This window comes from Cherax quadricarinatus, chromosome 79, assembly GCF_038502225.1.
Source record: "Cherax quadricarinatus isolate ZL_2023a chromosome 79, ASM3850222v1, whole genome shotgun sequence".
Lineage (NCBI taxonomy): Eukaryota > Metazoa > Arthropoda > Malacostraca > Decapoda > Parastacidae > Cherax > Cherax quadricarinatus.
In genome coordinates this window covers 5998833-6143011 of record NC_091370.1, presented here as the reverse complement: position 1 = coordinate 6143011, position 144179 = coordinate 5998833, and the positions used below count along the sequence as shown (strand labels likewise).

Genomic DNA, 144179 nt, shown 5'->3' with positions numbered 1-144179 from the left:
AACAAGAACTGAAGGCCATTTTTTTTTATTATATTTAAATTTTAAGTAAAATTCTCAAAAATCATTTTTCTTGTTTTTCCTAAATCATTTCTTTATTTATTTTTCCATTAGTTTCTTTTGTTCAGTAGGAAGGCGTTCCACTGACACCTCCCCCCACTCACACAACACAGGTGACCCATCATCCCTCCCCCCACTCACACAACACAGGTGACCCATCATCCCTCCCCCCACTCACACAACACAGGTGACCCATCATCCCTCCCCCCATTCACACAACACAGGTGACCCATCATCCCTCCCCCCTCTCACACAACACAGGTGACCCATTATCCCCCACTCACACAACACAGGTGACCCATTATCCCTCCCCCCACTCACACAACACAGGTGACCCATTATCCCTCCCCCCACTCACACAACACAGGTGACCCATCATCCCTCCCCCCACTCACACAACACAGGTGACCCATCATCCCTCCCCCCACTCACACAACACAGGTGACCCATCATGCCTCCCCCCACACACAACACAGGTGACCCATCATCCCTCCCCCCAGTCACACAACACAGGTGACCCCTCATCCCTCCCCCCAGTCACACAACACAGGTGACCCATCATCCCTCCCCCCACTCACACAACACAGGTGACCCGTCATCCCTCCCCCCACTCACAACACACAGGTGACCCATCCTCCCTCCCCCCACTCACACAACACAGGTGACCCGTCATCCCTCCCCCCACTCACAACACACAGGTGACCCATCATCCCTCCCCCCACTCACACAACACAGGTGACCCGTCATCCCTCACCCCACTCACACAACACATGTGACCCATCATCCCTCCCCCCACTCACAACCCACAGGTGACCCATCATCCCTCCCCCCTCTCACACAACACAGGTGACCCATCATCCCTCCCCCCACTCACACAACACAGGTGACCCGTCATCCCTCCCCCCACTCACAACACACAGGTGACCCATCATCCCTCCCCCCACTCACACAACACAGGTGACCCGTCATCCCTCCCCCCACTCACAACACACAGGTGACCCATCATCCCTCCCCCCACTCACACAACACAGATGACCCATCATCCCTCCCCCCACTCACACAACATAGGTGACCCTTCATCCCTCCCCCCACTCACAACACACAGGTGACCCATCATCCCTCCCCCCACTCACACAACACAGGTGACCCGTCATCCCTCCCCCCACTCACAACACACAGGTGACCCATCATCCCTCCCCCCACTCACAACACACATTGAAAACAAACTCCATCACCAATCTGAATAATCATGACATTAATTATCGTCAATTTAGGAATATCATGACACGTGTCACTTGAGGAAAGATTATTTACAACCATGGATGGCACAGGACTACCAAAATCACAATACCTTAAATAAGATTAACTTAAACTTATTACACATTAATTGCCCCCCCCCTCACCCCGAATAAAGGAATTCACTGTAGGGAATGACACTATTCCCAAAATTCATATATGAATAAACCTAAGTGGTAATTATATAAGTATTGGTGAAACAGTAACACCAAAGACACAGTACATTTAATAACAAATATTAACGTAAAGGAAACATCTTATCACATTGATACAGTACATGTATATACTGTTGTATATACATGTACTGTATCAATGTGATAAGCATCAAGGATACTAAAATGAACATTGGGACACCCTCTTATTACAAAGGTTCTGTACGTGTGTATACAAGAGGCCACATAACAGCAGACCCCTCATAACTAACACTACTTGCCATCATGCAGCAGACCTCACCACGCCTGCCACGACGTGTCCCGCCCCTACCTAAACGCCGCTCTCACCTGGCTAAGGCTTCCTCCCTCGCTGCCCCACTACTACTTTTGCATGCCCACCTGGGCCCTGGGGACCACATTTGTCATGCTCTCCACGCACGACACGCGTGCCACCAGGCACCATCTGCTGTCACTGCTCACCTCCACTAGCACCCCACCCCCCGTCTACCGATGCTTTCTTCCCTGTATGTTGAGCCGGCGTCAGGACATCGTCGTCAGAGTCCGACATTCCTGCCGTCCTCTTCCTCGTCCCAGCGTCCTCCTCCATGTTTGTGACCGGGTTGTCCACATTATGAACCACCACCACCTTCGTCGATGCCTTCTGACCAGGGGTCATCACGTCCCCGCCAGTCTCACCAGCACCAACAACCGCCTCCTGCTGTTCGACCGCCATGGACACGAGCTCCGGATTGGCCGACGGCACAGCCGGGGAGACCACATCCGTAGACGGGAACATGGTATGCAAAACCAATGCTAATGTCGCATCCAAGTCCTCCACTTCTGTCGTCACCTGGTCCTCCCCAAAAACCTGCTGTACCGCCAGTGATGCAGGCAACTCGGGAGACATCATCTCCAATTTTGACACCACCACAGGCTCCTCAGTCTCCTCACTCCAAAGACGACCACGCCCACCATCTCCTTGACGTCTATGTATGGGAGTCTCCTGTCCAACGTCATTCGTTGCTCCACCGGCCGGCCTGCTGGCCTGCCCTCGCTGCTCACACTCTGCCGCCATATAATCATAGTCGCCGCAGAGGCGGCACGTCCGTCATTGCCCAGCGTACGACACCATGACCTGCGTACGGAAGTCATCAAGGTACACATACGACGGTATGGCCTGACGTAGAGACATCTTGAGGGCAAACGTCCCTTCGGGTAAGACCAGCATACGCCCCAGCCACCCACTTGCCTTGTTTTGCCACGTGTACCACTCCATATCTTCTGAAAGCACTGCTGATATCCACTGAATCAGCCTCGAAGGGCACATTGCACAGTTTCACCCACGTGTATTGTCGTGAGACATCCACCATACGCACACGCACTGCAGGGGACACTTCTACGCAGATATCTTGAAATTGCTCAACCAGCTGCTCATACACTGGCCCCTTGAGTAGTTTCACAAAAATCCGGTAGGCTCTATTTAAAGCCACACCGTACAAATCCTTGTCCTCAATACCATAAGTGTCACTGATAATCTTGGGTAGCAATACCTGTACAGTCTCAGGCGTAATCGCCCTGGATAAGTTCTATACCAATGGTATTCACCCGCCTCCTCACGCTAAAAGCCATGACGTCACTGGATAGCTTGCTAGACTGTCAGTTGAGAGGTGTGAGGCACGTCCACACTCCCTGGCAGCTAGGTCGCGTAATTGATGGGTATCTAGATGGTTAGCTATCTTGCTTCTTAGAACCCTCTCAAAGATTTTTATGATATGAGACGTTAGTGTTATTGGTCTGTAGTTCTTTGCAATTGCTTTACTGCCACCTTCGTGGAGGGGGGGGCTATGTCTGTTGTTTCTAGTGACCGTGGGGTTACCCCTGTGTCCATGCTCCCTCTCCAAAGAATGATGAAGGCACGTAATAGGGGCTACATCATTCATCTCTTGACCTGCGGGGAGAGAGGACGCTTCTACAGTTTCTCTTGCACGCCACCTGGTGAGGAAAACATAGCATTAGCACTAAGATGGCGGACCGAATGAGCCGGAGCATAAATACTGTCTGCATTGAGCTGGTTAGAGGATCTTTAAGCAGCGCCACGATGAACATTCTCCTGCCAAGCATTATCAGGGACTGTTATGGCATCCCCAATGAAGAGCTGTATGGTGTGGCACTGAATGGTATGTCAAGGGTCTTCGTGAAGTTCATGAGAGCTGACTTCTACTCTACCATCGTCGACGAATTTCAAGAAAGGAGAATGAGTATCAATTCGGCAGTGGAAGTATGCTTGCATGATGTGTCTAAGTATTTTACTTGGGTGAAGGTAAGGAATGTACCTTTTGAGGCAACAGCATACAGCCTACAAGATGTGTTCAGTGGTTATGGGACTGTACACTCGGCGAGCATGGGAATGTGGAGGGACGGTCCTTACGAGGGGATACCGGAAGGATCCTTCACACTGAAAATGACCCTGAGGAGGCTGATACCATCATATGTCACATTGCATAGCCATAGAACACAGGTTTTTGTACATGCGGGGCAGAGGAAGACGTGCCATTTATGTGACTCTTATGAGCACATGGTGGCACAATGCCCCAGGAGACAGGGCCCTAGGCGTCAAGAGACAGCTTCTGAGGATACGCAATTAGAAGCCGTGGACGTTATGACGGGTGAAGTGGAAAGCCGGGGTAAAGGCCTATGGAGTGAGGAGGTCAGCAGAGAAGAGGTGGTTTTGGAGACGTGTGTTACACTACCAGTGGAAACGGGGGGGGGGGGGAGGGAATATCGCTGTCAGACAGACCGTTAGGTACTACAGATTCAGCTCAGGAAGGGATTTTGGAGGCTGTGCTGAAGGATTTTTTGGAAGAGTTGGAGCATGGTGTGGAAGGTGATGTGAGGTCAGGTGATGTCAAGGTGATGGATGAACAGAAACAGGGTAAGGAAGACTTACCATCAAGAAGATGTGGTTGCAGAAGATATGTGTGTAGAGGGTAGCTCCCGCAAGAGATCAGCGGGGGCATCAGACATGGACAAAGTCCTCACACCAGCGCAGAGGCCTGGGAAGATGTGGGCAGCTGTGGTAGCAACGGCAAGTCCGGGAGGAGGGGGGGGGGGCAATGGGAAGTTCGGCGGGAAGGGACAGGGAGGGGTTGGGGGGAATGGAAATATAAACACATATGCAGTATAATGTGATCCTTTATTGACTACGTTTCGCCCACACAGTGGGCTTTTTCAAGTCACAAACAGTTCTGTTTGTTGAAGATTGAGACACTTATGCAGCATATGGGAATCTTTATTCAGGAAACGTTTCGCCACACAGTGGCTTCATCAGTCCAATACAAAGAGGAAGGCGTAAGGAGAGGAGGAGAATGAGGTAATCAGTCCCTCAACCTGGAGTCGATGTGTTCAGTCCATCAATCTTGTAGAATGTACAGCATAGGGCCGTAGACGTGGCTTACATACTGTAGTGAGGTGACGTGAAGCAGGTGGAGGCGGGGTCATAGTGGTACCATCCACTAGTCGAAGTAGGTCTGCGTCCAAAGGTTGAACAAGTGTTCAACCGCCTCCACCTGCTTCACGTCACCTCACTACAGTATATAAGCCACGTCTACGGCCCTATGCTGTACATTCTACAAGACTGATGGACTGAACACATCGACTCCAGGTTGAGGGACTGATTACCTCATTCTCCTCCTCTCCTTACGCCTTCCTCTTTGTATTGGACTGATGAAGCCACTGTGTGGCGAAACGTTTCCTGAATAAAGATTCCCATATGCTGCATAAGTGTCTCAATCTTCAACTTGTCGGTTTTTCAAACCATTCATCACAACTGTCAGACACTGCAGCATCATGGGATCTTGTTACAAAGAATTCTTCAACACTTGTTCAACCTTTGGACGAAGACCTACTTCGACTAGTGGATGGTACCACTATGACCCCGCCTCCACCTGCTTCACGTCACCTCACTACAGTATATAAGCCACGTCTACGGCCCTATGCTGTACATTCTACAAGATTGATGGACTGAACACATCGACTCCAGGTTGAGGGACTGATTACCTCATTCTCCTCCTCTCCTTACGCCTTCCTCTTTGTATTGGACTGATGAAGCCACTGTGTGGCGAAACGTTTCCTGAATAAAGATTTCCATATGCTGCATAAGTGTCTCAATCTTCAACTTGTCGGTTTTTCAAACCATTCATCACAGTTCTGTTTGTGACTTGAAAAAGCCCACTGTGTGGGCGAAACGTAGTCAATAAAGGATCACATTATACTGCATATGTGTTTATATTTCCATTGTGTCGGTATTTTATACCATTTATTTCCAGGGGTTGGAGGGCAGGAACGAGGGATTGATAGAGAAGAACCGAGACCTATGAAAGGAGGACCAAGTAAGCCTCAGCGGCACAGGGGTAAGCCGCCATTCTTGTAAAATTCAGGTGTGTAACTTTCAATGTAAACGGTCTTAAAACCGAGGTCAAGAGGGTATGGTTAGAGTGGGTTTTGAGGAGATTTAGTATTGATGTCTGTTTTTTGCAGGAACATAACCATAGGTTAGGATGTGAGTTGTTGTTGAAAGGTTATAGGTTGTTTACCAGTGATGCTTTGAGGTTGAAAGGAGGTGTGGCTGTGGCGGTAAAGGAGACCAGTCCTTTGCGTATCCTGGGTTGGGAGGAGGGGGGTGGGCGGGAGGGTTGTCAGGGTGGATGGGTTTTGGGGGGCCAGGAGGGTTAGTTTTGTAGGTGTGTACATGCCAGCAACTAGTAACGCTAGAGTGAAGGTGGATTTTGTACACGATGTTCTGGTATATCACTTGAGAGGTTTACCTGCTTTTACGGTGATTGGTGGGGATTGGAATTGTGTCATTAGGAATGGTGATGTGGTTCCGAGGGGGGCGGGTTGTGTTTTGGGGGTTCTGCGGGATGTTTTGCGAGATGTTGGAGTGGTAGATGTGGTGGGAAGTAGGGGATATGGAGTGGAGCACACTTTTATTCGTAGGGGATATGAGGCACGGTTAGATAGGATTTATGTTAGGCAGGGCATAGTTGTGGAGAGGGTGAGGACTATCGATGTGGGTTTTTCTGATCATCGTGCTGTTATAGCAGATTTGAGGGTAAATGGCATAGTGAGAGTTTATGCGGGTTACTGGAAATTAAATGTGAGGCTACTTAGGGATGAGGGTGACCCTACAGGTTTTGAAGATTGGTGGAAATCCTTTTGGGAGACTAGGAATATGGAAATGGATTTGCTGGATTGGTGGGAAATGAGGGCTAAAGTTGAAATCGCGAAATTTTTTAAAGTACGGGGTAAGAAGATGGCGAGGTGGAGCTATGGTCTACAAAATTATCTTGAGGGTCAGTTAAATGACTGTTATGCAGAGGAACAGGTGGGGCAGAGTGAGGACATGGAATGTTTGCGAAATAGGTTGGCGGAAATTCACAATGAAAAATTTGAGGCAATTCGAGTTAGAGCGGGGTTGGAGGATGTTTTAAGGGGGGATAGGCCATCGGGTTTTGTATTAAGGAGGTTTCAGGAACGGCAGGCGAAAACCACCTTGGTGTATATTGAGGCAGGTACAGGGAAAGGTGGCTTTGAGGAGGGTCAAGGCCTATCCACCATGGAAAATATTAGTTTGTATGCAGATTTTTGGTTTAGGGAGAAGTGGAGGAGGGTTGGCAGGGGAGTGGGTGAGGGACGTTTTGGGGATGAAGGGTTTAATAGGGTATTAAGTGAGCAGGACAGTGACAGACTCGAGGGTAGTATTAGTGTAGAGGAGGTGGAGGAGGCAGTTTTTGGGCTGTGCCAGGGTAAAACCCCAAGCATAGACGGCATACCAAACGATTTTTATAGGTGTCATTGGGGGAGTGTAAGGCATTGTCTGGTGGGGGTTTTGAATTGTATGTTAAGTAGTGGGAGGATGGGGAAATCGCAAAGAACGGGTGTCACGGTTTTAGTACCCAAAAAGAAGGAATGCTGAGTTTTGAATGATTACCGTGCTATTACGTTAATGTGCTCGGATTACAAGATTTTTGCTAATGTTTTGGGCAACAGAATGAGGAAAGTGTTGGGTTTAGTGTTACATAGGGGGCAGTTGGAAATTCCAGGGAGAAGGATGAGGGATGGACATGGTTTGATTAGGGATTTTCTAGAGAGATGTACGGGAGGGGGAATACTAGGTTTAGATTGGGTGAATGCATATGATTGCGTGGACAGAGATTTCTTAGGGGTTTGCTTAGAGAGGTTGGAGTTTCGGGAGGGGGTAGTGAGGTGGGTGAACACCCTTTATGCTGAGGCAGAGGTGAGGGTACAGGTCAATGGGAGGTTGGGTGAAAGTGTACCAATGGAGAGAGGTTTGAGGCAGGGCTGTCCGATGTCACAGCTGCTCTTTGCGTGTGTGCAGAATCCTTTTTATGAGTCTGTTGAGTGGGTGATGGACAAACAGGAGATGGAGAGGGGGTGCAAAGGGGGCATCGTTGGGTATGTGGATGATACTACTGTTTTGCTATGGGGTAAGGAGGAGTTAAGGAGGGTGGGTAGAGTGATTCAGATGTTTGGTATGAATACCGGAATGAGAGTTAATACGGTGAAATCAAGGTTACTAGAGGTCGGTAATTGGATAGGGGGGGGTTTGGGGATGGGGTTAGGATGGACAGTGGTTGACAGAATCAGGGTATGTGGGATATGGTATATGGCAGAAGTGCAGGCATGCAGAAGGGTAAATTCGGAGTCTGTCATGGGTAAGGTTTTAAGTAGACTAGGAGGTTTAAGTGCGAGGGACTTAGCTTTACATCATAGGGTAGTGGTGGTAAATTCACTTGTCTATAGCAAGGTATGGGGGTGGCAGAGGTTTTTCCCTTAGAGGTACGAGATATTGTGGAAATGCAGAGGAGGGTGCTGAAGTTTGTGTGGGGATTTGGGAGGGCATGGTTAAGTAAGGAGGTAGTTATGACGGATGTTCGAAGAGGGGGTTTAGGTTTGTTGCCTTTAGGACTGAGAGTAATGGCTGTATATATCAAGCAGAGGTATATAAGGGAAGGGGGTGTGAGGGGAGCTAAAGTAGGAAGAGTTATGGAGGAGGCACGTAAATGGTGGAGTGGGAAGGAATTGAGGGTTTGTGAAGATATGTTGAGATTTTTATTGACAGTGCAACAGGCGGATAACATCAAAGTGAAAAGGTTGGTGAGGGTAGTGAAAGGTCAGGGAATTATGCAAGGGGTAGGTAGCCGTGTATCCAGCGTATGATTGGGGGGTTATTTGGAAAGATTTTAGTAAGCTTCGGATACCGGCTAGAGTAAGAGAATTAGTGTATCATTTTATCATGGGGATTCTGGCTTGTATGGGGTTTGTGGAAGAGGCTTTTTGTCAGTTTTGTGGTGATGTTGAAACGGCGTTTCATGTGGTCTTCTTTTGTACCTCCTTGGAGGGGGTGAGATCATGGATGGGTGGGGTTATCAGACTGTTGGGGGGGGGTCGTTTGCCATTTTTAAGGGCTTTACTACTAAGATAAGATAAGATAAGATAAGATTTCGTTCGGATTTTTAACCCCGGAGGGTTAGCCACCCAGGATAACCCAAGAAAGTCAGTGCGTAATCGAGGACTGTCTAACTTATTTCCATTGGGGTCCTTAATCTTGTCCCCCAGGATGCGACCCACACCAGTCGACTAACACCCAGGTACCTATTTTGCTGCTAGGTAAACAGGACAACAGGTGTATGGAAACGTGTCGAATGTTTCCACCCGCCGGGAATCGAACCCGGGCCCTCCGTGTGTGAAGCGGGAGCTTTAGCCACCAGGCCACCGGGCCTGGCCACCGGGGAGTGCCTAGGGATGTTGGAAGGGCTATAATGTATATCATAGTAGATTATCTGGATATCTCATGGGGAATGAGGGGATTAAGGGGTGATACGAGGATAAAAGCGTTGGCGGCTAGATTCTATAGGACGAAGTGTAGGAATATGCTGGTGTATGGGGCGTCCTGGGAAAAAAGTTTCCCGGAAGGTTATAGGAACCTCACTGTGGGTTCCCTTTGTCGGGGTCCCTGAGGATGGACAAAGGTGTGGTCTCCTTATGGGGGGATGTAAAGGGGGGGGGTTGTTTTTCTCTGGAGACTATGTAGTATGTAAGAGGAAGGTAGTGAGAATTAGGTATGGATGGTACGCAATGTTTCACGAGAATGTTTGTCATAGTGAGATATAAGTGTGGTTTCTAGGGTTAATTTTCTAAGCCTGATGGTTATGTTCACTGTGTTTAAAATTTCCTTGATAGCCAGGATACCGAGCCCTTAGAATCTCGTTTTTAAGTAATTAGATTGGCAAGTTGGTTTCAACAAAAAAAATTCTGAGATACGTGTCAGTTCTTTTGGGACTGGTGAATTACAGCAGCCTTATCCTTATTACTTCTCTTGTATTATGTTTAACTTTTATTGTCTGATGAAGGTTCTATGTGAAAAAATTTAAGTGTATGTATAGGTTTTGGGTCTACACCATGTTTTTATGGGGGTTATACCAAAAAAGTCTTGTGGACAAGATTTTCGGTTTATATACATATGTGGGATGTTTAATTATGTATAGGGTTTGGTTTTAAACCCTTTAATGTGCCGAGGTTTTGTTATAAAAATTTGTTTTGGGTTATTTTATTATTGTACGTTACATAAGTAAGTACGAAGGAACACTGCAGAAGGCCTACTGGCCCATGCGAGGCAGGTCCAAGTCCCTACCGGCTTAAGCCAATGCACCCAACCTAGTCAGGTCAGGTCACATTGACTTAAGGGAGGAACACGGCAACCGACCTGTTAGCACAAGCTATCAGGTCCAACTCACACCCACCCACATCTACTCATGTATTTATCCAACCTATTTTTAAAGCTACACAACGTTCTGGCCTCTATAACGGTACTTGGGAGTTTGTTCCACTCATCCACTCATCCCTCCTGAATCTGAATTTTTCCAACTTAAAACCATTGCTGCGAGTCCTGTCTAGGCTAGATATTTTCAGCACACTATTTACATTCCCTTTATTTATTCCTGTCTTCCACTTATAAACCTCAATCATATCCCCCCTAATTCTACGTCTTTCTAGAGAGTGCAGTTTCAGGGCCCTTAGTCTATCCTCATAGGGAAGGTTTCTGATACATGGGATCATCTTTGTCATCCTCCTTTGTACATTTTCCAGAGAATTTATATCCATTCTGTAATACGGTGACCAAAACTGTGCAGCATAATCTAAATGAGGCCTAACCAAGGATGTATAGAGTTGAAGAACAACCTGAGGACTCCTATTATTTATGCTTCTTGACATGAAGCCAAGGATTCTATTAGCTTTATTGCGAACACTTATGCACTGTTGTCTTGGTTTCAGATTACTGCTAACCAGAACTCCTAAATCTTTTTCGCAATCCGTAATATTAAGATCTACATTATTTAGTTTATATGTGGCATGGTTATTGTCCTGTCCAACATTTAGAACTTTGCATTTGTCTATATTAAACTGCATCTGCCACTTCTCCGACCACTGCATCAGTCTATTCAAATCTTCCTGGAGTGCTCGAATGTCCTCGTCAGAATGAATTCGACGGCCTATTTTGGTGTCATCGGCAAACTTGCCGATGTCGCTCTTTATGCCCTCATCTATGTCGTTTATGTAGATTGTGAACAGCAGGGGGCCCAACACTGACCCCTGTGGAACACCGCTCGTGACGCTTCCCCACTCTGATTTCTCCCCATTTATGCAAACTCTCTGCTGCCTATTTGTCAACCATGCCTCTATCCAGGAAAAAATTTCTCCTCCTATTCCATGTGCTTTAATTTTCCTCAATAGTCTCTGATGTGGGACCCTGTCAAAAGCCTTACTGAAGTCCATATACACAATATCATATTCATTACCATGATCTACCTCCTCAAATACCTTAGTGAAAAAAGTTAATAAATTCGTAAGGCAGGAACGCCCCTTTGTAAAACCATGCTGAGATTCGTTGATTAATTTATGCTTTTCAAGGTGGCTACGAACTGCCTCGGCAATTATTGATTCCATAAATTTTCCCACTATGGAGGTTAGGCTTATTGGTCTATAGTTCGAAGCTAAGGACCTGTCACCTGTTTTGAAAATAGGTATCACATTTGCCATTTTCCACTTATCTGGCACCATGCCAGTTTGTAGTGATATGTTGAAAAGATTAGCCAAAGGTGTGCTAAGCTCCTCTTTACATTCCTTTAGAACCCTTGCATACAGTTCATCAGGGCCTGGGGATTTGTTAGGTTTTAATTTATCTATTTGCCTAAGGACCATGTCACTTGTGACCCTAATAGTGCACAGTTTATTATCGTCCTGTTCTACATAATTTATCATTACTGGAATATCGCTGGTATCCTCCTGTGTAAAAACTGAGAGGAAGTATGTGTTAAAAATTCTACACATTTCCTTATCACTGTCAGTGAGCTGACCCGAGGAACTTTTGAGTGGGCCTATCTTGTCCCTGATCTTACTTCTGTATACCTGAAAGAATCCTTTTGGGTTAGTCTTCGATTCTCTTGCAACTTTAACCTCATAATCTCTATTTGCTTTTCTAATTCCCTTTTTTATTTCTCTCTTTAACTGAATATATCGATTTCTTAATTGCCCCTCTCCTCTTTTGATTTGCCTATATATGCCTCTCTTTTGACCAATCAGATATTTTAATCTATTGTTCATCCATTTAGGATCATTTTTGTTTGATCTGATTTCCCTATTTGGAACATAATTTGACTGAGCAGCTAGAACTATGCCCTGGAAAGCATCATATCGGCAACCATCACCACCTACCTGACCCCTAGTCAGGTCATTCCAGTTCAGCCCACCTAAGTAATTTTTCAGTCCTATGAAATCAGCCAAGCGAAAGTCAGGGACGGAGACTTGATTGCCATTATTAGGGGAATTCCATGATATGTTAAAACTGAGTGATTTGTGATCACTCTCCCCAAGCTCATCATTAACCTCAAGATTATTAATTAGTGTTTCCCTACTGGCAAGAACCAAGTCAAGGAGGTTATTTCCCCTAGTTGGCTCTGTCACAAACTGTTTTAAAAAACAATCCTGGATCGTATCAAGAAAGTCACCCGACTCTAAATTTCCTGTCAAATTGCTCCAGTCAATCTGTCTATAGTTGAAATCTCCCATTAGCACAACATTTTCGTATGTAGATGCCTTACGAATTTCGTCCCATAGAAGTTTACTGCACTCCCTATCAAGATTTGGGGCCCTGTAAATCACACCCAAAATTAGTTTTTCTCGGCCCTCGAGAAGCTGTAACCAAACAGATTCAGTGGCTGACGCTTCTAATTTAATATCTTGTCTAACACAACAATTTAAATTGTCTCTGACATACATCGCTACTCCACCACCTTTCCTGTTGACCCTGTCAGTGTGGAATAATTTATAGCCTTGTATGTGACATTCAGAGGGCATCTCTCTATCTTTCAGATTGAGCCAGGTCTCTGTTATAGCAATAATATCTATGTTTCCTGCACTTGCAATTAATCTTAGCTCATCTATCTTATTTCTAACACTCCTGCTATTAGTATAGTAAACCTTAAGGGAGCTAGTCCCTTGCTGCCCTCTGCTGTCCCCCTTTGTTTGCTGACCTGTTCTATTGTCTTTATTTATAACTTCATGCTGAATGCCTTTTATACATTTACTGTTTCCAACCCTAGTGTTGCAACCTGCTTGTTTCCCACACACACCCATACCTCTATCTTCCATCAGTTTAAAATCATAGGCATTTCACCAATGGCCTTCTCAATCGAGTCTGCAAGTGCTACCACCCCTGCCCCAGAGAGATGAACCCCATCCCTTGCATACATATCATGTTTGCCATAAAAGTTGTTCCAGTTGTCAATGAATGGGATTGCAAGTTCCTTGCAGTATCTGTCTAGCCAGCAATTTACACCAATTGCCCTAGACAACCATTCATTTCCTACTCCCCTTCTAGGCAAGATGCTACATATGATTGGGATCCCTCCCTTAGACTTAATGAAATCTATAGCTGACCTGTACTTATCTAGCAGCTCTTCTCTCCTACCCTTCCCAATATCATTTCCACCAGCACTGAGACAGATAATGGGCTTGTTCCCATTACCTGACATGATATTATCCAGTCTGTTGACAATGTCCCCAACACCAGCTCCAGGGAAGCACACTCTATCTCTCATCTTCTTATTCCTATTACAAAAAGCACGATCAACATATCTTACCTGAGAGTCACCAACCACAAGAATGCGCTTACCTTCATTAGCAGGGGCAGTAGTACCCTTACCTTCACTGGCCACTGAAGTACATTCATCCTGGAGAACAGAGAAGCGATTTCCTACCTTCAGATCTGCACTCTTAACTTTCCTTACTCTGATGCGCCTCCCATTACTGTGAACAACTCGCCACTTGTAGCAGGTGCTGGGCTGCACCTCACTGCTGGTAGCCGTTGCTACCACCCCACCTACAGCCTCCTCACAGTGAGAGACAGACTGCACCTCACTGCTAGAAGCCTCATTCCCCACATCTCCAACCACCTCACACTCTCTCCCAGGCCCATTGAGGTGGACCTTCAGCCTCCTAATCTCCTCCTGGAGAAGCAAGACCTCCTCCTTCAACTCTCCAACCTCAGCTTTTAAAACACTGTAGAAGCAAGCCATGCTTTGTAACCGTCCACGCTAATCCCCAAGCAGCTCAGGGTCTGTGACCTCACGTGACGACTGACCACTGAACACTGACGACTGACCACTGACCACTGTTGTTCTGTTTTCTGTATTAGAATTATTGTATTTGAGGGTTTAACATATTAATATTAAAATACTGTTTCTCTATGGTTATTGTACATAAGGAATCATACGTTCCTTCCGAATTCCTATTGGTTAGGATATAATGTAACATAACTCAACCAATACTCTGTACCCTGTCATAGCGGGTATGTTAGGGTTTTGTTTTGTTTTGTAGTTATGGTAGCTTTGGTTAGGGTCTTTTTACTTTACTGACATGATATGTGTAGTACATATATTGTGTGTTAAAGGTGGTTATGGTTTTAGTCATGTGTGAAAATTTCAACTTAGGTAATCTTGTGATGTTGTACATTTGTATGTTGGTTTTTGTTGTAATAGGACATGTCAGGTATTCATTTTATATTGTTAAACTATGTAAAGTTTCATTTTGGTGTGTTTTCTGTGGGTACAATGGCTTGGCGGCAACTATTAATGACTGTTATACTTTAGTGAGGTTTGTCTTAGCGTGTATTGTTTGCTATAACAAGATGTTATAATACTTGTTCCCGCCAGGAATAACCTGGTACTAGTAGCACAAAAGAATGTTTTTTGTATTCCTGTACTATTATTATGCACCCTTTGTACTTTTGTAAGGTTTCTAATAAAAATATATATAAAAAAAATAGGGGCTTCTTGCAGTTCTTGATGAACACTGAGTTCCATGAGTCTGGGCCTGGCGCCGAGTGCATGGGCATGTCATATATTGCCTTTTAAAAGTCTTGTGGTGTTAGGATAATACCTGGAGTTTACCTGGAGTTTACCTGGAGAGAGTTCCGGGGGTCAACGCCCCCGCGGCCCGGTCTGTGACCAGGCCTCCTGGTGGATCAGAGCCTGATCAACCAGGCTGTTGCTGCTGGCTGCACGCAAACCAACGTACGAGCCACAGCCCGGCTGATCCGGAACTGACTTTAGGTGCTTGTCCAGTGCCAGCTTGAAGACTGCCAGGGGTCTGTTGGTAATCCCCCTTATGTGTGCTGGGAGGCAGTTGAACAGTCTCGGGCCCCTGACACTTATTGTATGGTCTCTTAACGTGCTAGTGACACCCCTGCTTTTCATTGGGGGGATGGTGCATCGTCTGCCAAGTCTTTTGCTTTCGTAGTGAGTGATTTTCGTGTGCAAGTTCGGTACTAGTCCCTCTAGGATTTTCCAGGTGTATATAATCATGTATCTTTCCCTCCTGCGTTCCAGGGAATACAGGTTTAGGAACCTCAAGCGCTCCCAATAATTGAGGTGTTTTATCTCCGTTATGCGCGCCGTGAAAGTTCTCTGTACATTTTCTAGGTCGGCAATTTCACATGCCTTGAAAGGTGCTGTTAGTGTGCAGCAATATTCCAGCCTAGATAGAACAAGTGACCTGAAGAGTGTCATCATGGGCTTGGCCTCCCTAGTTTTGAAGGTTCTCATTATCCATCCTGTCATTTTTCTAGCAGATGCGATTGATACAATGTTATGGTCCTTGAAGGTGAGATCCTCCGACATGATCACTCCCAGGTCTTTGACGTTGGTGTTTCGCTCTATTTTGTGGCCAGAATTTGTTTTGTACTCTGATGAAGATTTAATTTCCTCATGTTTACCATATCTGAGTAACTGAAATTTCTCATCGTTGAACTTCATATTGTTTTCTGCAGCCCACTGAAAGATTTGGTTGATGTCTGCCTGGAGCTTTGCAGTGTCTGCAATGGAAGACACTGTCATGCAGATTCGGGTGTCATCTGCAAAGGAAGACACGGTGCTGTGGCTGACATCCTTGTCTATGTCGGATATAAGGATGAGGAACAAGATGGGAGCGAGTACTGTGCCTTGTGGAACAGAGCTTTTCACCGTAGCTGCCTCGGACTTTACTCTGTTGACGACTACTCTCTGTGTTCTGTTAGTGAGGAAATTATAGATCCATCGACCGACTTTTCCTGTTATTCCTTTAGCACGCATTTTGTGCGCTATTACGCCATGGTCACACTTGTCGAAGGCTTTTGCAAAGTCTGTATATATTACATCTGCATTCTTTTTGTCTTCTAGTGCATTTAGGACCTTGTCGTAGTGGTCCAATAGTTGAGACAGACAGGAGCGACCTGTTCTAAACCCATGTTGCCCTGGGTTGTGTAACTGATGGGTTTCTAGATGCGTGGTGATCTTGCTTCTTAGGACCCTTTCAAAGATTTTTATGATATGGGATGTTAGTGCTATTGGTCTGTAGTTCTTTGCTGTTGCTTTACTGCCCCCTTTGTGGAGTGGGGCTATATCTGTTGTTTTTAGTAACTGTGGGACGACCCCCGTGTCCATGCTCCCTCTCCATAGGATGGAAAAGGCTCGTGATAGGGGCTTCTTGCAGTTCTTGATGAACACAGAGTTCCATGAGTCTGGCCCTGGGGCAGAGTGCATGGGCATGTCATTTATCGCCTGTTCGAAGTCATTTGGCGTCAGGATAACATCGGATATGCTTGTGTTAATCAAATTTTGTGGCTCTCTCATAAAAATTCATTTTGATCTTCGACTCTCAGTCTGGTTAGCGGCTTGCTAAAAACTGAGTCATATTGGGACTTGAGTAGCTCACTCATTTCCTTGCTGTCATCTGTGTAGGACCCATCTTGTTTAAGTAGGGGCCCAATACTGGACGTTGTTCTCGATTTTGATTTGGCATAGGAGAAGAAATACTTTGGGTTTCTTTCGATTTCATTTATGGCTTTTAGTTCTTCCCGCGATTCCTGACTCCTAAAGGATTCTTTTAGCTTAAGTTCGATGCTTGCTATTTCTCTGACCAGTGTCTCCCTACGCATTTCAGATATATTGACCTCTTTTAGCCACTCTGTTATTCTTTTCCGTCGCCTGTAAAGGGAGCGCCTGTCTCTTTCTGTTTTACATCTACTCCTCCTTTTTCTTAGAGGAATAAGCCTTGTGCATACATCGAGTGCCACCGAGTTAATCTGTTCTAGGCATAAGTTGGGGTCTGTGTTGCTTAGTATATCTTCCCAGCTTATATCGGTTAGGACTTGGTTTACTTGGTCCCACTTTATGTTTTTGTTATTGAAGTTGAATTTGGTGAATGCTCCCTCGTGACTAATCTCATTATGGCGGTCTGGGGCTCCGCGCATACATGACTGAACCTCAATTATGTTGTGATCTGAGTATATTGTTTTTGATATGGTGATATTTCTTATCAGATCATCATTGTTAGTGAAGATGAGGTCTAGTGTATTCTCCAGTCTAGTAGGCTCTATTATTTGCTGGTTTAAATTGAATTTTGTGCAGAGATTTAAAAGCTCGCGTGAGTGCGAGTTTTCATCAGAGCTGCCTCCTGGTGTTATTACTGCAACAATATTATTTGCTATATTCCTCCATTTTAGGTGCCTTAAGTTGAAATCCCCCAGGAGCAAGATGTTGGGTGCAGGAGCTGGAAGGTTTTCCAGACAGTGGTCAATTTTTAACAGCTGTTCCTGGAATTGCTGGGATGTTGCATCCGGAGGCTTGTAGACTATCACAATGACTAGGTTTTGGTTCTCGACCTTTACTGCTAAAACTTCCACTACATCATTTGAGGCATTTAGCAGTTCTGTGCAAACAAGTGACTCTGCAATGTACAGGCCAACCCCCCCCTTTTGCCTGTTCACTCTGTCACATCTGTATAGGTTGTAACCTGGGATCCATATTTCGTTGTCCAAGTGATCCTTTATGTGGGTCTCAGTGAAAGCCGCGAACATTGCCTTTGCCTCTGCAAGCAGTCCACGGATGAAAGGTATTTTGTTGTTTGTTGCTGGCTTTAGACCCTGTATATTTGCAAAGAAGAATGTTATCGGACTGGTGGTATTGTTGGTACTGGGGGGGGATTTTTTTTCCGGCATTAGTATCTGTATCTGTTGGTTTGGAGTGGAGGCCATCGACTGTGGTTCCACTCCAGGAATGACTGGATTTGGTGTACGATTTCTGCCATTTCCTGCCAGTTTTTTTTCCTTCCTGGCACTAAAAAACCTCTCCCTCTTGAGTGGCTGTGGCTACCCAGGTTTTCCCATGGCCTGGATGTTTTGTATCTTTTTGTCCCCTTTAGATGGTATGCCTGGCAATTTAAGTTATAGCACAGTCTTTCCTGTACTGAAGAGGTACACAGTTCAGGGTGAAAAAGCTTACAGGAAGGGAGTTTGCATTTTCCTGTTGTCATATGGGCATGGCATTTCCTAGGGTGGTCATAGTTGCACGTCCCATCTGTTTTTCCAGATTTCCCATGCCAGCAGGTACCGAGTGCATAGTATGTGCACAGGCTTGGTTTCCGTTTGCCTTGGGTTTCTGTGACTGTATTCCCTGTTGGTGCATGTTTCCCTGTCTTACTTCTAGCACCAACAATGGAGCTCCCACCAGTTGTTTTTGGTAATTTATCCTCACTATTGCTATTGGAGTCCTCTTGTTTGCTATTTCCTGCGGTATTTCTAGTTTGCAATATTGGTTTTATCTTATCTTTGACTACACTTGTTTCCCTAATATTGGAGATTTTTGGATTGACCAAATTTTGAGACTCGGTTATAAAAAATGAACTTACATTTTCGACTGTTAGTCCGGTTAATGGCTCGTTAAACACTGAGTCATATTGGAACTTCACCACCTCACTTATTCCGTGGCTGTCATAAGAACATAAGAAAAAAGGAACACTGCAGCAGGCCTACAGACCCCTAAAAATACTATATGCTATTAACCACGCTTACAGCCACCCCCACAATCAATACAACCATGCTCACAACCCCCCAACAGTTTTTTTTTATAGTAATGTCCAGGGTTTATTACCTGGACCTCAGCAATGGGAGTCGCTACTCTCACCACTGGGCAACGGCGACCAGTGCAACCCCCCCCCCCACAACCATCAATACAACCACGCTCACAACCTCCTCGACAATCATCAATACAACCACGCCTACAACTTCCTCCGCAACCATCAATACAACCACGCTCACAACCTCCTCCACAACCATCAATGCAACCACGCTTGCAACCTCCCCCACAACCATAAATACAACCACGCCTATAACCTCCCCCACAACCAATCAATACAACCACGCTCGCAACCTCTCCCACAACCATCAGTACAACCACGCCTTCAACCTCCCTCATAACCGGCAATACAATCATGCTCACAACCTCCCCCACAACCGTCAATGCAACCACGCTCACAACCTTTAGTTAATAGATGTCGCATTTTGTAACGATTCATGTCAGCATAACTAAATTCATCAGGATTGTAACCAGCATATATAAACATGTAATAATTCATTCCCAGTGTAACTTGTTCAACTGTCAATACTTTGTGTTCCAGTCCTCGGACCCACTATGTACTTCGGTAATCTTTGTGTTCCAGTTCCCAGACCCACTATGTACCTCGGTAATCTTTGTGTTCCAGTCCCAGGACCCACTATGTACCTCGGTAATCTTTGTGTTCCAGTCCCCGGACCTACTATGTACGTCGGTAATCTTTGTGTTCCAGTCCCCGGACCTACTATGTACCTCGGTAATCTTTGTGTTCCAGTCCCCGGACCCACTATGTACCTCGGTAATCTTTATGTTCCAGTTCCCAGACCCACTATGTACCTCGGTAATCTTTGTGTTCCAGTCCCAGGACCCACTATGTACCTCGGTAATCTTTGTGTTCCAGTCCCTGGACCTACTATGTACGTCGGTAATCTTTGTGTTCCAGTCCCCGGAGCTACTCTGTACCTCAGTAATCTTTGTGTTCCAGTCCCCGGACCCACTATGTACCGCTGTAATCTTTGTGTTCCAGTCCCCGGACCCATTATGTACCTCGGTAATCTCTGTGTTCCTTTCCCCTGACCCGCTATGTACCTCAGTAATCTCTGTGTTCCAGTCGCCGGACCCACTATGTACCTCGGTAATCTTTGTGTTCCAGTCCCCGGACCCATTATGTACCTCGGTAATCTTTGTGTTCCAGTCCCCTGACCTTCTATGTACCTCGGTAATCTTTGTGTTCCAGTTCCCGGACCCATTATGTACCCTGGTAATCTTTGTGTTCCAGTCCCCGGACCCACTATGTACCTCGGTAATCTCTGTGTTCCAGTCCCTGGACCCACTGTGTACCGTGGTAATCTTTGTGTTCCAGTCCCCGGAGCCATTATGTACCTCGGTAATCTCTGTGTTCCTTTCCCCTGACTCGCTATGTACCTCGGTAATCTCTGTGTTCCAGTCCCTGGACCCACTATGTACCTCGGTAATCTTTGTGTTCCAGTCACCGGACCCACTATTGTCAAGTGGGTTTTCGATAACATGGATGGGGTAAGAATACTCACGTAGGCTGGTAGTACGTATAATATAATGGAAAGTATGGAAAAGCACCAACAGCCGACCTGCCTCTCTCTGCTGCCTATCTTCGACTGACCCACAAGTGCCTACGGGTGAGGGTGTTTGAAATCCTGCTATGGTCAGCAGCAATATGAATAATCAGTCAGTGATTCACACAGACGGTTGGTAGTGAGTCATCTACTGGTACACTGGTTACTGGTAACTGGTTACTAGGAACTGGTACTACTATTGAGAGCTCAGCGACACTAACGTATGTCATCCCGACATACAACTAATACAAACTAGAGACGGCAGGTGTACGGCTTGGGCTGATTCTATACAATGTCAAAGTACACAACAATTGAACATTATAACATACATAAGTAGAATATTAGAATGGAAGCTTACGTAACTGAAACTGTAATGAAACTGTAATGCAATACAAGGTATGATATAGCACAACTCATCGAATGAAACTCAACGTTGAGATTACACAATAGAAGTGATACTGAGGAAGGGATATATACAAAGAAAGAAGTGTTCAACAGAATGGCAGATTCGGTGCACTCAAATCTAGACTGTTAATTCTCAGAATTTGGAGAGAACGTGAACACACAAAAAAAATTCTTGAATACTGATAAGTTGATACTGTAATTATTCATCTATACAGGTTATTTACATTTAACCTCAACTCTGCTAGGGTGAGATTGATATATGCAGAATGGGTGTCATCTCTGGGAGGATCAAACTCTGTTGCACTGGCTAACTCATGCTGTGTTTGAGGCAAATCTGAATTGGAAGTAACAAATGATACTTGAGGATTTCTCAATACCTGTCATGTACGTAAGGAATAACGACATTCAGGTTGATCGTCTGACTGAGTATCAGAGGTAGAGAGTACAGGATCAGGAGGATTGTCAGAGTCTGTCACATTAGTCTGGGTTGGAACATCATTATCATCACATACTAACTTCATATGATCTAAATGCGATTCTTTATACTGACCAGTACTAATTTCTCTAACCTTATACTTATTACCAGTGATATGTTCAGCTACTCGATAAGGACCAACAAAATTTTGATCAAGCTTAGGCATTGCAGACGTTTTGTTAAAGTTAGTCAGCATAACTCTTGAACCTACTTTGATTTTGGATGGCTTTGCTCGAGTGTTTGCGACTCTTGTAAATTCTGCTGTTGATTTATGAAGTGTTTCACGGATTCTTCTAAAAACACTTTGAGCTAAGCTGGTACTGAGTTGCTATGAAATCATAAGGGTTGTAATTTGGTTTCGGATTAGAATATAACAACTCATAAGGCAAACATTTATCTACACAGTACAATGCATAATGTGGAGTGTCACCTATAGAAACATTGTAAGCAGAATTTATAGCACACTGCACATCAGGTATAACTTCATCCCAAGTTTCACTGTTGGGATTGATAGTTGCTCTCAAGACATCAAGTACTTTCTTATTGGTACGTTCCGCTAACCCATTGCTGGCAGGATGATGAGGAACAATGGTGGATTTAGAGATCTTGTACAAGGTACACAACTTTTCAAGAATCTCATTACAGAATTCACCTCCATTATCTGTTACTAGGGACTTAGGGGTGGTATGCCTGCAGATAATGTGTTCTTTAAACGCTTTAGCTACTGTCTCGGCAGTCTTATCTGCAATAGGAACTAACTCACAATATCTGGTGAAAGGGTCTACCATAACACATAGATGTTTGTTGCCCTGGAGGGAACATTGGAAATTAGTTAACAAATCTAGCGCAACTCTTTCCCACGGTTCGCTAGTGGTTGGATACACTTGGATTGGATTAGGACCATTAGCATTACCTTTATGTTGCATGCAGACACTACATTTCTTAACATACTCAGAAATATCAGTTGCCATACGAGGCCAAAAGTATTTCAATCTGGCTTGTTTTACTGAACGATCCATACCAGGGTGCACAACACCTGGTACATCGTGAACTAGCTGTGAGGCTATATTCACTAGTGGCTGTGGAATTACTAACTGGTAAACTCTTCTGCTAGGAGTACCCAACTCGGCTGTTTGATACAGTAATTCTTGGTTCATGACAAAGTCACTGATGGGTGCTGGTGGCTTCACAGTCAGAATAAGATCTTCCTGGAGCAGGAATCGAATCACACCAGACCACATGGGATCTGTTCGTTGAGCATTCTTTACATCCTCAGCACTAAATGGAGGGTCTGCAGTTACTATACTAACATGTCGCGATAAGGCATCTGCGACTACATTTGACTTGCCAGGTAAGTGTTCAAAGGTGGGATTGAACTCTTGGATAATCAAGGTCCATCTGGCTAACCTTCCAGTAGGTTGTTTGTTCTGGAATAAAGGTATCAGTGGAGCATGGTCTGTCAAGACATGAACAGAGTGCTGATAAATAATGTCTCGAAAGTGCTTTAAAGACCATACTATTGCTAAAGCTTCTTGCTCAGTTACTGTATAATTACGTTCAGCCTTCGTAAGGACTCGGCTAGCAAATGCAACTGCGTTGTACTTGCCATCAGTCTTCTGAGCTAGTATGGCACCTATGCCAATAGAACTAGCATCAGTTGTCAGATAGAAGAGCTTAGAAAAATCTGGAAATTTCAAAATTGGAGCAGATGTTAGCTTTTCTTTTAGAGTTTGGAATGCTCTTTCTTGACGGAAGGTCCAAACAAAAGGAGCATCTTTCTTAAGCAACTCAGTTAGAGGAGCAGCTATGGAAGAAAAATTGGCAATGAAAGATCTATAAAAACCTGCTAAGCCCACAAAGGATCTTACGGCATCAGCAGTTTTGGGAGTTGGAAAATTTAGTACTGCAGTTACTTTACTTTGGTCAGTCGTAACCCCTCTAGGAGTGACTACGTGACCAAGAAAACAGAGTGATCCAGTGAAGTGGATGAGGTCTCCCCGGTAGAAATAGCACCGACCCACTGGTCAGGTGACAACTCATCCTCTACCTGAACAGGGTAAGGATAGTGAACAAGGTCAACAAGATTGGTATTTGCTCTGAGACGAACACTGTGACCAGAAGTGTTAGCTAGGAAGAAATGGATCTTACTATCTCTTACAACATGTAAGGATGGCTCAACAAATAGACCTTTTACTTTGCAAGAATCACTGTCAACTAGAACATTATCACCATCTGGAACACTAGGAACAACAACAGACACTCTAGTGAGGGTACTAGCTGCGACAGAAACGTCTTTCTGCAGACGGCATGTGACATCAACAAGAGATGGCATTACTAGTTGCAAGTAATCGTTTTCCGACAAGGCGTCCCCTGTGGAGAAACTACTACTTGAACTAGCAGACATTGCAGGGATAGGCTCAGCACTCAAGGTAGTCAGAGCGTCCTCGGACACTTGAGGTAACTGGACACTATCTTGCAAGTCTGAAGTTGCAGGAACACAGACAGGAGTGACAGGATCATCAGTGCCTGACCGCTTGGGTACGCTACTGGAAAATGCACTGGCCTGTAAGGACTTAATTCGAATGTCGTACTCTGCGGCAGTATGGCAGATCTCGGATCCAAGCTGGTAACCCCAAAATGGTACGATCAAGTCATCAATTTGGGCATGCCATCGATAAGGGTCGAGCACAATGCGTAAGTCTCGCATGGAAGCAAATCCCAGTAGAAGGTCACCAGGGAAAGTAATCTGGTCGACAACAAGGAAGGAAGCAGTGAAGTCTCTACCTTGGATAGAAAAAGTGAGGGAAGTCCGACCTCGGACACGCAGGTGAGAACCAGCTACTCCACTAAGGGAGGACACATGAGTCGGTTCTATGAGGACTGGGGCGCTCGAATTCCCCCGAATTGGAAGAATGAGCCTGGGTCTGGTTATTTTGAGAACCACGATGTCTGTTTCCTCTACGGGTTCTGCAGTTGGAACGGCCATGGAAAGACCTAGAGTACTGAAGGTTGTAGAGAGCATTGCACTCAGATGTGTCATGTCCATGTATTCTATGATAAGTACAGTAGGGAAGATCTGACTGGTACTCATCATCAGTATGACGCCTCTTAGGGTAACTATCAGGACAATTAATTGCAATATGGCCACGGAAACCACAGTTGTAACAAGTCCGCTGACTATGGTTACTGAATGTACTATGAATACTACGAGGTTTATAATGACTCTGTACACTGGTCCTTGGTGATCGCTGAGATGGTTGACGACCACGATTTGTCGCTGTGGTGCAAACAAGAGGTGGTGCAGACTGAGGCATAGGTGTGAAATTACTTTTGATACATGGGAAAGTACCCTGGGGGCACAAGGAACGTACATGATTTAGGGCTGTAAGTGGTTCCATCGTCACAGTTGGAGGATTAGCCTCATAAGCACACACAGAAGCAGGCGGCATTAGTTCTTTGATTGCTCCAAAAGCTGCTATTTTAGCAAACGATGCTGTGGATGGTTTATCCTCGTCAGGGACAAAAGCTGAGGACTGGACAGCATTGATAAATGATGATAAAAGTTTGTCTAATCTAACAGCAAATGCACTCAACGATTCATTAGTCATGGGTGTAGCATTCACTAGTTCCCTAAGAACGACATATGGATCAGCTGTTTTTACTGGTACGAGTAAAGAACGAATCAGTTCCTCATATTGTGACCACCTAGTAAGATTCCTGAAGTCTCGCATATCAAGAAGATCAACAACGTGAACAGCAGCAGGGGACCGATGAAGAGCTTCTTTCGCAAGTCTGATAAGACTTTCCTCTGAAGGAGGACCTTCAACTAGAGCATTAACACGAGAACGAATGGCAGTAAACCATGCTTCAAGACTATGTACATGGCCATTGAATAAAGGTAACGCATCAAGGGAATCACGAGTAAAACTGTAGTGTCTCAGTGTCTGGGTCGGTCTGTCAGTCCATAGGAACTGTGAGGACTGATGACAGGAGCAGCAGTAGCCTGAGAGGTCTGAGTGTCGCCATTCACTAAAGTATCACTTGACGGTATGTGAGACATAATGGCAAAGAATTTGCACGAGAACAAATAAGGCAAAAATAATGAACAATAAAAATGATATAAAATGTTAAAATTAAAATAAAAGAGATGCAACTAATTCTGCAGAAGTAATAAAAAAAATGTCTAAGATACACTGCAAGAGGAAGAACAACTCAATGTAAAGGACTGCTGGACAAGATAAAAAAAATACATTGAAATTTACAAGTAAAAATATTACTGGAGACTGAATTAAATGCAAAATGAGCTGTCTGTACTCTTGCTAATAAAGAAATTAACTAATAAAATTGTAAATCAATGTAAAAAGTATAAAATAAAATCACTAAATTGTATGCAACGAGATAACTGGGAAATTTAAATATTTTCTAAGAATGCATAAACAAAATTAAAATATAATGCAAAGACAACATGAGGAAAAATAATAAAATGAAAAACAAGACTCAAACAATAATGAACTGAGAATAATAATGCATAAAAATAACAATAAAAGAAAATAATTCACTGCAGAACAAGTGCAACAAAATAATTCACTGCAGAACAAGTGCAACAAAATAATTCACTGCAGAACAAGTGCAACAAAATAAGGTGCAGAAATAATCACTGCAGTAATAAAGTTACACTGGGAAAATGTAGGTTAAATAATAAAATAAAAATATGAAGAAAAACTGATTGAACACTTTAACTCTTAATTGTAAATTAGACAAAACAATTTACTCAAACAGAGTAAAGAAAACACTTTACGTTAAAAAAGAAATTGAAATTACACTAAGAGTGAATTTGTTCAAAGAAATATGAAAAATATGAATAAAAATAAAACAAGAAACAAAACTGGAAGTGTAACACTTACAAGTGGCAGGGCACACAACACTTACAAGTGGCGGGGCACACAACACTTACAAGTGGCGGGGCACACAACACTTACAAGTGGCGGGGCACACACAACATATTCACTTATTCATTTTTTTTTTTAGTATATTCTTACAACAAAATCTTGCTGTGACTGATACGACAAAAATTGCTGGCAAAAATAATGGTACACAAGTCTGCGAAAAGATCAGGGAATGAGACACTGCTGGTGTACGAAAAAAAGGTACACATAGAAATAAATGGATAATTTGGTATACGACAAATACTGGAGAATACAATGCTGGAAGAACACAAGATAAAATAAAAAAAAAGCTGAATTATTTCACACGGAGTGACTGACTGGTACACTACAGAATAATACTTACTACAGACAGAGAGTAGCATAAAAAAAACACAAATAAAAATTATAAAAATGAAACACAAGAGAAGAGCGATAACACTGAAAAATATTGCAAAAATAATGAGTCAAAGAAACACTGAGTCTACACTGAAAACACAAGGCTTAGAGTACACAAGAAATTCACTGTAAATGTCTCACACACGCAAATGTCTTTAAATGCAGGAAAATGTCTCTAAACAGAAAATTATCACTGAAGTCTGGAGTAGTGTAGACGGAGTGACTAGTGATGAGGGGAAGGTTGTCCTGTGCCGGTGATTACGCCTCCTACACTCACACTGTCGTCGGAAGAAATGCGCTTTCTAGGTGAACTCACATAACTGGCTTTATCGTTGGTGCCAGCTACAATCTCTTGACCAATTATGTGAGCCAAAACAGCACTAGGACCCAGTACAAGGGTGGAAAAAGAAAAACTCCACAGGTAGATGAGGTGGGTGGCGGGTGGTGGTGATTGGGTGGTGGTTGTGGTGGTGGGGGCAGCAGAACAAGCTGGCCCTGTGCACTCTCACTGCCACGCACTTCTCACCACGCACAAGGTGGCTTAACTAAATCACAATGCCACAGGGATGATGAAGACCACTCTTACCAGCATCCAAGCACAAGCAATATGTGAGACAATACTTCAGAGGAACTTGCATGGCTTACTTCTCTCTCTCAGCTGGGTTAGGAAGCTGGGCTGGCTGACTGGCTTAACCCACGAGAATGGCTGACTGGAAGACGTGTAACGATGCACACAGCAATGAAGGAGCAGCTGGATGACAGGAGACAGGCTGGATGGTAGGCTGAGGCTGGCTGACTAGAGTTCACTTCCACAATCTGGCTTATTGACTGGCTTAATTGCAAAATCTGGGTCAACCCCTCGGAGATTGAAGCAATTAGCACACGAACTAAGCCAGGAAGCTTGAAAAACAGCTGCAACAGGCTTGCAGGCTGGAGTACACGGAGTGGTGTGGTGAGGGTAAGCTTCTACCTGGAGGTGGCTGAGACAGTTCACCTCTGACCTGCCGGGACCCCACAAACAGTCTTCTAACATCTGAAATACCCTTAAATCCATGCCCACACCAGTGCCACCATTTGTCAAGTGGGTTTTCGATAATGTGGATGGGGTAAGAATACTCACGTAGGCTCGTAGTACGTATAATATAACGGAAAGTATGGGAAAGCACCAACAGCCGACCTGCCTCTCTCTGCTGCCTATCTTCAACTGACCCACAAGTGTCTACGGGTGAGGATGTTTGAAATCCTCCTATGGTCAGCAGCAATATGAATAATCAGTGATTGATTCACACAGACGGTTGGTAGTGAGTCATCTACTGGTACACTGGTTACTGGTAACTGGTTACTAGGAACTGGTACTACTACTGAGACTATGTACCTCGGTAATCTCTGTGTTCCAGTCCCCAGACCCACTATGTACCGCTGTAATCTTTGTGTTCCAGTCCCCGGACCCGCTATGTACCTCGGTAATCTTTGTGTTCCAGTCCCTGGACCCATTATGTACATCGGTAATCTTTGTGTTCCAGTCCCAGGACCCACTATGTACCTCGGTAATTATATTTACCTCGGTAATCTCTGTGTTCCAGTCCCCGGACCCACTATGTACCACGGTAATCTTTGTGTTCCAGTCCCCGGACCCATTATGTACCTCTTTAATCTCTGTGTTTCTTTCTCCTGACCTGCTATGTACCTCAGTAATCTCTGTGTTCCTGTCCCCGGACCTGCTATGTACCTCGGTAATCTTTGTGTTCCAGTCCCCGGACCCACTATGTACCTCGGTAATCTTTGTGTTCCAGTCCCTGGACCTACTATGTACCTCGGTAATCTTTGTGTTCCAGTGCCCGGACCTACTATGTACCTCGGTAATCTTTGTGTTCCAATCCCCGGACCCATTATGTACCTCGGTAATCTCTGTGTTCCAGTCCCTGGACCCACTATGTACCGTGGTAATCTTTGTGTTCCAGTCCCCAGACCCATTATGTACCGCAGTAATCTTTGTGTTCCAGTCCCCGGACCCATTATCTACCTCGGTAATCTCTGTGTTCCTTTCCCTGGACCTGCTATGTACCTCAGAAATCTCTGTGTTCCAGTCCCCGGACCTGCTATGTACATCGGTGATCTTTGTGTTCCAGTCCTCGGACCCATTATGTACCGCGGTAATCTTTGTGTTCCAGTCCCCGGTCCCACTATGTGCCGCGGTAATCTTTGTGTTCCAGTCCCCGGACCCATTATGTACCTCGGTAATCTTTGTGTTCCAGTCCCCTGACCTTCTATGTACCTCGGTAATCTCAGTGTTCCAGTCCCCGGACCCACTATGTACCGCTGTAATCTTTGTGTTCCAGTCCCCGGACCCATTATGTACCGCGGTAATCTTTGTGTTCCAGTCCCCGGACCCACTATGTGCCGCGGTAATCTTTATGTTCCAGTCCCCGGACCCATTATGTACATCGGTAATTATATTTACCTCGGTAATCTCTGTGTTCCAGTACCCGGACCCACTATGTACCTCGGTAATCTCTGTGTTCCTTTCTCCTGACCCGCTATGTACCTCGGTAATCTCTGTGTTCCAGTCCCCGGACCCACTATGTACCACAGTAATCTTTGTGTTCCAGTCCCCGGACCCATTATCTACCTCGGTAATCTCTGTGTTCTTTTCCCCGGACCCACTATGTACCGCAGTAATATTTGTGTTCCAGTCCCCGGACCCACTATGTGCCGCGGTAATCTTTGTGTTCCAGTCCCCGGACCCATTATGTACCTCGGTAATCTTTGTGTTCCAGTCCCCTGACCTTCTATGTACCTCGGTAATCTCCGTTTTCCAGTCCCCGGACCCACTATGTACCGCTGTAATCTTTGTGTTCCAGTCCCCAGACCCATTATGTACCTCGGTAATCTTTGTGTTCCAGTCCCCTGACCTTCTATGTACCTCCATAATCTTTGTGTTCCAGTCCCCGGACCCATTATGTACCTCGGTAATCTTTGTGCTCCAGCCTCCTGACCTTCTATGTACCTCAGTAATCTTTGTGTTCCAGTCCCCGGACCCACTATGTACCGCGGTAATCTTTGTGTTCCAGTCCCCGGACCCACTATGTACCTCGGTAATCTTTGTGTTCCAGTTCCCGGACCCACTATGTACCGCGGTAATCTTTTGACTACCGCCCACAAGGTGGGTACGGCGTGCACAATGAAGGTATTAAATTAACTGTTAAAGTGATATGAAAGGATGTAGGTGGAGAAGTCACACTAAGAGTTAGTACAGAGGTCAGCGGAGTATTCTAGGAGGAACCAGTTAAGATACACACCAAAGTACGCGACCAGACCTATTGTTAGTATACCTGGTGGGGGTTTCGAGGGTCAACGCCCCAGCAGCCCGGTCCATGATCAGACCTCACCGTGGATCAAGGCCTGATCATCTAAGTTGTTACTGCTGGCCGAATGCAAACCGACGTACGAGCCACAGCCCGGCTGGTCAGGTACTGGCTTTAGGTGTCTGTCTAACTATTGAAGAGAACCAGGGATCTATTGGTAATCACCCTTATGTATGCTGTGAGGCAGTTGAACAGTCTTGGGCCCCTGACACTTACCGTGTTGTTTCTTAGCTCACTCATGGCACCGCCTGCCGAGTCTTCTGTTTTCGTAAGGATTGATCTCCGTGCGTAGATTTGGGATTAATCTCTCAAGGATTTTCCAAGTGTATATTATGTATCTTTCTCATCTACGTTCCAAGTAATATAGGTCAAGGAACTTCAACCTTTCCCAGTAATTGAGGTGCTTTGAAAGTTTTCTGTATATTATGCAGGTCTGTAATTCCGCCTGCATTGTACAGGGCCGCTGGTGTATTGCAGTACTCCAGCCTATAGCGAACAAGCGATTTAATGAGAATCATTATTTGGCTTGGCATCCCTAGATTTAAAGATTCTCATTATCCATCCTATCATTTTCCTAGATGTGGTAGAGACATTGTTGTGATCTTTGAAAGTGAGTTTCTCCAACATTATAACTCCCAAGTCCTTTACATCAGTTTTTCACTCTATTGTGTGGTTGGAAATTGTTTTATACTCCAACCCAGTTGTTGTTTCCTCGAGTTTTCCTTAGCGCAGTAATTGAAATTTTACCTCAGTGAACTTCATATTGTTTTCAGAAACCCATTTAAAGACTTGGTTAATGTCTGCTTAGAGATTTGCAATGTCCTTAATGGATGCCATGCAATTTCTGGAATCGTCAGCAAAGGGTGACACGGTATTGTGGCTTACATCTCTAAGTCAGATATGAGGATGAGGTAAAGGATGGGAGCGAGTTAGTTAATATATTATGCACCCAAGACCCATCCTGTGGGCGGTAGTCAAAAGATTAGAGGTACATAATGGGTCCAGGGACTGGACCGCAAAGTTTTGATAGCTGAACAAGTTATAGTGGTAATGAATTATTTACATGTTTATATTTGGTTATAATCGTAGTGAGTTATTTATGCAGACATGAATTAGGTCACATACATGCTGTGCCTTGTGGAACAGAGATTTTCGCTGCAGCCGCCTCTGACTTTATTCTGTTTACTATTGCTCATCGTGTTCTGTTTGTTAGGAAATTATTGATCCATTAACCCACTTTTCCTGTTTTTCCTTTATGACGCATTTTGTGTGCTATTTTTGTATGCAACCGGCTCCAGAGTATGACCCTCTCTTTCCAAGCCTATGAGAGTGGAGTGTTGGAAACTCTGGCTGTGAGAGTTGCCTTGGGCACTCAGTGGTGCAACATACTCCTGATCTATAACCCGGGCAGGTCGGTTACACAAAGTGAATTTGCCTATTACTTTGGGCAACTCCGTGGTTGTACACTTGTGATAGACTTTAACGCAGGGCACCAGTTTTGGGAGCTGTCCATTTCTTTGGGATCGGTGAATCCCACAGGTAGGGCCCCGTTTCAAATCCTCCTCGCATCTCACCTTTCGTTGCTCACACCACCAGGTTTGGAGACTAGAGTGGATCCTTATACTGGGCGAATTTCTACCCTCGACCTCGTTCTTGGGTGTGGGTATTTTACTACAGCTGCTGTTACTGAAGGTCCCTTCATGGGGAGTGATCATCTTCCAATCTTTACTTCTACAAATGGAGCCTTAGCAGTGCCAGTGACGGCAGTTCGTTCACGGTGGAAAACCACCCAGGCCAGTTGGACAAACTATAATCGGATCCTCTCCTCTCTGATTATAGCCTGCCTCAGAACTCCTTGCTGAACGAGGCTGTCACGTCTCTTCAAGGGGCCATGCTTGAGGAGGGCTCGCGTTCATTCTGTCTCTCCGGGAGCTTCTCCCATTCAAGCCCCCGGGTTCCATGGTGGAATGATGAGTGACTCCGAGCAGGGAAGGGGCATCGGACAGCATGGGCACGGTGGTGGCGCCAACCCTCTCGGACTCAGCAGCTGGCTTACCGAAGGGCAGACGCTCTTTGTTGGCGAACCCCTCCTCCAAGTGAAACATGCATCTTGGGCTTTATTCTGTTCTTTTTCTTTTCGCACCTTTGCCAGTCAGGCATGGGGTTTTATCCACTCTATGTTGGGATCACGTTCTGTAAGCACTTTTCCCCTGTTGGGGGAAGGAGCAGCACCACTCTTACCCTGGGACAAGACTGAGTCATTTGCAAATTTCATCGGTCCTATGTTTGCTCCTCCTCCTCCTCTACCCTCTAAGAGTCTAAGGTGATCAAATGGGGCCCTTTGCCACTTGCCGTACCAGAGGTTCACTGCCAGGTGCTGGCATCTCCCTTTAGCTCCCATGAACTGCAGCGGGCACTTTCCCAACTTTCTTCCCCTTCTTCTCCAGGGGAGGATAACTTACCTTATTCATTCATACTACATCTACCTCTCTCTTGTACAGATGCTATGCTAGAGGTTTTCAATGCCAGCTGGTCGTGTGTCTTCCCTGATGTGTGGAAGCGCTCTCTCCTGGTTCCGATTCTAAAGCCGGGCAAGGATGATACCCAACCAGGCTCTTACCGGCTCATTGCTTTACTGCCCTGCTTGGGTAAGGTGCTGGAACGACTGGTGGCTACCCATCTCTCTTGGTGAACTGAGGAACATGGCCTCCTGCCTGATAACCCGAGTGGCTTCCAAGGTCAATCCACCCTTGACCCTTTGCTTCAATTTACACAGCTCGTGCACACTTCATTTGAGTGCCGGGAGTTTCTTTTGGCTGCATTTTTGGATCTAAGCAGAGCATTTGATTCTGCATCACACACAGCGATTGTTTTCAAACTGGCCCGCATGGGGGCCGACAGGAGCTCCCCTCTGCTCCCAACATATTATCAGCTAAGTTACAGTAGTCATGAGCTATTTATAAATTTATTTAGTAATAGTAGCAATGAGCTTATGCACAGTGAATTTGGTCAAAGACAAAGAGACTGTGAAGAATATTCAGAGTTACAGAGGCACACTGTGTATGAGTCTAGCAAAGGTGCTCTGTTAATGAAACAAATTACAATGGCTATGGGTTATTTACAGTAGGTAAAGACAGGGAGTTTCCCAATAATTCTTGATAATGTCATTGTGAATTACAGTAAATATTTAGCCATTTCTTGAGAATTTTTGAGTGTTTCTGAATTCCTGATTTGTTTCACATACAAGTATATAATGATGCAACAAACAAAAACAAAACAAACGACTTTATTTCTTTCTGAAATATACAAAATGTAGTTTACATGTAGTTAAATATTGTTAAACACAGAAAAAACCACTAGCATGCTGTGCATTTCAGGCAGACTACATCAGTTGGTGATACAAACCTCCAGAGGTATTTTTCACCCATGACCAAGCTGGACAGTGATTACATATAAGAGTCAGCTGATTGTGTATAATATGCATTGTATATGTGGTTCCTCCTGTATAATAGAATAATAGATAATGCAAAAGTTGTGAACAAGCGATACAAGATGCAAAACAACCACGAGGGGAGTTGAATGATAGCTGTAGGCCTTTCGTGTTACAATCAACACATCATCAGAAGCTTGCAATGTTGCAGAAAAGAGGAGGTTGTCCAAGCAAATACGATCACAGGAAGCGTAAAGGCGCTTCCGTGATTGTATCTGCTTGGACCTCCTCCTTTGTGCAACATTGCAAGCTCCTGATGATGTGTTGATTGCAACATGAAAGGCCTAGAGCTATCATTCAACTCCCTGTGGTGGTTTTGCAGAATAATAGATAAGTTTGCCCAAAATGTTGCATTACATGCAAACTACATAATTTCCATACTGCATAAAAAGACAGAAAAATCTGAATTAAATTTTAATTTTAATTTGAGATAGATTTACAGATGTCAGTCTCACTCTGTCTTGAACTTAGGAAACTTTCAAGAGTTTTTTTTACCTTATTATTGCTCTCAGATTACTAGTAGACACCTCCAAGTTATAATTATATTAGAAGGCAATGTGTAAGGGAATCCAGAATTTTGGGGGGTCAATGAATTTAGAAATTAATGATATGTGTCCATCATATGTTTAAATACTACAAAACAAAGCTTTCCTGTACCTGCCTCTAAGGTCCCTCATAGTTTAATGAAAAAATATATAGTAGTATATGGGTAAGTTTTTAGTGAAATACCTACCTTAAGCTAATCTCACACTATGTGCATTCTAAATAAAATATTTTAAAAAGTACTGTAAATGTAATTGCAATTAAATAATGCCTTAATTATTAATTGTTCTTTATTCATTTTTATAATTTAATTATACAAATTTGTAAGATGAGGAGTTTTATAGAATAATTTACATATAAGAATAAATAATGTAATAAAATCGAAATAACATGGCACTCATACAAGCTCTGTCAACATTATTCATAATTTTGTTAATCATGTGCCTAGCTTTAAACATAAGTCTTTTGCAGTCAGGTATCAAAGAATTCTAAGCAATGTCTTATTTCCACCGGGTCCTGTAATTCTCTTCTCCAAGCTATGACCCACAACAGTTGGTAAACACCCAGGTACCTACTACGTGAACAGGGTAGCAGATGTAACGAAACATGATTGTTTCCACTTCTGCTCTGGATCGAACTCTGGCCCTTCAGTGTGCCAGCTGAGGCTACTACAACCCAAGTTACAAGACACTTGTACAGACCTTTTATTAATATTTGATGACTAGAAGCCCTCACATTGAAGAATCATATTTAAGTTTTTACAGTATTATCACCCATGCTGTACATTACAAACATAAACAATTCACTCAACTGGCTTGAAGCCAACAAGCGCTTTTACACTCTACTTCAGAAGTTGTCTAATTAGCAAGTGTTGCTGCAGAAACACCACAAAAACATTTGAGTAAAACAGGGTTTGTGTGTGAGGGGCTTGGAGTTCCAGCAAGCGTGTGTTAGTGTGTTAGAAAGGAGCGAGTGGAGACAAATGGTTTTTAGGACTTGACATGCTGCTGGAGTGTGAGTAAGGTAACATTCATGAAGGGATTCTGGGAAATCGGCAGACTGGACTCGAGTCCTGGAGGTGGGAAGTACAGTGCCTGCACTCTCAAGGAGGGGTATTAATGTTGCAGTTTTATAACTGTAGTGTAAGTGCACCTCTGGCAAAACAGTGATGGAGTGAATGATGATGAAAGTTTTTCTTTTTCAGGCCACCCTGCCTTGGTGGGAAATGGCTGATGTGTTAAGAATAATAATAATAATAATAATAATAATAAGATAAAATATCTAAATCAGAATGTTTTAAAACTTAACCATTTCACATCAGAAAAATCCTATATATCTTATTGATTAATATATTAATATTCTAGTTTCAGACATTACACAGGAAGAAAACAGACTGGTAGACTGTATTTTCTAGGGTTGGACAAATGCTCATAGTGGAATTTCCTGTGATATTAATCTGGAAACTATAAAATATAAAGGAATCAATAGCAAACTTCTATGATGGACGGAATAATTTTTGTATTGAAAGATAAATGTTAGTAGTGACAAGAATAAAAAAAAGTCTTCATGGGATAATGTCACTAGTGGAGTTGCACAAACAGCAACTAATTTAATTTTTCAATCATTTTTAAGTACTCTTATTATTTCATTAAAACTGCCAAAAACCATGATAAAATTTTGATTAAGGAATTTTTTTTTGTATACCTGTTAATACCACATATTTTTATAATAAAATATGAAAAGTTTACAAACGCTTAAGAAATATCAAAATAGTCAGTGGCAGCAGTAATTTTTTTAATTTATGTACATGACCTGATAGAAGAAATAAAAATTTTTTTACAGAAGATTAAACATCTTATACAAAATAGGAAAGTTTAGTTTAAAGCCCTACAAGAAAATACAGGATAAATAAACTGAGCAAGTAGATAATGGAAATGGGAGAGTAAAAACAAGACCTACAAAGGCTATAGATTGTATAACAGTGTCTTGAGAATATGAGATAAAGAGAAGTTATCTGGTGGGTGACTATGAACAACAGAAATAAAAATCTGAATCTGAATAAATGTAATACCGACAAACTCATATACATATGCTAGTTTCAAACTTGAAAGTAGCTGTTTAGATATACTATAATTCATATGACAAACTAAATATTATAGGTAAAAAAGAGACATATGAACTGATAAAGACAAATATTAAGAAAACATTTTGCCATGAATGTCTTTTTCAGTCCTAAACATTTTCTTAATAAAATGTTTTAATCAAGTGCATAGATAATCACTTGTAACATGGTAATAAGCCAGATGCTAGATATACTTGTATATAATTTCCTGTATGTCTTGAAGTGTACATACGTTTAACTAGACAACTTCAATTCTTGTTACTCATATGTATCTTTGGTATAACAGAAAACAATACGGATGGTATTATATACACCGAGAGGTGTATATCTCTTAGTGTATATACAATGAGAATTTATTATAAACCCTATTTTAGGTACTAAAGTACTGTACCTGTACTCTTGACTTATACAAATTACATGCAGTATTAATGGAACTTACATAATCAATTTTAAAGACAATGAATGAAGCAGTATGGTACAGTACTCCCTTCACAAGCAGTAGGGCATTAATACAGTAATTCTTAAAATTATAGATACAGTATTAGAGACATTAACTGCTCTAATCATGCTAATACAAATATACTGAAAGACATAATTCAAAACAAATTACAAAGTAATAATGCAAAACAGCCCAGAGACAATAGTTTTCATAAATATTGTAGTGAGGAGCTCACTATAAAATGGCAGATAGTGAGGCAAATAACTTTCATAATAAATATTATTCTTGTGGGTTTAGCACTTAGTTATGATTATAATAATAATACATATAAGGTTATAAAAGGGCATGAAAGATTAAAGAGGATTTTGTTTGCTTCTGCTATATGGAAAACAAGAGGACCCAGCGGTTAACTGAGAAAAGAGAGAGAGTTGCATGGGCACTATGAAATTTTTCTTCAGAAAGTGGTAGATCAGTGGAGTGAACTACAAGAGGAGGCAAGTACTTCGACTACTGGAAATTTTAAAATAACAAAGGTGGTATCATTTCGAAAAAAAGAACTAGTTGGAGCTGCTGTGAAGTGTTTAGTAGGTCATGCATAAAAAAGTAGGAATAGTAATGAGCCTAGGGCACTGCCCTGAGATTATTAATATTATAATCATAAGTAAGTGCTAAACCCACAAGGGTCATACAGCACTGCAGGGTAGGGTGTGCTAAAGGTTTAATATGCTTGATCAGAGACTAGCAAGGGAGGAGAGTATAACAGAGGTCGAGTCAGTAAGGGCGGTGAGAAATGCTAAAGGAAGTACATATAATCAAAGTTTGTGTAATAAATCTGTTGCTGTCAAAAAGTCAAAGACATTGTGTCAAAGGTGGGACTGCCCCAAGATACCCCAAGGTTAATGGGTTAATAGTTTAAGTACAGTAATGCCATTTACAGATACATGTTGGCAGCTGTCAAGGAGGAAGGATTTGATGGTATGTATGGCTTCTGACTCCATAATGCTAAGGTTTTAAGAGAATATCATGATTAAATGTAATAAACTGATTTAGCAGAAATTCTTTATCTTTTAGAGATATGTAGTTTGTGTAGAAAATTTTTATTATCATCATAAGGAAGAACTAAAGCACCTGTAGTATTTATATTACTGCATTATTTATACTGTTTCTAAATATTTTTTTAGTTATGAATCTAAATGTTTGCTTGTGCTTTATCATGTCAAAATGTGTTATATGTCACTGGTAGATTAGAAATTGTCCAGTATTTTATTTCTCTTTCAAGGGAAGCTCTTCATCACCCCTTGCAGTCCTCCCATCCACATCACAGTTGCTTTCTGGAAGCACAGTATACCTTCCTCTGTTTATCAAACAGTTTTGGATATTCTCATCACCCCATTTTGTCTCCGGATATTGACCATGGAACTCAAAAGGAATAAGCGACTAGTGATGCTGGAGGTGTCAAGAAAAAAAAATATATAAAACTAGACAATTTCTGAGATAACTGAGCTTTAGGATAAGCATGCCATTGGTCTCAGAGAATAAATCACTCATACAATAAGAGACAATGAGAAGAAAATAAGAGCTAGTGAAATGAGTAATCCAAGATTCTGACCTGCTGAAAATAATGACAAACAGGTCAATACAGCTGAGTACACAGAAAAGTGCCCCACCCAGTGGTCAGATAATAAGGAAAAAAAAAAAAAGACTTATCTTACTACAAAACTGTATGAGCAGGAATGGAAAGTCTTCACAAGAGTGTACATCTAGTGCTGGATAATTTGAGAGATTTAAACACCCATGCATCAGCTGATTACATTCCCACAAAAAATTTCCTTGATGAAATGGCTGTCAATAACTTACATTAGCAAGCAAAAGTAATTTGCACCCAGATTCAAGGCAGCAAAGCATTTTAGCAGTTTGCAATTGCACACCAGTAAAATGGGAGTTTAAATGCAGGCCTATGTTCAGTTCATGTACATACTACCGATGCTTTAAAAGAGTAAGGCAAAATCACTTTGCCTGTCATATGGCACAATAACAAGGCAGCTTGGATGACAAGCAGTTTGTTGATTGCTTCAAGCATCATTTTATTTCTTCTCCAAAAATGTAGCTGGCCAGAAAGAACTTTGAGTTTATTAAAATTCTTCTAATCCGATAATTCCTGGCAATAATCCTAAAATCTTGCACTCTCTAGATGCTCTCATTCCACATTATTATTATAATCAAAAAGAAGCGCTAAGCCACAAGGACTATACAGCTCTCATTCCACAGAGTATTGGCCATTTGCGATTTGTCCAGGCTGAGTCTAGTACTGAAGATAATGATGATGACTTGAAGTTGTATGAATACAAAAATACAGAGAGTGCTGCAGCCAGATCATAGATAAATACCCAGAAACGACTTCTAAACCAACCAGTCACTGAAGAGACAGTGAACTCCAGTGTGGTCTAAAGCGTGCTTTGAAGCACTACAACACAACTTCCATCCACTGAGATGAAAAAATATTACCAGAAAAAGTGTTACGTATTTTCTAATACCACCAGAAAAACAGGGAAATGCAGGGACACATGATTCATTTTTAAAACTTGCAAAACTCCACTGTGTATGGAACCCTGCTGTGAGGAGTTTAATGAACTTGAGCAACTGTAATTGGCATAGTAAACAGCGAGTGTATACTGTGTACAGTGTATAATGCATATAATATACAAGAAAATTAAAAACAGAGTACCGAGTGAACAATTTTTTCAATAAAAATTTTGTTCAAATAATAAATATTTAGTTACTGAATACTAAATATTTTGTAAATGTGGTCTGAAAACATATACATGTATACTAATCACATATGTATGTTTTGAAAAGATAAAATTGAAAAAACAAAAAATGACACCAACAGTATGCTCATGTGGGATGCAACCATGTTACCATATGAAGGTCACTTCCAAACAACTATTTCTTGGTAAGTTTCAACCCAATTTTCACTTTTTTTTTAAACGTGTAAAATCAAGGCCGATTTTTTGGTAAAGAAAATTCCAAAAATATTTTGGCAATATAATTTCATTTCACCCCAAGTGGCAGTTTTAAGGGTTAATGGAATAGTATAGCACTGGGCCTGCTGCCTGTGTGGACCATGGGTTCAATTCTCAATCAATTATTCTGTTTATTCATGGACAGTCCTTCATTATGACTTGTGCTAGTGGCAGTGGAGATGTTATCTTTAAAAGTAATGTGTAGTGTAAATATCATGCAGAGAATTTGAAGCAGTGTGGAGTCACCAAAAGTATAATTCAGAGAGCTGAGGAGGGGTTTTTGAGGTGATTTAGGCATTTTAAGAGGATGGAGAGGAATAGAATGACAGAGGGTGTATAAACCTGACCCGGAATATAGAGGTAGGGGTCATCCTAGGAATGGTTGGAGGGACAGGATAATTTGAGTTTTAGTGGCTTGAGCATCCTGTAGGCTTGTGTGACCGTGTTAGATAGGAGTGAATAGAGACAATTGGTTATTGACATGCTGTTGGAGTGTGAGCAAGTTAGCAGCCATGAAAGAATTTGGGGTAAACTTTTGGCCAGTCTTAACCTAGAGGTGGGAAGAGCAATGCCTGCACTCAGAACAAGGGTTGAGGATGTTGCAGTTAGAGAGCAATACAAATGACTTAATTTCATTTTATGTACAGTAAACTGTTATATTACACGGTAGTGATGTTCCTGAAAATGCCGTGTTAGGTAAATTCGTGTTAGATAATCTGAAGAACTTATGGGAAAAATAGGATTACATTCCTGGGACCCCCAAAAAAGCCAAACAACTTTTTTTTAGACCTCCAGATCTTACAAAATAAAAATGAATATGTAATTGTTGCTCATTGTCATAATGTATTATGTTGTTTTTATTGCTAAAGACTACAAATGCAACAGAAATAATAGCATTTCTCACCTTAAATTGTGGGTACTGGCATTTGTCAGTCATTGTGAAGAGAGTGGAGAGTCATGCTGTGGTCCTACTGGGCTGAGGTGGATGGTAGAGGTTCTGGTACTGAAGTTGATGATTGTACTGGAGTGCATTAATTCTGTAATGGATCTCTGGGCTATTTTACCCTGCAGTACATTATACAACTAACTGTAAGTCATAAGCTGCTCTAGACCCTGTGTCAGAGCACTGCTTCTAGATTTATCAGAGTCCTTTTCAGTGAAAAAGTCTAACTTAGAGTCAGTAAGTCAATTCAATCAAGTCAGTCTGTCAGTTTATTCAGGTAGTTGTGATCTAAGGGTCATTCTTTTCAGATGAAAAGATCACAACACAATTCACAAACACAGCTAGCTCTGAGAAGAGAGTCGTACAAGATGCATATGCACAGAGAACTGAACTCTGTTAAGTTAATTTTACAAAGTGTTGTATAAAAGTATGCCACAATTTTTCAACAGTGCAATAGTCAAAAGTGTAAAATAAATGTGTGTAATATAACGGTCTACTGCAGTTATTTCCTGACTGTGTGGTATCCTCATATTTTGGATATTTTGAGGGTTAAAAAATCACCCAAGAAATGCAGATTAATTAATGTTTGGTGAATGTGTTATTCTCAAAAAAAAAAAAAAAAAAAAAAAAAAAAAAAAAAAATAAAAAAAAAAAAAAAATAAAAAAAAAAAACTTTTCCTTTGATATGTACAAGGTGGATATTTGAGGCCATATTTAATTCTACTTTTTTTCCTGGTAAAAGTTTTGATATTAATATATGTTTTATCAATTTTTCAAATAAAGAAACATTTATTTGGCAAAAAATGTTTTAATTTTCATTATCTGCCCACATCTCCCACCCTAATTTTCATTATCTGCCTATACCCACCTACCCACCCAAATTTCAATTATCTGCCCACATTTCCACCCCCTTTAGGTCAGATAATTGTTTTGTCACAAACAAAGTGGGTTACTTAAGAAAAGACTGCTTGATTATGTGCCCCTTCATGTTTTCAATTATGTCTTTCATTGTACTGCAATGCAAATATGCTCAACACATCATTCACTCTGTCTCACTTTCGCTATCATTCTCCGTGTCTTCAGAGAACATTTCATCAATGTACCAGCTAGGTAGAACCTCTGTATCTGGAGAATCTTTCATCTTGGTGCAATAGATGTTGCCCTTTTCCTCTCGATAAAATCGATACACACATTCAGGCTCTTCCAAGCACTTCTTTTTCACAAATGCCAAAAACTTGACCAAGAAGTTGATGCATACGTCAGGCTCCCACTCTCCCTGCAACATTACAATGTATCAGTTAGAATGCTTTGACATTAAATGAAGCAAATTGGAGATACATTTCCCTGTATTAATGGAGCAAACTGATATATTTACTATATTGATAAAGTAATCTGGAGACATATTTTCCTGTATTACTGGAGCAAATAGAAAACATATCTTACTACATTAACCCCTTCACTTTCACAACCCCAAATTCTGAGGTGTCTCCTGGTGTCGCAAAATTTCCGAAAAAAAAAGAATAATTTTTTAGGAAATGATAGAGAATCTTTTCCCGATTGTAATGACACCAAAAGAACGAAATTTGATGGAAAACTGACGGAATTATGCTCTCGCGAAGTTAGCGACCTCGGCGATATTTACGAATCTGCGATTTCGCCCAATTTGAGCCCTATTTTCGGCTAATTCCACTGTTCCAGTCGACCAAACTCATAGCTATTTCTTTAGAACTCCATTTTTTTCTATCGGCTGAGTACAAGAAACTGCCCATTTACTGATTCCAACTACCCAATAACGTGGTAAGAAATTTGCAATTTGGCCAATTTCACGAAAATTAAAAAATATGACAATTTCAAAATAGGGTCCAGAATTAACAATGCAGACATTCCTGGTTCTAAAATACCATTTTCTTTGTTCATCGGTCACGTCTCCAGGCCTCTCTGATATTACTCTTGCTTTCTATTTTGAATTTTTATTCAAACAAAAAATAGAAGATTTACTGTTCTGCAGACTACTGCAATATTGTAATAATTGTATAAATAATGTCAACCCATTTATGACTGCATATTAGAATGGCTACTTGGACATTTATTGGAAAATGACATCATTTGTTTACTTTTGAACACTGGCAAAAATCAAACATTTCCCCTACTTTTCAAGGTTCTTTTCCTAGTAAAACCAATCAAAATCACCTCTATTTCTATAATATGTTTTCCATTTTATCAAATGAGACCAAGAAAACAAGAATGCAACCATAAATACTATACAAAAATAGACCACAAACTCAGCATTTTACCCCGTAAACGGTCCAAGCAGATCTATGTTCACATGCGTAGTGCTCCAAAAGTAGATCTACGTTTTTTTTACATATTTTCAAACATAACAAAAAAACAAAAGTAGATCAAAGTCTTTTACACGTTTTCAAATGTAAAAAAAGAAAAAAAAAGATCTACTTCTTTTACATACTTTCACATGTTGAAAAGACGTATATATACGTTTCGACCGTTTACGGGTTAATTAAAAAAAATGATCACTTTTTTTTTCTCATTATGCACTGCATGCTGCAGGATTTTTTTATATGGTGCACACTGACCACACAGACCCATTCTCTCACATGTGGGCCTACCAGCTTTCTCCTGCCTGATTTGAAGCCGCTAGAATTTATGAGTGTATACGTCAAACACGGTGGCTCGTAAGACATACATATACGACCGAAACAGTCAAAGGGTTAATGGAGTAAACTAAAGATGTATTTCACTGTATTACACTAACAAAGCAAACTGATGATATATTTATATTAAAGCTGCAAACATAAAACTTATGCCAAACATTGCAAATATTCAACTGATAAAGGTGAAATATAAATCTGTTTGCAATTAACATATTCATGAATAAACACCAAACTCACAGGTGTCATAAAGTGACTAGAAAGCTGAAAGTAATCAGGTTTGACTCAAGAGAAGGTAGCTCTTCCTTGAATCAAATCTCATTATATCACCATCGTCAAGACACCTTCCTTGAAGGGACAACTACAGTGGCACCTCGAGTTATGAACTTAATTTGTTCCAGGAGGCTGTATGAGTGCCGATACCGAACGAATTTGTTCCCTTAAGGAATAATGTAAATTAGATTAGTCCGTTTCAGACCCCCAAAAATACATTTACAAAAGCACTTACAAAAATACACTTACGTAATTGATATTGTTTTAATGTCACCTTTGCACCATTTATAACATTTCTGGTAAATTTTCAAATGTTTATACGGTAGTGTACTGCATACTGTAATAAACAGAATAGAGGAAATCAGTTCTAATATACATTATTTAGGTATCCATACTGGTCAGAGTATGCATACTTAGTCTGAGTCATCAGTAAACAAGGACGTCACTAAGTGAAGAGAGGCTGTACGTCATTCACAAAACATGTATACACAACAATGTAAACATGAACAGGTCCAAGTTACACATTTTTTTTTTTAACACGTCAGCTGTCTCCCACCGAGGCAGGGTGACCCAAAAAAGAAACACTTTCGCCATCATTCACACACAATCACTGTACTGAGGCCCTCAGATAGGACAGTTCAGATGTCACCCCAAACAACCAATATACCAAACCTCTTCTTTAAAGTGCAGGCATTGTACTTCCCACCTCCAGGACTCAAATCCAGCTAACTGGTTTCCCTGAATCCCTTCACAAAATATTATCCTGCTCACACTCCAACATCTCGTCAGGTCCCAAAAACCATTTGTCTCCATTCACTCCTATCTAACATGCTCACACATGCCTGCTACTGCATGTTCACACACACATACAGTGGTATCTCAAGTTACGAGCTTAATTCGTTCCAGAAGGCTGTTCGAGTGCCGATACCAAATGAAACTGTTCCCATAAGGAATAATGTTAATTAGATTAGTTCATTTCAGACCCCTAAAAATACACTTACAAAACCACTTGCAAAAATACACTTACATAATTGTTTGAGTTGGGAGCTGTTCGAAACTTGAAGTACCACTGTACAGTGGACCCTTGGCTAACTATATTAATATGTTCCTGAGAGCTCATCGTTAGATGAAATTATCGTTAGCCGAATTAATTTTCCCCATAAGAAATAATGGAAATCCAATTAATCCGTTCCAGACAGCCAAAAGTATTAAAAAAAGCTATTTTTTTTTCATGAAATATACATTTCCCTACAAAGAAAACAATGAGACATGCACAATAACTATATAAATAAATGTTAAAATGACACTTACCTTTACTGAAGAGTACTGATGAGCGATGAGACACTGTTTTTCTTGAACACTCTGGGATTTTCAGAGTGATACATGAGTAAAGGCTTCACTTTGCAATCCCCACTAGCATTACAACAAAACAAGAAAGTTACCCTGTCTTTCATAGGCCTGTGTCCTGGGAGTGCCTTTTCCTGCTGAATAATGTAGGTTCTGTTTGGCATTTTCTTCCAGAACAGGCCTGTTTCATCACAATTGAACACTTGTTGGGACTGGAATTTTTCAGCTTCGCCATGCCTTATCACACTGTGTATGCCACTACGATTCTTATATCTCTCAAACCAACCTTTGCTGGCCTTAAATTCACCAATATGAGCACTAGTTCCAGACATTTTTTCCTGTTCACCTGTGCGTTAGTCAACTGGTGTGGGTCGCATATGTATACACACCCCTCTGGGTTTTCTTCTATTTTCTTACTAGTTCTTGTTTATTTCCTCTTCTCTCCATGGGGAAGTGGAACAGAATTCTTCCTCCATAAGCCATGTATGTTGTAAGAGGTGACTAAAATGCCAGGAGCATGGGGCTAGTAACTCCTTTTCCTGTATACATTACTAAATTTATAAAGAGAAACTTTCGTTTTTCTTTATGGGTCACCCTGCCTCAGTGGGATACGACCGGTGTGTTGAAAGAAGTAATAGTGATGCATGTGTAGTGCAGGTGTTGTGACCTGGTATTTGTGTATTATGTCTGATGACACAAACAAAAGTGGACGTATGGTGGTCTATTGCCAGTCTTGGCCTGGTAGACAATGTATACATTGAGCACTGCAATGTCCAGAAAATGGGAAAAAATTTTATAAGCCATGTATATCACATTCGTCCACCAAATGCATATTGGCAGTGTAATCCATGACAGCAGCTGGTCTCAGAATGGGTTCAATAGTGGCTATTTGCCATTCCAGTTTCTTTCATTTCATGCTGATGAACTGATGTCAACAACGTCACATCACTGGTGGCTCACGTGGCCTGGTGACTAAAGCTCTTGTTTCACATGGCAAGGGTCTGGGTTTGATTCCTGGTGAGGGTAGAAACACTAGGCATATTTCCTGACACCGGTTGTCTATGTTCCTCATCAGTAAAATGGGTACCTGGGTGAGTCAACTGGTGTGGGTCACATCCTGGGACAAAACTGACCTAGTTGCCCGAAATGCTCTGCATAACAAGCGGCTTTCTATGTAGTAATATGTCAATGATGTCAGCTAGGCCTGTATACCTTGTACCTGGGACAAAACTGACCTAATTTTCCCAAAATGCTCTGCATAACAAGTGGCTTTCTATACACAGTGGACCCCCGCCTTACGAACGCATCGCATTACGTTAAATCCGCCATACGAAGCATTTGAACGCAAAAATCTTGCCTCGCCTCGCGATAAAAAACTCGCCTTACGTGATTCGTCTGGGACGCGTCCCACGTGTGGCCTCAGCACCAGTGTTTACAAGCCAGCCAGTGTGGTTGCATCTACTTATACATTCGGTACATTTCACATTATCCCAGTGTTTTTAGTGCTTGTAACTGCAAAATAAGTCACCATGGACCCCAAGAAAGCTTCTAGTGCCATCCCTGTGGTAAAAAGGGCAAGAATTAGTATGGAATTGAAAAAAGAGATTAAGGAAATGTGTGCAAAGTGGGTTGAACTGCAAACTTTTACAGATGAAAATCACCCTGACACAGCTACTGCAAGCAGTGTTGGCAACCTGTACAATGACAATGTTATGGTCCATTTTAAGAAAGTCTTAAAGGAATGGGAGGTACAGAGCTCTATGGACAGATTTATTGTGCAACAGAGGTCCAGTGACTCAAGCTGGTCCTAGTGACATTAAAAGAAGAAAGGAAGTAACCCCAGAAAATTCGGAACACCTCTGCAAAAACAGTGATAATGAGTGAGTGTGGTGAAAGTGTTGAATGATGATGAAAGTATTTTCTTTTTGGGGATTTTCTTTCTTTTTTGGGTCACCCTGCCTCGGTGGGAGACGGCCGACTTGTTGAAAAAAAAAAAAAAAGTGTCATGTATTCTACTCTTAGTAGAGTAGTAATTGTGCATGTCTTCTTCAGTTTGTGTGTATTAAAATTAATATTTCATTTGGCAAAATTTTTTTTTTTTCATACTTTGGGGTGTCAGGAACAGATTAATTTGATTTCTATTACAGTGGACCCCCGCTTAACGATCACCTCCAAATGCGACCAATTATGTAAGTGTATATATGTAAGTGCGTTTGTACGTGTATGTTTGGGGGTCTGAAATGGACTAATCTACTTCACAATATTCCTTATGGGAAAAAATTCGGTCAGTACTGGCACCTGAACATACTACTGGAATGAAAAAAGTTCGTTAACCGGGGGTCCACTGTATTTCTTATAGGGAAAATTAATTCGGCTAACAATAATTTCGGCTTACGATGAGCTCTCAGGAACGGATTAATATCGTAAGGCTGGGGCCCACTCTAGTAATATGTCACTGATGTCAGCTAGGCCTGTACACCTTGTACATGTACTTGTAGAAATAAAGATTATTATTATTATTATTATTATTATTATGTTTGTCATTCCACCGATATGCTGTGATGCCACTGGCATGAAACACCTGCACCTCACATGTCTGCACTGTTTATTCTGGAGCCTGTTTTAAAATTGGAATATTTTAAAATTTGTGTGAAATTGGCCTAATTATCAATTTCTGATCAGTTTATTGGATAGCTGAAATAGATGATTAGGCAGTTTCTTGTTCTTAATCGATAAAACGGAAGATGTATTAGTGAAATAGCTAAGAATCTGGTCAACTGGAACAACATAATTGGCCTAAAATAGAATTCCAAGTGGGCAAAATTGCCAATGCATAATTACTGCTGACACAGCAAAATTCACAAAAGTGTAATTTCATCAGTTTTCCATCAAATTTTGTGCGTTTGGTTTCATTAACTTCGGAAAAAGATTCTCTGTCATTTCATAAGACTTTTTTTTCTTTTTCTTTTTTTTTTTGAAATTCTTGGACACTGAGAGCAATTCTCAGATCAGGGATCTGGACAATGAAAGGATTAAACCAAAAAATATGGTCTCAATTTTTTCCCATCATGCACTGTGTAGAGCAGGATTTTTTCTTTTATATGGTGCACACTTAACGCATAGGACCAGTCTCTCATATATAGGCTCAAATTTACTGCTCATAGCTTATCTGAGTGAGCTGAGCTCATCACATAGTCCTATGGCACTGACCCAGAGCTCAAAGCCATAGTAATGCTACATGGACCTTGAAAGGGTTAATTTAAAATCTAAGTGGGATTAGATAAAAAATATTAAGGCCTGCAAAAGCATCTTTGATTTTAACATTGGTGTCTATATAGGAAAATTTATTCTGAATGCTGTATACTTAATAATACTAATACTATCTTTATTTCCTACAAGTATATGTACAAGGTATACAGGCCTAGCTGACATCAATGACATACTTCTATATAGAAAGCCGCTTGTTATGAGAGCATTTCAGTCAAATTAGGTCAGTTTTGTCCCAGGATGCACCCCACACCAGTTGGCTAACACCTAGGTACCCATTTTACTGATGGGTGAACATGGACAACAGGTGTAGGGAAACATGCCCCATGTTTCCGTCCCTGCCGGGAATCACAAGTGGGGACCTGTTGTAATATATTGTACATATTGTGGGAGTCTTTCAGTCAATCAAATTCTATAATGATATCTTTATAACACAATGCACTATATGTATACAGAATATTATAAACCATAACTGTCTTTGGTGATTGTAAGAGACAATAAGTTAACAAGTCTGTTGTGATCCAACAACCTACATATGTACGGAGGAAACTTAACTCTATCTAGTGACTGTCAGACTACCAGGTATTTATTTTTTTACATACCGGCTGTCTCCCACCGAGGCAGGACAACTCAAAATAAAAAGGAGGAAATATATTCACCATCATTTAGTCAATTACTGTCTTTCCAGAAGTGTGCTAACATCACCATTTAGGTGCCCCTCCAAATTACAGCATCCCCCATCCCTCAAAATAATGTAACCACTGTACTTCCTACCTGATGGACTCAAATTCTTGCTAACCAGTTTTCCTGAGTCCCTTCATAAATGTTACCTTGCTAGTCTAAAAGAAATAAATATGAGATGATAAATAAGACAAAGTGAAGAAGTATTAAGAAAACAGAACTGAAAGAGCAATGCAATGATTTGAAAAAAATACAGACATGAATATAACTTTTAAAAAAGGATATTAAGCATACATCACATATCTCAGGGAGTTCATCAGTTTCATAGTGTTTTAATGTGTGTACTATCCCACTGTCATTTCTGAAGCCAACAAGAATCCGAGGAATTCCAGTCAATATGTTTTCTATCCACCACTGGCAAAGTTTAAACCTGTAGAAAAGAAAAAAGAAAAGAGAATGAACCACATATGCAGAAATAAAAAAAAAGTAATTATTAAAATATAATGATTTCTTAGTGTGTCTCCTTGAAGGAGACACACTGATGCTAGTGAAGAGCTCTTGATCCAAGAAATTGAAGCTACTCTTCCCTTCCTTGTAAGAAGCTTACTTTAGCCTTGGATTCCCCTTCAAACATAACACTTATACCTAACAACAGCTACATCCAACTAAAAATTAAAACTGAGGTCTTGTACCTGTGGGAGTTTGAAAAATTGTTGTTAAACCATCAGAAAACTAATTTTTTTTTTTCAACAAACTTTCACCATCACTCACTCCATCACTGTTTTGCCAGAAGGGGAACTGATACCACATTTCAAAAAACTGCAAATATACCCAAAAAACTAACAAAATCTTATAATTATTTACTGTACTGCATATTTTTTCAATGCTTTTCTATCCTCTATGAATAAAAGTGGCATTTCATCCTCGTGTCTTTATATGAGAGTTCACATGCTTCCTCTCAGTCAGTAAGCAGCACATCACTGGAAATCTGGTTGCTGTGTAAAAAGGTACAGGAGGGCTCCACTTTACAGCATTTCACTAATACAGCAGTTTTTAATTATGCCCATTCTTCACTTATTGAACTTCCTACAATAAATGTATTCACCACTCGCTATAAGCTTAAGGAAAGTAATGTGTGTACTGTATAAGCATTTTTTAGGCCTAGCTATATTGCTCACTTAATATGTGATAGTGTAAACATATCAGCCTTTTATATGCATTTGAAAATGAAAAAAAAGGCTATGATTCACTTAACAGATGTTTTCGCTTGACAGCAATATTGCAGAACTTAACCTGCTGTATAACCAAGGCTCTCCTGTATACACACACAAAAATGACACATGACCTAAGTGATCACAGTCTGTATCTTTTTTTATCCACTAATTCTGGTTGTCATCAGCCATACACAGTGCTAATTTTATACTAGTATTTTATCTTTCATTAAGATACTTGGTACTTCATATCAGGTAAAAAAAAAAATGGCAGATCCTCTTAGTTAGCCTAACTTGATCTAGAATAACTAATTGTTATATTAACTTTGAAATATCTTCAACTTTTTTATATTAGCTTGAATTGTGCCTTTAATGCTGAGTGCAGTATAGATAAGAAATACTTTATTTTCACATGATACATAGTTTAGTAGTTTCCAAATGTCACACTGCCAATAACAAGACAATGCTTAGTTATGGGCAGAGTTCTATTAAGTCTGGAAGTTCTATGCAGATTACAATGGTGGCCTTACAAAGGCTTGTACCACAACATATCTGATAAACCTCTAGACAGAACAAAACAATGTCCCAATAAAGTTCGACAAATATGAAAACTATGTCCCAATGAAAGCTTACGTCTTTTTTTCTGTATTGGCTTTATATATTATATCTTGTATACACCTATTTAAATTATATGTTGAATGCACCTAAGTAAATTATATCTTCTTTGCACCTAAATAAATTATTACATATATTTTGTTGGCACCTACAGTATAAACCACACCCATGCCTGATATGCTTTTGTTAATAAACATTCATATTTGAATTTACTTGATGGGAAAGTGGTGAAGAACAATTCCTCCATAAGCCATGCGTGTCATAAGAGGCAACTATAATGCCAGGAGCAAGTGGCTAGTAACTCCTCCTGTATGAATTACTAATGTAAAAGGAAGAAAAATTTGATGAAAGTGTTTCTTCTTTTTTGGGTCATCCTGCCTTGGTGGAAGATGTCCGGTGTATTAAAAAAAATGGTATTAATACAATTTTTTTTCCTGTCTAGATCACTCATAAATCGATGTATTGTAGTGGACATATCAAGCTTATTTTCCATATCATTACATAATTTACATTATCTAGTTTTTATTGTACATTGAAAAGCCCATAGTTATGTGATGCATTATGAGCAGACCGTGGCCCGTGGCCTGGTGGCTAAAGCTCCCGCTTCACACACGGAGGGCCCGGGTTCGATTCCCGGCAGGTGGGAACATTTCGACGCGTTTCCTTACACCTGTTGTCCTGTTCACCTAGCAGCAAATAGGTACCTGGGTGTTAGTCGACTGGTGTGGGTTGCATCCTGGGGGACAAGATTGAGGACCCTAATGGAAATAGTTAGACAGTCCTCGATGACGCACTGACTTTCTTGGGTTATCCTGGGTGGCTAACCCTCCGGGGTTAAAAATCCGAACAAAATCTCTCTCTCTCTCTCTTGAACTTACAATAAACTAGTTATACAACTAGGGTGATTGACATACTATTTAACTACTTCACAGAAAGCCTCTTATAGAGCATAGCATGGAACGACACACACACAAATGAGTTATGGCTCTGCCTGTAACATCCAAAAACATGTGTCTTCAAGTTTAGTTTAAGTGTACATGAAGAATATTTTAGTACTGGTATGTAAAAAAATTACAGGTAGTAGGTTGGTAGACAGCAACCACCCAGGGAGGTACTACCGTCCTGCTAAGTGAGTGTAAAACGAAAGCCTGTAATTGTTTTACATGGTGGTAGGATTGCTGGTGTCTTTTGTCTGTCTCATAAACATGCAAGATTTCAGGTACGTCTTGCTACTTCTACTTACACTTAGGTCACACTACACATACATGTACAAGCATATATATACACACCCCTCTGGGTTTTCATCTAATTTCTTTCTAGTTCTTGTTCTTGTTTATTTCCTCTTATCTCCATGGGGAAGTGGAACAGAATTCTTCCCCCGTAAGCCATGCGTGTTGTAAGAGGTGACTAAAATGCCAGGGGCAAGGGGCTAGTAACCCCTTCTCTTGTATAAATTACTAAATTTAAAAAGAGAAACTTTCATTTTTCTTTTTGGGCCACCCCGCCTTGGTGGGATACGGCCAGTTTGTTGGAAAAAAAAATATAAAGAAATTTTATTTTGAATTACAATGAAAAAGATTTTATTTTCTTATTAAATTTATCATCTTACAAATACAGTATGTACTGTTCTGTACAGAAACCTTGACACTAAAGATTCTGCCACAGTTGATTACTTCAGTAATATGTCAAAGTAGGTGAAGAGTTATTCACTTATGAAATATACTGATTTTTGGTATTTGAGTCATAACCAGGAGCCCACTATTTGGTAAAGATACTTTAGAAAGCATTTCAGTAAGTCATTCGACCAGCTGGCTGAGTGACTTATGCAATGGGTTCAAACCCCACCCATTCTGTGGTTTCTTTAAAATAGCGTTATTACGATTTTGTGAGTCATACTGAACCATAATTCAACCATTATCATTTTGTAAGTAACTTGCAACTTGCTAAGAGTCAAATTATCATCATGGTGAACCACTAAATGTGTTTAAGGGCCACACAGTATCTGAGGGAATAAAAAGTCATCATGATCGATATCAAGGAAGGGAAAAATAGTTTCAATTCCATGGATTAAGATCCCTTCACCAGTATCAAGGCACCATCCCTTGATGCAGTAATAATACAAAACAAACTACAGTGTTCTCTTAAATATATTCTCTGAATTGTGGGTTAGCTGTAAACTGTTTCAGTTTTTAAAGGTAGAGGCACGATTTCTGGATCAAATGTATTACTGTATGGCATAAAAATAAATAAAATTTTTCTATCAAACTACTTACTATGCAAATTATACTAAAAGATGATTATCCAGAACATTCTTTGTTCTCTTAGCTTGGTTAAGAGAGCAATCACTATTCAAAAAGATACAAGATTCATTAGTGGTTTGATGGTTAAAAATAATGAAAACTTACCAACTACAGTAATAATAAACTTATTTTTCACATGTATATTATGAACAACAGGGAAGATAATTTTGGCAGGAATACAGAAGTAGACAACTGTATGGTCAGTAATGTTGAGGTGTGAGCATCAGCTGGGACTGTAAGGAGGATACAGCTGCCTCTTCCCTGAACCAGATTATGTTAAGGAAAAGCAACCACATTGATGGCTGGCATACTCCACTGCTCTACCTCTGCAAAACTTGCTGTGGATACCTATGTGTTGAGATGCTGAAAGTGTTCTTCAAGTGTTCGGATGTGCTAGTGGTTGGTGTAGTCTTAATAGCTATTAATCACATTTCTCTTTATTATTTAATGTTTCATGTATTTTTTAAAAATCATTTGAAATATTCAATAATCATTTATATTTTCATTGACTTTCCATATAATATTTTAAAAAAAATATGAAATATGTAAGTTAGGTTTTAGCTTGCCCGAAATGCTCTGCATAACCATGGGCTCTGCATGCGCAACCAAATGTCACCCATCCCTGTACAAACATTGCATCATGTGGAAATAAATCTTTGATTTTGACCTTGGTGAAAAAGTTTTAAAAACTTAAGTAAAAAATTAGATTGTACAGTACCGCTTAAAGGAATGCAGCTTACGATGATCAACATTTTCCTTGCAACATTTGACCGTAACGAAAGCACTTAAGTCCTTGAAATCTTCCTCATATAAGCATGGGTCTGCACAATCCACTTCTGGAGCAAAGAGCAGTGAATTCTCATCCACCTTTACTCTCAGGGCACACCTATATTCTTCGTTTGCTAGTATCCCTTCATCAGGATCTCCTGTTAAGATATATGTATAAACAAACTTATTAAAATTTTGAGAGGCAAAATCTCCCTAACCATAACAGGATTTGAACCCCCATCCATACCTCTCAACAAAATCAGATATAATGCACTCCAGTCACTGATCATACAATAATAATGGAAAGATTACCACACATTGTATTTCACCTATTAACTTGTGAACACTCGGACTAACTGTCCAAATGTAGATCTACGTTCTTTTACCCAGTGCTCTGAATATTTTGAAAAGAAAAGAAAAAAAAGAAAATTTTTTTTTTTTTTAATTGAAGAGGGCAATTTTCTGTGTAATAAGATAAAAAAAAAATTAGGGTCAGTACTTGCCAAGATATAAGATTGCAAAGTTGGCGCTGGATGCTCACCTGACGGCAACATGGAGTCCTGCCGCTTGCAGAAGTGTTGCTGATATAATTTTTTCTCGTTTTTTTAATTTATATAATTTTTGTTCTGATAATTACAATTTGTAGTAGTTCTTGTGCTTTCATATCATGTATTCCCATATCATAATTTCAACAATTACTTTTGAAGCTTTTATCCATTGTCGACAGGAATATAATTGAATCACTGTTTTCACACAAAGCATTTTTGAATACAGGTCCTCCATCACAAATCCGGTATCACTGGGACCTGTAGTGTGCCGGATTACTGAGTTTGCCGGATTACAGAGTGGTTAGGATAGAATACACTTAATAAAATTAACCAACTTGGCTTACACAAAGTTCATTGAACATCAGCAAAAATCAAACATTTCCGCTACTTTGAGCTCAATTTCAAGGTACTTTTCGTCATGTAAACAATCAAAATCATGTCTATTTCTGTAATATATCTTCCATTCTACCAAATGAGTCCAAAAAAAATGAGAATACAACTATAAAAACCATACGAAAATATACTGCAAAGAGGCAGCTAATGGCTGAGACGTGAACTCCCTTATTTATCATCAGTCTTTTTTATTTTTGTTGTATGTTAAGAAGCATCTTTCCATCATACATTGCCCAAGTTTCAATGAGATAGCCCAACAAACAACCAAGAAAAAAAAATATTTACCAAAAATCAAATATGGCAAGCCCAAGCCAGGTACTGGAAATAAGTCACTTTGACTTTTTTAGGTTATCCCAGGTTCTCTATACATACACTGCTATGTATAATAATCTATGTAACTGTATTTGCGTATACCTGAATAAACTATTTACTTCTAGTCTGTCGACTGAGTACACAAGAAACTGCCCATTCACTTATTTCAACTACCCAATAAAGTGGTCAGAAATTGGCAATTTGGCTGATTTCACACAAATTTCAACAGATGCCAATTTCAAAATAGGGTCCAGAATAAACAATGCAGACATTCTTGGCACTACAATAACATTTTCTCTGTTCATTAGTCATGGCTACAGGCCCCTCTTATATTACTCTTGATTACCCTTTGGAATTTTTATTCACAAAAAAATAGAAGATTTACTGTTATGCAGACTGCTACATTATTGTAATAATTGTATAAATAATGTCAACCCATTCTAGACTCCGTATTGGAATTTGGACTGGCAGGCGGACAGGTATTGGACGGTGACGTCATTTGTTTACTCTTGAGCTTCGCTAAAGAATGGAACAGTTTCACTACTGTGAGCACAATTTCAAGGTACTTTTCGACATGAAAGCAATCAAAATCATATCTATTCTGTAATATATCTTTCATTCTATCAAATGAGACCGAAAAAATGAGAATATAACCATAAAAACCATAAAAAAATATACCGCTAAGCGGCCACTAATGGCTGAGAAGTGAACTCCGCTATTTATGGTCTGATTTCTTTCATTTTTGGTGTACATTAAGAAGTATCTTTCCATCATACATTGCCCAAGTTTCAATAAGATAACCCAACAAACAATTGAGAAAATAATAATAATAATAATATCTTTATTTACTACACATACATGTACAAGGTATACAGGCCTAGCTGAGATCAGTGACATACTACTGTACAGAAAGCCACTTGTTATGCAGAGTATTTCAAGAAAATTAGGTCAGTGTCCCAGGATAAGATAAGATAAGATAAGATTTCGTTCGGATTTTTAACCCCGGAGGGTTAGCCACCCAGGATAACCCAAGAAAGTCAGTGCGTCATCGAGGACTGTCTAACTTATTTCCATTGGGGTCCTTAATCTTGTCCCCCAGGATGCGACCCACACCAGTCGACTAACACCCAGGTACCTATTTGCTGCTAGGTGAACAGGACAACAGGTGTAAGGAAACGTGTCGAAATGTTTCCACCCGCCGGGAATCGAACCCGGGCCCTCCGTGTGTGAAGTGGGAGCTTTAGCCACCAGGCCACCGGGCCACCTAAATAACACCCACACTAGTCGGCTAACACCCAGGTAATCATTTACTGATGGGTAAACATAGACAACAGGTGTAAAGAAACACGCCTAATGTTTCTACCCTGGCTGGGAATCTAATATTTACCAAAAATCATATATGGCTAACCCAAGTCAGGTACTAGAAATAAGCCACGTTGACTTTTTTGGGTTATCCTAGGTTCTCTACACATATGCTGCTATGTGTGATAATCTATATGGAGAAAATAACTTTTGTTTCAGGTTTATGGTGCAGTACGAGTGTATATCACAGTTAGCCCTGTGCTACACTCCGTTTTCTCTAATATAAGCCCCAAGACAGGGATAGGAGAATGGTATTTGTATATCATATCCTCTTCATACCTCTGTCGAACTGCTCGGTATTATGCCAAATATTATTCATTCTGGAGTATTTAACATGTTTTATGTTATTTATATTGTTTATTATGTCATATTAGATCAATTGTGATAGGCAAATAAGCTGTAGTGTTGATATTAGCGTAATAATAAAGCATATTCTCCTGCTTCATGAGACTGAGCTCATGGCAACCAACAGTGGCTTCAAAGCCACCTTATCTTCAATGGATAATGTACTGTGTCGGTGCTTTACATAATGAGAAGCATTTCTTTTATTCATTGGAACCGTGGCTAGGGCTAAAAGTAAGCAGGTTATAACAATAAATGGAGAAAAAGTAATTGGAGTGACTTATGCAGCAAGTAGCACCACCAAACAGTACCAGCAGGTTGGTGTGGCGACCCTGGAAATTTGAAATTATGCTAGCCAAAATTAGTGCCGAATAACTGAAGGAACCGAATAACTGATTGCCGGATTTGTGATGGCGGACCTGTATATGAATAGTATATCTCTTGTCTTATATCAATTAGATTCACTTATAATTAATAATCCACTGTACAACTATGATATAATTAATATTCTACTGTACAACTATGATATAATTCTTAGTGTTAAGTAGTCAGTAAGCCAATAATGTTAAGTCAGAACATAATGCCTAGGCATAATAGAGGCTCTCTTTGCATTGCAACCCATTATTGTAAATACATAATCTAATCTCAATGTACTATTTGCAAAGACAAATAAATAAAGTATTTATAGATACCAGCAATGTTTTAGATGATCATGCACTGCCTTGGCTTTATTTGTTTTCACTGTTACACATAAACATGTCTGTATCTGTCTATCTGCCTGTCTAGCTCTATGTCTGTTATCTCTGTCTCTGCTTATCTGTCTTTCTTCCTATCTGTCTGCTTGTCTCTCTTTCTGTCTCAGAGAGAATCGCTCATGAACCATCAGGTATTACACATGATGGAATCACGTCTGATGCCTGAACAAGTGAAAATGCAGATTGCTTGCCAGTCATGCTTATTATGCCTTATATCTACAAGCACAGTATAGCAATTTGTCTGGATTTTTTGGGGTTATCCTAGGTAATTTACCTTATGTATAATTGTATCTATGTGTACCTGTGAAACAGAGAGAGATAGACAACAGAGATAGATACAGACAGACAGACAAGATAGAGACAGCCAAAGTCAGTCAGCCAGGGCACTCAATTGAACTGGTGCTCCCACAAGGTACTAAGTGGTCCCAGATTTTTTTTAATGCTGCACACACCAAGTGTTAAGACCCATTCTATACTGACCAGGCATCTCAGGCCAATCATGCCAAATTTGGAGGCAGGAAAAATAAAATGCTGATCTACATTTGGATCTATGATCTATGTTTGGACATTATGATCTATGTTTGGACAGTTAAGGGGTTAAAATTACAGTAAATTCTCTCATAGCGTGCTCCTTCATGGTTTATTTTTATAAGAATAGTATTCACATTTCTTTTTAATAAATATTATTACACAATTTTGACTGAATATAAGTGATGCTGAGTTTACAAATCATGGCTCAGGTATGAAAACATTTCTGTTCAGAGATTTATGGACATGGGAAAAGATTGGTGACTATAAACCTTATTAGGAGAAGGCGTGGAATTTATAAAAGTATTAGTCAGAGGACTGAAGAGGGGTTGTTGAGGTAGTTTGGTCATTTAGAGAAAATGGATCAAAGTAGAATGACATGGAGAGCGCATAAATCTGTAGGGAAAGGAAGGCAGGGTAGTGGTCGTCCTCAAAAAAGTTGGAGGGAGGGGGTAAAGGAGGTTTTGTGGGCGAGGGGCTTGGACTTCCAGCAAGTGTGCATGAGTGTGTTAGATAGGAGTGAATGGAGACAAATGGTTTTTGGGACCTGACGAGCTGTTGGAGTGTGAGCAAGGTAATATTTAGTGAAGGAATTCAGGGAAACTGGTTATTTTTATATATCCGGACTCGAGTTCTGGAAATGGGAAGTACAATGCCTGCACTTTAAAGGAGGGGTTTGGGATATTGGCAGTTTGGTGGGATGTGCAACAGGACAGTATATATATATATATATATATATGTAATTGGGGCTCTGATATTGTAATTATTTCAGGTCACTTTTTATATTGTATCTTTATATATGCTTCTAAACTGTTGTATCTGGGCACCACTGCAAAAACAGTGATTATGTATGAGTGAAGTGAAAGTGTTGAATGATGATGAAAGTATTTTCATTTTGGGGATTTTCTTTCTTTTTGGGTCACCCTGCCTAGGTGGGAGATGGCCGACTTGTTGGAGAAAAAAAAAGTTTAATAGATGACCCAGAGCCATCAGATGATATAACAGACAACTCATAGCCAGCCATCTGCCACTCAGTGGACAAAATCATCTCTAAACATTTCTATACAAAACAGTAAATTCTAATATCAATCCTGCCCTGAAACTCTTGATAGCTGCAACAGAATTCACAGGCATCATACTAGGCATGAAAATCTTTATGATATTCCCTGCATCCAGCTTAATCTATGTAAAAATTCAATGTGCATGAAAGAATCTAAATCAGGGGTTCCCAACCTTTGCTATGTCCTGCACCCCTAGGAAATATTTGATTAATGCTGCACCACCTACAAAAGAAATATCACATTTGAAGATGATGAAATCAAATATAAACTGAACAATTAGAAAAATATTTGGTAAAATAAACAGAATTGTTTTTAAACATTTCATCCAAGCAAAGAAGCTTCATGTGTTTTGATCTTTCCCAGCATAATTTTTCATACAACAAATATGGACTGGTGTTTATGTTTGACACCACCACCACTGACACTTACATCTTTCTTAGAAGCCATAGCCATAGCTTTTTCATTAGAACTTTTTGTTGCACTCCCTGAAATGCCATCTTGCACCCCTGGGGGGATGTGCACCCCTGGTTGAGAACCCATGATCTTAATCCTGGAACTCTCAACCTGAAAACTCCAGAGCCTCTCTCTATCTGCCAGCTGCTTCAAAGCCACTTAAAAAGCACCTCCTTTCACTAGTGTGATCCTAATAATTATGCTGAGCAATTCTTTCAACCTTATTATCCCTGTCTTTGTCTATCATTTCTTCTTGTTATACTCTCCACCCTCGCTAGTATCTGATCATGCATATTAAACCTTTAGCACACCCTACCCTGCAGTGCTGTATGACCCTTGTGGGTTTAGCACTTAGTTTTGATTATAATAATACAGTGGACCCCCGGTTAACGATATTTTTTCATTCCAGAAATATGTTTAGGTGCCAGTACTGACCGAATTTGTTCCCATAAAGAATATTGTGAAGTAGATTAGTCCATTTCAGACCCCCAAACATACACGTACAAATGCACTTACATAAATACACTTACATAATTGGTCACATTGGGAGGTGATCGTTAAGCGGGGGTCCACTGTAATATCATTCCTTCATCTCATGTACAACGCTTCATCCTTAATTTTTTTTTTTTTAACATGTCGGCCATTTCCCACTGAAGCAGGGTGACCCCAAAACAAAGAAAAACCCAAAAAAGAAAGAAAAAAAACTTTCATCATCATTCAACATTTTCACCATCACTCATACATAATCACTGCCTTTGCAGAGGCACTCAGATATGACAGTTTAGATGTCCCTCCAAACTGCCAATATCCTAAACCCCTGGAAATATAAACACAAATGCAGTATAATGTGATCCTTTATTGACTACGTTTCGCCCACACAGTGGGCTTTTTCAAGTCACAAACAGAACTACCTGGGGTGGAAGGAACGCGAGTATTTATAGTCCGGTTCAGAATGCTGAGGTCAGGTGAAGAATGCTGCATCTGATGATGTACCGAGTGGGGTTATAGAGTCTAAAAACTTGGGTAGCTTGGAAAGGAGATTGGATAAGTTTGTGAGCAGACCTTCTACAGTGTTCTTATGTGGGATAGCGATGAAGAAGTTTCTTGGCAAGTGGTTCAGCTATGTTATAGAAGCCACTATTCTGGTTGAAGTTGTCGCATATAGAAATAAGTGATGATTCCAGGATTCTTCGGTATTGAGTGTTGTCTTCTGTGGCGATAAGTCTTGAGTTTCTGTAGTTTATCAAGTGGTTGTGTGAATTACGGTGTTGTACGCAGGCATTCCTTGTGTCGTCAGACCTGCTTGCGTATTGGTGTTCTGAAATACGTGTTTGGAGGTCCCTTGATGTTTCGCCCACGTATAACTTGTTGCAGTCATTACAAGGGATTATGTATACCCCTGCAGAGGATGGAGGCTTGTCCTGTCTACTACTGGTGATGTCCTTGATGGTCGTGGTTGTGGAGGTAGATACTTGGAATGATGTTTTGGCAAAGATGTTGGAAACATGTTTGGCAATGGAGTTGGTGGGAAGGACTATGTATCTCTTCTCGGCAGTGTCTTCTCTGGGTGTGTTGAAGATGTTTAATGCTCGCTGTCTGCAGTCTCTGATGAAGTGACGAGGATAGTGGAGTTTAGAAAATATTTGTTCAATTATAGTGCATTCTTCCTCAAGGAACTCGTTGCTGCAGATTCTGAGTGCACGCAGGAAGAAGCCTATAATTACACCACGTTTGGTTTTGGTGTCGTGGTGAGAGTAGAAGTGGAGAAGTTCGTTTTGGTTGGTGGGTTTTCGATAGACTTTAAAACTTCTACTCTCACCACGACACCAAAACCAAACGTGGTGTAATTATAGGCTTCTTCCTGCGTGCACTCAGAATCTGCAGCAACGAGTTCCTTGAGGAAGAATGCACTATAATTGAACAAATATTTTCTAAACTCCACTATCCTCGTCACTTCATCAGAGACTGCAGACGGCGAGCATTAAACATCTTCAACACACCCAGAGAAGACACTGCCGAGAAGAGATACATAGTCCTTCCCACCAACTCCATTGCCAAACATGTTTCCAACATCTTTGCCAAAACATCATTCCAAGTATCTACCTCCACAACCACGACCATCAAGGACATCACCAGTAGTAGACAGGACAAGCCTCCATCCTCTGCAGGGGTATACATAATCCCTTGTAATGACTGCAACAAGTTATACGTGGGCGAAACATCAAGGGACCTCCAAACACGTATTTCAGAACACCAATACGCAAGCAGGTCTGACGACACAAGGAATGCCTGCGTACAACACCGTAATTCACACAACCACTTGATAAACTACAGAAACTCAAGACTTATCGCCACAGAAGACAACACTCAATACCGAAGAATCCTGGAATCATCACTTATTTCTATATGCGACAACTTCAACCAGAATAGTGGCTTCTATAACATAGCTGAACCACTTGCCAAGAAACTTCTTCATCGCTATCCCACATAAGAACACTGTAGAAGGTCTGCTCACAAACTTATCCAATCTCCTTTCCAAGCTACCCAAGTTTTTACTCTATAACCCCACTCGGTACATCATCAGATGCAGCATTCTTCACCTGACCTCAGCATTCTGAACCGGACTATAAATACTCGCGTTCCTTCCACCCCAGGTAGTTCTGTTTGTGACTTGAAAAAGCCCACTGTGTGGGCGAAACGTAGTCAATAAAGGTTCACATTATACTGCATTTGTGTTTATATTTCCATTGTGTCGGTATTTTATACCATTTATTTCCATCCTAAACCCCTCCTTTAAAGTATACAGGCATTGTACTTCCCATTTAAGAACATAAGAACATAAGAAAGGAGGATCACTGCAGCAGGCCTGTTGGCCCATACTAGACAGGTCCTTTACAATCCATCCTACTAACAAAACATTTGCCCAACCTAATTTTCAATGCTACCCAAGAAATAAGCTCTGATAACTCTATCCACTCATTTGTCAGTCCCACTCAAATCCAACCCCTCTCACTCATATATTTATCCAACCTAAATTTGAAACTACCCAAAGTCCTAGACTCAATAACCCAACTAGGTAGACTGTTCCACTCATCAACTACCCTATTTCCAAACCAATACTTTCCTACGTCCTTTCTAAATCTAAACTTGTCTAATTTAAATCCATTACTGTGGGTTCTCTCTTGGAGAGATATCCTCAAGACCTTATTAATATCCTCTTTATTAATACCCATCTTCCACTTATACACTTCGATCATGTCTCCCGTCATTCTTCGTCTAACAAGTGAATGTAATTTAAGAGTCTTCAATCTTTCTTCATAAGGAAGATTTCTATTGCTATGTGTTAATTTAGTCATTCTACGCTGAATGTTTTCTAACGAATTTATGTCCATTCTGTAATATGTAGACCAGAACTGAGCTGCTTAATCTAGGTGAGGCCTTACTAATGATGTATAAAGCTGCAGTATAACCTCTGGACTTCTGTTGCTTACACTTCTTGATATATATCCCAATAATCTATTTGCCTTATTACGTATGCTTAGGCATTGCTGTCTTGGTTTAAGGTTGCTGCTCAACATAACCCCCAAGTCCTTTTTGCAATCTGTATGGTTAAGTTCTACATTATTTAACTTATAAGTGCTAGGGTTATGGGCACTCCCAAGCTTCAGAACCTTGCATTTATCTACATTGAGCTGCATCTGCCACTTTTCTGACCAAGAATAGAGATTGTCTAAATCCTCCTGAAGTTCCCTAACATCTACGTTTGAATCAATTATCCTACTTATCTTTGTGTCATCGGCAAATTTGCTCATATCACTAGTAATACCCTCATCAAGGTCATTGATATATATTATAAACAACAACGGGCCCAAGACTGATCCCTGTGGAACGCCACTTGTTACAGATCCCCACTTGGATTTAACCCCATTTATGGACACACTCTGCTTCCTGTCTTTGAGCCATGACTCGATCCATGAGAGCATTTTTACCTGAATGCCATGAGCTGCCACTTTCTTTAACACTCTTTGGTGTGGAACTCTATCAAAAGCCTTACTAAAATCTAAGTAAATAATATCAAATTCTTTATCGTGATCAACAGCCTCAAAAGCTTTACTGAAGAAAGTTTATAAATTAGTTAGACAAGAACAGCCTCTCGTGAATCCATGCTAAGTATCATTAATCAGATTATGCTTATCCAGATGTCTTCTTATAATCTCAGCTATAACTGACTCCAGCAATTTGCCTACAATTGAGGTCAGGCTTATTGGGCGGTAATATGACGGTAATGACTTATCCCCTGATTTAAAAATAGGAATTACATTAGCCATCTTCCACATATCAGACACTATACCTGTTTGAAGAGATAAATTAAAAATATTTGTTAATGGTTCACAGAGTTCCATTTTGCATTCCTTAAGAACCCTTGAAAAAAGTGACAGCGTGCCTCGTTGTGCTCCCGGTTTTCTGGTGTTTTCACGGTCACTCTTACGTGCTAGAACTTTAATTTGTGTCATCAATCCTATACGATACATCCCTCTAGCGCCTGGAACCAATCTTGGGCGGAAAACATTATATACTGAGTCAAAAAAGGAGAATTGTTTGCACTACCTAGCAGAGTTTACTGCCAGAGGGGAATCATAGGCCTGTCCCGTGTGGAAAAATAATAATAATTGAACTTTGTGTCAGAGGAAAGAAAGTCTCCCTGAAAGCATTGAGTATACATAGTGCATAGTGTATACTACAGTGGCTCCCTAGTATATTGATGATAAAGGCTAAAGTGTCATTTGAAAACAGGTGAATTTGTAAATGAAGTGATAAGCCTATAGAGGCAGGTGCCAGAAGTCGCCAGAAACTTACCACAGGTCAGCTGTTTTTAATAATCTTCCTGGCCTGCTAGTGTACTCGCATATAATCTAGTGATACCAGTGAATAGCAGAATACAGTGTTGTAGTAACAACTAACCAGTATTATAATGGTACTTAGTGGAGTGGAGTGACTTTCATTAGTTTCTTTTTCTTGAAATACCAGACGTTACTGTGAATTTCATATAACCTGTAGTTACCAGCGGTCGCAATATACACAACGAGAAGCAATTATTACTACAGAAAAAGCGCCCTTCCTCCAAAATTTGCACCAGTCAACTATAGTGATAATATAGCATTTATTGTGGTGGAGACGGAAAAAAAAAATAGAGAAGCTAGATACAGCGATTGATAAACAAGGGTGGAGGCTCGACCGTTCGTCATTGTAGGAGTGCCAGCAGTCACCGGCTCTTCAACACGCAAGTTATACTTTTGTATCAATCAAATCACATATTACTCGGGTAGATAATTTCCAGTAGATCCTTCATGTGTTAGCTCAAATCACCGACCAGTATGGTTTAAATAAGTGACCCACTGATCAGATCAGATAGACTGGTCCGAACCCTTGACTGGTCCGAACCCTTGACTGGTCCGAACCCTTGACTGGTCCGAACCCTGGACTGGTTTCAAATGGTTTCGTTGTGCACCACCTAGCAGGTTATTAATAGAATATTCAAGAGGTTGCTAGTAGAATTGCAGTAAATCAACCATTCAAATCATTATGAAGCTGTGTGTAGTCTGTGGTCAGTCAAACAAACGGGCTTCCACATGCATAAATTGTCATTTCTGTGGAAATTGGTGTCACGCCCCTTGTGCAGATATCCAAGAACTAGCTACAAGCAGTATTAAAACAGGGAAGTGTTTTTGGGTATGCCCAAATGAGATAAATCTGTGGACTAAAATCACAAGGGTATTAAAAGAGGTCAACATCAAAGCTGCTTTCATAGAAAACCTGGAAGCTTTCTACAACAGATGGGAACATAAAAAGTCCGGGCTGAATGGTACTGCCCTTGATACTGGCCATGTAGTCAGAAACTGTAAGGCTGGAGATGATGTCCTGGTAGTCAGTAAATGGGGGGCTGATAGTGCTGTCCTGGGAGACAGTAATGGGGAAGCTGGAGGTGCTGTCCTGGGAGACAGTAATGGTGAAGCTGGAGGTGCTGTCCTGGGAGACAGTAATGGTGAAACTGGAGATGCTGTCCTGGGAGACAGTAATGGGGAAGCTGGAGATGTTGTCCTGGGAGACAGTAATGGTGAAGCTGGAGATTTTGTCCAGGTAGTCGGGAATTATACGCAGGAAGGAATACATATAAATGACCTCATAGGGGACAGGAGCCATAGTAGGGAAACAAGTGTAGTCAAAGATAAGATAAAACCAATATTGCAAACTAGAAATACCGCAGGAAATAGCAAACAAGAGGACTCCACTAGCAATAGTGAGGATATATTACCAAAAACAAATGGTGGGAGCTCCATTGTTGGTGCTAGGGAGGATAGAAGTAAGACAGGGAAACATGCACCAACAGGGAATACAGTCACAGAAACCCAAGGCAAACGGAAACCAAGCCTGTGCACATACTATGCACTCGGTATCTGCTGGCATGGGAAATCTGGAAAAACAGATGGGACGTGCAACTATGACCACCCTAGGAAATGCCATGCCCATATGACAACAGGAAAATGCAAACTCCCTTCCTGTAAGCTTTTTCACCCTGAACTGTGTACCTCTTCAGTACAGGAAAGACTGTGCTATAACTTAAATTGCCAGGCATACCATCTAAAGGGGACAAAAAGATACAAAACATCCAGGCCATGGGAAAACCTGGGTAGCCACAGCCACTCAAGAGGGAGAGGTTTTTTAGTGCCAGGAAGGAAAAAAAACTGGCAGGAAATGGCAGAAATCGTACACCAAATCCAGTCATTCCTGGAGTGGAACCACAGTCGATGGCCTCCACTCCAAACCAACAGATACAGATACTAATGCCGGAAAAAAAATCCCCCCCCAGTACCAACAATACCACCAGTCCGATAACATTCTTCTTTGCAAATATACAGGGTCTAAAGCCAGCAACAAACAACAAAATACCTTTCATCCGTGGACTGCTTGCAGAGGCAAAGGCAATGTTCGCGGCTTTCACTGAGACCCACATAAAGGATCACTTGGACAACGAAATATGGATCCCAGGTTACAACCTATACAGATGTGACAGAGTGAACAGGCAAAAGGGGGGGGTTGGCCTGTACATTGCAGAGTCACTTGTTTGCACAGAACTGCTAAATGCCTCAAATGATGTAGTGGAAGTTTTAGCAGTAAAGGTCGAGAACCAAAACCTAGTCATTGTGATAGTCTACAAGCCTCCAGATGCAACATCCCAGCAATTCCAGGAACAGCTGTTAAAAATTGACCACTGTCTGGAAAACCTTCCAGCTCCTGCACCCAACATCTTGCTCCTGGGGGATTTCAACTTAAGGCACCTAAAATGGAGGAATATAGCAAATAATATTGTTGCAGTAATAACACCAGGAGGCAGCTCTGATGAAAACTCACACTCACGCGAGCTTTTAAATCTCTGCACAAAATTCAATTTAAACCAGCAAATAATAGAGCCTACTAGACTGGAGAATACACTAGACCTCATCTTCACTAACAATGATGATCTGATAAGAAATATCACCATATCAAAAACAATATACTCAGATCACAACATAATTGAGGTTCAGTCATGTATGCGCGGAGCCCCAGACTGACATAATGAGATTAGTCACGAGGGAGCATTCACCAAATTCAACTTCAATAACAAAAACATAAAGTGGGACCAAGTAAACCAAGTCCTAACCGATATAAGCTGGGAAGATATACTAAGCAACACAGACCCCAACTTATGCCTAGAACAGATTAACTCGGTGGCACTCGATGTATGCACAAGGCTTATTCCTCTAAGAAAAAGGAGGAGTAGATGTAAAACAGAAAGAGACAGGCGCTCCCTTTACAGGCGACGGAAAAGAATAACAGAGCGGCTAAAAGAGGTCAATATATCTGAAATGCGTAGGGAGACACTGGTCAGAGAAATAGCAAGCATCGAACTTAAGCTAAAAGAATCCTTTAGGAGTCAGGAATCGCGGGAAGAACTAAAAGCCATAAATGAAATCGAAAGAAACCCAAAGTATTTCTTCTCCTATGCCAAATCAAAATCGAGAACAACGTCCAGTATTGGGCCCCTACTTAAACAAGATGGGTCCTACACAGATGACAGCAAGGAAATGAGTGAGCTACTCAAGTCCCAATATGACTCAGTTTTTAGCAAGCCGCTAACCAGACTGAGAGTCGAAGATCAAAATGAATTTTTTATGAGAGAGCCACAAAATTTGATTAACACAAGCCTATCCGATGTTATCCTGACGCCAAATGACTTCGAACAGGCGATAAATGACATGCCCATGCACTCTGCCCCAGGGCCAGACTCATGGAACTCTGTGTTCATCAAGAACTGCAAGAAGCCCCTATCACGAGCCTTTTCCATCCTATGGAGAGGGAGCATGGACACGGGGGTCGTCCCACAGTTACTAAAAACAACAGACATAGCCCCACTCCACAAAGGGGGCAGTAAAGCAACAGCAAAGAACTACAGACCAATAGCACTAACATCCCATATCATAAAAATCTTTGAAAGGGTCCTAAGAAGCAAGATCACCACGCATCTAGAAACCCATCAGTTACACAACCCAGGGCAACATGGGTTTAGAACAGGTCGCTCCTGTCTGTCTCAACTATTGGACCACTACGACAAGGTCCTAAATGCACTAGAAGACAAAAAGAATGCAGATGTAATATATACAGACTTTGCAAAAGCCTTCGACAAGTGTGACCATGGCGTAATAGCGCACAAAATGCGTGCTAAAGGAATAACAGGAAAAGTCGGTCGATGGATCTATAATTTCCTCACTAACAGAACACAGAGAGTAGTCGTCAACAGAGTAAAGTCCGAGGCAGCTACGGTGAAAAGCTCTGTTCCACAAGGCACAGTACTCGCTCCCATCTTGTTCCTCATCCTTATATCCGACATAGACAAGGATGTCAGCCACAGCACCGTGTCTTCCTTTGCAGATGACACCCGAATCTGCATGACAGTGTCTTCCATTGCAGACACTGCAAAGCTCCAGGCAGACATCAACCAAATCTTTCAGTGGGCTGCAGAAAACAATATGAAGTTCAACGATGAGAAATTTCAATTACTCAGATATGGTAAACATGAGGAAATTAAATCTTCATCAGAGTACAAAACAAATTCTGGCCACAAAATAGAGCGAAACACCAACGTCAAAGACCTGGGAGTGATCATGTCGGAGCATCTCACCTTCAAGGACCATAACATTGTATCAATCGCATCTGCTAGAAAAATGACAGGATGGATAATGAGAACCTTCAAAACTAGGGAGGCCAAGCCCATGATGACACTCTTCAGGTCACTTGTTCTATCTAGGCTGGAATATTGCTGCACACTAACAGCACCTTTCAAGGCAGGTGAAATTGCCGACCTAGAAAATGTACAGAGAACTTTCACGGCGCGCATAACGGAGATAAAACACCTCAATTATTGGGAGCGCTTGAGGTTCCTAAACCTGTATTCCCTGGAACGCAGGAGGGAGAGATACATGATTATATACACCTGGAAAATCCTAGAGGGACTAGTACTGAACTTGCACACGAAAATCACTCACTACGAAAGCAAAAGACTTGGCAGACGATGCACCATCCCCCCAATGAAAAGCAGGGGTGTCACTAGCACGTTAAGAGACCATACAATAAGTGTCAGGGGCCCGAGACTGTTCAACTGCCTCCCAGCACACATAAGGGGGATTACCAACAGACCCCTGGCAGTCTTCAAGCTGGCACTGGACAAGCACCTAAAGTCAGTTCCGGATCAGCCGGGCTGTGGCTCGTATGTTGGTTTGCGTGCAGCCAGCAGCAACAGCCTGGTTGATCAGGCTCTGATCCACCAGGAGGCCTGGTCTCAGACCGGGCCGCTGGGGCGTTGACCCCCGGAACTCTCTCCAGGTAAACTCCAGGTCCCGGCGACTTATTTTGCTTCAGTCGATATATTTGTTTCATAACCATTTCACTAGTGACTGTGATGTTACATAATTTATCTTCTTCAGGCCCGCTATAAAAATTAATTACTGTGATATTGTTAGTGTCTTCCTGTGTAAAAACCGAGAAAATAATTATTTAAAATCGAGCACATTTCATTCTCTTTGTCAGTAAGATGCCCATAGTTATTTTTAAGGGGACCTATCTTATCTCTAACTTTTGCTCTATACACTTGGAAAAAGCTTTTTGGGTTAGTTTTCGAATCCCTGGTAACTTTAATTTCATAGTCCCGTTTAGCTTTTCTTATCCCCTTTTTAATGTCCCTCTTAATGTCAATATACTGACACTCTTCAAATCGCTAGTGCTCCCTCACTTAGAATACTGCTCAGTGCTGACGGCCCCATTCAGGGCAGGAGAAATATCGGAGCTGGAACAAATACAGAGATCGTTTACGGCTCACGTTGAGCCAGTAAAGCACCTAAACTACTGGGAACGCCTGCAAGTCTTGAACATGTACTCATTGGAGCGGAGGAGAGAGAGGTACATGATAATATATACCTGGAAGGTACTTGAGGGCTTGGTCCCAAATCTGCACACTGTCATAACAACATACTGGAGTGAGAGATATGGGAGGAAGTGTAAAATAAACCCAGTGAGGAGCAGGGGTGCGGTGGGGACAATAAGGGAACACTGTATCAACATCCGGGGTCCCAGACTTTTCAACATCTTACCAGAAGATATCAGAAACACTGCTGGAACAAGTGTTGAAGCCTTCAAGAAGAAACTAGACAAGTATCTTCACCAGGTGCCAGATCAACCAGGCTGTGATGGATATGTGGGGCAGCGGACCTCCAGCAGCAACAGCCTGGTTGACCAGGTGAGCACCAGACGAGCCTGGCCCATGGCTGGGCTCAGAGAGTAGATATACTCTCAAAATTCTTCAAAGGTATCAAAGGTATACTGATTCATAAGATGACTCACCTCTTTTGATACGCTTATAAATTCCTTTCTTATGCCCTAAAAGATATTTGAGCCTATTATTCATCCATTTTGGATCATTTCTGCTTGATCTAATTTCTTTATACGGGATAAATGTTCTTTGGGCAGCATGTATAGTGTTCAGAAAACTGTCATATTGATAGTTCTCTTCGATACCCCAGTCAACAGATGATAAGTGTTCTCTAAGCCCATTGTAATCTGCTAAGCGAAAATCTGGAACTGTTACTGAGTTATCCCTACTATCATACTTCCATTCAATGCTAAATGTAATTGATTTGTGGTCGCTAGCACCCAGTTCCTCTGAAATTTCTAAACTATTAACAAGGGATTCATTGTTTGCCAGAACTAAGTCAAGTAGATTATTTTCCCTTGTAGGTTCTGTCACAAACTGCTTCAAAAAACAATCCTGAACTACTTCTATGAAGTCGTTTGATTCTAAATTCCTAGTCAAGAAATTCCAATCAATATGACTGAAGTTAAAGTCTCCTAAAATTACTACGTTATCGTGCCTTGTGGCCTTAATCTCCTCCCATAGTAGTCTCCCTTGGTCCCTAAGTTTGAGGGATGGTATGTTATATCTAAAATCAATTTTTCATGTCCCTCTGAAAATTCTATCCAGGATTCAAATCCAGCTAACCAGTTTCCCTGAATTCCTTCACAAAATATTACCTTGCTCACACTTCAACAGCTCGTCAGGTCCCAAAAACCATTCCTCTCCATTCCCTCCTATCTAACATGTTAACGCACGCTTGCTGGAAATTCATCCCATCGTCCACAAAACTTCTTTTACCCCCACCCGGCGGCCTGGTGGCTAAAGCTCCCGCTTCACACATGGAGGGCCCGGGTTCGATTCCCGGCGGGAGGAAATTCCGACACGTTTCCTTACACCTATTGTCCTGTTCACCTAGCAGCAAATAGGTACCTGGGTGTTAGTCGACTGGTGTGGGTCGCATCCTGGGGGACAAGATTAAGGACCCCAATGGAAATAAGTTAGACAGTCCTCGATGACGCACTGACTTTCTTGGGTTATCCTGGGTGGCTAACCCTCCGGGGTTAAAAATCCGAACGAAATCTTATCTTATCTTATCTTATCTTACCCTCCAACTTTTTCGGGGACGACCCCTACCCAGCCTTCCTTTCCCTACAGATTTATACACTCTCCAAGTCATTCTACTTTGTTCCATTTTCTCTAAATGACCAAACCACCTCAACAGCCCCTCTTCAGCCCTCTGACTAATGCTTTTAGTAACTCCACACTTCCTCCTAATTTCCACACTACAAATTCTCTACATAATATTTACACCATACATTGCCCTTAGGCATGACATCTCCACTGCCTCCAGCCACCTCCTCGCTGCAGCATTTATAACCCATGCTTCACACCCATATAAGAGTGTTGGCATCACTATACAGTGGAACCTTGGTTTTCATGATTACTCCTTTCGAAAAAGTCTGACAAAAACTGAATCCTACGATAAGTGAAGTAATATTTCCGATAAGAAATAATGTAAATCCAATTACTCCATCTTAATGTTGGATGAGAGGTGAGTAGTATTTATTTGTAGGAAGTCAGTGTAGGTAGCCAGTAGGTGTAGCCCGCCTGGCTACACCTACCGGCTACGTACACTGCGGCCCAGAGCCATATTATTACCACCGGCATACCCTGTTCACTGAATTTAATTGTTTCTAACAACTGCCTTTAGATGCCATCATAAACGAAGGGAGACGTAACGAATAATTTATGGCAAGAATTGTAAACAAGAGCGAGTGTGGCTAGGCCAAACGCAGATTCGTACACGTTTTCTTTGGTGTTGGACCAGAGAAAACCTTATGTTTTCCTTCCGCCTGGTATATAAACATGCTATGTTTATATGCTAAGGAGGTGTGATTGCCAGGAGGAAGGAAAACATTACGTAATACTAATAATAATCACTCTTGGGCACATTAAATGTCTTATTTTACGTTAATATAGACATTATCATTAATCCATCTATGATATTTTCTTCAAAATTATATAAGAAACATGTTACATAGCATATAAACATGCGTACACCACTTTCATACTTTGCTATGAGTTCTTTCTTGAATTCTATCTTGTTTCTCGTCTTCTTTATCAAAGGGCTGGCACTCAGAAGTTTCTTTGGCCCCATGGTGGCTTATTTAGCAGTCACACTCAATAAACAAGCACAAAAAACAATGGATTATTGGCAGAGTCACGCGGATGCGTTTGGTATGGACCATTTTCAACTCTACGAAAACCAAGCGAATGTATGAAAACTGGGACAAAATTTCAATGAAACAAGTAGTTGAAAACCGAATTCTACGAAGACTGGGGCATACGAAAACCGAGATTCCACTGTACTCTTGTACATTCCCTTCTGTGCTTCCATGGATAAAGTTCTTTGTCTCCACAAATACCTCAATGCACCACTCGCCATTTTTCCTTCATCAATTCTATGGTGACCTCATCCTTCATAAACCCATCTGCTGACAAGTCAACTCCCAAATATCTGAAAACATTCACTTCTTCCATACTCCCTCCCTCCAATGTGATATCAAATTTTTCTTTATCTAAATCATTTGATACCCTCATCACCTTACTCTTCTCTATATTCACTTTCAACTTTCTACCTTTACACACCCTCCCAAACTCGTCCACTAATCTTGTAACTTTTCTTTAGAATCCCCCAAAAGCACAGTATCATCAGCAAAAAGTAACTGTGTCAACTCCCATTTTGTATTTGAGTCCCCAAAATTTAATCCCACCCCTCTCACCAATACCCCAACATTTACTTCTTTTACAACCCCATCTATAAATATATTGAACAACCATGGTGACATTACACATCCCTGTCTAAGGCCTAGTTTTACTGGGAAGTAATCTCCTTCTCTTCTACACAGACTAACCTGAGCCTTAATATATCAGTCCTTAATATCCTTAATATATCAATTAATGATAATTTTTTATTGAACTACTAAATACCTCCAATATTTTCAAAACTATATGATCTTATTCTCATATACGTACATGTACTTGTAATAATAATTTAGTTTAAAGGCTGCCCAAAATGCTTTGCATAATTTGGGGCTTTTAATAATGTAGTTATATATGTCAATCACTTTAATTATAATTGTATATAATATACTGTACTCTACTATAGAAATAAAGTTTGTTATATCAATAAATAAAATAATAAGAAATTTATAGTGGAATAATATAGTTCCTTGCCTTCTATAATGAGTCTCTCCCACTTTAACGTTAAGCCCCCAATAGAAATAAGTCACCCTGACTTTTTTGGGGGAATATCACAGGTAATTTACAATACGTATGATAATTGTATTTCTCTTCTTTCTTTCAATGCACTGGCCGTACCCCACCATGGCGGAGTGGCCCAAAAGGATAAGAACATAAGAAAGGAGGAACACTGCAGGAGGCCTGCTGGCCCATACTAGGCAGGTCCTTTACAATTCATCCCACTAACAAAACATTTGCCCAACCCAATTTTCAATGCCACCCAAGAAATAAGCTCTGATGTGAAAGTCCCACTCAAATCCAACCCCTCCCACTCATGTACTTATCCAACCTAGATTTGAAACTACCCAAAGTCCCAGCCTCAATAACCCAACTAGGTAGACTGTTCCACTCATCAACTACCCTATTTCCAAACCAATACTTTCCTATGTCCTTTCTAAATCTAAACTTATCTAATTTAAATCCATTACTGCAGGTTCTCTCTTGGAGAGACATCCTCAAGACCTTATTAATATCCCCTTTATTAATACCTATCTTCCACTTATACACTTCGATCAGGTCTCCCCTCATTCTTCGTCTAACAAGTGAATGTAACTTAAGAGTCTTCAATCTTTCTTCATAAGGAAGATTTCTAATGCTATGTATTAATTTAGTCATCCTACGCTGAATGTTTTCTAACGAATTTATGTCCATTTTGTAATACGGAGACCAGAACTGAGCTGCATAATCTAGGTGAGGCCTTACTAATGATGTATAAAGCTGCAGTATGACCTCTGGACTTCTGTTGCTTACACTTCTTGATATAAATCCCTGTAATCTATTTGCCTTATTACGTACGCTTAGGCATTGCTGTCTTGGTTTAAGGTTGCTGCTCAACATAACCCCCAAGTCCTTTTCGCAATCTGTATGGATAAGTTCTACATCATTTAACTTATAAGTACTAGGGTTATGGGCACTCCCAAGCTTCAGAACCTTGCATTTATCTACATTGAACTGCATCTGCCACTTTTCTAACCAAGAATAGAGTTTGTTTAACCCTTTCAGGGTCCGTCCCGTAGATCTACGGCTTTGCGTTCAGTGTCCAAACCGTAGATCTACGTCATGAGCTCAGCTCACTCTGATAAACTGTGAGTGGTACACTTGGGCCTAGATATGAGAGAATACATCTATGTGGTATGTGTGCACCACATAAAACAAATCCTGCAGCACACTGTGTATAATGAGAGAAAAAAAACTGAAACCAAGATTTTCGATTAAAACAGCAACTTTGCAGTGTTTTTTCGTATGTTTTTTATAGTTGTATTTGCAATTTCTTGGTCTCATTTGATAGAATGGAAGACATATTACAGAAATAGAGATGATTTTGATTGGTTTTAGCACTGGAAATGGCTTGAAACTGAGCTCAAAGTAGCGGAAATGTTAAATTTTTGTCAATGTTCAAGAGTAAACAAACGACCTCACACGTCTAATACACGCCAGCTGGTGGATCTAATACACATTCACAAATGTGGTGATGATATTTATACAATTATTACAATATTGCATAACAGTAAATCTTCTATTTTTTGGTGTGAATAAAAATTCATTATGTAAATAAAAAATAAAAATGGGATTTATTTGTAAAGCCTCAAAACGTAACTAATGAACCGAGGAAATGTTAGTTTAGTGCCAGGAATGCCTACATTGTTTATTCTGGATGCTATTTTGAAATTGGAATATTTTGAACTTTGTGTTAAATTGGCCAAATTACCAATTTCCGATCACTTTATTTTGTAGTTGAAACAGTTGACTTGGCGATTTCTTGTGCTCAATCGATAGAATAGAAGTAATACTAGTAAAATAGCTAAGAATTTGGTCGACTGGAATGATGTAATTGGCCTAAAATGGAAGTCAAAGTCGGCAAAATCGCCGATTCGTAAATATCGCTGAGACATCAAAATTCGCGAGAGCATAATTTCGTCAATTTTCCATCAAATTTCGTACTTTTTGTTTTATTACCTTCACAAAAAGATTCTCTACCATTTCATAAGAAAAAATAACAAATTTTTTTTTGGAAAATTCTTGGACACTGGTGCGTGACTTCAGATTTTGGCCTTGGACCCTGAAAGGGTTAAATCCTCCTGAAGTTCCATAACATCTACGTTTGAATCAATTATCCTACCTATCTTTGTGTCATTGGCGAATTTGCTCATATCACTAGTAATTCCCTCATCAAGATCATTGATATATATTATAAACAACAACGGGCCCAAGACTGATCCCTGTGGAACGCCACTTGTTACAGATCCCCACTCGGATTTAACCCCATTTATGGACACTCCCTGCTTCCTTTTACATTTAGTAATATATACAGGAGAAGGGGTTACTAGCCCCTTGCTCCTGGCATTGTAGTCGCCTCTTACGACATGCATGGCTTATGGAGGAAGAATTCTTTTTCACTTCCCAATGGAGAATAATTGTATTTATGTGTACCTATACCTAAATAAATTTACTAACAATTATTCTTTCACCTGGTTTAAAACTCCCAGAATATATTTCAAACTATGCAAGATCCATCCATCTATCTATATACCCATCTATCTCTCTATCTCTATTTATATCTCTCTCTATATACAGTGGAACCTCGGTACTCGAACAGTACTGTGCTTGAACAATTCGGTACTCGAATGCTTTATTCAGAAAAAAAAACCACTCAATGGTCGACCATTTGCTTGGGACTCGACAAAACAAACATGACCTGCCAGAACATGTGCATCAGTCTCCCCGCAGCTGTTGCTCAGTCCAAAACTTCGCTGAACTTCACTGTAAATTATTTTGCATTTCTTCGCATTTTTTTTTTTTTTACCATTTGTATAAATAAGTCACCATGGGAGCCTAAGAAGATTAGTGATAACAGCCAACCAAAAAGAAAATTGGGTAGTGTGTATATGCCCTGATGTAAACACCACCTCAGCCTCTCCACATAGTATGTCTTGTATTACTAATTTCAGTGTCTTTATTGTGCTTCTAGATTATCTATCATGTTTCTCATATCAAGCTAGAATAAATGTGATAGATAATAATAATAATAATAATAATAATAATAATAATAATAATAATAATAATAATAATAATAATTTTATTTACTACAAGTACATGTACATGGTATACAGACCATAGCTGACATCAATGACATACTACTATAAAGAAAGCCCCTTGTTATGCTCAGCATTTTGGGCAAATTAGGTCAGTGTCCCAGGATGCGATCCACACCAGTCGAATAACACCCAGGTACCCATTTTACTGATGGGGAACATAGACAACAGGTATAAAGAAACACACCCAATGTTTCTACTCTGGCTGGGAATCGAACCCAGGCCCTTACTGTGTGAAGTGAGAGCATTAGCCACCAGGCCATCAGAGCCCCCTTTATTATTAATATTATTACTAATATTAGCGTAATTACACAACACTGTATTCATGCCACCGCTAGTAACCGGATATCCCTCAGTGCCAGTCGTGAGAAAGAAGTGAATAGTTAAACAGTCAAGGTTATGTTTTAGTAGCTGACCTATATTCAGCTGACCAGTGTACAGTGAGAGAATTATAGCAGAAAATGCCAAATATATCTATAAACTCAAGGAAAGTCAGGTTGTAGGTGGCGTTACTCCCCTCAGTGTTTTAAAAATGGCTGAGTCAGCAGAACAGGTCAGGAGACAACAACACGACACAACCCCTGATAAATGGAATTGAGGGGGATTTGGAAGGATAAAACCATGGGTTAAACCTTTCTGATCTACCAGAATGGAAAGGAGTTAGAAGTTAATTGGTGAAGCCAGACTGTGAAGTGAGATGGGAAGGGGAGTATGTAATAAGGGGTTAACTGTAAGGGTTTTGTGAAGTTAAGGGAAAAGTGTGCAGTGAAGAGGGTTTTGAAGAGGAAATTTTACTAGTAATTCAGTGGTGATTGCTAAACCAGATACTAAGTGTACTAGGGACTGGAAAAGAGAAATAAATATTATTGTATATGAGTAAAAGAGCGAAGAGTGAAAATGGCAGGCATTAGGGGGGCACAGGCTGCCATAATTATATTTATATTTCTTCTTCAATTCCATGAAGAAAGAAATCAGTCATGGGGGCTGGAAAAGGTGAATGGAGTAACAGTGCCCTGGACAGTAAAAGCCCAACAGTTGCCATCCTACCAGAAAAGTAAATATCACTATCGCCGCAAGGTATGGCAACACCGCATACCCAAACAGAAACAGTGGCACACAGCTCTTATTGTAGCGCTCTTAAGTGGTGATATCCAAATTAATCCAGGACCTCAAACTATTGTGCAAAGGCAAAACAGACAGATAAATGACGGCGATAATGACGGTCTAGTAGCTAGGAATAACCTTAACTCCATATGTAATGCATACATAGGTCAATGTGAGACAATACAGCCATTATTATCTCAAACACTACCAAACAGGTGCATACACTGTACTAAAGTACGCATGAAAAACAGAAAAGGCACCTTATGTAAAATGTGTAAGGGGTGGGTGCATGATGGATGTATGTACAATTATAGCAATGGTGCCAGAATTCATTTTGTGTGTAACAAATGCACTTTGGCACAGTTACCCTTTAGCAGTGATGACATTGATTTACCTAATTTTAATACAAATGACCCATTGCCATATATTGATGATTATGATTGTTTTATGAAAACAGGCCTTCACTTTATTCATGTCAATGCAAGATCACTTCTTCCTAAATTGGCAGAGATTAGGATTCTAGCTAACAAAATTAGGGCGGCAGTTATAACCATCTCTGAATCTTGGTTGGATGATACGGTGACTGACGACGAGGTCAAAATAGATGGTTACAATATAAAACGCTTAGATAGGAACAGAAAGGGTGGTGGAGTATGTGCCTACATTAGAAATGACTTAGCTTACAACCCAAGACCTGATTTAAATAACAATAAACTGGAGATTCTATGGTTTGAAGTGCTGCTTCCTAAGACCAAACCCATCTTAGTAGGAACTAGTTACCGCCCTCCTACCCAGGACCAGTTCTTAGAAGACTTTTCCAGAGTCTTGTCCGGAGTTGAAAACAATTGCGAGACAATAATACTGGGCGACTTCAATATCTGTTTTCAGCAGCAAAATAACGGGCTATGCAAAAGGTATAAGCAAATTCTAGGATTAAATAGTTACACTCAACTAATTAATACTCCAACCCGGATCACACATTTCTCAGCCACCCTGATTGACCACATACTTTGTAACCGCTCTGAGAACATTAGTCAGTCAGGCGTCAATACCACAGGTCTTAGTGATCATTTCATCATTTACTGCAACAGGAAAATCACTAGGGATAGGATAGGCCTACACAGGACAATAAAAATGAGGTCAACTAGAAACTACGGTAAAGAAACACTGGTAAATAGGCTACACAATTGTGACTGGACAGAGATAACAACTTGCACGGACGTAAACGATGCCTGGGAAAAATTCAAAACAATGTTCACTACCATCCTTGATAATATTGCACCAGTTAAAGAGGTTAGGATTAAACGAAGAACTGAACCCTGGATGAATACTGAGATATTAGATAATATGAAATTCAGAGACCAGCTGCTAAAAAGATTTAAAGCAAACAGACAGGATATTGCAGCACTAAATGAATTCCAAAGGGTGAGGAACAGAGTACAGAGACTTATAAAAGGAGCAAAGGCAAAGCACTACTGCTCAAAAATTGAAGAGTATAAGCATAACCCCAGAAAGCTCTGGCAACAACTAAAACAGTTGGGGTATAGCCATAAGCCAGTAGATAGGTCTAACATAGTACTCACTATCGATAATGAGGTATGCCACGAAACATCTAAGGTGGCAAATTGCTTTAATTCCTACTACACATCTGTTGCATCAACACTAGTAAGTAAACTACCAGCTGCATCAAATACCTTTAACACAGACTCTCATAAGTTTCAAACATACTATACCAATAAAGGGGTAACCCCAAACAGTTGTCAACTAGTAAGTGTATCTCATTACTTTATTCAAAAAGAACTAAGCAGGTTAAACCCAACTAAGAGCACAGGCCCTGATAACATCCCTTCTTTAAATGTTGATGAAGATAGGGAAGCTGTGATTTCGTGTATAGGGCAAGGAGGAATAACATCTTGTAGGAGTGAGGAAGAGCCAGTTGTGAGTGTGGGGGAAGTTCGTGAGGCAGTAGGCAAAATGAAAGGGGGTAAGGCAGCCGGGATTGATGGGATAAAGATAGAAATGTTAAAAGCAGGTGGGGATATAGTTTTGGAGTGGTTGGTGCAATTATTTAATAAATGTATGGAAGATTGCAAGGTACCTAGGGATTGGCAGAGAGCATGCATAGTTCCTTTGTATAAAGGCAAAGGGGACAAAAGAGAGTGCAAAAATTATAGGGTGATAAGTCTGTTGAGTATACCTGGTAAAGTGTATGGTAGAGTTATTATTGAAAAAATTAAGAGTAAGACGGAGAATAGGATAGCAGATGAACAAGGAGGTTTTAGGAAAGGTAGGGGGGTGTGTGGACTAGGTGTTTACAGTGAAACATATAAGTGAACAGTATTTAGATAAGGCTAAAGAGGTCTTTGTGGCATTTATGGATTTGGAAAAGGCGTATGACAGGGTGGATAGGGAGGCAATGTGGCAGATGTTGCAGGTGTATGGTGTAGGAGGTAGGTTACTGAAAGCAGTGAAGAGTTTTTACAAGGATAGTGAGGCTCAAGTTAGAGTATGTAGGAAAGAGGGAAATTATTTCCCAGTAAAAGTAGGCCTTAGACAAGGATGTGTGATGTCACCATGGTTGTTTAATATATTTATAGATGGGGTTGTAAGAGAAGTAAACGCGAGGGTCTTGGCAAGAGGCATGGAGTTAAAAGATAAAGAATCACACATAAAGTGAGAGTTGTCACAGTTGCTCTTTGCTGATGACACCGTGCTCTTGGGAGATTCTGAAGAGAAGTTGCAGAGATTGGTGGATGAATTTGGTAGGGTGTGCAAAAGAAGAAATTTAAAAGTGAATACAGGAAAGAGTAAGGTTATGAGGATAACAAAAAGATTAGGTGATGAAAGATTGGATATCAGATTGGAGGGAGAGAGTATGGAGGAGGTGAATGTATTCAGATATTTGGGAGTGGACGTGTCAGTGGATGGGTCTATGAAAGATGAGGTGAATCATAGAATTGATGAGGGGAAAAGGGTGAGTGGTGCACTTAGGAGTCTGTGGAGACAAAGAACTTTGTCCTTGGAGGCAAAGAGGGGAATGTATGAGAGTATAGTTTTACCAACGCTCTTATATGGGTGTGAAGCATGGGTGATGAATGTTGCAGTGAGGAGAAGGCTGGAGGCAGTGGAGATGTCATGTCTGAGGGCAATGTGTGGTGCGAATATAATGCAGAGAATTCGTAGTTTGGAAGTTAGGAGGAGGTACGGGATCACCAAAACTGTTGTCCAGAGGGCTGAGGAAGGGTTGTTGAGGTGGTTCGGACATGTAGAGAGAATGGAGCGAAACAGAGTGACTTCAAGAGTGTATCAGTCTGTAGTGGAAGGAAGGCGGGGTAGGGGTCGGCCTAGGAAAGGTTGGAGGGAGGGGGTAAAGGAGGTTTTGTGTGCGAGGGGCTTGGACTTCCAGCAGGCATGCGTGAGCGTGTTTGATAGGAGTGAATGGAGACAAATGGTTTTTAATACTTGACGTGCTGTTGGAGTGTGAGCAAAGTAACATTTATGAAGGGGTTCAGGGAAACAGCAGGCCGGACTTGAGTCATGGAGATGGGAAGTACAGTGCCTGCACTCTGAAGGAGGGGTGTTAATGTTGCAGTTTAAACTGTAGTGTAAAGCACCCTTCTGGCAAGACAGTGATGGAGTGAATGATGGTGAAAGTTTTTCTTTTTCAGGCCACCCTGCCTTGGTGGGAATTGGCCAGTGTGATAATAATAAAAAAATAATAATCCTTGAATTAATACATTTATAGTCCCTCTTTTCCTGCCATAGCTTATCCTTCAACATTATTGCTACTCCTTCTTTAGCTCTAACTCTATTTGAAACCCCTGACCTAATCCCATTTATTCCTCTCCACTGAAACTCTCCCACCCCCTTAAGCTTTGTTTCACTTAAAGCCAGGACATCCAGCTTCTTCTCATTCATAACATCTACAATCATCTCTTTCTTATCATTTACACAACATCCACGCACATTCAGACTTCCCACTTTGACAGTTTTCTTCTTCTTATTCTTTTTAGTAATCTTTACAGGAAAAGGGGTTACTAGCCCATTGTTCCCGGCATTTTAGTCGACTTTTACAACATGCATGGCTTACAGAGGAAAGAGTCTTATTCCACTTCCCCATGGATATAAAAGGAAAAGTAATAAGACCTAGAACTATTAAGATAAAATCAAAGAAAACTCAGATGAGTGTGTATAAATAAATGTGTACATGTATGTGTAGTGTGACCTAAGTGTAAGTAGAAGTAGCAAGACATACCTGTAATCTTGCATATTTATGAGACAGACAAAAGACACCAGCAATCCTACCATCATGTAAAACAATTACAGGCTTTCGTTTTACACTCACTTGGCAGGACGGTAGTACCTCCCTGGGTGGTTGCTGTCTACCAACCTACTTATTCCTCTATAATTTTTACAATCTCTTTTGTCCCCCTTCCTTTTATATAAAGGGACTATACACGCTCTCCTCCAATCCCTAGGTACCTTCCCCTCTTTCATACATTTATTAAACAAAATTACCAACCACTCCAACACTGTCCCCCCCTGCTTTTAACATTTCTGTCATGATCCCATCAGTTCCAGCTGTATTACCCCCTTTCATTCTATGTAATGCCTCATGCACCTCCCCCATACTCACATCCTGCTCTTCTTCACTCCTAAAAGATGGTATACCTCCCTGGCCAGTGCATGAAATTACCGCCTCCCTTTCTTCATCGACATTTAAAAGTTCCTCAAAATATCCTCTCCATCTCCCCATCTACTAACTCCCCTACTCTTACTCACTCACTCTCACTCTCACTCTCTCTCTCTCTTCACATTTCTAGATTTTTTTTTCTTTAACATGCTGGCCATCTCCCACCAAGGCAGGGTGACCCGAAAAAGAAACACTTTCACCATCATTCACAGTATCACTGTCCTTACAGAGGCATGCAGTCAAGACAATACCTCCAGATGCATAAACGTTTATTATAACCCACTTATCACATCCCACTTTCAATATAATCCACGTAATTCTTGACATTAAACATGTATCTCATTTACCAACACCAACGTCAAAGACCTGGGAGTGATCATGTCGGAGGATCTCACCTTCAAGGACCATAACATTGTATCAATCGCATCTGCTAGAAAAATGACAGGATGGATAATGAGAACCTTCAAAACTAGGGAGGCCAAGCCCATGATGACACTCTTCAGGTCACTTGTTCTATCTAGGCTGGAATATTGCTGCACACTAACAGCACCTTTCAAGGCAGGTGAAATTGCCGACCTAGAAAATGTACAAAGAACTTTCACGGCGCGCATAACGGAGATAAAACACCTCAATTATTGGGAGCGCTTGAGGTTCCTAAACCTGTATTCCCTGGAATGCAGGAGGGAGAGATACATGATTATATACACCTGGAAAATCCTAGAGGGACTAGTACCGAACTTGCACACGAAAATCACTCATTACGAAAGCAAAAGACTTGGCAGACGATGCACCATCCCCCCAATGAAAAGCAGGGGTGTCACTAGCATGTTAAGAGACCATACAATAAGTGTCAGGGGCCCGAGACTGTTCAACTGCCTCCCAGCACACATAAGGGGGATTACCAACAGACCCCTGGCAGTCTTCAAGCTGGCACTGGACAAGCACCTAAAGTCAGTTCCGGATCAGCCGGGCTGTGGCTCGTATGTTGGTTTGCGTGCAGCCAGCAGCAACAGCCTGGTTGATCAGGCTCTGATCCACCAGGAGGCCTGGTCTCAGACCGGGCCGCGGGGGCGTTGACCCCCGGAACTCTCTCCAGGTAAACTCCAGGTAATACATTATATTTATTTTTTTTTTATTTTTTATTATCACACCGGCCGATTCCCACCAAGGCAGGGTGGCCCGAAAAAGAAAAACTTTCACCATCATTCACTCCATCACTGTCTTGCCAGAAGGGTGCTTTACACTACAGTTTTTAAACTGCAACATTAACACCCCTCCTTCAGAGTGCAGGCACTGTACTTCCCATCTCCAGGACTCAAGTCCGGCCTGCCGGTTTCCCTGAATCCCTTCATAAATGTTACTTTGCTCACACTCCAACAGCACGTCAAGTATTAAAAACCATTTGTCTCCATTCACTCCTATCAAACACGCTCACGCATGCCTGCTGGAAGTCCAAGCCCCTCGCACACAAAACCTCCTTTACCCCCTCCCTCCAACCCTTCCTAGGCCGACCCCTACCCCGCCTTCCTTCCACTACAGACTGATACACTCTTGAAGTCATTCTGTTTCGCTCCATTCTCTCTACATGTCCGAACCACCTCAACAACCCTTCCTCAGCCCTCTGGACAACAGTTTTGGTAATCCCGCACCTCCTCCTAACTTCCAAACTACGAATTCTCTGCATTATATTCACACCACACATTGCCCTCAGACATGACATCTCCACTGCCTCCAGCCTTCTCCTCGCTGCAACATTCATCACCCACGCTTCACACCCATATAAGAGCGTTGGTAAAACTATACTCTCATACATTCCCCTCTTTGCCTCCAAGGACAAAGTTCTTTGTCTCCACAGACTCCTAAGTGCACCACTCACTCTTTTTCCCTCATCAATTCTATGATTCACCTCATCTTTCATAGACCCATCCGCTGACACGTCCACTCCCAAATATCTGAATACGTTCACCTCCTCCATACTCTCTCCCTCCAATCTGATATTCAATCTTTCATCACCTAATCTTTTTGTTATCCTCATAACCTTACTCTTTCCTGTATTCACCTTTAATTTTCTTCTTTTGCACACCCTACCAAATTCATCCACCAATCTCTGCAACTTCTCTTCAGAATCTCCCAAGAGCACAGTGTCATCAGCAAAGAGCAGCTGTGACAACTCCCACTTTGTGTGTGATTCTTTATCTTTTAACTCCACGCCTCTTGCCAAGACCCTCGCATTTACTTCTCTTACAACCCCATCTATAAATATATTAAACAACCACGGTGACATCACACATCCTTGTCTAAGGCCTACTTTTACTGGAAAAAAATTTCCCTCTTTCCTACATACTCTAACTTGAGCCTCACTATCCTCGTAAAAACTCTTCACTGCTTTCAGTAACCTACCTCCTACACCATACACTTGCAACATCTGCCACATTGCCCCCCTATCCACCCTGTCATACGCCTTTTCCAAATCCATAAATGCCACAAAGACCTCTTTAGCCTTATCTAAATACTGTTCACTTATATGTTTCACTGTAAACACCTGGTCCACACACCCCCTACCTTTCCTAAAGCCTCCTTGTTCATCTGCTATCCTATTCTCCGTCTTACTCTTAATTCTTTCAATTATAACTCTACCATACACTTTACCAGGTACACTCAACAGACTTATCCCCCTATAATTTTTGCACTCTCTTTTATCCCCTTTGCCTTTATACAAAGGAACTATGCATGCTCTCTGCCAATCCCTAGGTACCTTACCCTCTTCCATACATTTATTAAATAATTGCACCAACCACTCCAAAACTATATCCCCACCTGCTTTTAACATTTCTATCTTTATCCCATCAATCCCGGCTGCCTTACCCCCTTTCATTTTACCTACTGCCTCACGAACTTCCCCCACACTCATTATATTTATGTGCACAAATAATTTTTTGTTAGTTCTTTGGTAATTCTACGTAATTTTTAACCACAAATTAGTAAGTACAAATGATTTATGAGTTAGGAGGTAATAATGACTTAGTACAACAGGACCCCTGTATCCACAGATTCAGTTTCCACTGCTTCAGTTACCCCTGGTTTACTGTGACCCAAAAATAACCCTTAATTTTGCTTAATAATGACACCAAAGCACAAGAGTAGTGGTGATGGAAGTTCTTCAAAGACTAAGAGAAGCCGTGCAGTGCTTCCCATCAGCGAAAAAGTGCAAATTATCAATTTAATTTATCAATTAAACTTTATATTAGATATGTATGTAAACAAAAAGTGACTGATAGGATTGGCTACTATCCACGGTTTCAGGTATCTGCGGTAGTCTTGGAACATATCCCTGGAAGACACAGGGGGACCACCGTACTCAATGATTTATGAGTTAGAAGGTAATAATGCACTAGACTATATATTTAAACAAACAATTAAGTTACTGCCCTTTTAGTCTTAAGCTAGGTTTAAGTTTGCCCAAAATGCTCTGCATAATTAGTAAGAAATGAGTTTTCTGCATGCATACTTACATATTATCATCTCTGTACAAACACTATCATGATGAAATAAAAATATTTTAATTATTATTAAAAGTTATAAAACAAGAAATTTTAATAATCAAAATAACCCTTACTAAATTGCTAAATTTCAAAAATACACAGCAAATGGTGTGTGATAGTGTTACTTTTTATCACCTCACCTCCTGTCATGTACTGCTCAAACTTGTGTCCCCAAACTTCAAAATTTTCCAAGGGGATGCCTGGACGCACATCAAATGTCTCATCCTTCCGCCTAACCATGTATATTGACCCATTAAATCTGCAAGATAAAAATAATTGAGATTGGTGATATTGCAAACACAAACACAAGCACACACACACACAATGCATATGCACACACAAATGTCCACATTTGAGAAGATTATCAGAAGAGTGGTGGAACACCTAGAAAAAATGAGCTTATCAACAACAACCAACACGGTTTCAGGGACAGGAAGTCCTGAGTCAAAATCCTACTGGAGTTCTATGACAGGGCAATAGCAGTAAGAAAAGAGAGAGAGGGGTGGGTAGATTGCATTTTCCTGGACTGTAAGAAGGCGTTTGACACAGTTCCACACAGGAGATTAGTGCAAAAGCTGGAGGACCAGGCAGGTATAACAGGGAAGGCACTGCAATGGCTCAGGGAATACCTATCAGGAAGACAGCAGCGAGTCATGGTACAAGGCGAGGTGTCAAAGTGGGCACCTGTGATGAATGGGGTTCCACAGGGGTCAGTCCTAGGACCAGTGCTGTTTCTGGAATTTATGAACGATATGACGGAAGGAATAGACTCCAAAGTGTCCCTGTTTGCAGATGATGTGAAGTTGATGAGAAGAATTCAACTAGACAAGGACCAGGCAGAACTACAAAGGGATCTGGACAGGCTGCAGGCCTGATCCAGCAATTGACTTCTGGAGTTCAACCCCACCAAGTGCAAAGTCATGAAGATTGGGGAAGGGCAAAGAAGACCACAGACGGAGTACAGTCTAGGGGGCCAGAGACTACAAACCTCACTCAAGGATAAAGATCTTGGGGCGAGTGTAACACCAGGCACATCTCCTGTGGTGCACATCAACCAAATAACTGCTGCAGCATATGGGCGCCTAGCAAACCTAAGAGCAGCATTTCGCCAACTTAATAATGAATCATTCAGGACCCTGTACACCATGTACATTAGGTCCATATTGGAGTATGCAGCACCAGTTTGGAACCCACATCTAGCCAAGCACGTAAAGAAACTAGAGAAAGTGCAAAGGTTTGCAACAAGACCAGTCCCAGAGCTAAGGGGTCTGTCCTATGAGGAGAGGTTAAGGGAAATCGACTTGGCAACACTGGAGGACAGGAGAAATATGGGGGACATGATAACAACATAGAAAATACTGAGAGGAATTGACAAGGTGGCCAGAGACAGAATGTTCCAAAGATGGGACACAGCAACAAGGGGGCACAGTTGGAAGTTGAAGACACAGATGAATCACAGGGATGTTATGAAGTATTTTTTCAGTCACAGAGTAGTCAGGAAGTGGAATAGTTTGGGAAGCGATGTAGTGGAGGCAGGATCCATTCATAGCTTTAAGCAGAGGTATGATAAAGCTCATGGTGCAGGGAGAGTGACCCACTAGCGACCAGTGAAGAGGCGGGGCCAGGAGCTATGACTCGACCCCTATAACCACAACTAGGTGAGTACAACTAGGCGAGTACATGTGCATGCACACACAAACACACCAGTGAAAAGGCAGGGCCAGGGGCTATGAATCAACCCCTGCAACCACAATTAGGTGAGCATGCACGCGCGCGCATGCACACACGCGCACACACACACACCACACACAACACACCACACACACAACACACCACACACACAACACACCACACACACAACACACCACACACACAACACACCACACACACACACACACACACACACCACACACACACACACACACACACACACACACACACACATACACAAAATGCAAGGAGGCAGAGGAGAGGTTTGTTCCCAAGGGAAACAGAAATAATGGGAAGAAAAGAGCAAGTCCTTGGTTCACCCAAAGGTGTAGAGAGGCAAAAACTAGGTGTACTAGAGAATGGAAAAGGTACAGAAGACAGAGAACTCAGGAAAATAAAGAGATTAGCCGAAGAGCCAGAAAAGAATATGCACAGATAAGAAGGGAGGCTCAGCGACAATATGAAAATGACATAGCATCGAAAGTCAAGTCTGACCCGAAGCTGTTGTATAGCCACATCAGGAGGAAAACAACAGTCAAGGACCAGGTAATCAGACTGAGGAAGGGTGATGGGGAGTTCACAAGAAACGACCGAGAGGTATGTCAGGAGCTCAACACGAGATTTAAAGAAGTATTTACAGTGGAAACCAGTAGGACTCCAGGAAATCAGAACAGGGGGGCACACCAACAAGTGCTGGATGAGGTACACATAACCAAGGAGGAGGTGAAGAAGCTGCTATGTGAACTTGACACCTCAAAGGCAGTGGGACCAGACAACATCTCTCTGTGGGTCCTTAAAGAGGGAGCAGAGATACTGTGTGTGCCATTAACAAAGATCTTCAACACATCAATTGAAACTGGGCAACTCCCTGAGGTATGGAAGATGGCAAATGTAGTCCCAATTTTTAAAAAGGGAGACAGACATGAGGCACTAAACTACAGACCTGTATCACTAACGTGTATAATATGCAAAGTCATGGAGAAGATCATCAGGAGGAGAGTGGTGGAGCACCTGGAAAGAAACAAGCGTAAAATTGACAACCAGCACGGTTTCAGGGAAGGAAAATCCTGTGTCACAAACCTACTGGAGTTTTATGACAAGGTGACAGAAGTAAGACAAGAGAGAGAGAGGGGTGGATCGACTGCATTTTTTTGGACTGCAAGAAGGCCTTCGACATAGTTCCTCACAAGAGGCTACTGCAAAAGATAGAGGATCAGGCACACATAACAGGAAAAACACTGCAATGGATCAGAGAATACCTGAAAGGGAGGCAACAACAAGTCATGGTACGTGACGAGGTGTCAGAGTGGGCGCCTGCGACAAGCGAGGTCCCACAGGGGTCAGTCCTAGGACCTGTGCTGTTTTTGGTATATGTGAATGACATAACGGAAGGGATAGACTCAGAAGTGTCCTTGTTTGCAGATGATGTGAAGTTAATGAGAAGAATCAAATCGGACGAGGACTACAAAGAGACCCGGACAGGCTACAAGCCTGGTCCAGCAACTGGCTCCTTGAGTTTAACCCTGCCAAATGCAAAGTCATGAAGATTGGGGAAGGGCAAAGAAGACCGCAGACACAATATAGTCTAGATGGCCAGAGACTGCAAACTTCAGTCAAGAAAAAAGATCTGGGGGCGAGTATAACACCGAGCATATCTCCTGAGGCACACATCAATCAGATAACTGCTGCAGCATACGGGCGTCTGGCAAACCTACGGATAGCGTTCCGATACCTCAGTAAGGAATCGTTCAAGACTCTGTATGCCATTTATGTCAGGCCCATACTTGAGTATGCAGCACCAGTTTGGAATCCACACCTGGTCAAGCACGTCTAGAAATTAGAGAAAGTGCAAAGGCTTGCAACAAGACTAGTTCCAGAGCTAAGGGGATTGTCCTACGAAGAAAGGTCAAGGGAAATCGGCCTGACAACACTGGAAGACAGGAGGGTCAGGGGAGACATGATAACGACATATAAAATATTGCGTGGAATAGACAAGGTGGACAAAGACGGGATGTTCCAGAGATGGGACAAAGAAACAAGATGTCACAATTGTAAGTTGAAGACTCACATGAATCAAAGGGATGTTAGGAAGTATTTCTTCAGTCATAGAGTAGTCAGGCCATGGAATAGCCTAGAAAGTGACGTAGTGGAGGAGGAAACCATACATAGTTTTAAGGCAAGGTATGATAAAGCTCATGGGGCAGGGAGAGAGAGGACCTAGTAGCAATCAGTGAAGAGGCGGGGCCAGGAGCTATGACTCGACCCCTGCAACCGCAAATAGGCAAGTGCAAATAGGTGAGTACACACACACACACACACACACAGGTGGACAGAGACAGGATGTTCCAGAGAGGGAACACAGAAACAAGGGGTCACAATTGGAAGCTGAAGACTCAGAGGAGTCACAGGAATGTTAGAAAGTATTTCTTCAGTCACAGAGTTCTCAGGAAGTGGAATAGTCTAGCAAGTGATGTAGTGGAGACAGGAACCATACATAGCTTTAAGACAAGGTATGACAAAGATCAGGGAGCAGAGAGAGAGGACCAAGTAGCGATCAATGAAGAGGCGGGGCCAAGAGCCGAGTCTCAACCCCTGCAACCGCAATTAGGCAAGTACAATTAGGTGAGTACACACTTGACCCCTCTAACCACAATGAGTACAATTAAGTAAGTACATACACACACACACACACACACACACACACACATGGCCAGGAGCTATGAATCAACCCCTGTAACAACAACCGCGTAAGCATGCATGCACACAACACATACATACATGATAACATACAAAATACTGCGAAGAATTGACAAGGTGAACAGACAGGATGTTCCAGAGATGGGACACAGAAACAAGGGGTCACAATTGGAAGTCGAAGACTCGGATGTGTCAAAGGGATGTTAGGAAGTATTTCTTTAGCCACAGAGTTGTCAGGAGGTGGAATAGTCTGGCAAGTGATGTAGTGGAGGCAGGAACCATACATAGTTTTAAGACGAGGTTTGATAAAGCTCATGGAGTAGGGAGAGAGGACCTAGAATTAATCAGTGAAGAGGCAGGGCCAGGAGCTATGACTCGACCTCTGTGACCACAAATAGGTGAGTACGCACACACACATAAAACTGTACACCGTGTACATCAAGCCCATACTGGAGTATGCAGCAAGAGTTTGGAACCCACACCTGGTCAAGCACATGAAGAAATTAAAGAAAATGCAAAGGTTTGCAACAAGACTTAGTTCCAGAGCTAAGGGTAATGTCAGGGAAATCAGCCTGATGACACTGGAGAACAAGAGGGTTAGGAGAGACATGGTAATGACATACAAAATACTGCAAGGAATTGACAAGGTGGACAAGAGACAGGATGTTCCAGAGATGGGACACAAACAACCATACATAGTTTTAAGATGAGGTATTACAAAGCTCATGGAGAAGGGAGAGAGAGAGAACCCAGTAGCGATCAGTGATGAGGCAGGGCTGGGAGCTATGCCTCGACCCCTGCAACCACAATTAGGTGAGTACACACTCACTCAAAAAGTTTGTAAATCAAGCAAAACATTGTAATACAATTTTCCATACTATATTAACCCTATAGTGGAATACTTCCATTATCCAGGGTATGCTGTTCCCAGTGAAGACAAATATAGAAATATAACTGAGCTGACTGTTAATGTTGAGAAACATATAACATAACAATCACTGAAGTGAAAGTGAGGCAACTTATCACAATACTATTTCATGACCCACACCCAAGAATACCTTACTAGTATTAAAGTGTCTCAGTATATTCCAACTTTTCAATATCAACATGCTGTTGCAGCTGCATAAAGTACTTATCGTTGTATTCCAACATTTCAATATTAACATGCTTTTGCACCTGCATGAAGTACTTACTCTATGGCATCAATAATCCAAGCCTCTCTGAAGTTGTATGTTGATCTCATAATGGTAGAGAAGGTATTCCTTATGCTAATAAAATCAGCTTCCAATCTGAAAAATAAAAATCATTAAAAAATATGAAGATACTGCAATGTTAAGAATCTGCATTTTTTAAACACTAACACCTTCAAGGAGGGTGCCTTGATGTTAGCAAAGGACTCTTAATGTATGAAAATGGTGTCCTGTGGGTTGGTTGGCAACGCACTTGCCTCATACACTGAGTGTCCATGGTTCAATCCCCAACATGGTGGAAATGTTGGTCATGTTTCCTTACACCTGCCGTCCCTGTTCACCTAGCAGTAAGAGGGTATCCGGATGTTAGTCAACTGGTGTGGGTGGCATCCTGGGGAACAAAATTGAAGGACCGCAATAGAAATACGACAGACAATCCTCAATGGCACACTGACTTAGGTTATCCTGGATGGCTAACCCTCTGGGTTAAAAATCCAAACAATTCTTATCTTTCCTTGACTCAAACATATTTGCCTACAGTTTTCCAAGCACTGTGTAACACCTACAGCTTCAGTACTCACTTTATGCATTAGACAGTTTCCGAGCCCATTGCCTAGAACCAATCACACCATCACTGCTGAATTCCATATAATAAGAATCTTCACTACATTTGACAAACTGAGCTGACTGCATACACTGAGTGTGTTACAAATACTAAATTACCAGCAAGAGGAAACTTTTTTTTTTTTTTATTATCACACTGGCCGATTCCCACCAAGGCAGGGTGGCCCGAAAAAGAAAAACTTTCACCATCATTCACTCCCTCACTGTCTTGCCAGAAGGGTGCTTTACACTACAGTTTTTAAACTGCAACATTAACACCCGTCCTTCAGAGTGCAGGCACTGTACTTCCCATCTCCAGGACTCAAGTCCGGCCTGCCGGTTTCCCTGAACCCCTTCATAAATGTTACTTTGTTCACACTCCAACAGCACGTCAAGTATTAAAAACCATTTGTCTCCATTCACTCCTATCAAACACGCTCACGCATGCCTGCTGGAAGTCCAAGCCCCTCGCACACAAAACCTCCTTTACCCCTCCCTCCAACCTTTCCTAGGCCGACCCCTACCCCGCCTTCCTTCCACTACAGACTGATACACTCTTGAAGTCACTCTGTTTCGCTCCATTCTCTCTACATGTCCGAACCACCTCAACAACCCTTCCTCAGCCCTCTGGACAACAGTTTTGGTAATCCCGCACCTCCTCCTAACTTCCAAACTACGAATTCTTTGCATTATAATAAAATCATAATAATAATAATAAAATAATCATAGAATAGAAGAATAGAAGCATCAGGGAAGAGAGAGGTGAAGGTTTATAAACTAAAAGAGGAGGCAGTTAGGGTAAGATATAAACAGCTATTGGAGGATAGATGGGCTAATGAGAGCATAGGCAATGGGGTCGAAGAGGTATGGGGTAGCTTTAAAAATGTAGTGTTAGAGTGTTCAGCAGAAGTTTGTGGTTACAGGAAAGTGGGTGTGGGAGGGAAGAGGAGCGATTGGTGGAATGATGATGTGAAGAGAGTAGTAAGGGAGAAAAAGTTAGCATATGAGAAGTTTTTACAAAGTAGAAGTGATGCAAGGAGGGAAGAGTATATGGAGAAAAAGAAAGAGGTTAAGAGAGTGGTGAAGCAATGTAAAAAGAGAGCAAATGAGAGAGTGGGTGAGATGTTATCAACAAATTTTGTTGAAAATAAGAAAAAGTTTTGGAGTGAGATTAACAAGTTAAGAAAGCCTAGAGAACAAATGGATTTGTCAGTTAAAAATAGGAGAGGAGAGTTATTAAATGGAGAGTTAGAGGTATTGGGAAGATGAAGGGAATATTTTGAGGAATTGTTAAATGTTGATGAAGATAGGGAAGCTGTGATTTCGTGTATAGGACAAGGAGGAATAACATCTTGTAGGAGTGAGGAAGAGCCAGTTGTGAGTGTGGGGGAAGTTCGTGAGGCAGTAGGTAAAATGAAAGGGGGTAAGGCAGCCGGGATTGATGGGATAAAGATAGAAATGTTAAAAGCAGGTGGAGATATAGTTTTGGAGTGGTTGGTGCAATTATTTAATAAATGTATGGAAGAGGGTAAGGTACCTAGGGATTGGCAGAGAGCATGCATAGTTCCTTTGTATAAAGGCAAAGGGGATAAAAGAGAGTGCAAAAATTATAGGGGGATAAGTCTGTTGAGTATACCTGGCAAAGTGTATGGTAGAGTTATTATTGAAAGAATTAAGAGTAAGACGGAGAATAGGATAGCAGATGAACAAGGAGGCTTTAGGAAAGGTAGGGGGTGTGTGGACCAGGTGTTTACAGTGAAACATATAAGTGAACAGTATTTAGATAAGGCTAAAGAGGTCTTTGTGGCATTTATGGATTTGGAAAAGGCGTATGACAGGGTGGATAGGGGGGCAATGTGACAGATGTTGCAGGTGTATGGTGTAGGAGGTAGGTTACTGAAAGCAGTGAAGAGTTTTTACGAGGATAGTGAGGCTCAAGTTAGAGTATGTAGGAAAGAGGGAAATTATTTCCCAGTAAAAGTAGGCCTTAGACAAGGATGTGTGATGTCACCGTGGTTGTTTAATATATTTATAGATGGGGTTGTAAGAGAAGTAAATGCGAGGGTCTTGGCAAGAGGCGTGGAGTTAAAAGATAAAGAATCACACATAAAGTGGGAGTTGTCACAGTTGCTCTTTGCTGATGACACTGTGCTCTTGGGAGATTCTGAAGAGAAGTTGCAGAGATTGGTGGATGAATTTGGTAGGGTGTGCAAAAGAAGAAAATTGAAAGTGAATACAGGAAAGAGTAAGGTTATGAGGATAACAAAAAGATTAGGTGATGAAAGATTGGATATCAGATTGGAGGGAGAGAGTATGGAGGAGGTGAATGTATTCAGATATTTGGGAGTGGACATGTCAGCGGATGGGTCTATGAAAGATGAGGTGAATCATAGAATTGATGAGGGGAAAAGGGTGAGTGGTGCACTTAGGAGTCTGTGGAGACAAAGAACTTTGTCCTTGGAGGCAAAGAGGGGAATGTATGAGAGTATAGTTTTACCAACGCTCTTATATGGGTGTGAAGCATGGGTGATGAATGTTGCAGCGAGGAGAAGGCTGGAGGCAGTGGAGATGTCATGTCTGAGAGCAATGTGTGGTGTAAATACAGTGGACCCCCGCTTAACGATCACCTCCAAATGCTGCCAATTATGTAAGTGTATTTATGTAAGTGCGTTTGTACGTGTATGTTTGGGGGTCTGAAATGGACTAATCTACTTCACAATATTCCTTATGGGAAAAAATTCGGTCAGTACTGGCACCTGAACATACTACTGGAATGAAAAAAGTTCGTTAACCGGGGGTCCACTGTATAATGCAGAGAATTCGTAGTTTAGAAGTTAGGAGGAGGTGCGGGATTACCAAAACTGTTGTCCAGAGGGCTGAGGAAGGGTTGTTGAGGTGGTTCGGACATGTGGAGAGAATGGAGCGAAACAGAATAACTTCAAGAGTGTATCAGTCTGTAGTGGAAGGAAGGCGGGGTAGGGGTCGGCCTAGGAAAGGTTGGAGGGAGGGGGTAAAGGAGGTTTTGTGTGCGAGGGGCTTGGACTTCCAGCAGGCATGCGTGAGCGTGTTTGATAGGAGTGAATGGAGACGAATGGTTTTTAATACTTGACGTGCTGTTGGAGTGTGAGCAAAGTAACATTTATGAAGGGGTTCAGGGAAACCGGCAGGCCGGACTTGAGTCCTGGAGATGGGAAGTACAGTGCCTGCACTCTGAAGGACGGGTGTTAATGTTGCAGTTTAAAAACTGTAGTGTAAAGCACCCTTCTGGCAAGACAGTGATGGAGTGAATGATGGTGAACGTTTTTCTTTTTCGGGCCACCCTGCCTTGGTGGGAATCAGCCAGTGTGATAATAAAAAAAAAATAAAATCATCATCCAAGTAGTGACTCTAGTAAAACTACTATAAGTTTCCATTAAAAAGTCTAAGACTGTCTGCATCAAAGGTGGGACTTTCAGCAAGGAGAGCAGTCAGTGTGTGTTGGGGCAGCAGAGATGGAGAGCAGTCAGTGTGTGTTGGGGCAGCAGAGATGACAAAGCCAATTCTACATGCTGCTGATAAGACAGTACATCTGACATACAGTGTAACCTAAGTGTTACAAAAGTGTCAAATTCATCTACCATTCTGTTGTTTCACAATTTTGTAGACTGCTTTACTCATAGTACTTGAAAGTAGTATAATATTAACATTTCAGAATGTCATTCATTTTAACTTTTTAGCATTGAACAAGTCAATGGATGGAGTGAGGGTTCAAACCCACAGCAAACCATTCCTAAAACTAGCAGCCCAGTGCACTATCCACTGTGAAATTTGTCTGTAAAAATCTGCATCTGTGGTCAGTGATGACCCATACTAACCTTCCTAGAGTGTTCATATATACACCTAGTTGGATGAATCTTATTTGGCTGGTATGGTCCAGTGGCTAACAGACTGGCTTGCTAGTTTAGAACTGGCTTTCCATGTGTTTGAACCCTACTCTGTTCAACACATCATTACAATTGTGTTATTCACAATGGCTCTGAAGGGACTTGAGCTACAGCTTGCTACAGAAGCATAGAGGATGTCTAGGAAAGGAAGCTCCAGGAACCAGAGGATCTGGTACATACAGCACCTGGTGACCTTCAGCCGACCCAAGAGCTGCATACTGTCGGGAATCAGGAGTAAAGAACACAAAGGCACAAATAACCCACACACGGAAGAGATGAGTTTTTGACTACATTTCAATCCGACTTGGACCATTTACAAGTAACATTAACAACATCAACACCATGGGAGTAAGACACTCAGGAAGATGCTGGATACAAAGATGAAATACCACACCCACTTCAACATCAAACAGGTGAAGACCAGAAGCCAAAAATGAGGACAGGAGCACAAAGAAAGACTAATTCTAATTTTTTTATTTTATTTTATTATCACACCGGCCGATTCCCACCAAGGCAGGGTGGCCCGAAAAAGAAAAACTTTCACCACCATTCACTCCATCACTGTCTTGCCAGAAGGGTGCTTTACACTACAGTTTTTAAACTGCAACATTAACACCCCTCCTTCAGAGTGCAGGCACTGTACTTCCCATCTCCAGGACTCAAGTCCGGCCTGCCGGTTTCCCTGAATCCCTTCATAAATGTTACTTTGCTCACACTCCAACAGCACGTCAAGTATTAAAAACCATTTGTCTCCATTCACTCCTATCAAACACGCTCACGCATGCCTGCTGGAAGTCCAAGCCCCTCGCACACAAAACCTCCTTTACCCCCTCCCTCCAACCCTTCCTAGGCCGACCCCTACCCCGCCTTCCTTCCACTACAGACTGATACACTCTTGAAGTCATTCTCTTTCGCTCCATTCTCTCTACATGTCCGAACCACCTCAACAACCCTTCCTCAGCCCTCTGGACAACAGTTTTGGTAATCCCGCACCTCCTCCTAACTTCCAAACTACGAATTCTCTGCATTATATTCACACCACACATTGCCCTCAGACATGACATCTCCACTGCCTCCAGCCTTCTCCTCGCTGCAACATTCATCACCCACGCTTCACACCCATATAAGAGCGTTGGTAAAACTATACTCTCATACATTCCCCTCTTTGCCTCCAAGGACAAAGTTCTTTGTCTCCACAGACTCCTAAGTGCACCACTCACTCTTTTTCCCTCATCAATTCTATGATTCACCTCATCTTTCATAGACCCATCCGCTGACACGTCCACTCCCAAATATCTGAATACGTTCACCTCCTCCATACTCTCTCCCTCCAATCTGATATTCAATCTTTCATCACCTAATCTTTTTGTTATCCTCATAACCTTACTCTTTCCTGTATTCACCTTTAATTTCCTTCTTTTGCACACCCTACCAATTTCCCTCTAAGAATTATTCTTGGCTGTTCAATAACCACTAAAATACTTATTTTGAGGAAAGAATTTGATATTCCTAGTGTTACTGATAGAATAAGCAAAATCAACTTCATGATAAACCTAAAGCTTCTACTTGGTAATAAAAACAAAGCTGTCTAGAGAATTTCTAGAAAACGTAATTCATGGAACAAGCGAGTCAAAATGGATTTAAATAATAGCTATGAGCATATACTAGAAAATGCCAGGGTGGCATTTCAATATCACCATGCTCAACTACCCTCCTTAGAAATTAATCATACTCAAGCCTCATCTTTGACAAATTAAGCTAGCATTAATTAAAGAGAATGTTGAATAAAATCTTCGTTTCTCATAAGAAGTTAACAACACATTATTAGAAAAGAACAAACAAATGAATTTAAAGAAAGGAAAAAGTATATAAAGGTGGCCCCAGTGCACAATCACAACGTGAATCACCTTAAGTTCCTCCAAGGTCATCAGGATGAGGTGCTAATGAAGAAGACAAGGTTCTGTAATGTGAGAAGACATTTAGGGCAATGTCCCAGCCTGTAGGAGAGGCATCCATCAGAAACCATTCAAAAGAAGAGGAGAAAGGCCATGGAGACCCAACTTAAAGATTGGTTGTGTGGTAAGCTCAGGAGAACCAATGCATCACCTTTCCCAACCAAGATATGCACAGATGGCCAAGCATAAGGGTTACAGCCAAAAAACAAACTCCTGGGATGGATTCCATTACACATCTGGAAGTCCTAGGTTGAGGGAGGAACTGCTAGTTTGGAGAGGTGAAGATTAGCTGCGAGACATTATGTGGGACAGGTGACAATTTTTTTCTGATTAATAATAATAACAATCTTTATTTCTACAAGTACATGTACAAGGTATACAGTCCTAGTTGATATCAATGACATACTACTATATAGAAAGCCACTTGTTATGCAGAGCACTTTAGGCAAATTAGGTCAATTCTGCCCCCAGGATTTAACCCACACCAGTCAACTAACATAGAGGTACCTAATTTATTGATAGGTGAACATGGACAGCAGGTGCCTTAGGAAACGCATCCTAATGTTTCCACTCATGCCGGGGATCAAACCACAGACCTCAGTGTGTGAGCTGAGTGCACTAGCGATCAAGCTATAGGACATCTAAAGCAGCCTCTCATCCAAAATTCTCGAAGTGCCATCTGGAAACCCACAGACATAGCAAGAGAAGATGAGCCAATTACCAAAATGCTACCCAAACACACCATGAGTATGGAGGCTGCAAATGGTAGGTTAACAGACACGTACAGACACATACAGCCATGCACTGATAGCTCACATCATCGAAATGAAAAGGAAAAAACCTGAGGAAATCTAAATTAATTGGAACATGATGAAAGACCTTGTGGAGGTCACTTGCGGCTGCCGTCCTGGGCTGAGGCAAGGAGGACCAAACCCCTTTAGAATCGATTCCATCATGCATTTCATCAAAGGCACTTGACGATACACATCCTTGAGATCTAGGATGAGAGAAGATTTACACATAAAATTATATTTATCACACTCACTCCTAAGTTTTCTACTATACCTTCAAAAATTGTCTCCCACTTTTGCATTAGTCTCTTATATAGTATAGATTTATATAGTATAAAATAATTCAGATGAAATGCAGATGAAAATTACAAAATTACATAAAAAATTCTTCTTGAGAGTAAAAATTTAAATTGCTCATGTCATTAATTGCAATTCCAAACAATGGCTCAATGTTTGCTATGATTCTATGGTTGAAGCATCAAGCTTAATGTATGCTCTCAGCAGAATAATTACATACATCCGACCTCCCAAATTAATTTGCAGAATTCAATTAACCCTTTTCGGTGTCAGTCCTGTTATATCATGGTTTTGAAGCCCACAGTATGATGCCATGAGCTCAGCTCACTCAGATAAGCTGTCAGTGGTAAATTTGAGCCTAGATATAAGAGAATAGGTCTATGCAATAAGTGTGCACCATATAAAAAAAATCCTGCAGCACACAGTGCATAGTGAGAAAAAAATGACTGTGTTTTTTGGTTTAAAATAGCACATTTGCAGTGTATTTTCGTATGGTTTTATGGTTGTATTCTCATTTTCTTGGTCTCACTGGATAAAATGCAAGATATATTACAGAAATACAGATGATTTTCATTGGTTTCAAGACTGAAAGTAGCTTGAAATTGAGCTCGAAGTAGTGGAAATGTTCGATTTTTAGCAATATTCAAAAGTAAACAAATCACATCAAGCACCCAATACACGTCAACTGGAGGGTCCAATATACATTCACAAATGTGTTGATATTATTTATACAACTACATGTATTACAATAATGCAGTGGTCTGCATAACTAAATCATTTATTTTTTGTGTGAATAAAAATTCAAAATGGAAAGCCTGGAGACATGACTAATGAACAGAGAAAATGTTATTTTAGTGCCAGGAAGGTCTGCACTGTTTATTCTGAACCCTATTTTGAAACTGGCATTTCCTGAATTTTGTGTGAAACTGGCCAAATTACCAATTTCTGATCACTTTATTGGGTAGTTGAAATAGGTACATGGGCGGTTTCTTGTGCTCAATCAAACAAAAGAAGTATTATCTAAATAGCTATGAGTTTAGCTGACTGGAACAATGGAACTGGCCAAAAATAGGGCTCAAAATTGGCAAAATCGCCAAAATATCAAATTTCTTACTTTTTGTTTCATTACCTTTGGAAAAGGATTCTCTATAATTTCACAAGAAAAAATAATTAGTTTTTTTAAATTCTTCGACCCTGAGAGCAAGTTTGTGAGCAAGGGTCGTGACACTGAAAGGGTTAATCAACATTTTTTACTCATGAGCAATCCAGGAATAAATTTATTTATTTGTGGATTTCTTATCAGTGGCCATTTTTGTCTGGCTTGCTGCCATTTATATGTACACCTACCATCCGACTTACGACCTGCTCGACTTACGACTACTCGACTTACGACCGTGTTTTTTATGCCAAATTTCTGGGAAATAAACTATTTGTGTTGTACACAGTGTTTATCCTAAACCTTACAGTATAAAATACAGTACTAACAATATAAAAAGTAAAGTAAAACATGAAATATCAAAATAAAACAATAAAATAAAGTCATTACAAAGATGTTTTGTTGATATTCAGTAGTAAAGTTCGACTTACGACCGGTTTCTCGGAACCGAACTCGGTCGTAAGTCGGATGGTAGGTGTATTTATAAGTGGAAAAAACGGTGTTCTGCTTTCTGGCGATGTCCACTTTCCAGCGGTAGCCTGGAGCTTAACCTGCTGTATAAGTGGGGGCCTACTGTATATACACACACCCCCCTCTGGATTTTCTTCTATTTCATTACTAGTTCTTGTTCTTGCTTATTTCCTCTTATCTCCATCAAGTGGAACAGAATTCTTTCTCCATAAGCCATGCATGTTGTAAGAGGAGACTAAAATGCCAGGAGAAATTTTCGCTTCTCTTTTCAGGTCACCCTGCCTTGGTAGGATATGGTAATTCCTACTAGTATCATTTAATGTTTCACATGCAGCTAACAGCACACCAAGCAGTATACTGTAAGCCCTTCATGTGGCTGCTGTTTGATTCACTACTGTTTCAGGAGAAACATGAAGGGCTTACAGTATGCTATTTGGTTTGCTGTTAGCTGCATGTGAAACATCAAGTGGTACTAGTATGAATTACTCTAAGTGAAAGTAACATGTAATAAATGTAAAATTATTAAAATTATGTTGCATGTTAACATTCTTTTCGATGTATAAATTATGTATGATATGTGGATTTTGAATTCAGAATAAAGCAAGAATACAGTAGCATGCGGTCTGGAGGCTAAAGCCCTAGCTTCACACGGTGAGGGTCCAGGTCCGATTCCTGGCAAGGGTAGAAACACTGGGTGTGTTTCCTTACACCGGTTGTCTCTGTTCCCCACACCCACTGGTGTGGGCTGCATCCTGGGACAAAACTGACCTAATTTGCTTGAAATACTCTGCATAACAAGCCACTTTCTATACAGTAGTATAGTGGTACCTCGAGTTTCGAACAGTTCCCAACTCGAACAACAATTATGTAAGTGTATTTTTGTAAGTGCTTTTGAAAGTGTATTTTTGGAGATCTGAAACGGGCTAATCTAATTTACATTATTCCTTATGGGAACAAATTCGTTCGGTAATGACACTCGAACAGCCTTCTGGAATGAATTACTGCTGAAATTCAAGGTACCACTGTATGTCACTGATGTCAGCTAGGCCTGTATACATCGTACATGTACTTATAGAAATAAAGATTTTTTTTTTTTCAACAAGTCAGCCATCTCTCACCTAGGTAGGGTGACCCAAAAAGAATGAAAATCCCCAAAATGAAAATACTTTCATCATCATTCAACACTTTCACCTCGCTCAGACATAATCACTGTTTTTGCAGAGGCGCCCAGATACAACAGTTTAGAAGCATATATAAAGATACAATATAAAAAGTGACCTGAAATAAAAATATTATTATGAAGATATTATTATTATTATTATAAATTCAATCTTGCGCATCAAATAATTTACCATGATTTTCAATAATCATCTATGTTTGGCTTACCTTGGGGGAGTAGTGTCAGTCATTAATACGCCACTGTTGCTGAATATCCACTGTAGAAGGTTCTGTAAAGTCTGGCTACTGTTCCCACTATAAAGACTAGCTTTTTCTGCACCTCTGTTGAGATCCAATTTTACCTGTTGAAAATATCTTGCATTATTCTTATGGTAATAACATGACCGTTTCTAATTTCTACTTGTATCAGACTGCATTTTGGTTCACGAAATCATAGCAACATGATTGCAAATAAATCATGGAACAGGTGGGGTCTGAACCCATTGCAAGCAGTTCTAAAACTCCAGGCCAATACGTTTACCACTGGGTCAGCTGGCTCTAATAAGATTCATCCAACTAGGTATATTTTTATGCACCATAAATGCCATTCATACAAACTTACAACAATACACTGCAAAAGATAAAGATGAATATTTTATTTCTTTGCAAAGGTTATGATGTGTAATTACAAATTTTGATTTGCTAAGTACAAAGAAAGCCACTATCATGTTGGGGTATTTTGGGCAGACTAATCCTAATACATGTGTACTTAAAAACTACTTAAGTCTAGACAAAATAAGAGTGGTTATCTTTTTAATAAATCTTCATTTTATCATAATACTAATGGAAGGTAGTCAAAGGTGGAGGTTTATAAGAAATAATAATCTTTAAGTTGCACATAACAATAACAATATTACAAACAATATTTCGAACAGTAGTATTTTATGGATTAGCAGATGTTTTAACCCTTTCAGGGTTTCCGACGTACTAGTATAGCTTACGCACCAGGGTTATTGATGTACTAGAATGCCAAAATTCTAGCGCCTTCAAATCTAGTGAGAGAAAGCTGGTAGGCCTACATATGAAAGAATGGGTCTATGTGGTCAGTATGCACAGTATAAAAAATCCTGCAGCACACAGTGCATAATAATAAAAAAAAAACTCCAACCGTTTTTGGTTGAAAACAGTGACTTTGCAGTGTATTTTCGTATGGTATTTATGGTTGTATTCTAGTTTTCTTGGTCTTATTTTATAAAATGGAAGACACATTACAGAAATTGAGATGAATTTGATTGGTTTCATAATGAAAAATACCTTGAAATTGAGCTCAAAGTAGCAGAAATGTTCGATTTTTACCAAATTTCAAAAGTAAACAAATCATGCCAAGCGTCCAATACACGTCAACTGGCGAGTCTAATATTCTTTCACAAGTGCACTGATATTATTTATACCATTTCTACACTAATGCAGTAGTCTGCACAACAGTAAATCTTCTATTTTTTGTGGGAATAAAAATTCAAAGTGGAAAGCAAAAGAGATGTAAGAGGGGCCTGGGGACATGACTAATGAACAGATAAAATAATATTTTAGTGCCAGGAATGTCTGTCTTGCTTATTCTGGACCCTATTTGGAAATTGGCATCTTCTGAAATTTGTGTGAAATTAGCAAAATTGCCAATTTCTGACCACTTTATTGGATACTTGAAATCAGTAAATGGGTAGTTTCTTGTACTCATTCGATAGAAAAAATGGAGTTCTAGTGAAATAGATATGATTTTTGTCGACTAGTACACTGAAATTTGCCAAAAACAGGGCTCAAAGTGGGCAAAATCGCTGCTGCGTCAACATCGTCGAGACCACTAACTTTGCGAGAGCATAATTCCATAAGCTTTCCATCAAATTTCATACTTTTGGTGTCATTATGATCGGGAAAAGATTCTCTGTCATTTCATTAGAAAACATAATTTTTTTTTTTTTTCAAAAAATTTTTGACCCTGATAACAAGTTTACGAAAGGGTTAATATATTAGAAGTCACATAATATTTGGGAGAGTTGCTTCATACTGATTAGAGGTTGTGTTGTTGAGTACTGAGAGATGAGATGATTTTTTCAGCATAGCCTTAAACCTGCATACAGTCAAGGGATCTTTACTGGTGCAGGTAGTGAATTCCATATCTTCGGGCCCTTTATGTGCATTGTATTTTTGCATAGTGCGAAACTGACAAGAGGGATGTCAAAGAGTGCTTTGTGCCTTGTGTTGTGACTGTGCATTCTGTTGTAGATATCAAGGAGAAGTTTAAGCGGAGGGTTTACATTGGAGTTTAATGTTCTGTACAAATAGTAGGCGCAATAACATGAGTGTATGTCTCGCATATTTAGTAGGTTCAAGCTTTTGAGAAGTGGTGGGGTGTGCTGTCTGGCACAGGAATTGGTGATCATCTGCACAACAACTTTTTGTTGGGTTATTAAAGGTTTAAGTTGGCTGGCTGTGGTTGATCCCCAGGCACAAATACCATAGGTGAGTTAGGGATATATTAGAGAGTGGTACAGGGCAAGACGTGTCAACTGGGGTACATGGTACCATATCTTGGAAAGGGTGCCCACAGATTTGGAGATCTTTTTGGAAATATGCTGGATGTAGGAATGAAATTTAAGATTACAGTCGAGGTGAAGACCTAGAAATTTACCCTTGATATATTAAGTTGGATATTTAAGGCTCTGTTTCCAAACAGCATGAAGTAGGTTTTGTCTATATTGAGAATGAGTTTGTTGGTTATCATCCAAGTAGATATTTTTTGCAACAATGCTAATACATACCTATGATAAAGTTAAATTGATAAATTATGCATAATAAGTTGAGAATTATCACTTTCCACTGATGGGAAACACTTCAGGGCTTCTCTTAGTTTTTGAGGAGCTGCCGGATCACTACTTCTGCACTTTGTGCCATTATTAAGCAAAATCAAGAATCATTTTCCAGCCACGGTAAACCATGGATAACTAAAACTGCGGAAACTGGACCCGCAGATATGGGGGTCCTACTGTAGATCCTACTATGAACACTTCTCCATCCATGCACTTTTTTTTTAATCATATTTACAAAAACATGCATTATATAGAGGACCTTAAGAGAGCTTACTGCATATCACACAGCTAAACAACTCCTTTTAATCATTTATATTATGACTGAGACTCAATTCTGCAATCTATGTATCTAATGGTATTGATTAAATTATTAAAGCACTACTACAAAATCTAATATGGATTCGAGTAGGATTTTTTAAATGTTAGTGATATGAAAAGGATGATAGTGGTCAGTTGTTCTATCTGTGAATGTGCCTGAATGTAAAGGTGCTATTATGTTTGTCCAGAGAAGATCTAGAACTGAAAAAATGATGTCTCAGTGATTCTAGTATGGTAATTGAGAGTATTACTAGGCAAGAAAACACTAGTTTAATGGTTGAGGGTATTAGAAGGCAAGAAAGCACTTCTGACTGGGGGTATCAGGAGGTAAGAAAACACTAGTTTAATGATCAAAGGTATAAGAAAGCAAGAAAACACTACTGATCAAGGGTATTTGGAGGCAAGAAAACACTATTGATCGAGGATATTAGGAGGCAAAGAAACTACTCATCAAGAGTATTAGGAGGCAAGAAAACACTAATGACCAAAGGTATTAGGAGGCAAGAAAACACTACTGACCGAGGATATTAGGAGGCAAAGAAACTATTCATCAAGAGTATTAAGAAGCAAGAAAACACTAGTTTGGTAATCGAGGGTATTTGGAAGCAAGAGAACACTAGTAATCAAGGGTATTAGGAGGCAAGAAAACACTACTGATCGAGGATATTAGGAGGCAAAGAAACTATTCATCAAGAGTTTTAGGAGGCAAGAAAACACTAGTTTGGTAATCGAGGGTATTTGGAAGCAAGAGAACACTAGTGATCAAGGATATTAGGTGATAACTAAAACTGCGGAAACTGGACCTGCAGATATGGGGGTTCTACTGTAGATCCTACTATGAACACTACTTCTCCATGTTCCATGCACTTTTTTTAATCATATTTACAAAAACATGCATTATATAAACAAACAAAGAAATTTTATTTCTTTACAAGATTACATTGAGATTATAAAATTACAATAATGAGTTGCAGTGCAAAGAGAGCCACTACCATGCCTAGACATTATGGGCAGACTTAATTTAATGGCTTACAGACTACTTAATACTAAAGAAATTGATCATAGTTTGTTTAAGTTGTACATCTTTTTTGTTTATAGTAGACATTTATTTTACTCTAATTACAATAGAGGACCTTAAGAGAGCTTCCTGTATATCACACAGCTAAATAACTCCTTTTAATCATTTATATTATGACTGATATTCAATTCTCCAATTTGTATATCTAATGGTATTGATTAAATTATTAATATGGGTTCGAGTAGGATTTTTTAAATGTTAGTGATATGAAAGGAATGATAATAGTCAGTTCTTCTATCTGTGAATGCGCCTGAATGTAAAGGTGCTATTATGTTTGTCTATAGAAGATCTAAAACTAAAAAGATGATGTCTCGGTGATTCTAGTACAGTGATCGAGAGTATTAGGAGGTAAGAAAACACTAGTTTACTGATCGAGGTTACTAGAAGGCAAGAAAACACTACTGATTGGGGGTATCAGGAGGCAAGAATACACTAGTTTAATGATCAAAGGTATTAGAAAGCAAGAAAATACTAGTTTAATGAGCAAGGGTATTAGATGGCAAGAAAATACTATTAATCAAGGGTAATAGGAGGCAAGAAAACACTATTGATCGAGGATATTAGGAGGCAAAGAAACTATTCATCAAGAGTATTAGGAGGCAAGAAAACACTAATGACCAAAGGTATTAGGAGGCAAGAAAACACTACTGATCGAGGATATTAGGAGACAAAGAAACACTATTCATCAAGAGTATTAGGAAGCAAGAAAACATCACTGATCAAGGGTATTAGGAGGCAAGAAATCACTAGTTTAGTAATCGAGGGTATTTGGAGGCAAGAAAACACTAGTAACTGAAGGGATTAGGAGGCAAGAAAACACCAGTGATCAAGGGTATTAGGAAGTAAGAAAACATTAGTGATCGAGAGTATTTGGACGTAAGAAAACACTAGTGATCGAGGGTATTAGGAAGCAAGAAAACACTAGTGATCAAGGGTATTAGGAAGCAAGAAAACACTAGTGATTGAGTGTATGTATTAGAAGGCAAGCACTAATGATCATGGGTATTAGGAGGCAAGAAAGCACTAGTTTAGTGATTGAAGATACGTATTACTATTTGGTTAACAAAAATTAATGTTGAAATCAACAAATGCTAAGTAGAGAACTGGAGAAACATTTTCATGTTTCTCCAGTTATCAAAGAAACCTAGAGAATTGATGTAATGAATCTATTTATAATAATTTATAATTAACAAAACGATAATTAGCTTGGACAAAATTGTAAGCCCAGAAAATAACATTGTAACATTTTTTTATGTATAATAAGAAAATGCAAATCTATTTATAATGAATTTTAATTACAGTACATTAGCTCACCGACATTTCATCATTGTCTGGCAAGTATTTTCTGTCAAGGAACTTGAGCATTGATCGATCATGACCAAATTTTCTGTCTTCATCCACGGAGTATCCACCCAAAACTTCTGCCTTCCCAAATACAGGGGCAGCCCCACGGTAATGCTGAGGTCGCTCTACTCTGAAAACATTGCTGAAATCTGTAAAGCAAATAAAAATGTCGGAGAGGGCATTTCACACTAAATAATGAGTGCTACAATATGCATACACAACGAAACTAAAAAAATATAAATCCACAATTAGTATAACTACTGGTAGATGTGTGTCTGTCACTGCAGGATATGAGAAAGGAATCCCTGCATCCCACAAGCCCAGCTCCCTCTACCTCAATGCACGCAAAAATAAGTTTAAGTCTATATTGCAGTTAAATGCTTGTATTGAAGATTTGAAGCTAATCAAAAGTGACATTTACAAGTTATTAATAAAAATAGCACACCTATACAGCCCAAAACCAAATCAAACAATCCTTTATGCAAGATACACCAGCAATGAAACTCCAATGCCAATCATGAAGTACTGTCTTGTCATCACAGAGCCACCTTGTCATCATACGTTATCTAACATCCTCAGCTCACACGCTGAGGAACCTGGCATTGGTAAAAGATTGGGCATGTTTCTTTACACCTGCTGCCCCTATACACCTAGCAGTAAGTAGGAAACTAGGTGTTAGACAACTCTTATGGGTGGCATCCTGGGACTCGAGATTAACCTAAATTTCCTGAAATGCTCAGCATAACCCAGGGCTTTCTACACAGTATGTCAGTGATGTCACCTACATCTGTATCATTTGTATCATATGCCTGTAGAAAATAGTTTATTATATATTACAATTATTATTATTATTATTATTATTATTATTCCGAGGATGAAAATGCAGCAAGCCTGGCACCCTCTTAACATATTATACATCTATTGAGCCATATGAGCTCCTTCACTTATTCACTTACCCTCCATTTATTCTCCATCTAGGAATACACAAATCAATATCAGCACATTAACATCACAGAGTACACCGAATAACAAGGAATACGTTTATTTATAACGACAGTATGGGGAATATATAGTATACCTGGAGAGGGTTTCAGGGGTCAATGCCCCCATGGTCCAGTCTGTAACCAGGCCTCATGGAGGAGCAGGGCCTGATCAACCAAGCTGTTACTGTTAGCTGCATGCAGACTGACGTACAAACCACAGCCCGGCTGGTCAGGTACTGACTTTAGGAGGCTGTCCAGTGCCTTCTTGAAGACAGCCAGGGGTCTACTGTTAAGCCCCCCTTATGTATGCTGGGATTATTATTATAATCAAATAAAGCACTAAACTTTGTATGCTGGGAGTTGAACAGTTGTGGGCAACTAACACTTATTGTGTTTTCTCTTAGTGTACTCATGGTACCCCTGCTTTCCACTGGAGGTATGTTGCACTGCCTGCAGAGCCTTTTGCTTTTGTAGAGGGGTATAGGGAATATACTACAGTATAACAATAAGTGGAAATAAGTCACTGACTTTTTTGGATTATCCTAGGTTATCCTGGGTTATCCATGTTAAATTAAATTAAATTAAATTAAATTCTTTATTTCTCTGTTAATATTACAGTGTGGGGTTTACATATTATAAGATATTACTACATATTGTAAAATACTTATTACAAAGAAGGTCACTAGTATGCCTAGGCATTTTGGGCAGACTAAGAAAGCCTAGAGAACAAATGGATTTGTCAGTTAAAAATAGGAGAGGAGAGTTATTAAATGGAGAGTTAGAGGTATTGGGAAGATGGAGGGAATATTTTGAGGAATTGTTAAATGTTGATGAAGATAGGGAAGCTGTGATTTCCTGTATAGGACAAGGAGGAATAACATCTTGTAGGAGTGAGGAAGAGCCAGTTGTGAGTGTGGGGGAAGTTCGTGAGGCAGTAGGTAAAATGAAAGGGGGTAAGGCAGCCGGGATTGATGGGATAAAGATAGAAATGTTAAAAGCAGGTGGGGATATAGTTTTGGAGTGGTTGGGGCAATTATTTAATAAATGTATGGAAGAGGGTAAGGTACCTAGGGATTGGCAGAGAGCATGCATAGTTCCTTTGTATAAAGGCAAAGGGGACAAAAGAGAGTGCAAAAATTATAGGGGGATAAGTCTGTTGAGTATACTTGGTAAAGTGTATGGTAGAGTTATTATTGAAAGAATTAAGAGTAAGACGGAAAATAGGACAGCAGATGAACAAGGAGGATTTAGGAAAGGTAGGGGGTGTGTGGACCAGGTGTTTACAATGAAACATATAAGTGAACAGTATTTGGATAAGGCTAAAGAGGTCTTTGTGGCATTTATGGATTTGGAAAAGGCATATGACAGGGTGGATAGGGGGGCAATGTGGCAGATGTTGCAGGTGTATGGTGTAGGAGGTAGGTTACTGAAAGCAGTGAAGAGTTTTTACGAGGATAGCGAGGCTCAAGTTAGAGTATGTAGGAAAGAGGGAAATTATTTCCCAGTAAAAGTAGGCCTTAGACAGGGATGTGTGATGTCACCGTGGTTGTTTAATATATTTATAGATGGGGTTGTAAGAGGAGTAAATGCGAGGGTCTTGGCAAGAGGCGTGGAGTTAAAAGATAAAGAATCACACATAAAGTGGGAGTTGTCACAGTTGCTCTTTGCTGATGACACCATGCTCTTGGGAGATTCTGAAGAGAAGTTGCAGAGGTTGGTGGATGAATTTGGTAGGGTGTGCAAAAGAAGAAAATTAAAAGTGAATACAGGAAAGAGTAAGGTTATGAGGATAACAAAAGGATTAGGTGATGAAAGACTGGATATCAGATTGGAGGGAGAGAGCATGGAGGAGGTGAATGTATTCAGATATTTGGGAGTGGACGTGTCAGCGGATGGGTCAATGAAGGATGAGGTGAATCATAGAATTGATGAGGGGAAAAGGGTGAGTGGTGCACTTAGGAGTCTGTGGAGACAAAGAACTTTGTCCTTGGAGGCAAAGAGGGGAATGTATGAGAGTATAGTTTTACCAATGCTCTTATATGGGTGTGAAGCATGGGTGATGAATGTTGCAGCGAGGAGAAGGCTGGAGGCAGTGGAGATGTCATGTCTGAGGGCAATGTGTGGTGTGAATATAATGCAGAGAATTCGTAGTTTGGAAGTTAGGAGGAGGTGCGGGATTACCAAAACTGTTGTCCAGAGGGCTGAGGAAGGGTTGTTGAGGTGGTTCGGACATGTAGAGAGAATGGAGCGAGACAAAATAACTACAAGAGTGTATCAGTCTGTAGTGGAAGGAAGGCAGGGTAGGGGTCGGCCTAGGAAAGGTTGGAGGGAGGGGGTAAAGGAGGTTTTGTGTGCGAGGGGCTTGGACTTCCAGCAGGCGTGCGTGAGCGTGTTTGATAGGAGTGAATGGAGACGAATGGTTTTTAATACTTGACGTGCTGTTGGAGTGTGAGCAAAGTAACATTTATGAAGGGGTTCAGGGAAACCGGCAGGCCGGACTTGAGTCCTGGAGATGGAAAGTACAGTGCCTGCACTCTGAAGGACGGGTGTTAATGTTGCAGTTTAAAAACTGTAGTGTAAAGCACCCTTCTGGCAAGACAGTGATGGAGTGAATGATGGTGAAAGTTTTTCTTTTTCGGGCCACCCTGCCTTGGTGGGAATCGGCCAGTGTGATAATAAAAAAAAAAAAAAAAAAAAAAAATAATGTGCAAGATAAGGTAGGGCTCCTATATTGGAGTGTCTTAGTCAAACTTATGACTAGCTTAAGAATTATGATGCAATAGCTGTATTCAGAATTTTATTTTTACAGTCATGTGTAAATTAGGGAAGTCACAGATATCAGTAAGTGTATTTTGCTTAGGAAATGTGGAAGATATAGTAGTTTTCATGTGGTTAGCACAGCTCCACCAACATGGCCGACACGGCAGAACGTATGGCGGGCTAGCTGCGGGATTTTCAAGGACAGCTCCTGATCCAAGGGGATGACCAGGGCACGACTGAACAGGACTTTGTGTGAATGCCTTGAGAAGATTCCAGAGTAGTGAGAGGACATCCCAGTGCATCGTTTCAGCATAAATCGTGGAAGTGTTGTGCAGTTTGTGAGTAAGGTGTGGTGAGAGTGCCCAGGTTGGGACCAGGCAGTGCCTCTCCCCCCTGCTGCCGGGGGGGGAGGGGGCTTTGTGTGTGGGTGAAGATGACGCAAACATTGTTGGTTTTGGCAAGTCACATGCCCATATCTTTCATGATGTGCATGGGAAACGAATGAATGTTGTGTTTGTTGTAGGCAGGACAGTGTGAACAACAATGCACAGTCAGAGTGTAGGGAAGTGCCCCTCACCCCCCTCCCCGGGCCTTGTCCCATGTGTAGTAAACAATGGCCCTCTCATAACTGCTCACCCTCACGCCTTAGCCATTCAACTCCCCCGCCTCACCCACCCAACTCCCAGCACCACCACAACTGTAGAGGGTACTTTCCCCTCCCAGCCCACGTCAGGGATGCCACTGCATGGACAGCGCCATGGAGTTCATCCGCAAGGCAGCTGTCAGGTGTGCCACAGGCAGTGTGCACTCAGTTCCTCAAGCTTCAACATCCATGCACACAGTGGGTGTCTGGGCACCCGGAGGGCTCCAGGAGGAAACAATCAACAGCCCCTCCTGTAGTTTACCTGGAGAGAGTTCCGGGGGTCAATGCCCCCGTGGCCCAGTCTGTGACCAGGCCTCCTGATGGATCAGAGCCTGATCAACTAAGCTGTTACTGCTGGCTACACGCAATCCAACGTACGAGCCACAGCCCGGCTGGTCAGGTACCGACTTAAGGTGCTTGTCCAGTGCCTGCTTGAAGACAGCCAGGGGTCTATTGGCAATCCCCTTATGTATGCTGGGAGGCAGTTGAACAGTCTCGGGCCCCTGACATTTACTGTATTGTCTCTTAACGTGCAAGTGACACCCCTGCTTTTCATTGGGAGGATGTTGCATCGTCTGCCGAGTCTTTTGTTTTCGTTGTGAGTGATTTTCGTGTGCAAGTTCGGTACTAGTCCCTCTAGGATTTTCCAGGTGTATATAATCATGTATCTCTCCCGCCTGCATTCCAGGGAGTACAGGTTCAGGAACTTCAAGCGCTCCCAGTAATTGAGGTGTTTTATCTCTGTTATGCATGCCGTGAAGGTTCTCTGTACATTCTCTAGGTCAGCAATTTCACCTGCCTTGAGAGGTGCTGTTAGTGTGCAGCAATATTCCAGCCTAGATAGAAAAAGCAACCTGAAGAGTGTCATTATGGGCTTGAAGGTTCTCATTATCCATCCTGTTATTTTTCTAGCAGATGCGATTGATACAATGTTATGGTCCTTGAAGGTGAGATCCTCCGACATGATCACTCCCAGGTCTTTGACATTGGTTTTTTTCTCTGTTTTGTTTAAGGAATTTGTTTTGTACTCTGATGAAGTTTTAATTTCCTCATATTTACCATATCGGAGTAATTGAAATTTCTCATTGTTGAACTTCATATTGTTTTCTGCAGCCCACGGAAAGATTTGGTTGATGTCCGCCTGGAGCCGTGCAGTGTCTGCAATAGAAGACACTGTCATGCAGATTCGGGTGTCATCTGCAAAGGAAGACACAGTGCTGTGGCTGACATCCTTGTCTATGTCAGATATGAGGATGAGAAACAAGATGGGAGCGAGTACTGTGCCTTGTGGAACAGAGCTTTTCACCGTAACCACCTCAGACTTTACTCTGTTGACTACTACTCTTTGTGCTCTGTTTGTGAGGAAATTATAGAGCCATCTACCAACTTTTCCTGTTATTCCTTTATCACGCATTTTGTGTGCTATTACGCCATGGTCACACTTGTCAAAGGCTTTTGCAAAGTCTGTATATATTACATCTGCATTCTTTTTGTCTTCTAGTGCATCTAGGACCTTGTCATAGTGATCCAGTAGCTGAGACAGACAGGAGCGACCTGCTCTAAACCCATGTTGCCCTGGGTTGTGTAATTGATGGGTATCTAGATGGGTGGCAATCTTGCTTCTTAGGACCCTTTCAAAGATTTTTATGATATGGGATGTTAGTGCTATTGGTCTGTAGTTCTTTGCTATTGCTTTACTGCCCCCTTTGTGGAGTGGGGCTATGTCTGTTGTTTTTAGTAACTGTGGGATGACCCCCGTGTCCATGCTCCCTCTCCATAGGATGGTAAAAGCTCGTGATAGGGGTTTCTTGCAGTTCTTGATGAACACGGAGTTCCATGAGTCTGGCCCTGGGGCAGAGTGCATGGGCATGTCATTTATCGCCTGTTCGAAGTCATTTGGCGTCAGGATAACATCAGATCGGCTTGTGTTAACCAAATTCTGTGGCTCTCTCATAAAAAATTCATTTTGACCTTCGACTCTCAGTTTGGTTAGCAGCTTGCTAAAAACTGAGTCATATTGGGACTTGAGTAGCTCACTCATTTCCTTGCTGTCATCTGTGTAGGACCCATCTTGTTTAAGTAGGGGTCCAATACTGGATGTTGTTCTCGACTTTGATTTGGCATAAGAAAAGAAATATTTTGTGTTTTTTTCGATTTCATTTATGGCTTTTAGTTCTTCCCGCGATTCCTGACTCCTATAAGATTCCTTTAGCTTAAGTTCGATGTTTGCTATTTCTCTGACCAGTGACTCCCTATGCATTTCAGATACTATATTGGCCTCTTTTAGCCACTCTGTTATTCTTTTCCGTCGCCTGTAAAGGGACACCTGTCTCTTTCTATTTTACATCTACTCCTTTTTCTTAAAGGAATAAGCCTTGAGCATACATTGAATGCCACCGATTTAATCTGTTCTAGGCATAAGTTGGGGTCTGTGTTGCTTAGTCTATCTTCTCAGCTTATATCATTTAGGACTTGATTTATTTGGATCCACTTTATGTTCTTCTTATTGAAGTTGAATCTGGTGAAGGCTCCCTTGTGACTAATCTCATTTTGTTGGTCTGGGGCTCCACGCATACATGTCTGAATCTCGATTATGTTGTGATCTGAGTATATTGTTTTTAATATGGTGACATTTCGTATCAGATCATCATTGTTAGTGAAGATGAGGTCTAGTGTATTCTCCAGTCTAGTAGGCTCTATTATTTGCTGGTTTAAGTTGAATTTTGTGCAGAGATTTAAAAGCTTGTGTGTGTGTGAGTTCTCGTCAGAGCTGCCTCCTGGTGTTATCACTGCAACAATATTATTTGCTATATTCCTCCATTTTAGGTGCCTCAAGTTGAAATCCCCCAGGAGCAAGATGTTGGGGGCAAGAGCTGGCAGATTTTCCAGACAGTGGTCAATTTTTGACAGCTGTTCCTGGAATTGCTGGAACATTGCATCCGGAGGCTTGTAGACTGCCACAATGACTAGGTTTTGGTTCTCAATCTTTACTGCTAAAACTTCCACTACATCATTTGAGGCATTAAGCAGTTTTGTGCAAACAAGTGACTCTGCGATATACAGGCCAACCCCCCTTTTGTCTGTTCACTCTGTCACATCTGTATGGGTTGTAACCTGGGATCCACATTTCGTTGTCCAAGTGATCCTTTATGTGGGTCTCTGTGAAAGCAGTGAACATTGCATTTGCCTCTTCAAGCAGTCCACGGATGAAAGGTATTTTGTTGTTCGTTGCTGGCTTTAGACCCTGTATATTTGCAAAGAAGAATGTCATCGGACTGGTGGTATTGGTGGTACTGGGGGGGACTTTTTTTTCCAGCACTAGTATCTGTATCTGTTGGTTTGGAGTGGAGGCCATCGACTGTGGTTCCACTCCAGAAATTACTGGATTTGGTGTACCATTTCCGCCATTTCCTGCCAGTTTTTTTTCCTTCCTTGCACTGAAAAACCTCTCCCTCTTGAGTGGCTGTGGCTACCCAGGTTTTCCCATGGCCTGGATGTTTTGTATCTTTTTGTCCCCTTTAGATGGTGTGCCTGGCAATTTAAGTTATAGCACAGTCTTTCCTGTACTGAAGAGGGACACATTTCAGGGTGAAAAAGCTTACAGGAAGTGAGTTTGCATTTTCCTGTTGTCATATGGGCACGGCATTTTCTAGGGTGGTCATAGTTGCACGTCCCATCTGTTTTTCCAGATTTCCCATGCCTACAGATACCAAGTGCATAGTATGTGCACAGGCTTGGTTTCCATTTGCCTTGGGCTTCAGTGACTGTATTCCCTGTTGGTGCATGTTTACCTGTCTCATTCCTATCCTCACTAGTACTAACAATGGAGCTCTCACCAGTTGTTTCTGGTAATATATCCTCACTATTGCTAGTGGAGTCCCCTTGTTTACTATCTCCTGTGGTATTACTAGTTTGTAATATTGGTTTTATCTTGTCCTTGACTACACTTGTTTCCCCACTACAGCTCCTGTCTCCCTCGAGGTCATTTATATGCATTCCCTCATGTGTACATTTACTGACTACCTGGACAGAACCTCCATCCTCACCATTTCTGTCTCCCAGGACAGCACCTCCATCCTCACCATTACTGTCTCCCAGGACAGCACCTCCAGCTTCACCATTACTGTCACCCAGGACAGCACCTCCAGCCTTACAGTTTCTGGCTACATGGCCAGGTCTTCAACTCGGTCAAGACACAGTCGCTCCTCACCTCAAGAAGTGTTCCTTCAATCCCCGTCGGGGAGGGGAACCTATAATCATCGTACCAATTTACTCCTTCATGATGCTTGCAAACCGTGTAAGGATCAAACCGAACAGTGGATTATGAAGCCTCAAAGCTGATGGCCAACACCTCTACGAAAACCCTCAGAGACTGACAGTTCACCATCTCCCCTTCACCTTTTTTGCTGGCGAAACGTTCCATTTTCGTCAAACGGCTGGACAAACTCATCACTTCTTTATCGACTGAGGATCTCAAGACCTCTATCGAGGAACAAAATACCTGGGTGTCAATTGAACATATCACCAAAATCCCCAACACCTCTACAATGATCAAGCTAACCTTCTCCAACATCAATATGGCTACTCAATATGGCATCTCCTACTATCATATCCATCCAAGTCACATAGAACCAGAACGTTTCGCCCACATCTCGCCATGCTGGACCTGCTACTCCTATCACCACTCAACGCCTGACTGTCCTCTGAAAGGAAAGAAGTACTGCACAAACTGCGGTAAAGACGGCCATGACTTCAAGGAATGTTTTACTACCACTACCTCTCCTACCTGCCTTAACTGCAAGGGTACTCACCACACCCTTGCAGCAAAATGCCCTCTACGTAAAGAAGTCCTGTCTAAGAAAATCATTGAAGAAACCAAGAAGAACAACCCTAAATCGCCAACATACTCCGCCATTGCAAAAATTCAATCAGATACCACCGAACTCCTTCAAGCTACACAACAATCATCTCCACCCAGCCAGTCCCTCTCTGCTCTTCCTGACGCTGCTCCATCCAAGGTGCTATACTGTATGATGTATGCACACCTCACTAATGCTGCAAACCCTGGCTCATTCAACACAACAATCAATGAACTGTTTCGCCTAAACAACATGCCAAACTTCAACTTTCCAGACTCACCACCATCACAAGACCTCCTCAAGATAATTCCAGACATTGTTAACTTCACCTCAACCCCTGGTCCTACTCGCACCTCTGACCAAGACTCTACTCCAGAACCAACACTACCGTCTACTGCCACCTCTCACCACCCACCACCAGCCCAACAAACCACAACCGACCAACACTCCCTGCCTCCTCTCAACACAGTCACAGAAGACGAAATAGAACCAGAACATTATGAACAACCCTCTGACGACGACGAAGTAGTAGTCGAAGAAGTAACAGAAGAAGAAACCACAGGCAACCGTTACCTAAGCCAAGCCTTTAATGGGTCTCTAACCTTATACACCAATCCCAACCTCCCAACCGAAATGAGCGCAGCTGATATGCTCCACTTAATGAAAGAGGGATCTGTTAAGTACACCTGCACCAAACCTCGCCAAATTCCTTTGGAAAACGCACTCTCTTACATCGTGATGAATTTGAACTGCTCCAACCTCAGAATGCAAATTTTCCACATGTCCAAGAGAGACTTCAAAAGACTCAAGAGTGGCTCCATCACCAGCGAAGTGTAGCTAAACACACAACACACTTCCGCAACACACAACCTGAGCCTCCCGACTCCTGACATCCAAACCAGCTCTTCACCTCAGCCTGAAGCATATCAGTCAGCGCGCACTGTTTGCAGTCTGCTCTTCTCCTCTATGCTTTCAACACGCCCTCTCACAGTGCCACGCAGCTGGGTTTAGCACTGGCTCTTTCATCTACAACTCAAGACCTTCCTCTCACCAACTATTTTTCGTTTGTCCACACTCACCCACCGGAGTCCCAACAGAAGAGCCTGCTATGTGTGTTCTCAATGTCTGTCCCACAATCGACTTAGCTGCTGGGTTAGGCCCTGGCTCTATTTCTACAACTAAGAACACACCTCTCCAGCACTATTCTTCGTCTGTCCCGTCTTCCCTGCTCATCCCATTTGGGATCTTACCTGAACTTTCGTTCGTTCGTTCGTACTTCTGGTTAGTGTGACTTTGTAAATGGTCCAAGTCGGACCGAAACGTCGTCGTAAGCTCCTCTCTTCTATGTGCGGGTTATTTGTGTATCGTTCCAGTCACGGTATTGTGCCTTTTTTGTTATTTTGTCCAGCTTGTTTTTAAAGCTACCCAGCATTTAAGCTTCAATGATCAAAGAAGGGCAGGGCAGAGCAAGGCAGGCAGAGCAAGGTAGGCAGAGCAAGGCAGGCAGAGCAAGGCAGGCAGGCAGAGCAAGGCGGGCAGGCAGAGCAAGGCAGAGCAAGGCAGGCAGGCAGGCAGAGCAAGGCAGGCAGAGCAAGGAAGGCAGAGCAAGGCAGGCAGAGCAAGGCAGGCAGAGCAAGGCAGGCAGAGCAAGGCAGGCAGAGCAAGGCAGGCAGAGCAAGGCAGGCAGAGCAAGGCAGGCAGAGGCAGGCAGGCAGGCAGAGCAAGGCAGGCAGAGCAATGCAAGCAGGCAGGCAGAGCAAGGCAGGCAGAGCAAAGCAGGCAGAGAAAGGCAGGCAGTGCAAGGCAGGCAGAGCAAGGCAGGCAGAGCAAGGTAGGCAAAGCAAGGCAGGCAGAGCAAGGCAGAGCAAGGCAGGCAGAGCAAGGCAGGCAGGCAGAGCAAGGCAGGCAGAGCAAGGCAGACAGAGCAAGGCAGGCAGAGTAAGGCAGTGCAAGGAAGGCAGAGCAAGGAAGGCAGAGCAAGGCAGGCAGAGCAAGGCAGGCAGAGCAAGGCAGGCAGAGCAAGGCAGGCAGAGCAAGGCAGAGCAAGGCAGACAGAGCAAGGCAGGCAGAGCAAGGCAGGCAGAGCAAGGCAGGCAGAGCAAGGCAGAGCAAGGCAGGCAGAGCAAGGCAGGCAGAGCAAGGCAGACAGAGCAAGGCAGACAGAGCAAGGCAGGCAGAGCAAGGCAGGCAGAGCAAGGCAGGCAGAGCAAGGAAGGCAGAGTAAGGCAAGCAGGCAGGCAGAGCAAGGCAGGCAGAGCAAAGTAGGCAGAGCAAGGCAAGCAGGCAGGCAGGCAGAGCAAGACAGGCAGAGCAAGGTAGGCAGAGCAAGGCAGGCAGAACAAGGCAGGCAGGCAGGCAGACAGGCAGGCAGAGCAAGGCAGGCAGGCAGAGCAAGGCAGGCAGAGCAAGGCAGGCAGAGTAAGGCAGGCAGAGCAAGGCAGGCAGAGCAAGGTATGCAGAGCAAGGCAGGCAGAGCAAGGTAGGCAGAGCAAGGTAGGCAGACAGAGCAAGGTAGGCAGACAGAGCAAGGTAGGCAGAGCAAGGCAGGCAGAGCAAGGCAGGCAGAGCAAGGCAGGCAGGCAGGCAGGCAGAGCAAGGCAGGCAGGCAGGCAGGCAGAGCAAGGCAGGCAGAGCAAGGCAGGCAGAGCAAGGCAAGCAGGCAGGCAGAGCAAGGCAGGCAGAGCAAGGTAGGCAGAGCAAGGTAGGCAGAGCAAGGCAGGCAGAGCAAGGTAGAGCAAGGCAGGCAGAGCAAGGTAGGCAGGCAGGCAGAGCAAGGCAGGCAGAGCAAGGCAGGCAGGCAGGCAGAGCAAGGCAGGCAGGCAGGCAGAGCAAGGCAGGCAGGCAGGCAGAGCAAGGCAGGCAGGTAGGCAGAGCAAGGCAGGCAGAGCAAGGCAGGCAGGCAGGCAGGCAGGCAGAGCAAGGCAGGCAGGCAGGCAGGTAGTTAGTTGGGGAGGGAGAGGTAAGGAAGGCATTGGCAAGTTTATTCAGGTATACACAAATCCAGTTACACAGATTATCATACATAGCAGCATATGTGTAGAGAACCTAGGATAACCCAAAAAAGTCAAAGAAGTGGTAAAGAGATGTAGATTATATACATTGTTTGGAAAGAGAACTGAGGTACAGTATTCAGGTCTGGTACAGGTCAGGTTGTGTGAAGGAGGAGAGGAGGGACTGCCTGCCTCCCTGGCCGACAGGCCAAGGGGTGTGACCTACAGCTCAAGGTAACAATAAAACAGACAGGTCCTGAATGTGACGTCGGGGGTCATCTGATTTGGTCTGATATTCCACAAGACAACGGGACACATCACTCCAGACAATATTCGGAAATACTGCCATTTGTCCATTTTGTCAATAACCAGAGCGTTTGGCCGAAATTACCGAAATCTGTTAATAAAAGGTACCTTAAAGAAAAGTTTTATTGTACACTCGCCCGCCAAGTCTTCTGGTTTAATCAATATATAATAGACCGTGAGTTAACAAGAGATCTAGCAACACTTTCGCCTTAATACGGTTGAAAAATTGTGCCATATTTTAGGTGAACAAGCCATATTAATCATTTGATACAATTTCATTGTCTTATGGGAGAGGCCTATGCAATATACACAACCTCCTTGTACTCAATGCTCCATTCATACGTGTCCAATACTTCACTCAAGACTGTGCTAGTGATATTTTTTTTATCTTATCATCATGCAAGGCTCCAGGCAGACATCAACCAAATCTTTCAGTGGGCTGCAGAAAACAATACGAAGTTCAACGATGAGAAATTTCAATTACTCCGATATGGTAAACATGAGGAAATTAAAACTTCATCAGAGTACAAAACAAATTCCTTCCACAAAATAGAGCGAAAAACCAATGTCAAAGACCTGGGAGTGATCATGTCGGAGGATCTCACCTTCAAGGACCATAACATTGTATCAATCGCATCTGCTAGAAAAATGACAGGATGGATAATGAGAACCTTCAAAACTAGATGCCAAGTCCATGATCACACTCTTCAGGTCGCTTGTTCTATCTAGGCTGGAATATTGCTGCACACTAACAGCACCTTTCAAGGCAGGTGAAATTGCTGACCTAGAAAATGTACAGAAAACCTTCACGGTGCGCATAACGGAGATAAGATAAGATTTCGTTCGGATTTTTAACCCCGGAGGGTTAGCCACCCAGGATAACCCAAGAAAGTCAGTGCGTCATCGAGGACTGTCTAACTTATTTCCATTGGGGTCCTCAATCTTGTCCCCCAGGATGCGACCCACACCAGTCGACTAACACCCAGGTACCTATTTGCTGCTAGGTGAACAGGACAACAGGTGGAAGGAAACATGTCGAAATATTTCCACTCGCCGGGAATCGAACCCGGGCCCTCCGTGTGTGAAGCGGGAGCTTTAGCCACCAGGCCACCAGGTGATCAAACACCTCAATTACTGGGAGCGCTTGAAGTTCCTGAACCTGTACTCCCTGGAACGCAGGCGGGAGAGATACATGATTATATACACCTGGAAAATCCTAGAGGGACTAGTACCGAACTTGCACACGAAAATCACTAACAACGAAAGCAAGACTCGGCAGACGATGCAACATCCCCCCAATGAAAAGCAGGGGTGTCACTAGCACGTTAAGAGACAATACAATAAGTGTCAGGGGCCAGAGACTGTTCAACTGCCTCCCAGCATACATAAGGGGGATTACCAATAGACCCCTGGCTGTCTTCAAGCAGGCACTGGACAAGCACCTAAAGTCTGTACCTGACCAGCCGGGCTGTGGCTCGTACGTTGGATTGCGTGCAGCCAGCAGTAACAGCCTGGTTGATCAGGCTCTGATCCACTAGGAGGCCTGGTCACAGACCGGGCCGCGGGGGCGTTGACCCCCGGAACTCTCTCCAGGTAAACTCCAGGTATGATCCTAGTGGGCTTAGAGCTTGGTTATGATTGTAGTAATAATTATCTTTTCTTCATCTCTGATTGTCTCTGGACAGTAAATATGGCAGTTAGTGCACCCAAGAGGAATGTGAGTAATCCTGGCAGTGCAAAAAATATGTTATGAAGAAAACAGATCCTAGATGGTGAATTACACACTCGTGCAACACCTGTGTATCTTATTATGTAGACGTCTGGCCAACCAGTGGCTTTATCAGTACGACACAGAAGACTGAAAAGGTTGAAGAGGTAATCAGTCCATCAGCCTAGGTGCAGTGTTCAGTACCGTAGTCTTGGTGAATCTGAGGTTTAATTAAGGGGCACGTCAGTTCCCCTGTCTTCTAATATGTTTTCCCCCTATAATCTACCTCGTCCATAATTACTGTCGCATTTGTTCTGTCTGCTTTCGTAAGGTGAAGTCTAGGATCTAAGATCCTAAGATCCTAGACTTCACCTTATGAAAGCAGACAAAGCAAATGCAATAGTAATTATGGACAACCTGGAGTTTACCTGGAGGGTATTCCGGGGATCAACGCCCCCGCGGTCGCAACGCACTTTCCTCACACAACGAGTTCGTGGTTCAGTCCCCGGCACGGGTGGAAATGTTGAGTATGTTTCCTTACACCTGCTGTCACTGTTCACCTAGCAGTAAGTAGGTGCCTGGGTGTTAGAAGACTGGTGTGGGTGGCATCCTGGGAAACAAGATTTAAGGACCACAATGGTAATAATACACTCTTTGATGACGCACTGACTTTCTTGGGTTATCCTGGTGGCTAACACTCCCCACCCCGGGTTAAAATTCCCAATAAATCTTATCTTAATTGACAATCAACTGAACCTAGCTCTCCTTGCTTCCTTTCCCACCCACACCCCTTGGTCTCTTCTCTCAGTTCTAGCTAAGGTGTATCTCTCTCTCTCTCTCTCTCTCTCTCTCACACACACACACACACACACAAACACACACATTCTTTGACTAACCAAGAGTACACACATTCTTTGACCGTAACCATGAACGTACACACATTCTTTGACGGTAACCACGAGAGTACATACATTCTCTGACCGTAACCACTAGAGTATACAGTACACATTCATTGACTGTAACCACGAAACAAACACTTCCTTGGACTTGGTCATCAGAGTTTTAATGGTTGCTGGTAAGATTGATCGTGTAACAACAGCTTGCATCATAACCAATATCTAAAAATATACCCGGATCTTAATTTTTCAGTTGCTCAGAACTGACATTCTCAAGCTATAGGTTTCAAGTCGATCAGATGAGGCATTCACACATTTTCACATGAAAGCTAGTATTTGTTATTGCCAAACTTTAACAGAATTGGGAATTGGCATTTATAGTGCACAAGAATCATTCAAAACCATTTCTTCTTACTTCGAAGCTAATCAGGAAAAGCATTCTTCAATTATTGAACATAAACCAATTTGATAAAACCGGTGAATTAAAACGTAATCAACCAAGAATTAATGTGATAACAAATCTGTACATAGTCTAGTGAATTAATGAATTATGTTGTAACTACTGTACACAGCCTAGTAAATAAAAAAAAATTGTACCCATAGTACACAGCCTAGTAAATTAACAAATTTACACCTATAGTAAATAGCCTAAATTCAGTCCATCCAGACTGATGGACTGAACACATCGACTCCAGGCTGAGGGACTGATTACCTCAAACTTTTCCTCATCTCCCACCCTTTCTCCCTCCACTGGACTGAAGAAGCCACTGGCTGGCGAAACGTTTCTAGAATAAACATTCCCAAATGTTGCACAAGTGTTTTTATTTATCAACCAAGACACCTAATGAATAAAGATGTCTTTTTTTGAGGGGGGGGTGACCTTATTTTGGTGGGAAATATTATAATGATGAAACAAAAAATCTTAAACTTACCCATATCATCAGCGGAAGACGAGGCTCGACCTCTACCTCGGCCTCTCACTCCTTCCTGAAGATCAAAAATGTGCCTGATATAACCAATACATCTAAGTGAAAATGAGAATTCATTATAGCAGATATTGTGAATAATCTATTACATTATCATTAGAAATTTCACATTATTACTGTTATAACAAAGTAGTTTTTAATGATATTTTCTATTTTAAAACTCATAAATGACCCCTCAAGGGAGGTTCCTTGACGCTGGTGAGGGGCTCTTGATCAAGGGAATTGGATCTGTGCTCCATTATTATTATTACAATCAAGGGGGAAGCGCTAAACCCGGAGGATTATACAGCGCCTGGGGGGGATGTGGAAGGCATTCAGGCTTAATTTGGGGAACTGGAGCACAGATCCAATTCCCTAAATCAAGAGCCCCTCACCAACATCAAGAAACCTTCCTTGAGGGGATCTGTGCTCCAGTTCCCTGAATTATGCCTGAATGCCTTCCACATCCCACACAGGCGCTGTATAATCCTACGGGTTTAGCGCTTCCCCTTAATAATAATATATAGGTACAATAATACATAGGTACAATTATCATACATAGCGTAAATTACCTAGGATAACCCATTGTATTGATTGCAATTAAAATACAGGTAAATAAAAACTTAATGCAGTGAAGATTTTATTGGTACAACGTTTCGCCTACGAAATTAAAAATTAGTTAATATAGGTCAACCAGGCTGAGTAGTTAGGCGTATGCTGAGCAGTTGCACTGCTGGAGGCCTACTGGCACATCATGGGTCTCTGTGTTCCAAGGTAATTGTGCAATCTACATGAATGGTATATAATACCGCCAAGATAAAGGCTTAGATATGTGCATCATCTGGGTATCTTTATTTGAAGACGTTTCGCCATCCGGTGACTATCAATACAACACAAAGGCATAATGGAAAGACTGTAGAACTATATGCAGAAAGACGAGGTAATCAGTCCCTCAGCCTTGGAGTTTGTGAAGAACACCGTAGTCTTCAAGACTACGGTGCTCATCACCAATTCCAAGGCTGAGGGACTGATTACCTCATCTTTCTGCATATAGTTCTACAGTCTTCCCATTAAATCCTTGAATTTGTATTGATAGTCACTGGATGGCGAAACGGCTACAGATAGATACCCAGACGTTGCACACGCATAATTCGAAAACTGTGCTATAGGATCACTGGAAAAGACCCGGGCGGGGACAACACCGGCGAATTATCAAGAGCAATTATGTGCTATGGAAGTCACCTGGTGACTCTGTACAGTTACTTTGATGTTATTTTAATTGGAAATGACTGAAACACGACTATATTTAACGTTGTCATTCTCTTGAAACAGCTGCATGTGCTGGGTCGTGTCCCACACTATGATGTGGGGGTGGTAACTGGTTGTCCCACACCATGATGTGGGGGTGGTAGCTAGTTTGTCCCCACCATGATGTGGGAGTGGTAGATAGGTTGTCTCGCACCATGTGGGAGTGGTAGCTGGGTTGTCCCACACCATGATGGAGTGGTAGCTGGGTTGTCCCACACCATGGTGTGGGAGTAGTAGCTGGGTTGTCCCACACCATGATGTGGGAGTGGTAGCTGGGTTGTCCCACACCATGATGTGGGAGTGGTAGCTGGGTTGTCCCACACCATGATGTGGGAGTGGTAGCTGGGTTGTCCCACACCATGATGTGGGAGTGGTAGCTGGGCAACCTTTTTTCATCATTGCCGCGACTGGGAAAACAATTCTTGCAGGTTAGCATATAAGCCATTCAGTGACACAGCTATCACATGGAGAAGCGCTCTACGCCTTTGTTTAACAAGTGTCCCATGGTTCGGTTAGCAACGCACTCGCCTCACACACTGGTGGTGCAATCCCCGCATGGGTGGAAATAGGCATATTTCCTCACACCTGTTGTCCCTGTTCACCTAGCAGTAAGTAGGTACCTGGGTGTTAGTCGCCTGGTGTGGTCGCATCCTGGAGAATAAGATTGAAGGTTCACAATGGAAATAAGACAGTCCTCATGACGCACTGACTTTCTTGGGTTATCCTGAGTGGCTAACCCTCTCTACCCGGGGTTATCCTGAGTGGCTAACCCCCTCTACCCGGGGTTATACTGGGTGGCTAACCCTCTCTACCCGGGGTTATCCTGGGTGGCTAACCCTCTCTACCCGGGGTTATCCTGAGTGGCTAACCCTCTCTACCCGGGGTTATCCTGGGTGGCTAACCCTCTCTACCCGGGGTTATCCTGGGTGGCTAACCCTCTCTACCCGGGGTTATCCTGGGTGGCTAACCTTCTCTACCCGGGGTTATCCTGGGTGGCTAACCCTCTCTACCCGGGGTTATCCTGGGTGGCTAACCCTCTCTACACGGGGTTATCCTGGGTGGCTAACCCTCTCTACCCGGGGTTATCCTGGGTGGCTAACCCTCTCTACCCGGGGTTATACTGGGTGGCTAACCCTCTCTACCCGGGGTTATACTGGATGGCTAACCCTCTCTACCCGGGGTTATCCTGAGTGGTTAACACTCCATACCCTGTGTTAAAAATTCCAACAAATCTTACCCTATGTTTTTTTTTTTTTTTTTTTAGATTTTGCCACCGAAGTGGCTAGTTTATTGTGCACCCCATATCCATCCTGTGGACGGTAGCGCGAGAGCATGTGGATACACAAAAGGCCTAGGAACTAGGCCCCAAAGGGTTAACAGGAATACATATGGATTTATATCTACATATCTATAGTTCACTTATCTGTTACAAGCAAATTTAGGAAATTTGCTTAGTATATCTGGTATCTTATTTTCATTAATAAGATATCTTGACATGTCACATAGGTTATTATACTGTCTGTCTCTGTATTCCTCAATAAGTGGACAATTAAGCACATAGTGTTCAAGAGAGTGACCATATGCCTGATCACATAATTTACATTTAGTTTGATCATCTGTGTGTCTCCCAAACTGCCAGAAGTACTTGTAACCAAGCCTAAGCCTGGCCACTACAACATCAGTCTGTCTGTTCACATAGCAAGTTGCTCCATAAACATACTTATCTACGTTCATGTTATCATAGTGGGTTATAGATCTACTCAGGCTTCTAACTGCATTCCTATAACAATCATCTTCATTATTTATTTCTAATATTATTCCTAATGCTAGACACAGTTATACCAAAGTTATATTCTACGTTCTCCTTCTGGATACTCTTCTTGGCTAACATATCAACTTTATCATGAAGGAGTAATCCAATGTGTGATGGGATCCATAGCAATTGTACATTAATTCCTTTGTCCCTAATTTTTGAGTATCTATACCTGGCTTCCCCAATGCGCATGTTGTTGGAGTCATTATATGAGCCAAGAACCTTCAATGATGACATAGAATCAGTAATGATGATAGAGTCAAGCTCAGTGTCATAGGTTAGCTTTAGCGCCATTAGGATTGCAAACAATTCAGTTTGCAGTGTAGACGCCCAGTTGTTAATTCTTATGCCTAACTCAACAAATTTATTATCGTTCTTAACTAGGGAGGTGGCAAAAAGAGCAGATGCAGCCCTGCCAGAAGACTCCTGTTTAGATCCATCAGTGTATATAACTTGTGATAACTTATTACTACCAGCTAGGCGAAAAATTTCTTCTTGAGCAGTTGCTCTAACAAGAGATTTAAGGAAGGGATTACTAGCAATGAGCTTCTTGGGAGGGACTTGTAGGTATGTGATATTAAATGAACACATCTTCCATGGAGGGGTGAAATGCTCTTGTTGCCTACAGTGATCCAGTTCATGCAGGTTATAAAACTTAATGCAATTGCACGTTTTCACAATCTATTTAGATCTGTGTGTATTTACCTCTAGACACTTGGTAAGATTCACTGTGACAGTGTCTGGTTCGTTTCTCAACATTCTAATACCGAGTACAGTGTTAATTTCAACAATCCTATCACTGATACTAGAAATACCAAGCTCCTTCCTCATGTTAAGAACTTTTGTAGATCTGGGACAGCCAAGAATAGTCCTGAGAGCTTCATTTTGCATTAACTCCAAGGGTCGGAGTGAACTTTCTCTAGCTAATATCAACATGGGAGCAGCATAATCAATTAAGGACCTAACATAGGCTATGTACATCATTCTCACGATTCTCACATTAGCACCATAGTTGGGATTGTAGCCAGCAACAGCTTTGAGAGCATTTAGCCTAGCTTTACATTTCTTGTTTAGTTGTGGTATAGTGGATTTGTTAAAGGGTACATCTACACCAAGATATCTGTAAGTTTTAACGTAGCTAATGATTTCACCCTGCAAATATTATTATTATAATCAAAAAGAAGCGCTAAGCCACAAGGACTATACAGCTCACCCTGCAAATAGATGGGTGGGGGATGTCGTTTGCTTGTTAATATCTTTGTTTTAGAGGAAGATATTATGAGGCCTAGTCGATTACAAATTGCTTGAACTTCATTAAGAATGGTATTCATCTTCTTATGCCCTGTTGTATGGATCATGATATCATCAGCTTATAGCTATATGTTTAGGTGAGGCAGGTAGAGCATTTAGGAGAGCATTAATCAGAATATTAAATAGCATGGGACTAAGAACTCCTCCCTGCGGTGTACCTAAAGACATTTCTTTAGAATCACTTCTGAAGCCTTGGTAAAGGACAGAGGATACTCTATTTGACAGGTATCCTATTATCCAGCAGAGTAAGCTACCACCAATATTCATTTTGGCTAGTTCATGTAGTATAACGGTTCTGTTTGCAATATCAAATGTCAAGTTTCGCTGACAGTTAAACACCTGCTGCTTACCGTATTTTCTGGCATATAAGGCGCACGACAGAAGTATCGTAATGGTATATCAGTAATTAGTAAGTAAATAAGTTTATTCAGGCATACACAAATACAGTTACACAGAATTATCATACATAGTAGCATATGTGTAGAGAACCTAGGATAACCCAAAAAAAGTCAGTCAGAGTGACTTATTTCCATTGGGGTTAATTACCCTCTTACTTGATGCTAAAGTAAAACCCAAACCTAAGCCTATCCTTAAACCTGACCTTGAACATATAAGGCGCAGGGTGATTTTCCAAGACTTTTTTTGTGGGAAGAAAAGGAGCATCTTATATGCCGGAAAATATGGTAATTGTCCAATGGAAATAAGTTACTATGTATGATAATTTGCGTAACTGTATTTGTGTACCTGTGCCTAAATAAACTTGCGGTGCCCCGTGGCCTGGGAGCTAAATTATTATTATTATAATCAAAAAGAAGCGCTAAGCCACAAGGGCTATACAGCGCTGCACTGGGAGCTAAAGCTCTCGCTTCACACAGCGAGGGTCCAGGTTCTATTCCCGGCGAGGGTAGAAACATTGGACCTGTTTCTTTACATCGGTTGTCCATGTTCATCCATCAGTAAAATGGGTACCTGGGTGTTAGTCGACTGGTGTGGGTCGCATCCTGGGACAAAACTGACCTAATTTGCCCGAAATGCTCAGCATAACAAGCGGCTTTCTATATAGTAGTATCACTGATGTCAGCTATGGTCTGTATACCTTGTACATGTACTTGTAAAAATAAAGATATTATATTATCATCATTAACACGTCGTATTGATTCTGGCTTGTGCACTCACACATTACTTGCTCTCCCTGCGAAAAATCTAATTCTTAGTACATTTACACTGACTTTTAGGGCAACTGTTCCTTCATAATGTGAGAAATCACGAGTGTGTTTCGAATAGTACTGGTTTCAGTGTGGTTATCTCACATTAAGGTATCACCTGTTTCTTGTGAACTTTTGTGTATATTTTATATTAAATATGATAAGGCAATATAGCATATTATAAACCTTTACCGACACAGCCTCACTTGAAGATCAAGCTTGAAGATTATGCTTGAAGATCAAGCTTGAAGATCAAGCTTTGAGATCAAGCTTAAAGATCAAGCTTAAAGATCATGCTTGGAGATCAAGCGTGGAGATTAAGCTCGAAGATCAAGCTTTGAGACCAAGCTTGAAGATCAAGCTTAAAGATAATGCTTGGAGATCAAGAGTGAAGATCATGCTTGAAGCTCAAGCTTCCGAGATCAAGCTTGATCTCCAACAAAAACAGTCTCAGTAAAGACTATCAATCTGCTAGTCTCTGCTTATCGATGTATTCCTGTTAACCCTTTGGGGCCTAGTTCCTAGGCCTTTTGTGTATCCACATGCTCTCGCGCTACCGTCCACAGGATGGATATGGGGTGCACAATAAACTAGCCACTTCGGTGGCAAAATCTAATCTCCTGATCAGCCTATTTTACAACCTTTTCATCATAAACCAAGCATCCTTTATATTTCCACCTCTCAATTATTATTATTATTATAATCAAAAAAGAAGCGCTAAGCCACAAGGATCCACCTCTCAAGCACTTGTTGTTACTGAACAAATGTTAGTAAATAAAACGGGACAGTGAAAATAGGTAGGAGTACTTACCCTTCCCCCTACCGCGAACCTGCCTCCTCGGTGGTAGTACGCCATAATTAAACTAAACTAAGTTTTCAAAGGAAACTGTTGTATATATTGAGCAGTGGTAGAGAGAACCGAGCCTCCCCTGTCAGCACTGGTGACTGAGGGAAGCAGCAGCCCCACCTCAGCCCACCCTCACTGCCACTCACCTTCTAACACACCAATATATTCTCCTCCCCACTGTATAAACCAACGCTGTATGGTATGCTAATATTAAAGACTGTTGTCTCTCTTCTCAATTGTTATTAATATTGTGTTGTGTGCACGGTAACATTTCTTCTCAAGGTCTTCTCAAATATGTAATTTTCGTACAGTAACAAGGCACGTCAAGCAACTACACATACGTTTTGTCGTTGTAATATTATCTTTTAGATGTTATGCTTTCTTAATTAATGTAACTTTGCATACTTTCGTAGTAAAATTGTCTTTACTGGCGATGAAATAGCATTATTATGCATGAGGCTACCTGTATATATTTACCCAAAATGATTATGAATATCCCTAGTATCTGTATGAAAGATATTTATATACGTAAACATATATACAACGTATACGCATATACTACAATATAATGTGGTTGCAAGAATATATAAATTAAATTTAGAGAACTGATGAAGGCAGCAGCATAGGAACGCGAAGTGGTGCAACTCCCGCGTACTTCACACGTTCAATACATGATGACCACCACTACCCTGACCAATATACGTGACACCTTGGCATGTTGTTACTGTCCCCTCCCCTCCCTACCAAAACTAAGGATTATTATTATAATCAAGGGGGAAGCGCTAAACCCGGAGGATTATACAGCGCCTGGAGGGGGATGTGGAAGGCATTCAGGCTTAATTCGGGGAACTGGAGCACAGATCCAATTCCCTAAATCAAGAGCCCCTCACCAACATCAAGGAACCTTCCTTGAGGGGCCAAAACTAAGGAGTACCTACGAATAAGATATGTCTTATTCATCAACTTGTTGGTACTGCATATTATTAATGTAATATATATATATATAATATATATATATATATATATATATATATATATATATATATATATATATATATATATATATATATATATATATATGCAATAAGATCACAGTAAACAGGTGATTTCAGAATATGCAAAACAACCACTCTGAAAGAATAGAGAAATTCCAAGCGCTTTCGTGACTACTCACATTATCAAGGAACTATCCTTGATAATGTGAGTAGTCACGAAAGCGCTTGGAATTTCTCTATTCTTTCAGAGTGGTTGTTTTGCATATATATATATATATATATATATATATATATATATATATATATATATATATATATATATATATATATAATACTTAACAAAGATGGTAAAATTACTTTTTTCATATTTTGAACATAATGCTTTTTAAACGGAAAATTGATCTACCTTCCCCTTCCTTGGATCAGACATATTTTTTTAATTTCATGAAGCGCTAAACCGGTAAGGTTTATATAGAGCTTTGGGAAATAGGTGGTGGTCAGGAACCCTACATCATTGTGGAAATTTTTTACACGATTTCCTAAATGTAGAACTGTTACAGTTCTACATTTAGTTAATTGCGTATTATTATTATTAAGGGGAAGCGCTAAACCCGTAGGATTATACAGCGCCTGTGGAGGGGGACATGGAAGGTATTCAGGCTTAATTCAAGGAACTGGAGCACAGATCCAACTCCCTAGATCAAGAGCCCCTCACCAGCGTCAAGGAACCTCCCTCGGGGGGATAATTGAGTATTAAAATGTAATGCTATTTGGACCCTTTCGAGAAATTTCGAATGAAAGGGGAGGGGGGGAAGAACAGCTGCAGTGACGTGGGGGAGGGGGACGCCATGTGTGAATACTTGTTGTCATGGGAACTTCTGCTTATAATCCGGCGTCTTCAGAGCCAAATTGGGGGTTTTCGGCCGGAATTTATAATTAGGAACCTGTGTTAATGTCCCCTGCTGAAGAATTGGGACAGGAAATTTGCGGACCTCAAGAATTGCATGTGGAGGACGGAAAAATAAGAGGACTTCAATGGATCCTTCACAACAACACACCTTAGCTAAGTGACGCTTACCCATAATGTACAAGAGTTTTTGCGTTGGCCATCGTAAATCCTATCTTCTAGGGTAATGTTAGGATGTGTTCCATCAGCATTGTCTTCCAGTAATTAAATGGTGTTAATACCAATTATATTTTGTGTACCCAGGAAGACTAATCCTAAACAGTCCACACAACTTAATTACCAGAGTAGCTGGTTTTAGTTTATGTAATTATTTTAATGTCAGGTCTAGCTTTTTGAGTGGTGAAGTGGGCATCAAGGGAGTTACAGTTCAGCGACCTGCTGTGATTTAAGTCCCACTTACCTCACCCAAATTAATTGCAGGTAATGCCCTGTAAGCCTTGTTCAGGTGATTTGCTCACATAATAACAATTTTCACAATCATAATCATTTTCACAATCGTATATAGGGCAAGGAGGAATAACATCTTGTAAGAGTGAGGAAGAGCCAGTTGTGAGTGGGGAAGTACATGAGGCAGTGGGTAGAATGAAAGGGGGGTAAGGCAGCTGGGACTGATGGGATAAAGATAGAAATGTTAAAAGCAGGTACGAATATAGTTTTGGAGTGGTTGGTGCTATTATTTAATAAATGTATGGAAGAGGGTAAGGTACCTAGAGATTGGCAGAGAGCATGCATAGTTCCTTTGTATAAAGGCAAAGGGGATAAAAGAGTGTAAAAATTATAGGGGAATAAGTCTGTTGAGTATACCTGGTAAAGTGTATGGTTGAGTTATTATTGAAACAATTAAGAGTAAGACAGAAAGTAGGATAGCAGATGAACAAGGAGACTTTAGGAAAGGTAGGAGGTGCGTAGACCAAGTGTTTACAGTGAAACATAGAGAACAGTATTTAGATAAGGGTAAATAGGTTTTTGTGGCATTTATGGATTTGGAAAGGGCATGACAGGGTGGAAATGTGGCAAATGTTGCAGGTGTATGTATAGGAGGTAGGTTACTGAAAGCAGTGAAGAGTTTTTACGAGGATAGTGAGGCTCAGGAAGGGATTCAGGGAAACCGGCAGGCCGGACTCGAGTCCTGGAGATGTGAAGTACAGTGTCTACACTCTGAGGAGGGGTGTTAATGTTGCAGTTTTATAACTGTAGTGTAAAGCACCCTTCTGGAAAGACAGTGATTGGGTGAATGATGAAAATTTTTCTTTTTCGGGCCACCCTGCCTTGGTGGGAATCGGCCGATGTGTTAATGAAAAATAACAAAAAAGGCACAATACCGTGACTGGAATGATACACAAATAACCCACACAGAAAAGAGAGAAGCTTACGACGACGTTTCGGTCCAATTTGGACCATTTACAAAGTCACACTAACCAGAAGTGGAGCCGTCCTGCTCCACTTCTGGTTAGTGTGACTTTGTAAATGGTCCAAGTCGGACCGAAACGTCGTCGTAAGCTTCTCTCTTTAATGAAATAATAATAATCATCTTTACTTCTACAAGTATATGATACTATCAATACAGTCCTAGCTGACATAAGTGACATACTATACAGAAAGCCCCTTATTATGCAGAGCATTTTGGGCAAATTAGGTTAATTTTATTCCCAGTATGCAACCCACACCAGTCAACTAACACTCAGGTACCTATTTACTGCTAGGTGAACAGGGACAGCAGGTGCCTTAAGGAAACACAGCCAGATGTTTCCACCTGTATCGAGGTGGAAACATCTTCATCGTTTAGCTGAAGGGGGTTTCGGGGGTCAACGCCTCCGCGGCCAGGCCTTACTTTACTAGTTATGAGTGAGAAGGGTTGGATTCCGGAGGGACATGTCTAGCATGGGCCCGTAGGCTTGCTGCAGTATTCCTTAATTCTTGCCTTCTTGCTTCTACTAGTGATCGCGCCTCCTGCAGCATCTTCAGTTGAGATCTTCCACACCTCTCCTTCGACAGTATTTAAGACCATTCTCATCCTTCAGCTTCATATCCTTCAAAACCATGGAGCTGAACTTCTCCAAGCCGAGGGATTGACCACCTCAAATTATTTCTCTAATGTTGTTGGACTGATTACATCTTTACCCCACCACCACTGCTGCCTACAGTTCATTCTGTATTTGACTGAAGAAACCTACTGCGTAGGCAAAACGTTTCAACAATATACCCAACTACTGCACGTGTCTTACTTATGTACCTCTAATCTTTTGACTACCTCCCACGGGATGGGTATAGGGTGCATAATAAACATATTAAACTAATTAAACTCTTTCTCATCAACACAGTTAATGTTGAGCTTGAAAAATATCTACTTAGACGACAATTAACAAACTCATACTCACTAAAACGTGTGCAAGCAACATATGGATATCTTTGCTGCCAACCTTATGCGTACGGTGGATTATCAAAAAGAAGCGCTAAACTTACAAAGTGCCGCCGGGCAGGAAAGGATGCTGGGGTATTGGGTAGCAAGAGGGAGAGGGATGATTATTAGGTCATGGAATGCAGCGGGGCAGTGGATAGTGCAGGGATGCGTACAGTGGAACCTCAGTGTTCAAACGTACCAGACCTCGAACAAACCGGAGTCCGAACAATTTTGTTCCGAAGAAATTAGCCCAGCATTTGAACATTTTTTTCTGGAGTCTGGACGTGAAAAAAATCTTTACACGAAAGCCGTTTCAAGTACTTTGAGTGACCTGACACTGACCTAACTCTAAGAGACTGGGAGAGTCAGTTCAACAACCTCCAGTGTGAGGCTAATAATTAAAGCCTGGGAAATAATGTTTCGGACACCAAACTTTTAGCAGTTTGACCACCTAGGAACGAATTAAACTCAAACACGAGCTCCACTGTATATTGGAGAAGTAATGTTAGGTTAGGACGATGGAAGGCAGGATGAAAGACATTGATACACATGATGCCTTCTACCTACTCACCAGGTGCCTGTCAATCCCAAAACTTACCTGCTTTCTGAGATGCTCCACAGCCTTCAGCAGTCCAAAACTCAAGAAATATGACTTTCTCCTTAAGACCATGCTAGAGTGTGTATTGAATCTTTCCCCTGAAGATGGACAGTGGTTGCAAGCGTCACTTCCGGTCAGGCTTGGGGGCTGGGAGTACACAGATCCTCCCAGATTGCCCTACCAAGTTTCCAATTCTCTTCCATAGCATCAAACGAGTTAATAAAACAAATTCTTCGTGATAACCTCAGTGACTCAGCAGGAATACAGGACCCTATGCCAGTGCCATCACTGAATGGGAGAGACTTGCTGCTCCAGCACCAAACCCTAGTGCAGCACTGGCTTAGTCAAGCTGGGATGGCCCCATCACCGAAAAGGTGCTTGCCAACATGCTCAGGGCTGCAACATCAGACAGGGAAATTGCCTGTCTCCAAGCTGTGAGGGCACCTCACTCCAGGGACTTCCCCCAGTTCCCATACCAGCAATGGGAACACACCTCGACCCTAAAACCCTCTGTATTGCAGTGGCTCTGCACCTTGCTGCCCCAATTCACACTAAGTGTATTTGCAGCAATGCGTAAGCCAACCAATATGGGCTACATGGTCTTAACTGTTCCAAAACCAAGGGCTGGCATGCAAGACACAATGAGGTCAACATCATAAAGAGAACCCTTGCTACAGCTGGCTACCCAGCCGAGAGGGAACCCCAATCACTAGCAGCCAATACCCACAACCCAGCAAACCACCCTGATGGAATCACCATCTATCCTTGGAAGAATGGCAAGCTCTTAGCATGGGACTATATCTGTGTGTCCACACTACCTGACACCTATATCCATCAGTGTCAGGCGACACGGAGGAGCTGCTGACCACAGAAAGGAGTACAAGTTCGGCAAGTACAGGAACATAAGCCAACAGTATCAATTTGTCCCAGTGGGATCAGAGACCTTGGGATCATGGGGAAAACATGCCACATGTTTCCTTAAAGAACTGGGTTCCAGACTCATCGACACTGCCAGGGACCCAAGGGCAGCCACTTTCATGTTCCAGCGCCTCAGCATGGCCATTCAGAGAGGAAATGCATGCTGCATACTGGGCTCACATCCGGCTTCGCAGGAGATTCATATTATTATAATAAAAAAGAAGCGCTAAGCCACAAGGGCTATACAGCGCTGCAGGGTAGGGAAGGAAGCGAGGGTATTGGATGACAGAAGGGAGGAGGGATGATCAGTAGGTTACAGAAAACAGCGGGGCAGGGGATAGTACGGGGGTAGAGGGTAGCAAGAGATTGAAGTAAAAAGGGCTGAAGGTATTAGAATTTGTGAAGTCAGTCAGTTGTCAAAAAGTCAATGAGAGTGTCTGGATGAAAGGTGGGTCCATCAACAAGAAGGGAAGGTAAAGAGAGCAGCGGAGCGAAGACGACGACGGAGGTAAATTCTGCGTGCTCGTTGATAAAGTGGGCAGTCCAACAGAATGAGGCTGACTGATAATGGAACTTGGCAATTCTCACACAGAGGAGCAGGGCACCTCTCCATGAGATATCCATGAGTAAGACGAGTATGGCCAATGCGAAGACGGTAGTAGTCTCCCAACCTCGACACTGGAGACAGGAAGACGGCCAGTAACCTATACTCGGTTTAATAGATTGAAGTTTGTTGCCGAGCATAGTAGACCAACGTTGTTGCCAACGGGTGTGAAGGTGGGAAGATATTGCATCAAAATAGTCCGTAAATGGAATACCTCTACATGAAACTGGTAGGTCATGTACTGCTGACCGCGCAGCAGTGTCTGCCTGTTAATTGCCCTATACGTCAACATGACCAGGGACCCAACAAAAAACAATATCTTTATGCTTGGTAAAGATGCGGCGTAGCCGAAGTTGGATACGGAGGACTAAGGGGTGAGACGTATCAAATTTATGTATAGCCTGTAAAGCACTAAGAGAGTCTGAGACGACCACAAATGATGACACAGGCATAGATGCAATACGGATAAGTGCTGTAAGGATGGCATACAATTCAGCAGTAAAAATACTAGCCGAAGATAGTAAATGCCCTTGTACGACGCTGTCCGGAAACACTGTTGCGAATCCTACGCCGTCAGAAGACTTAGAGCCATCTGTGTACACAGTAATGGCATGAGAATGAGAGTGAAAGTGGTCACGAAAAAGAGAGCGGGAAGCGACCGTAGACAGTTGGGCTTTTGAGCAAGGGAGAGAGAAAGAACAGACTCAACAGCTGGAACTTCCCAGGGGGGTAGGGAAAAGTGAGATGCTACATGTACATAGAAAGGTGGTAATTGAAGAGAAGACAAGAACGAATGAAGGCGAAGAGAGAAGGGACGGAGTAAACAGGGGCGGCGAACAAATAATGTCTACTAATATCAGTGACGATTCTATAAATGGAAGGATTGCGGAGATCATGAGAGTGTACATAGTAGCGAAGGCAATGGGCATCACGGCGATCGGATAAGGATGGAACGTTCGCTTCTGCAAAGAGGCTCTCGACAGGGGAAGAGCGAAAAGCACCAAGGCATAAACGTAATCCTTGGTGATGAATGGGGTTAAGGCTAGAGAGAGTAGCAGGAGATGCCGCTGAATAGATCTGGTCACCATAATCAAGTTTCGATAAAATAAGGGTGGAATGTAGGCGAAGTAGGGTTCGACAATCAGCTCCCCATGAAAGATGAGCAAGGGTTTTAAGAAGGTTCAGCCGGCTGTGACAAGTTGCCTTCAGAGAGGTAATGTGAGGTTTCCAGGATAACCTACGATCAAAGAGGAGGCCCAGAAACTTGACTGTATCACGTTCAGGGATACGGGAGCCATAGAGGTACAAAGGATGATCGGAGATGACAGAGCGTCTAGTGAAAGTAATTTGGTGGGTTTTAGTGCTGGAAAATTTAATCCCACGTGTGGTGGCCCAATTGGAAACACGGTCGACTGCATGCTGGAGAGAAACTGTAATAAGGTGACAGTCAGCGCCTGCACAGGCAATAGCGAAGTCATCAACATAGAGTGATGACCAAATATTTGATGGAAGACTAGAGGCCAAATCATTAATAGCAAGGAGAAAAAGTGTTGTGCTCAGAACACATCCCTGGGGGACACCTTCAGCTTGGATAAAGTCCGGGGAGAGCACATTATTAACCCGAACACGGAAATGCCTGTCAGTTAAAAAGTTCTTAAGGAAGGATGGTAGATTGCCTCGAAGGCCTAAGGAGTGGGCTTGGGCTAAAATATTATACCTCCAAGTTGTGTCATATGCCTTCTCATGGTCAAAATATATGGCAATAACTGAGTGGTTATTCGCAAAGGCATTACGAACATACGTATCCAAGCGTAGTAAGGGGTCTATGGTAGAACATCCCTTATGAATGCCATATTGACGAGTGGAGAGACTGTTGTGTCTCTAAATACCACACTAAACGTCTATTTACTAGGCGTTCCATCACTTTGCAAACTGCACTGGTAAGAGCAATGGGACGACAGTGGGAGGTTTCATGTCCCGTAGTGCCTGGTTTGCGGAAAGGGGGAACAATGGCGGATTTCCACAGCTGTGGAAGAACTCCTTTTGACCAAATAAGATTGTACAGGCATAATAGGACCGCAAGGGCTGACTGATGTAAATGTTGTAGCATACGAATATGAATGTCATCGGGCCCAGCTGCCGATGATCGGCAAGCTGAGTGTTGCCTCCAGTTCTTGCAGTGTAAAAGGCACATTATACTGTTCTTCTCTGAGAGAAGAAAAGTCCAAGGGTGCTAACTCTCTGGCAGACTTTGAGGAAAGAAATGAGGGGCATAGATGGAGTCCCTGAGAAATACGGACCAGATGATTGCCAATTTCATTGGCAACATCTAGTGGGTTTGCTATATCAACACCAGCAACCCGCAGAACAGGAGCCGGGTCAGGAGAATATTTACCACTCAGTTTTCGTACTTTTTTCCAGACTGCACTCATAGAGGAAGCAGAGGTGATGGAGACATAATCTCGCCAGCAAGTGCGTTTAGCGTCACGGATGACACGGCGAGCGATCGCACGCTTCTGCTTAAAATCAAGAACTCTCTCTGTGGCTCTATTGTACCGGTACCTGCCCCATGCAGCGCGTTTCAAACGTACTGCACGAGCACAAGCAGGAGACCACCAAGGCACGCATTTCTGAGAATGCCTGCCCGAAGTTTGGGGTATAGAATGAGAAGCTGCAGTTAAAACGGAGGACGAGAAGAGGTGTAAAAGCTCATCGATGGAGGACGAAGAAGGAACCTCTCTAAAAACAGTTAGGTGTGAGTAAAGGTTCCAATTTGCCTGATCAAATTGCCAGCGTGGGATGCGAAGAGGTGGTGAATATGAAGGGGAAGTAGGAATGATTGGGAAATGATCGCTGTCGTGTAAGTCAGGAAGAACAGACCAAGTGAAGTCTAATGCGGCGGAGGAAGAGCAGACTGAGAGATCGATGCAAGAGAGAGTGCGAGTCCGAGGATCAAAATGGGTGTGAGTACCTGTATTTAAAACATGGAGGGGGTGGGTGGCAAGAAAAGCCTCTAACTGAATGCCACGGGAATCACAGTGAGACCCCCCCAGAGGAAATGGTGGGCATTAAAATCACCAAGTAACAGAATCGGTGGTGGTAATGACGAAACAAAGGCAATGTCCAGAATAGATAATGCCCGAGAAGGAGAGAGATATGAAGAACAGAGCGTATACCACCTATGCAAGTGGATACGGGCAGCTGTGTAATGCAGCGAAGTACAAACAAATAGCTGATGGTACGGAATATCAGTGCGTAGAAGAAGGGCACTTTCATTAAAGGTCCCATCAGGAAAAGGATCTGAAGAATACAATAAATTATAGCCTGAGATGGGAGAGATAACAGCAGAGTGTAATTTTGGTTCCTGTAAGCAAACACCAACAGGGGAAAACTGGGAGAGTAACATCTGAAGCTCACCCCGATTACCCGAGGCCGCGTATATTCCACTGTAAATAGGCCATGATTGGCAATGATAAAAATACCTGAAATCCGCAGGTAAAGGTTCCTACGGATTAGAGGGGTTAGAAAAGTCCACATGCGGAGGCAGTGGAAAACGTTCAAGCAGCGAAGGAACAGTGCGCTGTGAAGAAAGGAGTTGCGCAGATGGAGTAGAGGAGAGAAGGAGCGGAGGGTGGATCAGTGTCCATTGATGGTTTGGTCTCTGCAATATATTCAGAGATTGCTTCAAGTGTTTCAGAATTCAGAGACGTTGCATGGGAGACAATATTGGAAATGGTAGGGGGAGGATGAGTAAAGATTGGAACTGTAATGGACTGTACCAAGGTAGGGGGGGGGCAAAAGGGTGGAGGGAACTGGAGAAGCATGGAAGGGGACAGAAGAGGCAGAAACCTGGGAGGTGGCAGAAGAGGAAGAAACTTGGGAGGGAACAGGGGAGGAAGGTACAGTACGAGGAGGAGGGTGAACCTCTACACTTGTAACAGAGCCAGTGAGAGGGGGAGAACCAGGTACAGAAACAGGGAAGGGAAAATGAGGAGGTGGAAGATGGGTAGGTGTTAACGGACCTTTTTTTGACTTTTGAGAAGTAGAGGGACGATTGGGAGGAGGTGTCATACGAGATCTCGTCGCTACTGAGGCTTGTGAGAGAGAACACGAAGAAGCGAGATCAGACTGAGACGTTGAAGTAGGGACGTCTGAGCCGAGGACAGCAAAAGAATTAGCTACAGGAGTGACTATGGGAGAGGTAACCACAGAGGTGGGTGCAGAAGATGGGATACCAGAAGTGGGGGGACGTTTTGAAACACGGGAATAAGAAACACGAGGTAGTCTCCCTTGGAGGTGGAGATGAGAAACTGCCATGGCATAAGGGAGACCTGCCTCTTTGAGGTAACGGATTTCCCGCTCGTTTAAGTAGACTTGACAACGGCGAGAGCACGAAGGGAGAGCCTCATGACAATTAAGGCAAGAGGGAGGTCGATTGCAAGACGTATTAGAATGGTCGTCGGCACCACAGACTGGGCATTCGGCGATAGATCTGCAATATTTCGCTGGATGGCCAAATCGCCAGCAATTTCTACACTGTTGCGGTGTAGGGATCACCTTTCGAACTTGTAACCGATGTCCTGCTACATAAACTGAGGATGGGAGTTCACGGCTGTCAAAAGTTAAACGAGACACATTGCTAGGGTATCGTCTCCGCCCGCGGGCAGGAAGAACGTAAGTGTCTACCTTGAGGATTGGGAGATCTTGGAGTTCCAGCTGTTCAAGAATGTCAGTGCCGTATGTCTGGAAATTTTGTTGAACTAGTATGGTATGGGGCAGAATGACGGTACCACTACAAGAATTGAGGGAATGATGCTTTTCAATAGTGACAGGAACAGTATCGATATGGGAAAGACAAGAAAGCTCATGAGCCTGGGTAGCATTCTGTACGGTGATGATGCGCATACCGCTCTTAAGAGCATGAAAAGAAATATCTTTACCAACATGGCGTAGGAGTGCCTTGCCAATACTGTGGTCAGAAAGATAGGCAGTAGAGGAAGTCGGTCATAAAGTGAAGAATTTAGTCCATTGTGCAGTCTGAAACTGAGCGTGGAAAGCTAGTGAAGGACGTGTCGATCTTTTCTGAGAAGAACGAGAAGGTGGAGAAGTATCATCAGCAGGTAATTGTCGTTGGCATTTAGGCATGGGACCAGAGTTGGTCCAACGTGGAACGGGCCGGCGATTCGAAAATTGCCGCACCGTAGAGGGAGAGGCCGGAAGCATAGTCAGAGGAAAGCGAAGGTCAGATAAATCGAAGGAGTCAGTCGAGGCCTCAGTACCTGAAGCGGGTGAGGAAACAGCACCAGCAAGAGGTACAGAGGCATGAGGAGTGTCCGAAGAGTGGTCCAAAGACGAGGCGGGGTCAGAACGGGGTGCGGTACCTGGGGCCCGGGGGGTAGCAAGTTCATGGACTAGGGCTGCCATGGTTAGGTTACTTCTTTCTTTTTGTTTTTAAGAAAAAAAAAGAAAAGAAAATAAAAATAAAAAAAAAGAATAAAAAAAGGGAGGACCGGGGAGGGATAGTTCCTAGGAGGAATGAAAGGGCCAGAAATCTCCCTCCGCGCCCAAGAGGACCTCAGCACCGCAAGTAGCGCAGATGCAGCATGGAACCCGTGCCATACCCTACCCATCATGCCAGTAAACCGGCAAACCGGGATAGCAACCTCACATCTGCCGAGCTACCTCGGTGGACAAAAGAGAGGGCGGCCGGAACTCCGCCACAAAGCATACCTCCTTTGGCCACCACCCCCAGAATCCGAAAGGTGGCTTCCAGAGATACATCCGTCGCCCGAGACACCCCCAAAGCCACCCTCCGGGATACCGGAGAGGGATCAGGACATCCCCAGGCAATCCAGATTCCACGGCAAACTACGCCACCGCCAAGAACCTCAACGGAATGGGATGGACCCCGGTACCCTTTCCCCTACCTAGGAACTAGCGTGCCTGTGGAAAAAAAAAAAACCAAAGGCCAAAAAGGAAGGGGTGGGGAGGAGGAGGAGGAAAGGAAAAAGGGGAGGATGGGATAGGGAACGAGGGATTGGGGGGTAATTAGGTTCGGTCTGAGGAAGTAGACCGACAGGTCTAATTCCTCAGACCAAGAGCCTCTTCACCACGCCAAGGAGCCCCCCCTTGAAGAGGAGGAGATTCATAATCTTTGATATATTGGACCAATGTACTCATGTTTGTGTTTTCTATCAATGTATTACGTTTATTAATAAAGTACATATATAATATAAATTACAGGGGGTGGTAGGAGAAGAAAATGTTCAAACAGCTCCGGGAAGAACCTTGAGTTTTCCCTGAGGTACGTTTATCGTCGTCTCTGAGGATGAGCGTCCAGAGTAGTTCTAGAGGTGGTACCTCCCTATATATATATATTATATATATATATATATATATATATATATATATATATATATATATATATATATATATATATATATATATATATATATATATATATATATATATATTTATTATCTCACTGGCTGATTCCCACCAAGGCAGGGTGGCCCGAAAAAGAAAAACTTTCACCATCATTCACTCCATCACTGTCTTGCCAGAAGGGTGCTTTACACTACAGTTTTTAAACTGCAACATTAACACCCCTCCTTCAGAGTGCAGGCACTGTACTTCCCATCTCCAGGACTCAAGTCCGGCCTGCCGGTTTCCCTGAATCCCTTCATAAATGTTACTTTGCTCACACTCCAACAGCACGTCAAGTATTAAAAACCATTTGTCTCCATTCACTCCTATCAAACACGCTCACGCATGCCTGCTGGAAGTCCAAGCCCCTCGCACACAAAACCTCCTTTACCCCCTCCCTCCAACCTTTTCTAGGCCGACCCCTACCCCGCCTTCCTTCCACTACAGACTGATACACTCTTGAAGTCATTCTGTTTCGCTCCATTCTCTCTACATGTCCGAACCACCTCAACAACCCTTCCTCAGCCCTCTGGACAACAGTTTTGGTAATCCCGCACCTCCTCCTAACTTCCAAACTACGAATTCTCTGCATTATATTCACACCACACATTGCCCTCAGACATGACATCTCCACTGCCTCCAGCCTTCTCCTCGCTGCAACATTCATCACCCACGCTTCACACCCATATGAGAGCGTTGGTAAAAGTATACTCTCATACATTCCCCTCTTTGCCTCCAAGGACAAAGTTCTTTGTCTCCACAGACTCCTAAGTGCACCACTCACTCTTTTTCCCTCATCAATTCTATGATTCACTTCATCTTTCATAGACCCA

General features: G+C 41.9%; 1 protein-coding gene across 1 annotated transcript; it reads right to left on the bottom strand.

Annotated features, from left to right (window-relative positions):
• Window positions 1–41627: 41627 nt before the first annotated feature.
• Window positions 41628–130562, bottom strand: LOC128702613 (decapping and exoribonuclease protein). The gene is made up of 9 exons (XM_053796924.2): window positions 130402–130562; window positions 123921–123975; window positions 107814–107992; window positions 102468–102601; window positions 91889–91984; window positions 86429–86547; window positions 53809–54016; window positions 49259–49394; window positions 41628–42006 (listed from the first exon to the last, which is right to left on the bottom strand). Exons 1-9 carry the CDS (start codon window positions 130444–130446, stop codon window positions 41773–41775), a joined length of 1206 nt encoding a protein of 401 aa, XP_053652899.1. The 5' UTR covers window positions 130447–130562; the 3' UTR covers window positions 41628–41772.
• Between the last annotated feature and the right edge of the window lie 13617 nt (window positions 130563–144179).

What these genes read in the sequence shown, in the direction of transcription:
- LOC128702613 (XM_053796924.2), bottom strand. Translation starts at nt 130,446, where the DNA reads ATGGCGTACTACCACCGAGGAGGCAGGTTCGCGGTAGGGGGAAGG. An exon ending in ACTGACACTACTCCCCCAAG is followed by an intron (nt 91,985 to 102,467) that starts GTAAGCCAAACA and finishes TTTATTTTTCAG; the next exon opens with ATTGGAAGCTGATTTTATTA. An exon ending in TGAGCAGTACATGACAGGAG is followed by an intron (nt 54,017 to 86,428) that starts GTGAGGTGATAA and finishes ATATCTTAACAG; the next exon opens with GAGATCCTGATGAAGGGATA.